Source organism: Mauremys mutica, chromosome 4 (assembly GCF_020497125.1).
Source record: "Mauremys mutica isolate MM-2020 ecotype Southern chromosome 4, ASM2049712v1, whole genome shotgun sequence".
NCBI classification, from domain to species: Eukaryota; Metazoa; Chordata; order Testudines; family Geoemydidae; genus Mauremys; species Mauremys mutica.
In genome coordinates this window covers 117,989,976-118,099,440 of record NC_059075.1, presented here as the reverse complement: position 1 = coordinate 118,099,440, position 109,465 = coordinate 117,989,976, and the positions used below count along the sequence as shown (strand labels likewise).

General features: G+C 49.4%; 2 protein-coding genes, 1 long non-coding RNA gene and 1 pseudogene across 3 annotated transcripts; 1 reads left to right on the top strand and 3 right to left on the bottom strand.

Moving 5' to 3' along the window:
- Positions 1–11,904: 11,904 nt before the first annotated feature.
- LOC123368740 lies at positions 11,905–17,166 on the bottom strand. Its single transcript, XR_006578875.1, has 3 exons — positions 17,032–17,166; positions 12,602–12,747; positions 11,905–12,359 (listed from the first exon to the last, which is right to left on the bottom strand). It is a non-coding gene; the product is annotated as an uncharacterized LOC123368740 (long non-coding RNA).
- A 10,118-nt stretch (positions 17,167–27,284) lies between these two features.
- On the top strand, positions 27,285–28,274 carry LOC123369027 (olfactory receptor-like protein COR4). The gene has a single exon (XM_045014399.1). The coding sequence runs from the start codon at positions 27,285–27,287 to the stop codon at positions 28,272–28,274; it is 990 nt and encodes a 329-aa protein (XP_044870334.1).
- A 9,408-nt stretch (positions 28,275–37,682) lies between these two features.
- Positions 37,683–72,570, bottom strand: LOC123368711 (annotated as a pseudogene).
- Positions 72,571–92,352: 19,782 nt separating this feature from the next.
- Positions 92,353–97,181, bottom strand: LOC123368727. Its single transcript, XM_045013785.1, has 7 exons — positions 97,013–97,181; positions 96,530–96,634; positions 96,045–96,180; positions 95,176–95,270; positions 94,540–94,692; positions 93,580–93,721; positions 92,353–92,640 (listed from the first exon to the last, which is right to left on the bottom strand). The coding sequence occupies exons 1-7, from the start codon at positions 97,037–97,039 to the stop codon at positions 92,426–92,428; spliced, it is 873 nt and encodes a 290-aa protein (XP_044869720.1). The 5' UTR covers positions 97,040–97,181; the 3' UTR covers positions 92,353–92,425.
- Between the last annotated feature and the right edge of the window lie 12,284 nt (positions 97,182–109,465).

Genomic DNA, 109,465 nt, shown 5'->3' with positions numbered 1-109,465 from the left:
GTGCTGCGGGAGGGGTGCCTAAAGTCCTTAAGGATCATAGAATCATAGAATCTCAGGGTTGGAAGGGACCTCAGGAGGTCATCTAGTCCAACCCCCTGCTCAAAGCAGGACCAAACCCAACTAAATCATCCCAGCCAGGGCTTTGTCAAGCCTGACCTTAAAAACCTCTAAGGAAGGAGATCTATTAGTTCAGAGCCGTGGGGATTAAATTAACCTGCTAGCTACTATGCTGAAGTCTGTTTGTGCAATGGGCTAAGATGGTCTAAAAACCTCAGGTCTGTTGGAGACTGTCCTTTTCAACAGAAACTTTCTTGGAAGGCAGCTGGACGGCAGACAGAGGTAGGGCTGGCTGGCTTACCTCTGAAACTATACATTGTATAATGCCACTCTTTGCCCAGGCTGTCTTAGGAAAATCATGGTGCCTATCTTCATTGCAGCGTGATCTGCTTAGCATGGACCCAGAACGTTAAGCTGCAGTTCACCACCAGGCCAAGGTAAAAACCATTTTAACTATAGTTGTGCTTAATACTGTTTTAAAAATCTTTAAGTATTGCACAGTTTGTATAGGGATTTGGTGGTAATAGTAACTAACATTTTTGCTTGTTCTTTAACCTGAAGGCCCAAACACACATGGGGGAACGGGACAAGCATGTGCCTGCAACACTTGATCCCTTAGTGAAAGGGAATTTTTTTGCAACTGACTTTTAAATGCATGGGGGGGTGGGAGTTATTGAAAAGTATATGGAGGCAAACTTGGTTTAGTGTGTTTCTAAAGCTGCTAATTTGTGTGTGAGAGGGGTCTGGGCAAGGCATAGGTGTAGGGTTTTAAAAGTACTTGGTTTGTTTCAAACCAACAAGGTTTTTTCCTGTGCAAAATGTGGTTTAAAATGGATTTTAAAAGCAGTTTGGTTTTTATTCTGCAAAATGAGATGTATTTTAAAAAAATGTTTTTGAGGTTTTTGTTGTTTGTTTGTTTGTTTGTTGTTTTTTGGTTTATATTTTAAGTGGTAGAAATAAACTCAAAACCGGTGTTTCTCGTACAGCCTGAACTGGATGATTTGTTTTAAAGCTGTGACTTTTTAAACAGAAAAACACCCTAATGAATATTTAGTTTTTAAGTTTACAAGACGGTTTCATGTGTTTTATAATAATGCTGTTTGCTCCACAGTACGGTGAAAACATGAGAGATCCTTAGAGCAGAGGGAAAACAAGCTCAGAAGAAAAGGGAACGAGACAGCTGAAAGGGAAAATTCACCAGCATCAGTGACTGATGGATGGAAGAAGCCCAGTAAATATATTTTGCTTATTGGTTGGGTTGTTCTGTGAGGTTTTGTATTTGAAGTGAATACATAGGTGTGGGTGAGAAAGATGGTAAAGTTCAGTTTTGTAAAATGGTTCCCCCCACCCCCCATAGGCATGGGCAACTTTTCTGACAACGCTTAGTCCGCGCTACAAGGACACCTCCTCCAGAACCGCCAAAGAACCAGGAATCTGCTTTGAGACTTTTAACAACGCAAAACAGCACAAGAGTGCAGATGAAGCATCCGGGCAGTCCAAACCTCATATCCGGCAAACCCAAGGGCAAAACAAGACTCTGGTAAACAACAACCACAACTCCAGTTCCTCAGCAGCCACTGCCACAGCAAACCCTGAGAAAACACCCACATTCACAAACCCGGAGCATGCGTTCGAGGGACTCTGAACATGCGCAGAACCACACACATTCACAAACCCGGAGCATGCGCTCGAGGGACTCTGAACGTGCGCAGAACCACACACATTCACAAACCCGGAGCATGCGCTCGAGGGACTCTGAACGTGCGCAGAACCACACACATTCACAAACCCGGAGCATGCACTCTAGGGGTTGTGAATAAAATACCAAGGACTGACAAACCATTCTTCCAAAACCATAAGCTCGTCACCGCTCCCCTATATTCTAGTATTTGGGAACAGTTTGATGGTTCATTCAGAAAACTGATGGACGCTGTGTCCCCAGAGGGCGGGGGGGCTAAAAAACGACATTCTAAGGAGAGTTGGGAAAAATCTGAAGCTTCGCTCAGAACACTGGTGACCTCTGTATCCTCAGAGGGCCTAACGACCGACCACAACTCACTTACTGGATGCTGAAACGAGTCTGTTCTTCAAAGAACCGACTGAGCCGAATACTAAAAGGCTAAACCTTACAGAGCCGAGCTTCAAAGGTGCCTAATGTACATGAAGCTGAGCGACGCGGAGAAAGTGAAAATCAGTCTGTTTCTACCAGAACAGGGACAGAATGTAACTGCAACCCCCCAGAAACACCAAAGAGCTCAGAGTCTGTTGCTCAGCAGGTGCTGGATAACGTGAAGAAGTGTTCTAAGAAAAATGCATTCGTACTGCTAAAGAAGCTGGGCCAGGCTACAAATCTCTCTTCATGGAACGATAAAGGGGCTTTTGTGTACAAAGGCTCTGTGGTTAATGGTTCTAACATGCTCGACTTAGTCCGGGCCGTGACCCAGACGCGCTCAGTTCCTAGCAGACATGGACCTTAAAGATGGGATGTGTTTATGAATGTCATGGCGGAACGGAACGTACCACCTTCCGTCATGGGCACTGCGGCCAGGAGAGCTCTATGGAATGTCTCACGACCTCGACCGTCACTTAATCCAGAGGTGAAAGTAAGCTGGTACGGGCCAGTACGGAGTACCAGCCAGAGCCAGTACGCCGTGCCGGACCGCACCGGCTTCCTCGGCGGGGATATAAAGGGCTCAGAGCTCTGGCAGCTGTAGGGAGTCCAGAGCCCTTGCGGCTCCAGCAGCTGGGTTGGGTCTGGGATTTAAAGGGCTCACAGCAGGGGGGAAAGAAACTTCCAGGACTTACCGGTACTGCCAGTATCCTGAGGGGGCGTGGCCTCTCAAGATTTAAAGATTCTGGGGCATCGGCTGTGGCTGGGAGCCCCAGGGTCTTTAAATTAACCCTGGGCTCAGGGGCAAATTAAAGGGCCCAGGGCTCAGGCCGCCGCGGAGCCCCGAGCCCTTTAGATTCCCCCCGCAGTTCCGGCAGCCGGATTCAGGTGTGGATTTAAAGGGCCCAGAGCTCCCACGGCTGCGGGGAGCACCGAGCCCTTTAAATCTGGCCCCAGCCTGGCTGACAGAGCTGTGGGGGAAAATTAAAGGGCTCTGGGCTCCCTGCAGCCGCCAAAGCTCTGAGCCGTTCAAATCCCTGCTCAGGAAGCCGGTGCGGTCCGGCACGGCATATTGGCTCTTCCTGGTACGCCGTACTGGTCCGTAATGGCTTATCTTCATCTCTGCTTCAGAGAACCCACGGCTGCGGGGAGCCCAGAGCCCTTTAATTATCCCCGGAACCCCAGCAGTCGGGCTGGGGCCAGGATTTAAAGGGCTCGGAGATCCCGCAGCTGCCAGAATCCCAGAGACCTTTAAATACCCCCTGCAGCTCTGGAAGCCAGGCTGGGGCTGCGAATTAAAGGGCTCAGAGCTCCCGTGGCTACAGGGAGCCCAGAGCCTTTTAAATTCCCCCGCAGCTCTGGCAGCCGGGTTCGGGTGTGAATTTAAAGGGCCCGGAGCTGCCACGGCTGCGGGGAGCCAGAGCATTGCCGCGCTGGGGCCGGGATTTGAAGGGCCCAGAGCTCCTGCTGCTGCAGGGAGCACCGAGCTTTTTAATTCCCAGCCCCAGACCGGCTGCCGGAGCTGCGGTGGGAGGGGAGGAGGGATTTAAAGGGCTCTGGGCTCCCCACAGCCGCCGGAGCTCTGAGCCTGTTAAATCCCCGCGGAGGAAGCCGGTGTGGTCCGGCTCAGTGTACTGGCTCTTGCCGCTACGCTGTACTGGCCCGTACTGGCTTACTTTCATCTCTGGCTCAGAACTCCTATGGCTGCGGGGAACACAGAGCCCTTTAAATTCCCACCGCAGCTCCAGGAGCTGGGCTGGGGCCGGGAATTAAAGGGCTCAGAGCTCCGGCAGTTTCTGGGAACCCAGAGCCCATTAAATCCCCCCTGCCCCCACAGCTCCAGCAGCTGGGCTGGGGCCGGGATTTAATGGGCTCAGTGCTCCCCGTGGCTGAATAGATCCCAGAGCCCTTTAATTCCCCTCCATGCAGCTCCAGCAGCTGGCTTGGGGCTGGGATTTAAAGGGCTCACAGCAGGGGGGAAAGTGACTTCCAGGACTTACCGGTACTGCTGGAATCCTGAGGGGGCGTGGCCTCAACCGGAAGAGATGGGGCCTCTCAAGATTTAAAGGTCCTGAGGCATCGGCTATGGCTGGGAGCCGCAGGGTCTTTAAATTAACCCTGGGCTCAGGGGCAAATTAAAGGGCCCAGGGCTCAGGCCGCCGCGGAGCCCCGAGCCCTTTAGATTCCCCCCGCAGCTCCGGCAGCCGGATTCGGGTGTGGATTTGAAGGGCCCGGAGCTCCCATGGCTGCGGGGAGCACCGAGCCCTTTAAATCTGGCCCCAGCCCGGCTGACAGAGCTGCGGGGGAAAATTAAAGGGCTCTGGGTTCCCTGCAGCCGCCAAAACTCTGAGACATTCAAATCCCTGCTCAGGAAGCCGGTGCGGTCCGGCACGGCATATTGGCTCTTCCTGGTACGCCGTACTGGACCGTAATGGCTTATTTTCATCTCTGCTTCAGAGATCCCACGGCTGCGGGGAGCCCAGAGCCCTTTAATTATCCCCGGAACCCCAGCAGTCGGGCTGGGGCCAGGATTTAAAGGGCTCGGAGATCCCACAGCTGCCAGAATCCCAGAGACCTTTAAATACCCCCCGCAGCTCCGGAAGCCAGGCTCGGGCTGCGAATTAAAGGGCTCAGAGCTCCCGTGGCTACAGGGAGCCCAGAGCCTTTTAAATTCCCCCGCAGCTCTGGCAGCCGGGTTCGGGTGTGAATTTAAAGGGCCCGGAGCTGCCACGGCTGCGGGGAGCCAGAGCATTGCCGCGCTGGGGCCGGGATTTGAAGGGCCCAGAGCTCCTGCTGCTGCAGGGAGCACCGAGCTTTTTAATTCCCAGCCCCAGACCGGCTGCCGGAGCTGCGGTGGGAGGGGAGGAGGGATTTAAAGGGCTCTGGGCTCCCCACAGCCGCCGGAGCTCTGAGCCTGTTAAATCCCCGCGGAGGAAGCCGGTGCGGTCCGGCTCAGTGTACTGGCTCTTGCCGCTACGCTGTACTGGCCCGTACCGGCTTACTTTCATCTCTGGCTCAGAACTCCTATGGCTGCGGGGAACACAGAGCCCTTTAAATTCCCACCGCAGCTCCAGGAGCTGGGCTGGGGCCGGGAATTAAAGGGCTCAGAGCTCCGGCAGTTTCTGGGAACCCAGAGCCCATTAAATCCCCCCTGCCCCCACAGGTCCAGCAGCTGGCTGGGGCCGGGATTTAATGGGCTCAGTGCTCCCCGTGGCTGAATAGATCCCAGAGCCCTTTAATTCCCCTCCATGCAGCTCCAGCAGCTGGCTTGGGGCTGGGATTTAAAGGGCTCACAGCAGGGGGGAAAGTGACTTCCAGGACTTACCGGTACTGCTGGAATCCTGAGGGGGCGTGGCCTCAACCGGAAGAGATGGGGCCTCTCAAGATTTAAAGGTCCTGAGGCATCGGCTATGGCTGGGAGCCGCAGGGTCTTTAAATTAACCCTGGGCTCAGGGGCAAATTAAAGGGCCCAGGGCTCAGGCCGCCGCGGAGCCCCGAGCCCTTTAGATTCCCCCCGCAGCTCCGGCAGCCGGATTCGGGTGTGGATTTGAAGGGCCCGGAGCTCCCATGGCTGCGGGGAGCACCGAGCCCTTTAAATCTGGCCCCAGCCCGGCTGACAGAGCTGCGGGGGAAAATTAAAGGGCTCTGGGTTCCCTGCAGCCGCCAAAACTCTGAGACATTCAAATCCCTGCTCAGGAAGCCGGTGCGGTACGGCACGGCATATTGGCTCTTCCTGGTACGCCGTACTGGACCGTAATGGCTTATTTTCATCTCTGCTTCAGAGATCCCACGGCTGCGGGGAGCCCAGAGCCCTTTAATTATCCCCGGAACCCCAGCAGTCGGGCTGGGGCCAGGATTTAAAGGGCTCGGAGATCCCACAGCTGCCAGAATCCCAGAGACCTTTAAATACCCCCCGCAGCTCTGGAAGCCAGGCTCGGGCTGCGAATTAAAGGGCTCAGAGCTCCCGTGGCTACAGGGAGCCCAGAGCCTTTTAAATTCCCCCGCAGCTCTGGCAGCCGGGTTCGGGTGTGAATTTAAAGGGCCCGGAGCTGCCACGGCTGCGGGGAGCCAGAGCATTGCCGCGCTGGGGCCGGGATTTGAAGGGCCCAGAGCTCCTGCTGCTGCAGGGAGCACCGAGCTTTTTAATTCCCAGCCCCAGACCGGCTGCCGGAGCTGCGGTGGGAGGGGAGGAGGGATTTAAAGGGCTCTGGGCTCCCCACAGCCGCCGGAGCTCTGAGCCTGTTAAATCCCCGCGGAGGAAGCCGGTGCGGTCCGGCTCAGTGTACTGGCTCTTGCCGCTACGCTGTACTGGCCCGTACCGGCTTACTTTCATCTCTGGCTCAGAACTCCTATGGCTGCGGGGAACACAGAGCCCTTTAAATTCCCACCGCAGCTCCAGGAGCTGGGCTGGGGCCGGGAATTAAAGGGCTCAGAGCTCCGGCAGTTTCTGGGAACCCAGAGCCCATTAAATCCCCCCTGCCCCCACAGGTCCAGCAGCTGGCTGGGGCCGGGATTTAATGGGCTCAGTGCTCCCCGTGGCTGAATAGATCCCAGAGCCCTTTAATTCCCCTCCATGCAGCTCCAGCAGCTGGCTTGGGGCTGGGATTTAAAGGGCTCACAGCAGGGGGGAAAGTGACTTCCAGGACTTACCGGTACTGCTGGAATCCTGAGGGGGCGTGGCCTCAACCGGAAGAGATGGGGCCTCTCAAGATTTAAAGGTCCTGAGGCATCGGCTATGGCTGGGAGCCGCAGGGTCTTTAAATTAACCCTGGGCTCAGGGGCAAATTAAAGGGCCCAGGGCTCAGGCCGCCGCGGAGCCCCGAGCCCTTTAGATTCCCCCCGCAGCTCCGGCAGCCGGATTCGGGTGTGGATTTGAAGGGCCCGGAGCTCCCATGGCTGCGGGGAGCACCGAGCCCTTTAAATCTGGCTCCAGCCCGGCTGACAGAGCTGCGGGGGAAAATTAAAGGGCTCTGGGTTCCCTGCAGCCGCCAAATCTCTGAGACATTCAAATCCCTGCTCAGGAAGCCGGTGCGGTCCGGCACGGCATATTGGCTCTTGCCGCTATGCTGTACTGGCCCGTACTGGCTTACTTTCATCTCTGGCTCAGAACTCCTACGGCTGCGGGGAGCCCAGAGCCCTTTAAATTCCCCCCGCAGCTCCAGGAGCTGGGCTGGGGCCGGGAATTAAAGGGCTCAGAGCTCCAGCGCTTTCTGGGAACCCAGAGCTCATTAAATCTCTCCCCGCCCCCACACAGTTCCAGCAGCTGGCTGGGGCCGGGATTTAATGGGCTCAGCGCTCCCCGTGGCTGCATAGATCCCAGAGCCCTTTCATTCCCCTCCACGCAGCTCCAGCACCCAGGCTGGGGCAGGGAATTAAAGGGCTGAGAGCTCTTCGCAGCGGCAGGAGCTCCGGGCCCTTTAAATCCTGGCTCCAGCCGGGGAAGGCTCAGGATCCCCACAGCCATGGGAGCTCCGCGACCTTTAAATCCACGCTCGAACCCAGCTGCCAGAGCTGCGGGGGGGATTTAAAGGCCCTGGGGCTCCCAGCCACAGCCGATGCTACAGGACCTTTCAATCTTGAGAGGCCCCGCCCCTTCCGGTTGAGGCCACGCCCCCTCAGTACTCCGGCAGTACCGGGAAGTCCTGGAAGTTACTTTCACCCTTGACTTAATCATTCCTTTACCTGTGTTCACCTTGTGCGCCGGTGACTCCCCCGAGCCGCAGTCGCATTCCACCTCGAAGGGGGTGAACAAAGAGAGGCCACCATGCTCATCGGGGTGTCTCACAAACAGTTGGGTTTTGGGTTCGGGTTCCGGCGTGTCCATCAACGGCTGGGCCGAAGGGCTCCCCTCGGTCGCTCCCTCCTCCTCCTCGGCACTGTCGCTGATGTAGCGCTTTCTCCTCGGATGGTCAAAGACCCTCGGGGCGAAGACAGAGTCCGAAGTTCTCACGGGGGTGGTGAAAGAGTCCAGGTTTTCTCTCCGCAGCCTTCCCACGAGTTCTAAACCATGTGTCCTTGGTGAGAGATGGCCTCGTCCGTCCAGCACTGGGACTTAGGAGGTGATGGTGCTGCACCCTGATTGGCAGAGGGCCCTGCGAGGAGTTCTTAGTGGGGTCAAACAGCCCACTCCCGGAGGGGTCACCCTGCCCCAGAACTCGCCCTGATTGGTCAGAATCCCCTCTTGGGGTGGTCCTGTCAGGACAAAACCGATCCTAATTGGTCGAGGGCAGTGAGAGGAGTTCTTAGAGGGGTCACAAGACACACGTCGGGATAGGTCACCCTCCCACCCCAGAGCTCGCCCTGATTGGTCAAATCTCCTCTTGGGGTGGTCCTTCCAGGAGGAAACCCATCCTGACTGGTAGAGGGTGGTGGGAGGAGTTCTTAGAGGGGTCACATGACACACCTGGCTTCCAGTCATGTGGCCGCCTTGACCACGAAGTAATACCCCCATGGGGCAGGACTTCCGGTGACAGGTGGGAGGGACTAAGGGGTCATGGGGCAGGGTTGGGGTTTGATTTACGGTGGGGCCTGTCTACTGCAGCCAGGTGTTGACTATGTGCAGGCCCATCCGGAGCCAGAGTCCATATCTGCGCCGGAGGTCGAAGCCGGGTGGTCGAAATTGCCGTTGTCGGGGAAGATCACGAGGAGGAGTAGGCAGGGCTGGAGCGGGTGGCTGGAGGGCCTGGAGCGAGGCTAGAGAAAGGCAAGGAGAATACTGAGCCGGGGTTCAGAACCCAAATCTGGAGCCAAGAAGGGTCACGTTAAAGTCATAGCCAGAGACCGGAGTCAAGAGTCCAGCCAGAGTCAACAGCGAGAAACCGGAGGGCAGGGCAGGGCAGGGCAGGGCAGGGGGTACATGCGGGAGGGAATGTGGATGACTTACTGGAGCCTGGAGACCCCTCATCGGGGGACTCCCTTCCTAGCAATAACAGAAGGACAGCGGGATGACAAAGATGTCTCTGAGCCTGGGCTCCAAGCCAAGGGGAGCTCCCATCCAGGTTGTGTGCCAGGACCCTGTCACCCTCCCTGTTCATTTCACACTCTCAGACCCCCTAGCCGGAGGGGAGAATAAAGGGGCAGAAGCGAAGGTGCCCCTGGGGGAAAGGCTCTAGGCCAGGACCCAGTCCACTTCCCAGATCTACACCCAGGATTGTGTGACCAGGCCCACAGCCCTTCCTCTGCATTTCAGTTCCCACCTGCCAGACGGGGAGGCTGCTCCCCTGCCCCAGGGTGTTTGGGGGGAGTTTCCTTCCTGGCTGGGAAGGGCTCAGATACCGGGTGGGTGGATTGGGCCCCGGCTGGGGGATGGTCGGATGGGCACAGGGTGTTACTAGTCCCCAACGCCCCAGTCCTCCTCCCTTTCCCCTGGGTCTCCCCTCACCTCCAAAGAGGGAGCCTCGAAACACAGGGCTCCCAGACCCCACGGAGGAGCTGCTGGACCCGCAGGAGAATACGGAGCTGGTGCTGTCACTGAACTCCTGCTCTGGGCTGGGAGGAGGCGCCACAAGTGCCAGGCTGGGGCTGGCGGGAGGCTTCTGAGGCGTGATGGGGGACGAATCCTCCTCCTCCTCCTCCTCCTCTTCTTCCTCCTCCTCCTCACCCCACCACACCTGGGCGCTGGGGGTGTCTGCACCAGGGAGGGAAGGAGAAAGTTTAATCCCTTCTGCTGCTGGGGGGATGCAGTGGACAGAGAAGGCTCCATGTTTCCCCTTTCTCTGTAAGGAGCTCCATGGCAGACAGGGCCCCCCCCTGCCCCTCCCAGAGACGCCCTCAGCCCCATCAGCCTCAGGGCCCCGTGGCAGTCAGCCCCCCCCCAACATGATCAGGGGAGGCCAGAGCTCCCCGACTCCACCCAGCATCCCCTGCCTTGGGGTGTGGCTGTGCTACCCCCACTGGTGTCAGTGGGGCTCATGTGGCTCAGTCCCGGTGCCTTGGCGAGCCCATGGGCACAGGGTGTTACTAGTCCCCCACCGCCCCAGTCCTCCTCCCTTTCTCATGGGTCTCCCCTCACCTCCAAAGAGGGAGCCTCGAAACACAGGGCTCCCAGACCCCACGGAGGAGCTGCTGGACCCGCAGGAGAATACGGAGCTGGTGCTGTCAGTGAACTCCTGCTCTGGCCTGGGAGGAGGCGCCACAAGTGCCAGGCTGGGGCTGGCGGGAGGCTTCTGAGGCGTGATGGGGGACGAATCCTCCTCCTCCTCCTCCTCCTCTTCTTCCTCCTCCTCCTCACCCCACCACACCTGGGCGCTGGGGGTGTCTGCACCAGGGAGGGAAGGAGAAAGTTTAATCCCTTCTGCTGCTGGGGGGATGCAGTGGACAGAGAAGGCTCCATGTTTCCCCTTTCTCTGTAAGGAGCCCCATGGCAGCCAGGGCCCCACCCTGCCCCTCCCAGAGACGCCCTCAGCCCCATCAGCCTCAGGGCCCCGTGGCAGTCAGCCCCCCGCAACATGATCAGGGGAGGCCAGAGCTCCCCGACTCCACCCAGCATCCCCTGCCTTGGGGTGTGGCTTTGCTACCCCCACTGGTGTCAGTGGGGCTCATGTGGCTCAGTCCCGGTGCCTTGGCGAGCCCATGGGCACAGGGTGTTACTAGTCCCCCACCACCCCAGTCTCCTCCCTTTCTCCTGGGTCTCCCCTCACCTCCAAAGAGGGAGCCTCGAAACACAGGGCTCCCAGACCCCATGGAGGAGCTGCTGGACCCGCAGGAGAATACGGAGCTGGTGCTGTCACTGAACTCCTGCTCTGGCCTGGGAGGAGGCGCCACAAGTGCCAGGCTGGGGCCGGCGGGAGGCTTCTGAGTCGCCAGGCTGGGGCCGGCGGGAGGCTTCTGAGTCGCCAGGCTGGGACCGGCGGGAGGCTTCTGAGTTGCCAGGCTGGGACCGGCGGGAGGCTTCTGAGTCGCCAGGCTGGGGCCGGCGGGAGGCTCCTCCGAGGCCAGGCTGGGACCGGCGGGAGGCTTCTGAGTCGCCAGGCTGGGGCTGGCGGGAGGCTTCTGAGTCGCCAGGCTGGGGCTGGCAGGAGGCTTCTGAGTCGCCAGGCTGGGGCTGGCGGGAGGCTTCTGAGTCGCCAGGCTGCGACTGGTGGGAGGCTTCTGAGTCGCCAGGCTGGGGCTGGCGGGAGGCTTCTGAGTCGCCAGGCTGGGGCCGGCGGGAGGCTTCTGAGTCGCCAAGGTGGGACCGGCGGGAGGCTTCTGAGTCTCCAGGCTGGGGCCGGCGGGAGGGTCCTCCGGGGCCAGGCTGGGGCCGGTGGGAGTTTCCTCCGGGGCCAGGCTGGGGCTGGCGGCAGGCTTCTGAGTCGCCAGGCTGGGGCCGGCGGGAGGCTTCTGAGTCGCCAGGCTGGGGCCGGCGGGAGGCTTCTGAGTCACCAGGCTGGGGCCGGTGGGAGGCTTCTGAGTCGCCAGGCTGGGGCCGGCGGGAGGCTTCTGAGTCACCAGGCTGGGGCTGGCGGGAGGCTTCTGAGTCGCCAGGCTGGGGCTGGCGGGAGGCTTCTGAGTCGCCAGGCTGGTGCTGGCGGGAGGCTTCTGAGTCGCCAGGCTGGGGCCCGCGGGAGGCTTCTGAGTCGCCAAGGTGGGACCGGCGGGAGGCTTCTGAGTCGCCAGGCTGGGGCCGGCGGGAGGCTCCTCCGGGGCCAGGCTGGGGCAGGCGGGAGTTTCCTCCGGGGCCAGGCTGGTGCTGTCGGGAGGCTTCTGAGTCGCCAGGCTGGGGCTGGCGGGAGGCTTCTGAGTCGCCAGGCTGGGGCCGGCGGGAGGCTTCTGAGTCGCCAGGCTGGGGCTGGCGGGAGTTTCCTCCGGGGCCAGGCTGGGGCCGGCGGGAGGCCCCTCAGCTGCCACGGTGGTTGGCGGCTCCTGCTGGGCCCTGGGGCGCAGCTCCTGGCTCCTTGGCTTCCTGCAGTGGAAGCCCCAGAGCTGCCGTCCCCGGCTCCTGCCCTCCCCTGGCTCTCTGCTCCACAGCTGAACCCGGGGCCACTTCCGTTTCGGCCCAGAAGGTGCCTCCGGGTCAGCTAGAGGAGCTGCTGTCTTCCGCCTCCTCCAGCATGCGAAGCAGCTCCTCCCTTTCCGCTGGCCACGAGCCTCTTCCCCGCCCGCGGGGACAGAGGGGCCGCTCTCCTCCTGGGCAGGCTGCCTGATCTTTGCTGCCGGCTCTGGAGCCCCGTGCCCGGCCTTCCTCCTCAGCATCCGCCTTATTCGCTCCATCCTGGAATGGAGTGGGGAGCAGCCATGAGTCTGGCTTCAAAGCAGCCTCTCATTAACGAGCCTGCCTGCTCCCCTGCCCACCTCCCCTCTGCTGAGGCAATTTTTCCTCCCGACACATCCCACCCCAAGGCACAGGAGCCCTCCACCTGGGGAACAAACCCTGACAAGGGACGGGCTGGGAGCCCCAGTGGTGGGATATTCCCACCACACAGGGGATGGCTCTGGAGAACTCCACTTACTTACTCTAGATCAGATGGAGCTGAATGACAGATGCTTGGGGTTGCTCCTCCCTTCACCCTCCTCGCTCTCCGCACCCAGGTGGCTGGAAATGGGTGCCACTCAATGCCCTGCCAGCAGGGCAAGGGGTAGACACCAGCGATCTAAACTGGCTGTGAAAACAATACAATGCCACTAGCGGAACGGTCCTGGGACACTCCATAGCTGTACCCGGGGCCACCTCCATTTGGGACCAGAAGGTGCCTCAGGGTCAGCTAGGGGAGCTGGGGGCTTCCTCCTCCTCCAGAAAGCCAGAGCTGGCAGTGCCAGCAGGACTTGATTCCCAGTCTCCCTGGCTCCGAGTGGGACCTGTTGTTCTGACTGACGGATTTGCTCCTTGTCCCCCATCCAAAGCCAATAACACACCTCTGGGTTGGCAGTCATGATTTAGACCTTCTCAGCACACTTCTGTCTCCCGCAGCCCTCAGCTGTTCCTTGGACTGAGGTGGCTTGGACGGTAACAGGAGTGGATATTGTTACTGGCTCACTGGGTGGTTCTAGCCAATGAGGGTCTCAGTCTAGCCTCAGAGGCCCACACCCCCAGACACTACAGGTCAGGGTGGACTGATTTAATTCCAAATGTTTTGTAGTTGTATTTTTGAGTTATTTTCCTAATGAGGGATTGATTCTCATGAAATTCTTAGTGGTGGCCGATGACAGAACACGGAGCAATGGTCTCAAGTTGCACTGTGGAAGGCTTAGCTTGGCTATTAGGAAACACTAGTTCACTAGGAGGGGGGTGAAGCCCTGGAATGGGTTCCCTAGGGAGGTGGTGGAATCTCCATCCTTACAAGTTTTTAAAGGTCAGCTTGACAAAGCCCTGGCTGGGATGATGAAGTTGGGGTTGGTCTTGCCTGCAGCAAGGGGTTGGACTAGATACCTCCTGAGTTCTGTTCCAACCCTAGTCTTCTATGAGGCTAGGAATTGGGATCCATTCAAACATGTTGACTTGCTGGTTTTGCAGGATACAGAAAAACAAAAAGGTTGACTGAACCATTTGTTTTCATTTCAAACAAACTGAGGTAAAGAAGTATCTCTAGTTTGTGCACTGAACTGATTGTTCCTGCTCATAACATCCTTCCAGATTTTAGAAGTAGTAGCTCACACCTCCTCCTCTCTAGCCTTTATTCATATATTACAAGAGGAAAAGAAGCCTTCATCCTTTTCGAACTCCCAATCAGTTTCTTACATTTGAATGAAGTAGCTGCATCAACTGGAATGAAGAAAATATTCTTTCTGCACCCGCAGAAGAGGCTAGTGCTGCCAAAATCTGGCTGAGTGTTTCAATAACTTCTGGACCCCCAGGTTCTTAGGCAATGACTTCCAACAGTTCAGTGCTTTGACTTCCTCTGACACTTGGCAGCAAACATGGACTTCTTCATATATGTAGTTATTTAAATTACTTTAATAGGCTGGAGCAACTAGAGGCCTTAACATCACTTGTCATCATTTCAAATTTTATACTGGATAAGTTTAAAAAAAAAAGCTTTTTCAATATAAATTTAAAAAACCCAGTTTGAATAAAAAAAATCTCAGGGCGGGGGGGGGGGGGGTTGTGAAAAAGCCACTGATTGGTCTTGCCCTTGATTTTAGAAGAACTACTTCATCTGAGAGAATCAGAAACTGCTTGTATTCTAGTCAAGGAGAGGAGGCAGCAAAATTCACCCTAGCAGTAATCTGTTGGGCCTTATTTGCTCAGTCTCAAACAAACAAGTGTGCAAAACTCTAGCTAGTCTCTTTTATGTAGGCCCAGCTAAGAGGTGGTGGGAGGGGCAGGAATGCTGTCTCCCTCCCGGATCCAGTAGCAATTGCACAGGATATTGCCACAAAACCTACATTTTACTGCCAAACTCTCTAAGCCAGTCCTCTCCTGCGCTTCCTGGTTTCTAAGTTTCAAATGCACAAAACCTTCCCCTTGACAGTCACTGCCCAGGTGGTGCAGCAGGCAGAGGAACCTGAGCAGTAACATTGTGACACCAGAGGTAACTCGGCCACCTGTCGCTCCCTGACTCCACTAACCCGGAGCATAAACCCGAAGCCTGAGCCCTGCCTTGGGCATCGCTCCCACGGAAACCTGCAGGTTCCTTTACTGACTTATGCAAATCACCTGTGGAGAGTTAGCACTGACTGGCTGAATTCACTCTCAAGTCACAATGCCCTTCAGCTTACAGCACGAATGGAAGGGGCACAGGGTGGAAATCAGGCTTTTCTGGTGGCCCGTTTTCCAACTGAGAAGAAGGGACAAGAGGGAAGGAGGAAGAGGGAAGCAAAATGGCCACATTCCAAACGCCCCCAGCGAGTCACAGGTTAATTCCAAGCCCAGAGGAAACCACTGTCGTCTGACTTTCTCTTTCACTTCGGCCATAGAATGTGCCTCAAAATAATTCCCATAGGAATTAGAGCAGGTTTTTAGTAAAACACCCAAGCTTGATTTTAAAAGAGGCCAGTTGTGGAAAATCCAGCACAACCCTCAGTGAATTGCTCCAAACTCTGAGGGTAAAAATGCTCCTCGCCTTCTTTCCAGTGTGTATTGGTCTAGCTTCAACTTCCAGCCATTGTCTGCTCATAACCTTTCTCTGGTAAAGCGAAGATGGAGGCTTGCTGCAGCAAGGCTCCAGGGCTCTGCGAGGTTCCCCTTGCCCTGTCCTGCCTGGCTGTTGGCAAGGGAGCTCTGTGAGGTCACAGACGTCTCACTCATAGAATCATAGACTATCAGGGTTGGAAGGGACCTCAGGAGGTATGTAGTCCAACCCCCTGCTCAAAGCAGGACCAATTCCCAACTAATTGTCTTTGCTCAATGGGCTGAGTTCCTGCCAAAAGCTTTTGTGAAGTCACTGCCACACCCACCTTTCCCTGGCAGGCCTGACCTCTGCCCCTGGTCAGCCCAGCTGGATGTTTGAGCTGCACCCCGGATCACCCCACTTGCTCATTATTGATTCTGGGGAGCAAGCAGGCTACCCAGTAAAACAGCGGAGTCTGTTCCGCACCCCACACTGAGTTTTTCATAGAGGCTGTGAAACAATTGTTGTGAAACAATTCAGTCTCCTAATGTGGCCTCTATTTCACGGGCTATGAAATTTCACACTCTTAGCACCCAATTAAGCCCAATTCCTTGTAATTCACTAAAAGGCACCTTCCCAACCAGTTATGATGGTAGGACACCAGGAAACAGAGACTCCACCTCTCCCCTGGGTAATTTCTTCCAGTGGCTAGTCTCCCTCACTGTCATCATTACATTGGAAATTGACAACCTCTGATAAGGGCCCAATTTATGACAATCTTTTAAATAATTTAAATAGAAGAGAAAAAATAACATTCAGTAGAACATGTTCACTGCCAAGCTTTTCAGCCAGTCGCACCACTGATGTGATAGCTAAGGCCCCGGAAGCAAAGCTAGCTGAAATACTAACCCAGCTTTGGGCAGCAGTAAAGGTGCAGAAAATATTGTCTTCCTTTCAGTTTATTCAAATCGTTCAGTTCAATCGACTAGTTTGTGGAAATTCAAGAAAGCCATTGGGAATTCACAAAACAGGCAAACTTGTTTTCCTCCCTCAATCTAGGGATAAAAACTAGGGCATAGATCTACTGGATCATCAATCTAGAAACATGTGGAGACAAGAATGTATCATTTCAGTTCACGAACCACACATCAAATTGCCTTTGTTTAAGAAATCTGTCAGTTTGAAATGCAAAACATTTTGATACAACTTCTTTCTTATGCTTCTCGTTCTAGCTCTGGCATGGCCTTGCTGTGTGACCAAAGAGAGGTCACTTCTTTTCTCTTTCCCTCGGTATCCTGGGGGATGGAGAAAGTTCTCTCAGCCCTAGCAGGGGAGAGATTGAGCAAGTCAGGCGCGTTAGGGCCCTCGTGCTCTAAAGGACAATGGGTGATTGTTGTGTGGGGCAAGAATCCTGACGGATTTGTTACTTGTCCCCCAACCAAAGCCAATAACACATCTCTGTATTTTCAGTCATGAGTTAGACCTTCTCAGCACCCCTCTGTCTCCCGCAGCCCTCAGCTGTTCCTTGGATTAGGGAGGCCTGGATGCTAAGAGAACTGGAATTATTTTACTGGCTTCCTGGGTGTTACTAGCCCATGAGGGTCTCAGTCTGGCCCCCGAGGCCCACACCCCTGACACTAAAGATCAGGATGGGTTGATTTCACTCAAAGTTTTTTGTATTTGCATTTTTGAATTATTTTCCTAATGAAAGATTGATTGTCATGAAATCTTAGAGCTGGCAGATGACAGAACAAGGAGCAATGCTCTCAAGTTGCAATGTGGAAGGCTTGGATATTAGCAAAACCTTTTTCCCTAGGAGGGTGGTGATGCCTTTGAATCTGCTAGGATAGAGTCCCCTATCTTGTATCTATATCTAGAGCCTATATTTTTTCTTACCTTCTACACAGATGACAATGTCTTTGAATCAAATCCACACAGATAAGACAAACGCACGAAGAGAATCTCCTCTACAGCAAGTGGCTCTTGGTCCTGAATGAGAGACCGCGAGCTGGAGGCTTGCTGCAGCAAGGCTACAGGGCTCTCCGAGGTTCCCCCTGCCCCGCATCCCTGTCCTGCCTGGCCGTTGGCAAGGGAGCTCTGTGAGGTCACAGACGCCTCATCATCTCTGCCCAATAGGCTGAGTTCCTGCCAAAGGCCTTTGTGAAGTCACTGCCACACCCACCTTTCCCTGGCAGGCCTGAGGTCTGCCCCTGGCCAGCCCAGCTGGGTGTTTGAGCTGCACCCCGGATCACCCCACTTGCTCATTACTGATTCTGGGGAGCAAGCAGGCCACCCAGTAAAACAGCAGAGTCTGTTCCGCACCCCACACTGAGCTTTTCATAGAAGTTGTGACACAATTCGATCTCCTAATCTAGCCTCTATTTCACAGGCTATGAAATTTCACACACTTTGCACCATATGAAGCCCAATTGCTTGTAAGTCACTAAAAGGCACCTTCCAGAATGACAGGCAGTTGTGACGTGAAGACACCATGAAACAGAGACTCCACCTCTCCCATGGGTAATTTGTTCCAGTGGCTAGTTTCCCTCACTGTCAAAAATGTGTGCCTACGTCTCATTTGAATTTCTCTGGCTTCAGCTGGCAACTGTTGGTTCATGTTGTCTTTGCTCAATGGGCTGAGTTCCTGCCAAAAGCTTTTGGGAAGCTTTTTTGGCTAGATTGAATTAGCCCTGCCCCATGAAATGCAGTCTTCCCGTCCTACTGGACCCCTCAGCCAGGAGAACCCAGTAGGGGCCTCCTAGCTGTTTGTCTGCCCGTCTGGGGACAGGACTTCCTCTCCGTGGGGATATCAGACGCACCTGCAGCGGCAATGCAGAAGTGAGTGCGCTGCATCAGCCCAGGATTGAGCTCAGGGCTTTGGCCTTGGCAGCTTCTGCTCCAGTCACGTCTCTGGGTGCCCGGACTCAGAGCTTCTGGCCCCCTGTGGCTGCAGCCAGTGCTGGGGCACCGGGCTCAGGACTTTCATGCCCCTCCCAACTCCTGCCGGCGCTCTGGGTGCCTGGGCTTGGGGCTTCTGCCTGGCATCTGCAGCGGGGGCTCTGGGCTTCCCTTGCAGTTCCTTCTGGGGCTCAGGGGTCCATTTCTCTGGATGCCCCGAAAATGGTAGGAGCCGAGGTGCTCCCAAGTAGTAGGTAGGAACTGAGATGCTGCCAACAGCAGGGACCCACCTGCACATCTGGGAACCTCCTCTAGCTTCAGAAAGGTTGCTGGCTGCTGCCCTTGGAGCCCAGCTCTGAAGGCAGCACACAAGTGAGGGTGACAATGCTGTGACCCCCCCACAACAACCTCTGAACTCCCCCATTCTCCCAGGTTGGTCGGGACCCCCATGGTTACAATACCAGGAAATGTCAGGTGGAAACATCTGAAATGGTGACGTCAGTCAATTTCAAGGCAAGAGGGTTTGTAAATTAGTCAAAGTGAGCCCTGAATTTGGTAGGGACGTGGCTATTATGGAGGCCCGAGCAGGTTTGCACTCCCAGTTCTCCTGAAAGGCTGTGGAGAATTCCTGCTGCCTGAGAAACTTCCCAGAACAAGCTACCAGGACTGGGGGGAAACGAAGGAAACCAACCAAAGCCTGAGCTAGGATGGAGAGCATTGATCCAAGCCGTGTTTGAACCCCTCCACCCCCACCTGCCTGCCCGCGGTGAAACGGACAGAGGGGCACTGATTTCTAGTTGTGAACTTGCTACAGACCGTGGGCTTCAGCACAAGCCGTACAGCCCATACTCTGAACTCTTGGATAAACAGCAAAGCTGGCTTTTCCGAAACCTTTCCCCCCAGTGCCCTGCATCCACTTGGGATTGTGCCCAGCAGAGGCTGGTGGAGGGGAGAGGAAGGTAGAGGAGGCCATACAAATGTTGTGGCGTCTGCACTACCCCACAGACACACACACACAGCAATCCAGGGCGTAATATCCAGGACAGTAAATTATTTGGCCATAACCTACAAAATCCTCAGTGTTGAAGGTCCAATTTCTCTAGAAAACAATGGGAGGGAGGGGTTAGAGAGTTGCAGTAACCACCTGGACTTCTGGTCTCTGGCCAGGCACATCCCCCTCTCCAGAGTTTTCACTGCTATCATCTCCAAACTGGCCCTCCTGATCTAATGTGAGGTCACATCCTGGCCTTTAGGGACATTGGCAGGATCTTCCCTGTTCCCAGCTGCAGCATCACCCTCGTTATCCTGCCTGATAAAGATCCCGCCAGGGCTCAGCTAAATGGCATGTGGCATGACAGGCTCTTTGCTGGGGGCCCTTGACAGCGCCCAGTCGAGATCTGAATCGGACGGGCACGTGCAGGTGCATTGCATGACTTTTTACTGGACTCCTGGACCCTCTCATGCCGCTGCTGCAAACGTTCTTTCTCGCTCAGTGCTGAGCAGCAGAATGCTCCTTGCCCTTTGGCTGTGCGACATCCAGATGTCTAGTCCTGCTGCTCTGAAAGAAACCATCTTCACAGCTCTAATCCTGGCAGATATTGATTAAAATCTTGCCATGCTCCTCTAAGTGTATTTGTGGGCTGGAAGGGACCTCAGAAGGTCATCTAGTCCAACCCCCTGCTCAAAGCAGGACCAGTCCCCAGACAGAATTTTACCCCAGGCCTTAGATAGCCTTGTCAAGGATTGAATTCACAACCCTGTGTTTAGCAGGCCAATGCTCAAACCACTGAGCTATTCCTCCTCGGACTGTTGAAGCTCCCGTCAGGCACAGGTTAATATACAGTGAACCATTGTGAACATAATCTTACTGATTTCAACAGGAATGCTGGTTATTGAACTTAATCAGAATTTATTCCTAGGTTGTGATTTTAATTGACTTCTTATTCATAGCATAGCTCCTGGTTTAATTATGAAAAAGTGATAGACAGGAAGACACTAGACAGATGGATGCTTTTCTATGGGGCCAGATAGACAGAGACACGGTTATGTCTGGGGTTAGATAGACAGAAACACGTCATTAGACACACACAGGAGAAAGGAAGGATGGTCCAGAGGTTATTGCACTTGCCTAAGACTTGAGGGGTCTGAGTTTAAATTCTGCCTCCACTGCAGAATTCCTTTGCGACCTTGAGCAAATCACTTAGGGGCAGATTTTTTAAGGGGATTTCAGTTCCTAATTCCCATTGAAATCAATGGGATTTATGTGGCTTAAATACCTTTAAAAACCTGGGTTTAGTATCCCTCTGCCTCTGTTTGCCACTTGTAATATGGAGGTAAGAGAAGGAGTGTTGTAAGCAAGAGACAAGAAGTGATTCTTCTGCCCTACTCCACACTGATTAGGCCTCAACTGGAGTATTGTGTCCAGTTCTGGGCACCACGTTTCAGGAAAGATGTGGACCAATTGCAGAGAGTCCAGATAAGAGCGACAAAAACATGAGTACCATGTCTCCGTGTGGCTCCCAGAGCAGCAGCATATCCCCTATCTGGCTTCTATGCATAGGGAAAGCCAGGAGGCTCCACACACTGCCCGTGCCCCAAGCACCGCCGCTGCTGCTCCCATTGGCTGGGAACTACAGCCAATGGGAGCTTCCAGGGCAGCGCCTGCAGACAGGGCAGTTTGCCCACCCCTGGGCTAAGGGCACACAGTGTCCGCAGTTACATGGCCCATGATGCTAACCCCCATCACTCCCTGGTTAAATCTTCAAACAAGCCCCTTCGTGCTTCCTCCCATTCTGCCCCCACACTCGGAGGAGCTCCCTGTAAACGTCAGCAAAACGACCTCCTCATCCCAGGGACTGTTTGACTCTTTAATTTTCCCTGTCCAGCAGGCTTGCATCGCCTTATATACTTGCTGCCGCAATGGACCAGTTCTGTGGGATGCTTTGCTGGGTGCAGGTTGTGATCCCACAGTGTTCATCTTAGGCAACTTTTGTGAGTCAGGCCTGGCCTGCTTGATAAGACCTGCCAGTGACTTTGCAGCACAGCCATGACCACTGTCTTTTCAGTTACGGTAACCTCTTCACACACCTCAAAGCTCTCGAGTGGGATATCCCTATGGCATTCAGGCCTCAGATCAGGAACAGGGGCTGTCTTACAATCCTCTGCACAGAATAGCATACTTGGGGAGAATGACTAGCACCCTGGCTGCCATGGCAACAGCTACCTTTGACAGCTGGTTGCCCCCTTGTTACCAGAACATCATCACCGAAAGGAAGTTTGTAATGAAACAGGGCCAGAGCTGGATAACCGGGACAGCCCCTGCTGTGCTCAGTGGGGTTTGTGCTGCGGTACGGCGCTGTGTTCCTTCGCAAAGGGCAGGTGTTTGCTACTGTCCTCAGTAAGGCCTAGGTGAAAACAAGATGCAAAATTCCAGCTCTTTTTCCTGGATAGTGTTTATCTGCTTCTTGCACATTCAGGGTTATAGCTGAGAACTTTCACCCTAAAGTTGCATAAAATGAGTTTTGTTTTAATACAGTTTAATTTCATGACTTTCAATACTCTGATCAGCACAGCATTGAGCGGTAAAAGTGGGATTTTCACAAAGATAACAATGGCAATAAAATATAGACTGAACCAACGCATGAGTAAGAGCCGCATTGTTTAAATAGCACATATATAAAATATTTTCTTTCTATTAAAAACTAAGGAAATTAACAAACAAAAACCCCTTTGTTTAATGTTACTTAAGTTTGCTTTCATCAATAAACTAAACCATAAAATAATTAGGAAATACAAAGTCAAGGTTTTTAAAAGGATTAAACATTTACAAAGTTAAGCATTCTCAGGTTAGCAAATGTCCAAATAAATGTTGCTCTGACATCATTAATTCAGACCTCTTGTGCATTTGTGTGATGATGCAGACTTTAATGACATGATCCCATATTATTATTTTTCCCACAGGACCCCTTCCTTATTCAGAACACAGGGTTTTCTTCTCTGGGGCTGTATATTGAAGGAGTCTGTTGTCTATAGGATCCCTGCCTCATTTATTGCAGAATTAATGTCGCATAGGAAATTCTCATTCTAGTATTTCCTAACTTGAGAGTGCTTCACTTTGCAGCCTTTTAGTCCTCTGTGCATTTCCTAATGTTTATAGCTTGCTTTACTGAGGACAACAGTCTTTATGACAAAGGGTTTGGTTATTTAATTTTTTTTGTGATGTCTCCATTATTTATCTGCTCAGTGTCAATAGTGTGCGCTTTACAAGACAGAAAAAGCAAGGACACTCCCTCATACAAAGCCCCTATGATCTAAGGAAGACTGACACATACAAAGAAAGCAGGAGATGTAAGAACTAGGACTTTCTTTCTTTCTTTTGAGGAATAGTCATTTATTTATTATGAATTATTATTATGATTAAAGAAAGGGTGGTGGATCGGGGAACTTGTGTGGTGAGGATGTTCTATGCAGAAGGAGCAATATGTAAACACACAAAGAATGGAATGGGAGAACGAAACACATGTGGCATTGGTGCTAGCTGTACTGGTAAAACAGAGAGGGAGGGAGGTGATGTTTAGAAAAGGACCAGATTTTTGATTATGGCCCTGTCCCTGTAAATAGCCCTGTCATGGGGTGGCTTGGCATTATGAGGACTGGAGGCCTGAGCTCAGCCAATCCTCGCGGCTAAGGAGGCCCACCTGAACAGGGATCAGCTGATTCGTGTACTGATCAGCAGGGTGCAGAAGAGGAAGTGGCTGAGAGAGTTGCAGGAAACTGCAGAGAAAGGAAGGAGCAGCAAGGACAGCTAGAGAGAGAGAGTTTGGCAATAACCTTGGAGGAAAGACCCAGAGAGCAGAGACTAAGGCCAGCAACAAAATTGCCTTATGCTGTTCTTCTCCTTTTGGTTTGTCTCTTGGAAAATAAATAAAACCCCGCTGGAAGAGTCAGCAAGACTGATCCGTTGTGAGTGCAGCTCTGGAGCCCGGAGGAGGGAGAGATGGATGGCAGGGTGCTGCAGGACCACTCAGACCACGAGGGGGTGCTTGGGAGGAGGTCCTGAGCAGGGGAGGAATGGGGTTTGGGAGGAGACAGCTCTACAACCAGGGCCAAACAGGAACCCTGAATGTGTGAACCCAACAGCTTTCCTGCTATTTCAAGTTCTAGGCTCCAACCTGGTCGGAAGGTGGCGGTTCAGAACCATCCCTAAATCACATTTAATTCAGCTGTGAAGTTTCACAGACACAAGGTCATGCTCTCAGAATTCAAATAAATTGGAAAACCAGCATCATACATTGCAAGTAGTACCCTGTTCCGGTAAACAGGATGGAACATGACAGGTACCATTGCTGGAGCGGATGCTGCATGCCAGGGACCAAGTCATGCTCTCCACCACACTATTACATCCCGTTGGGAACCAATGATGAGAATGATGTTAAATCTATTCAGGGTAACTACACCAGCCTAGTAGAACCACAAAATAGTGCAGTCCGGCCACACCCTGTCCTTCCCCTGGATTGCTCCAACATGCCTCCTATAGCAGGTGCTGGGTCGGGGAGGCAAGGGATGGGTTCTACATCAGCCACAGAGCCCATATCCCCCCAGTGGCAAAAACCTTTGGAAAACTTTTAAAGATAATGCATCTGCATGTGATTATCCCCTGTCCCCTAGAGAAATATGCTGTATTTTAACGAGTCTGCCTGTGCTTGTCTTGATGATCAGAGCTCAAAGGTGCTACAGGGATCCTCTCCCAAATGATGCTATGCCAAACATGAACACACTTCCATCCTAGACTTTGAAATCAAGAAAGACGACATCTCTCAGAAGGTAGGAGTGAACACTATTTCCACTACAATAGAACTGACCTCCTTTTGTTAGTTACATCAGGTAATAGCACTTTTCAGGTCATCTTGCCCAAGGCAGAAATTTGTAGAAGTCAACTTGTTGATTATTTGAATCTATAATGCAGCCATGTGGGAACCGAAAAGAGATTGTTCTGAATCTTTCACATGAATTGTCTCTAATAGTCCATACCTTTTGGTGTGGACCTCTTCCATGAGAAACTCAGCCCAAGCACAGCTACTGCCAAATGCAGCAGTCCACTAAATTGCAGCAGATATTTCACCTAAGAGGAAATCCTGGGCCATTGAAACTAATGGTAATTTTGCCATAGACTTCAATGGGGCCAAGATTAAATATGTGAGGATTGATGGTCGAGCATTCTCACAGAGGAGTCTTCTAAACCTGAAGGTCATTTCCCTGGGTACACACGTCCAAACTCTGAGTTTTCAAGGCACAGTGTAAGGCTCAGCTCTTTCTCTGAGTGCCATGTGGAGGTTTGGTTGTGTGGAGCGCGGCAGGTTGGAATGCATATTCATTAACACTTTGTAGAACATCACTCCTTTGCCGAGCAGAGATAATGTCTACAAAGGCTCAGTCCAATGAAAATAAATCATTTCTGTGAATTGGATGGGCTTTCATTGATATGGTCAGCTCAGATGCTCTACTGCGCATTATGTAGAATGTGTTTACATTTGTCTTTTCTCTGATATTTTAACTCCATCTTTCCTTGAATTATATAGAGGGGAATTCTACAGCCTCTTTTGAGAGCACTTTTCGCTTGCAGATAGATAGATAGATAGATAGATGAGAAGGGTTTGCAGGGATAGATAGATTTTTTTAGGATCTGAGATCTGTGAACAGGCAGGAGAGCTCTTTTAGCATTAAAAATGTGTTTATGGTCATCAATCCTGCACTTCCTTCAAAAGTGGGGGTAGGAAATAGCAGAAATTTGCTATACTGTAACTAGCTGAGCTCTGGTTCAGATTCTTTCTTTAGAAGGAATTTGGTCTGCAGAAGCATTTGGATTCACCGGTCTTTTTATGAAACACTGAATAAACACACAGAAATTGCCAGATTCGATCAGACCTGAGCTCCATCTAGTGTCTTGTCTCTCATAGTGGCTAGTAGCAGATGGTGCAAAAGAAGGTTTAATAACCTTCAATAGGCAGGTGTGGAATAATCAGCCCTTCCCCCATCTCACCCTGATTTCTAATAGTTAGAGATTTGTTGAAGTCCCTCCAGTTTCTTCTTAACAGCACTCCTAGGATCTACAGACATTTCCCAACTTCTCAGCTCATCCAGAAGAAGAGCTCAGACCACCAAGGTACTGAGCACGTTAGCCCCAATCCAAAGAAACATATAAGCACATGCTTAACTTTAAGCAACTTGAAGAATGTAAGCAGCCCCATTGAAATCAACATGCTTAAAATTCTGGGTGCTCCACTTCAGGAAAGATGGAGCTAGATTGGAGACAGCCCAGAGGAGAGCAATAAAAATGATGAAAGGTTTAGAAGTGCTGGGGGATGGACTAGATGACCTCTTCAGGTCCTACATTTCTATGATTCTATGAAAAGTTATGCACCTGCTTAAATGTTCTGCTGGACTGAGGGAAGAATGCTCAGCTCCACGCAGGATCAAGCCCTGAATGACCTATTGTTCTTTGCTTGCATGCGTTTGATGAAATAAGTCAAATCCTTCTTCCTTTCTATCTTCTGTAGAACTGCATGTTAAGCAAGCTGCCTTTGAAGTTGAATAATCATTTTATTTGTTTCAGATTAGCAGCTGTGTTAGTCTCTATCCGCAAAAAGAACAGGAGTACTAGTGGCATAAGGTTTTGTGGACTACAGCCCACTAATTTGTAATATTTGTCTGAATACCGACTGACTGACATGCTATTTGGCCAACACCAAAGAGTGGGTAAAGAAATAAATGACATGTGTGTGTACGTACGGCATGTGTATGAATATCTACACACACACACACACACACTCTTTTTCTTGATCTTTGGCCACAAAAAATCATACCGCACATAAATACCTGAGGATCAAGCCCTAAATGACCTATTTTTGTTTGCTTGGATGCATTTGATGAAAGAAGTCAGATCTTTCTTCCTTGGTACCTTGTGTAGAACTGCACATTAAGCAAGCTGCCTTTGAAGTTGCCTAATCATTTTATTCGTAATATTTGTCTGACTGCCGACTGACTCACATGCTAAGTGGCCAAAATCAAAGAGTGGGTAAAGAAATAAATGACACATCTCTGTATGTATGTCATCTGTATGAATATGTACACACAGACACACACACACATACATACTTTTTCTTGATCTTTGGCCACAAAAAACATACTACACATACATACCTCATGATCGCACTGGACGTTCACTACCTTTCATCTTGCCAGGGTGTTAGGAATGAGAACCAAGCCATCCCCATAATTTCACAAAGTGGAATGTGTGACATGAGCTAAGTACAATTAACAATTGTATGATTTGGCAATCGCTATTGTGACATGGGGTGAGGAAAGAGGTGCATTGAGGATATTGACATACGATGAAACAGGTTTATAGGCAGTTTCTTATCCCTATAAAGACAGGTTAAAAGATCAATCTATACATAGAATATTTTTTCTTATTATGAATATGTTTCTAAAAATATGTTCACTGTTGTTAATTTTCTCAGAAATATTCACCCCTGGCTACACGCTTTTAGTCTGATCATTAGACGTGTACGTGTGGTAATTTTTCAGCAGCCGAAGAACAAGAAGCTACAGGATTTAGTCAGCCTGGCTGCAGTGTCCAGAAGGGATCCACGGATTCTACTATTGTCTAAGGTACCAGTCCCACAAAATTGAATATATTCCTTAATGTTATTCATGCGAGGCATTCCACTGAGTCTGTGGGGCTACACTAATAAATGAAATTAAAATATCAGCAGAATCAGGGTCAAAATGTGTAAATCAGACTAACTGGCAGGGTAATGCACTTTCCTAGAGATAAAGGATTTTTTTCTCCCTTAGAAAAAGTGAAAGAGTTCTGGGTTTTCCCATCAGTTGTTCCAGGTTCCATTCAGGAGTGGCTCTAGGCATTCTGCCGCCCCAAGCACGGCAGGCAGGCTACCTTCGGTGGCTTGCCTGCGGAGGGTCCGCTGGTCCCGTGGCTTCAGCAGACATCCCGCAGGCAGCAGACCCTCCGCAGGCACTCCTGCGGGATGTCCACTGTGGCCCCCTGTGGCTTGCCGCCCCAAGCACGCGCTTGGCGTGTTGGGGCCTGGAGCCACCTCTGGTTCCATTCCACAACTCAAAGGGTCTTTACGCATATGACCACAGTTCTTTATATTAGCATACACCATTTGCATAAGAACTAAGGCCTTCCTTTATGGTTGTTCCCACAGCTAGCGTCCCAGGCTGAATGAATGGCTGGAGGAAATTGTACGGCAGTGACCGAGTTCATTCTCACAGATCGTCCGGAGCTGCAGGTCCCCCTCTTTGTGGTGTTCCTAGTGATCTATGTTATCACCCTGGTGTGGAATCTGGGGATGATGGTTTTAATCAGGATCGACCCCCGTCTTCACACCCCCATGTACTTCTTTCTCAAGAATTTGTCTCTCGTGGATGCCTGTTACTCCACAGTCATCACTCCCAAGATGCTGATGAGCTTCTTAGCAGAGAGGAAAGCTATTTCCTATACAGCGTGCATCATCCAATATTTTAGCTTCATATTGTTGGTCATCTCTGAGTGCCTTCTGCTGGCAGTAATGGCATATGACCGTTATGTAGCCATCTGTAACCCACTGCTGTATATGGTCATCATGTCGCCAAAGCACTGCCTGCAGCTAGTGGCTGGTTCATATCTATGGGCCTTCCTGAACTCCGTGATACACACGAGCGGTTTGTTAAGATTATCCTATTGTGACTCCAATATCCTGAATCATTTTTTCTGTGATATCAACCCACTTCTAAAGCTCTCCTCTTCTGGCACCTCTATCAATCAGCTGCTTATTTTCCTCTTTGGCAGTCTGATTGAGGTGATCAGCATTGTGACCATTCTCATCTCATACATCTTAATTATTGTGACTGTGCTGCGGATCCGCTCCACCGAGGGCAGGCGCAAAGCCTTCTACACCTGCACCTCCCACCTGACAGCCGTCTCCATGTTCCACGGGACAATTCTCTTCATGTATTTCCGACCCAGCACCAGCTACTCATTGGACACAGACAAAATGGCCTCCGTGTTCTACACTGTGGTGATCCCCATGCTGAACCCCCTCATCTACAGCTTGAGGAACAAGGATGTGAAGGATGCCCTGAGGAGAGCAATAGAGACAAAATTGAGGGCCCATTTTCCCCCAAAGGGTGTCAGAATAGGACAACCAAATCCTCCAATGGCTTCTCTGCACACATAGGACTTGTCTCCACTATGGGGTGGATCAATGCTGCGGTGATAAATCCACCGGGGGACAATTTAGCAGGTCTAGTGAAGACCCACTGGATCAACAGACTATCACTCTGGCATTGACTCCACCAGAACGAGATAAGTAAGGGGAGTCTACGGGAGAGTTTCTTCTGTCGACCCAGTGCAATGTGAACCCCGTGGTAAGTATATCAAAGCTATATCAACTTGAGTTATGCAACTAACGTAACTCAAACTGTGTAGCTTAGATCGACCTGTCCCCGTAGCGTAGACCTGCCCATTGGCTCTGATTCAGAAAGTCCTTAAGCACATGTTTAAGGATCTCTCCCTTTGACTTCAGTGGGGCTTAAGCACATGTTTAAAGTTAAACATGTATTTAAGTGCTGCTTTGAAGAGAGATGTGTTCCTGAATAGAGGCCTTATGTGCATAAAAAGGCCATGTCAGTTATTAAATGATGGCTTGCTCCCCTGTGCCTATAATAAAATACTTTAAAATTGTTTTGTTCAGTGTAAGATATTCAGTAATTCTAAACAATATTTAAATCAACCTCTTATAAAAGGGAAACGTTCACACTGCAACAATGGATTCATGAGCAATAACCAGGTCTGGTTTTAATGTCCAAAAACATTGACAGATATTTGTTCAATTAAATTTTGTGATTTTGCTTCAATCAGATCCACAGCCCAACTCATCTGTTTTTTGAGAGACATTTGTGTGTGTGATACTATATTCAAGTGTTTGTTGAAAGGGAGAATGTCATGAATGCTCAGTCAGATGTAATATTTCTTCAGTACTCACACCAAAAGTCCCCCACACAACTCTTTATGAGTTTAGGAGTCACACAATTAAAGAGCAGGTAGTTTAGGTGACCAAACATATACAGACACATTTTCAAAGATAGTCGTTGGTTGTGAATGCCACTGTTATTGGGATCTCAATGTAAAAGACCTTGGGCCTTATTTTCTCAAGTGCTGAGTACTTACAGCTCCCGTTGACTTCAGCTGGAGTGGTGGAGTTTCTGGAAATCAGGACCGAGGGGACTGAAATTGGACTCGCATAAACAGAGTCTACCAAAATCACTGGCCATTGCTGAATCTTTTGGGTATGGCAAATTACAACAGTGAATTTTCGAAGCACCAGTCACCTCACAGTACATCTACCATGCAATGTAAGCCCAGGGTTCGAACTCATGCTCAAGTTAATGCTTAGCCATTTACACAGGGGTGCATGAAACCATACCTGCCGGGATAATAAGAGTGAGCAGCATGGAAGAAGGAAATTTCATGGCATGAATTAAATCTGAATGACACCATTGGTCTTGAATGTAGGTAGTGAATTTCTTACAGGAAACCAGCCGCTGTGATGTCTGGGAAGAGTTGGGATGGAGCTTTAGATTTACACTCACTTTTTAACAGGGCTGAGATTTTCAAGGCTGTCTAGGAGATTTAGACATCCAAGTCTCCATAAAATTGACTGGAATTAGGCATCCAGCTCCCCATAGGGAGTTTCCAGATTCATGTACATTATCACAAATTTTCTCCAATGAAATATACCTGGTATGTGTTTGGGTTTGAGCTGGGTACTTTATAGTGTCTGCTCGTTGAGGGTAAGTTAGAAAGCATTCATACTTTTTAGATCCTTCCAGATTAGGGTGACCAGACAGTAAATGGGAAAAATCAGGACGGGGGTGGGGGGTAATAGGAGCCTATATAAGAAAAAGACCCAGAAATCGGGACTGTCCCTATAAAATCGGGACATCTGCTCACCCTATTTCAGATAATCCTTTTAGATGACCACAATGTCTGTTATGTCCCAGTCACTTGGTTACTGCTGCTTCATAACACATCCCCTGGCAGTGTTGCTAATCCGAAGCATTTGAAAACCATGAATCAGGCTTCCAAAAATCATGCAATTGGCTTAAAATCTTGAGATCGTTTAAAAAATAACACACCCAGCGTTTAGAGAGGGGGCAGGGAAGTGTAATTCTGTTTTGTGCATGATTTTTATAGTTCAGAATTTGGTTTCGTAAGAAGGCAAAACTATGGAACACCTCAAAAGTGAGGCTGTCTCCATTTGCTTCCTTCTTCTGGCTCCCCCTTCCCCATTTCATCAAACACAAACAGCATGTTCTCAATCCAAGGGCCTTTCCAGTCTATTAACACAGTGAGGCTCATCTGCTATTGCAATGTCATCTACCACCTCCGCCCTTCCAATGCTGCCCAGTGGTTACATTTTTCAAACAAACACGACCATGACTGCGGCTGCTGCAGTGCAAATAATTATTGTTATTTCCTCCTTATGGTTAGAGATCGGCCACACCAGAACCCGCTGGCTCCAAGTGTCCGTCCTCCCCCCTCCCCCACTCACACGCATACACAACACTGGGGAACGGTGAGCTCTTGAGGGCGGGAACTCTCTGTTACTATGTTTTTCCAGAGAACCTAGTACAGTGGGGCATTGACCTCTAATTGACAACACAACAGCAATAAATACAAATTTTACAACCCTGACTTATCTCTATAATTGGCTGGAACCAAAGCCCAGAATCTGAAAATCCTCAAAGGTTGAAGAAGTCGGATCTGAATCTGATTCCTGATCTGAAGTGTGTAACTCAGGTTCATCTCTATGTATAATACTGGAGTCTTACCTAATATCCATCTGGACCTTTCAGGGTCTTCCATGAACCATGTCCATTGCCACTGCAATTTATCCTGAGACAGAAGAATGAACAAACAAACAATGTCTGTCTTAAGTTGCAAAACTGTTGACTGCACTAACATCACATTTCCAAGTACATGGAGAAAATGGAAAGTTATGTCCAGGAATCAGAACCGAAGGAAAATAGCTATGCTACCTCCACTGAAAGAAAGAAGTATTGTATCACAGCTACTGGCGGAAGAGAGTGTCCAATCACTCCTTATCCCTAAGGGATCATGTTAGGGCACCAACAACCTTTATATATTAATTTCTGTGTCATTTAGAGATCATGTGCCTGAAGTCACACCTCCAATTGTAGTCTCAAGGCAGGCACAGAGGGGCTCATTACAATGCCTTTCTTGGTGCCCTAACATGCTTAGTAGATTTGGTTATTTGCCTTTGCTTAGTTTTATGGAAAGCTCTTGATGTTTTGCTGAGCAACAGGGAGAAGTCTCAAGAGCAGTGTCACTGAAAACAAATGGTTCAGTCTTTCCTTCCGTAGGGAGGACTCAGTGAATTTGGTGTCAAAGTTAGGCTTAAAAGAAATCCAGACATGTTTAACTATGGAAAAAGCACAGTTACAGCAAACAAACAACTTTAACTTTGTTCTGCGTAGATGCCAAGCAATCACCCTACCCTTACAATTAGTGCCTAATAATGCCTTACAATTTACCACCCCTGATTGGGTAAAACTGATTTTTCATACAGTTTTAAGGCCAGAAGAGGTCAATATGATCATCTAATCTGACCTCCTGCATAGCAAAACCTTGCCCAGTAATTTCTGTATCAAGCCCATAATTATTATTTTTTTTAGCTCTCACACATCTTTTAGCTAGATACCCAGTTGGAAAGACTTCTAGTGACAGACAATCCACCATTAGCAGGAGTGTTGGAAGCAAGACAGGCCAAGTAATTCTTCCACTCTACACAGCTGTAATAAGGCATCAACTGCAGTAGCGTGTCCAGTTCTGAGCACCACATTTCAGGAAACATGTGGACAAATTGGAGAGAGTCCTGAGAAGAGCAACAAAAATGATGAAAGGTCTAGAAAACATGACCTATGAGGGAAGATTGAAAGAATTGGGTTTGTTTAGTCTGGAAAAGGAAAGGCTGAGAGGGGACATAACGGTTTTCAAATACCTAAAAGGTTGTTACAAGGAGTAGGGAGAAAAATTATTCTCCTTAACTTCTGATGAAAGGACAAGAAGCAATGGGCTTAAATTGCAGCAAGGGAGGTTTAGGTTGGACATTAGGAAAAAATTCCTAATCATCAGGGTAGTAGGAACTGGAATAAATTGCCTAGGGAGGTTGTGGAATCTCCATAAGGGGAGACTTTTCAGAGTAGGTTAGACAAACTCCTGTCAGGGATGTTCTTGATGGTGCTTGGTCCTGCCATGAGTGCAGGGGCCTGTCCTTGATGACGTCTCGACGTCCCTTCCAGTCCTATGACTCTTTCATGGGTTGGGTGATGTTTTCTGTTAAGATGGCTGGTGCTGGTAGCTGGGTGTGGTCCTGTTTTTTGCCCCCTTCCTCGGCCTGCACAGTTCTCAGCTCTAGGAGACTGTTACCTCTGTAGGCCACGCAGCCGGCTCCCCAGCCTTTAGCATTGCTTTTCCCTGGCCCTGGGGCTGAGCTGTGTTGGGGGCAGGGGAGTGAGAGGAAAACTCCTCTGTGTTTGGGTGAGGGCGGAAAGGGGGTGGCAGCAGTAGGAGGCAGATGGGAGCAAATTGGGTGTCATGGGTCTGAAAGGCAGCGGGCCTAGGGGTTAGGCTGTGATTCCTCAGAACTTTTCAATCTCTCCATTCCTGAAGGGGGGAGCCCTATTGGGTCAGACATATAAAATCAAAGGATCCTAGAAGGAGCCTGGCATGTGGTTGAAACTTGCCCGTAGTTCAATGTTGTTAGTTTTACAGTAGTGACTGGACGTGCAAACTGAGACCAGAGCCCCAGGGTCCTTGATTTCAACGGGGCTTCTTACAGTCTAAAGCATGTTAAGCTTGTGCTTATGTTTCTTTGGATTGGGGCTAGCGTGCCCAGTATCTTCCTGGTCTGAGCTTTTGTTCTGGGTGAGTTGAGAAGTTGGGAAATGTCTGTAGATCCTAGGAAAGCTGTTAGAGCAGCACTGCAAAGAAACTGGAGGGATTTGACAGCTTTATATGGCATAGTGTATGGATCATGTGGATGCTTAAGGGATACTAAACATCGTGCTTCAGGGCTTAAACCAATCTCTAGTTATTACAGATCATGGCAGGATGTGGGGAAGGGCTGATTGTTCCACATCTGCCTGTTGAAGGTTATTACACCTTCTTTTGAAACCTCTGATACTAGCCAGTATCAGAGACAACATACTGCACTAGATGGAGCTCAGGCCTGATCCAATCTGGCAATTTCTATGTGTTTATTCAGTGTTTCATAAAAAGACTGGTGAATCCAAATGCTTCTGCAGATCAAATTCCTTCTAAAGAGAGAATCTGAACCAGTGGGTTCTGCCCCATTCCAAACTGAGTGACTGTAGGCACTTATCCGCCAGAGAGGGGGTGCTTGTGACAGGCGGGTTTCGAGGCCGTTACACTGAAAATTGAAATCGGAAGTCAGATTTGATTCAGGTCTCTCTTAAACAGCTATAAACAGATGCAAATCAAGAGGAACTACACTGAAATCCTCTGGCGTTCCAGCTGTGTAAACCAGCTCATAATAAATAATAATAATTAATAACCTCAACCACAACAATATACTCCACTGTACAGAGATTTCTCCATGGGGTACTCCTGGGGGAATTCTGCACCAAAACAATATTTTAAAATTCTGCATGTTTAATTTGTCAAACTAGCACTATATAATCACACTGGTTTCAATTATTTGGGTAATTTTTCAAAATACCTGCCAGCCACAGGGCCCCCCTGGCACAGACACCTGGACCCCTACTGTCCCCCCGAGCCCAGCTGCAGCCTTCCAAGCCCAGACACTCGCACTCCTCCCTTTCCAAAGCCCAGGGATCCAGAGGGAGAAACAACCCGACGCTGGGCCCTGTGCTTGTATGGCGTTTCCTGCATGTCACCTCCTCCTTTCAGGGTGTGCCGGGAACCCTTCATCTCCATCTCTCTATCCTGGCAGCATCTTCTATGGGCAAGCTGGGAGCTGGGCTCTTCTGGGTCCAGCGGCCCCTAGTGGCAGCCAGCAGCTCTGCATTACCAAATCTAGGGGAGGTGAAGGAAATTCTGCACAGAATATTAATGCGACGTGAATTGCGCATTGTGCAATGGTGCAGAATTCCCCCAGGACTAATGGGGAGAAGAAGTGAGAACAAATAATCATGTCACTTAATACACAGCAGGAAGATGCTCAGATATTATGGTGATGTAAGTCTAGATAGAATAGAATCAGAAATTGGAGCTTTATTTTGGACCTTCTTCCACCCAAATGTGGAAGATCCATTATCCCTGTGCAAGAAAACAGGAATAGAAATAGTGGGCATGAGTAAAAATCTCTTCTCGCACCCCCACTCCCAACAGAACAATATATCTGAGGGCAGTTATTCTGTACCCAAAATGGCTGTCTGCAACATGAGTCTTAGTTACTTAATTGTGCGATTCTCTCATCAAGAGATCTGAAAACTCCAGGGAATCTGTATTGGCTTTATAAACTAGCAATAAACACTTCAACTTAAAAATCCATCCTTTTACTAATGTAAACCCTTTGAAGCCTTTCGGTAAATGCCAGCTTTCATCAGCGGGTAGGGTTATATTTGAACCAAGCTGAGATAAATAATGGAGTAATCCACTTTATTTTCCTGAGATAGAAACATTTTCTTTTTAATGTAACCCTATTTTATCTTATTTGACTAACCAATAAAGTGAAATGTAGCTAGCAGGATGGAAAGCTAAAATAATAGGAAGCAAACAATGCAGAAATTATTCATGATGGACAAGATTCTGAGACAGTCTCTCTTGTTGGGAAGTAACTTAATCCTCAGATTGCACCATTCATATACATTGATGAGTCATGGAGCAGCATTAGAGCTGGTTAGAAATTTTAAATTATAATTAATTTAATTTTAATAATTAAATTTTAATTTTGTGGGAAACATCATGGAGGTTCCCCCCCAGGAACATCACAGTTTTCAGAAAAACAAAACAACAGCATCTCTCCTCTCTACGTAAATATTTTGGGTTTGGAAAAAATGTTATTAAAATCTGTAGGGTTTTAGTTCCAAATTTCACCACACACTGAAAATATCCCGCCCAAATATTTGAGGTTTGGTTTCCTTTGGTTTCCCCATGAAACATCAGAGGAAGTTGGACTCGACCTGGGTAGCAATATACCACATTCTGGTCCTAAACAAAGAAGGGGCTACATAGATGACAAACAGTTTTACCAGTGTTACACAAGAGTTAGGAAACAGCAAAGTTAAACGTACAGGTGAAATCTTAACTCTTTCCCCTTCTGCATATGCATTATTAGAGTTCAGGTAGTTTGAAGTCAATTGAAGTTTTGCCACTTGTCTTTAATAAGATCAGGATTTAGTGCAAAATATAGACATATATGCAACTGAGATGAAAATTATCGATATTTTTCTAACCAGTAAAGCAGAACTAAATGACAAACTAACTTTTCTGCAACACTGAAACAAATTTCCATGTGGCTCAAAGTGCAATGTATGTACTGGATAGCATGGAGGTAGTGCCACAGATAAGGCTGAGTTTGCTTCCACTTAAGCAGGGATTCACGGTGGTGTGCTGAGGTCACTGCCTTTCATGCTGACCATATTAATTCCTTGTTTCCTTGTACTCCCCTATTAATCTGTCTGTGTCCAGTTGTTGACTCTGGAGATATTTAAGCCACGTCCTCCTCGTATTTACAGCACTACACCCTAACTAAAGAATGAATTTTCTGAGAATTTGCTAGTGAATCTGTTAATTAATTTCTGAGTTCAAATTAATTTTAAAAATATGTCCTTTAAAAATTTAACAGTGTCAAACCATTTATTTCTCCCTAAATAACCCAACCCAGGTCCTCCCTATCTCAATGGAAATGACCAAAGAACTAAGTCTTGGGTGGATCTGGGACAGTGGGTAGTTTTTTTAAAGAACTTTTTAGGTCTTTTTCCCTGCTATTATACTGTACTGAAAATGTCCCCTTCAGAGCAAGATGTATTAACAAAACACTATTGATAGTGTCATAGTCTTTGAAACAATTCACATAGTAATTTATTTCTAAATCACTGTACCTGCAAGCTTGTTTTCGTTAGTACTCTGTCTAAAGGGTCACCACTTTTCCCAAGGGCAGGACATGCAGCCTCAGTTGCTCTGGGACTGGGTGGTGGAGCTCCAGCACCCCCTGTGCCCCCTTGTGAGCTCCTATAGCAACTCCACCTTAGTTCAGACTCCGTGGAGATTTTACCTTCCTACCGAGTGATGCAACCCAGGAAGTGTTTACAGTGACCCGGGGCAGCCTTTTCAAAGTGAGGTAGCATTTCATAGGCACCTGGAGTATTGCATGAGCAAGTCCTGAGGCTAGCAGAGGAAAACCAAGCTTAAGAGAAAGTCCAAGTGTAAAAATAGAATCAGGCAGGCCATCAAAGCATTTGAAGAGCAATTAGCAAAAAAGACACATAAACAGAAAGTTGTTTTTAAGTACCTCAGCAGCAGGAAGCCTGTTAAACAACCAGTGGGGCCACTGGACAATTGAGGTGCTAAAGGAGCACTCAAGGAAGATAAGGCCATTGGGAAGAATCTCAATGGATTTTTTTGCATCAGTCTTTACTGCAGGACCAGATGTTATTCAAGCACGAGTTCTGAAGGAACTCAAATATGAAATTTGCGCAACTACTAACTGTGGTATGTAACCTATCACCGAAATGAGCCTCTGTATCAGATGACTGCAGGAAAATTAATATAACCCTGATTTCAAAAAACGACATAGAGATGATCCTGGCAATTACAACAGTAAGCTTAATTTTATTACCAGGCAAATTGGTTGAAACTATAGTAAAGAACAGAATTATCAGATACACAGATGACCATGATTCAGATGTTGTGTGCAGCAAAAATTGCTTTCATCCGGCTGAACGATGACGGGAGGACATGGGATGGAGAACCGAGAAGATTCAATGGCAGCCTGGGTGTAGGTGAGGGGACGTGAGGAAGTAAAAATCAACAGGGAGGTCACAAACCTGGATGGTGGGGCAGGGTCAGGGACAGAGAGAGGAGCAGGAGGGGATCAAGGCAGCAGGAACTGACTTAAATGAATCTTATATTATTTTGTCTCCAGTTGGCTCAATGGGGTGGGAGGTGAATTCCCTCAGCTCTGTAAGTGCTTTGAGATCCTCAGCTAGACGGTGCTCTAGGAGGGCATGTCATTTGGCTTCAGGAATAGAGATTGTTCCTGTCCCTCCCACCACCTACCCTACAGAGCAGGGGAGAGGGATGAGAAGTGGATGCGGGGGTGACTGGACATGAGGAGAAATAGTTAACAGAGGGATCAGAGCTGTCCTGGTTTGCAAGTGGTGATTTTTATTCACTGCAAGGGTCCTCCTGGGTAGTGGCTCCTTATTGCTCTCAGATGTTGGGGGGTGGGGAGAAAGTGTCCCCAACTGAGGCATTAATAGGAGAGACTCAGATTTTAACCTCACCACGTACCTGCAGGAAGTTTATTGTACCCCAGCCACACCTCCTGCCAAGATCTTTACATAGAGGAAACTGGTCAATACTTACACTAGTCTCTGCAGTTTGCAATTTGGCGTTTCAGTCCTTCACACAGCAGCTGCACTCCCAGAGCTCCCAGTTGATTATCACTCAGGTCCAGATCTGTCAGCAACTGGTTGTTGCTGAGAGCGGAAGAGAGCTCCCCACAACAAGCAGCTGAGAGTTTACAAGCCTTCAATCTGAAAGAGAGAGATGCACAGATTAGAGAATGAGCATGTCTGTCCATCCAGTCCTCTCCTCTCAATTGAAATTCCAGCATGGAAAGCCAAGAAGCATTTACTATAGTCCCCATGACCCTTAATCTAAGGATTTGCAACATATCAATAAACAAATGCATAGAGACTGGTGTGAAAAATGAAGAATAAGGGAATTATATAGGAAGCCAGTTGTACATTAGAGTTTCTCTTTCTTATAGACTAAAAGTCTCAGTGCTTTAGAAAGAAATATCACCCAGATCAAGGAGACTATGACCAAAATAGACAAACTGAAGATATATTGTCCTTTTGTCTCAATCTAGCTGCATTTACACCAGGGGTTGAATTTTTAATTTATTTTTATTTTAATTGACTTTTCCACACCTATGAGCCTTGTAGCTATGTTGACCTAAATTTTAAGTGTAGATCAGGCCTTAAACATGATGGCTAGATACTGAGGGCTTGTCTATACAAGGACATTGACCAGAATAGCTCCCTGTGTGGACACTCTTCCAGAATCAGAATAACTTTTCCTTTAGAACAATTACTCTGCTTTGCCAGCTATTGGGATTCTCATCTGTTGCAAGCTGCAGAGTTGTCCATTAGCAGCCTGGGGATCTCAGAGCAGCTCTAGTTTACACTAGGGAACTATTCGAATACCTGGAGCAGCCCTGAATCTGGGAGGTGTAAAGGTGGTTTAAATCCACTTAGCTCCACTCTCTCTCTGGAATGTGAGATTGTTGCTGCGCCTCTTAGAAGCTCAGCAATGAATCTTAACCTTGGTGTTGGCAGAAGTGGGATTGTAAAAGAGAAGTTTACACTGGGGTCCTTCTATGGGCATCTGTTATGTCCATTAGCCTGTGTTCCACAAGTGTGCATTCAGCTAAGCTGAAGGTGAGGGTAGAGGGTGGCTGCATTTTCAGTGGGCTGGTGAATCCCAAAATGCGGCTGTGAAACCGTTCAAAACTTTTTCTCTGTGAGCTTGGAGGGGCCATGGGAAGTGCCTAGCTTCTATTTGCCACAACACACTGACGTGGGCTCTGGCAGTGCTAGGGCCGGCTGCCCCCAGGCTACTTCCAGACTCCCCCTTGGGTAGTACCTGGGTCAGGGTGGTGTACTCCGGGGGTCCAGCACCATGGGTTCCTCGGGGCAGAGGGTGAGCGACAGGCCCGGCCCCTCCTCCGGGTAGCGAGCGCAGGGCAAGTCAGGCCAGTCCTGGAGTGCACCTTGATCCGCGGGGTTTTCCCAGTCGTGGGCTAGGCTGGAGACGTCTGGCCTGCCCGGCGGTTGGCTCCCTAGTGAGCTCTGAGGGCCAGCCTTTATACTTCCAGGTCACCGCCTGACCCTCTGAGGGGAGGGTTCCGAGCTCCCTAGCTCCGCCCACTCCGATCTCCGGATGGGCTCGTCCCGCTCCAGGGTGGAGGGGAGCCACACCGCCTCACTACACAGCTATTTTTAGTCGTGTAGTATGAACCTGGATCAGTTGATCCAGGATCTGAGAATTCACTGCTGTGCGGTTTTTTTGCAATGTAGACACCCCCTTCATGTACCTGCAGGGAGCCACAGTCTTGCACCATCCTCACACTCCATGGAGTCTTTTACGGAAAAAAAAAGGTAAATACACACCTCAGTTTCTGCAGTTTGCAGTTCACATGCTTCAGTCCCTCACACAGCAGCTTCACTCCTAATTCTCCCAGGCTGTTTCCTGCCAGGTGCAACTCGACCAAGGTCTGTTTGGTACCAAGAATAGAGGAGAGATCCTCACAGCAAGCAGCTGTCAAACGGCAATCACAAAACCTGCAGGAGATAAGCAGAGAGGAAAATGAGAACTTCTGTCTGTCCAGTCCCGCCGTGGGTTTCTAGAAAGATTCTTTTATTTGGGAATGGGAGTGGGGAGGGAGAAATCACAGATCTGTAGTAATGGATGGTGGGGATCACATGGTTATGTGTGGATTTCAATCCACGTGCATCTGTAGCTCTCACTGATCCTGTATTCCCATATGAGTGTTTTCCATCTCTGAGCAGACACACTTGGGCATCTGCTAATAAGAAGTTTTGTGGATGGGAGGAGCCTTTTCTTCTTTCTTGCAGCATCTTCTCAATTGAGGACTCAGCAAATAAGCCACCATCTATGGAAGACTTAGTATTGAACATTCAGGATTCAGGGGTGGCTCCAATTTGCCACGTCTCAAGTCTCACCCCCCCACCCCCATCTCTCTCAACCATATATTAGAAAAGGCTGGAATTTCCCTAGAGAGCCCAGTCTCAAAGGGCACAAGAGAGAGAGGGAGGTCTCTCTTTGCCACATCCCTGAACAAGAACCTACCAGCCTTCTGCTGATAGCCTGGAGAATAGATAATGTTAGCAAGGGGGCTCTCTCTACCTCCGTGAGAAGAATGCTCCTGTGGACCTTAATATCTGCTTCTGGTGACACAGGCACTGGTGCATCTCAGAAGAGACAAGGATTCTATAATCTTCATAGACTCCTACTGGCTAGGCCACATGCAGCTGTCCAAAGCCAACTCCATTGGGCTGAATCTGGTCTTGGTTGCTAACACAGAACAAAGGCACCTTGCTACATCTCAGGAGCCCTCTTCCTGACAGCTTGGCTCCAGACAGGGCACAGGCCATATGCAGGAGCCTCATGTCTTCCTAGAATCATATCATAGAATATCAGGGTCGGAAGGACCTCAGGAGATCATCTAATCCAACCCCTGCTCAAAGCAGGACCAATCCCCAGACAGATTTTTACCCCAAATCCCTAAATGACCCTCTCAAGGACTGCTGGATTTAAGCAAGACAAAGTTCAAACCACTGAGCTATCCTTCCCCATCTACCAGTGGAAAGAGGTTCTGGCAGGGTGCAAGCAGGTCCACATGGTGCTCTCTATTATCTCCACAGAAAAGCAGTTTGACTGACTCCTTCATCCGAGTCTATCCTAGAGACTGATGCCACACAGAGGCATTTAGCAGCTATTCCAGCCTCTCAGGAAGTAGACAAAGTGTCCCGTCCCTGCAGCCCTTATTATCCGCTTCATATAGGGCTTGACACTTTTGAAATCCTGTGTCAGAGAGGGGTGCGTGCATGCGTGACTGTACAAAATTACAAAGCCCATTTTGTATTAGCTGTTGAACACATGTCTGAACTTGCCCAGGACAAACCCATTGAACAGCATTTCCTGAGCAGGAAAGGTGCTTGACAGGCAGTTGAAGGACTGTCAGTAAGAAGCCATCAGGACTATGCTCTGGAGTCATTGACTGTGATTATCTCAACTTTTGGCCCAATCCCTTGGAACAGAGGGGCCACAGGCAGGGCAAGCATGACTAGGAGAGAGTGCTGGGGCAACCCAGTGGGTCACATGGCAAGGGGACAGAGACCCCAGAGCTGCCCTGTGCAGGGGATGGGTATGACCATCATGACATGTAAGCAGGATGTACAGTAGCGAGAGAGGGCAAGAGGGACTCTGCCCAGCCTGAAACCCTGACATGCCTCAGACTCATGGGAAGGGCCAAACCAGACTCAGGGAGGCGGGATCTCAGGACTTCTGTTGTTTTTCAAAGATCTGTAACTCCTGAGTGCTTTGAAGACAAAGTCTCTGATTAATAAGCCCCTGTGCCAAGCCTGTGTTCCTTGCTTTCCTGCTACATTATCCCTGAAGGTGACAAGCTAGAAGCCCAGAGAGCCCACAACCAAGGTGGAGCGCTGGAGCAGGGTGAGAGTCTGACTGGAGGTGGGACTTGGGAGATCTCAGACACTGATTTCAGGGTCTAGGGCAATGGGAAGGCAGCGCCTCACATTCCAAGGAAGGACATCAGACAAGAGGGCTGAGGAATGACCCCAAAGATCCAGACCTGGAAACAGGAACTAGACCACACCCAGGCTCACCTGGCTTAGAAGCAGGTGTCACCCAGTGATTGGGTCTGTCAGAGTCTACCCTCACTTGAAACTGGGCGGTTTCAAAGTGAGGACCCGCATGTCTTCCCCCACCCCAAAATCCTAGGGTAGGTCTTCCCTTCGGCTGCCACCACCCGGTCAATTCCGTGGGCCGGGACACCCCTGTTTCCCCCCTTGGGAACACAGATCAATTCACAGAGGAGGAACCTTCCCCCTCCCCCCTGATTCAACTCCTTGAATCTCACACACACAGGGAAGCAGCCCACTTCCCCCTCCCCTTCCCCTGAATTTCCCCAAGGGAAGGAATTAACCAAGTCCAAAGAAAAGAAAAGAATTTATTAAGAGAACAAAAGAAAATACAGAATCTCTATGAATCCAAGCTGGGCACTCATAGGGTATAACCTTGCTAAGTTCTGGAGAGAATCCTCTCTCTTTCTCAGTACAACCAGTACAAGCAGAATTAAGAATAATCAATAACAAACACACAGAATTGCAAACATAGGATTATTAGATAAGGACACAAAGTATCTTTCTAATACTCACTATCTTGACTAGAAGAAATTAGTTCAGAAAGGTGGAACTTGTAGGGACTTGATTAACTCGTCTGGTCTCTTGAACTCCAAACGGCCAAAGACAAAGACCCCCCCCAAACAGAGGGAAAAGTTCCCTCCTAGGAGTTTCAAATTCTCTTCCCTGATTGGTCCTCAGGTCAGATGCCCACCAGGTACTATGCTTTAACCCTTTACTAACTATTCATGACACGCCCCCCAAATCGTCACAGTGGGATCCACTGGCGGCGATTTCCTCCTAGAACTGTAAAACAACCAGAGTAATAAAACACATGCACTATTACATCGACTACTAAGCATGAAAACATATTAAGAACAGTTTTTAGCCACTTGATTCTGGGAAACTTTCACGAGAGAGTGCATCAGCAACTTTGTTGGAAGCTCCTGAAATGTGTTGAATGTCAAAGTCAAAGTCTTGGAGAGCTAAGCTCCAGCGGAGAAGTTTCTTGTTGTTTCCCTTGTTGGTGTGAAGCCACTTTAGCGCAGCATGGTCAGTTTGTAGCTGGAACTGTCGGCCCCAAACGTATGGGCGTAGCTTTTCCAAGGCATACACAATGGCGTAACATTCTTTTTCACTGATGGACCAGTGGCTTTCCCTCTCAGACAGTTTCTTGCTGAGAAACACGACAGGATGGAAGTTGTGATCCGGTCCTTCCTGCATTAGTACCGCTCCTACCCCACATTCAGATGCATCGGTGGTAACTAGGAAGGGTTTGTCAAAGTCTGGGGCCCTTAATACAGGGTCCGACATGAGCATCGCCTTAAGCTGGGTAAAGGCTTTCTGACACTCATCAGTCCACTTAACTGCATTTGGCTGGGTTTTCCTGGTCAGATCAGTTAGTGGGGCAGCGATTTGGCTGTAGTGTGGTACAAATCGCCTGTAATATCCGGCCAAACCTAAGAAGGATTGGACCTGTTTCTTTGACCTTGGGACAGGCCACTGTTGGATAGCCTCCACCTTGGCCTGTAGGGGGTTGATGGTTCCTTGACCCACCTGGTGTCCTAGGTAAGTCACTCTGTTTTGGCCTATTTGACACTTTTTGGCCTTAACAGTTAGTCCTGCCTGCCTGATGCGCTCTAAAACCATTTTCAAATGTTCTAGGTGTTCGGGCCATGAATCAGAAAAAATGGCCACATCATCGAGGTATGCAACTGCACAGTCTTCCAATCCTGCTAGTAGACCATCCACCAGCCTTTGGAAGGTGGCAGGTGCATTCCGCAGTCCGAACGGAAGCACAGTAAACTCATACACCCCTGCATGGGTGATGAAGGCAGATTTTTCCCTGGCGGGTTCATCTAGTGGTACCTGCCAGTATCCCTTGGTTAAATCAATGGTAGAGATGAACTGGGCACGTCCCAACTTTTCCAATAGCTCATCAGTGCGTGGCATTGGATAGTTGTCTGGACGAGTTACAGCATTGAGCTTACGGTAGTCCACACAAAAGCGTATTTCCCCATCTGGTTTGGGAACCAGAACCACTGGAGATGCCCATGCACTGGTAGAAGGGCGGATGATACCCATCTCCAACATGTTGTCAATCTCCTGTTTAATAGCAACTTTGGCATGAGGTGACACCCGGTAGGGTGGTGTTCTAATCGGGTGAGCATTACCTGTGTCAATGGAGTGGTAGGTTTGCTCAGTCCGTCCTGGGATGGCTGAGAACAAGGGGTCGAAGTCAGTGCACAGTCCCTTGATCTGTTGCCGCTGTAGACGTTGTAGGGTTGTGGAGAGGGTCACCTCTTCCACACCACCATTTCTTTTACCTTCGTAGTAGACACCTTCAGGCCACTCGGTGTCATCTCCTTCCTGAACTGTAAAGTGACAGACCTGTAATTCTCTGGGATAAAAGGGCTTTAGAGAGTTAACATGAAACACTTTAGGCTTTAAAGAGGAATCAGGGAATGTTATGAGGTAGTTAACAGCTCCCAGGTGCTCCTGGACCATGTATGGTCCTTCCCAGGACGCCTCCATCTTATGGGCCTGTTGCGCCTTCAAGACCATGACCTGGTCTCCTACCTTGAAGGACCGCTCCTTGGCATGTCGATCATACCAGACCTTTTGCTCCGCTTGAGCATCTCTTAAGTTCTCTCGAGCAAGGGCCCAAGAGTCTCGGAGGGTGTTTTGAAGGTTGCTTACAAAGTCCAGAATGTTAGTCCCTGGAGGAGGTGTAAACCCCTCCCATTGCAGCTTTACCAGCTGTAATGGCCCCTTAACCTCATGGCCATACACCAGCTCGAATGGTGAGAATCCTAAACTCGGATGTGGAACAGCCCTGTAGGCAAACAGCAACTGTTGTAACACTAGATCCCAATTATTGGAGTGTTCATTGACGAATTTGCGGATCATGGCCCCCAAAGTTCCATTGAACCTTTCCACTAGGCCATTAGTTTGGTGATGGTACGGGGTGGCAACCAAGTGATGCACCCCATGAGTTTCCCACAGGTCTTTCATGGTCCCTGATAGGAAATTTGTTCCCGAATCTGTAAGAATTTCAGAGGGCCAACCCACCCTGGTAAAAATGTCAGTTAAGGCCTGGCACACAGTGTTAGCCCTGGTGTTGCCTAGAGCTACTGCTTCCGGCCATCTGGTAGCAAAGTCCACAAAAGTCAGTATGTACTGCTTTCCTCTGGGGGTCTTCTTTGGGAAAGGACCCATAATATCCACAGCTACTCGCTGAAATGGGACCTCCATTATGGGAAGTGGTTGGAGAGGGGCCTTGATCTGGTCTTGGGGTTTTCCTACCGTTTGGCATACCTTACAAGTCCGGACGTAAGTGGCTACCGCCTTGCCCATCCCCTCCCAGTCAAAGGACCTTCCCAACCTGTCTTTGCTTCGTTTCACCCCAGAATGGCCACTAGGGTGATCATGGGCTAAGCTTAAGAGCTTTTCCCGGTACTTGGTCGGAACGAGCAACCGTTTTTGAGGATGCCAGCCCTCCTGGTGTCCACCAGAAAGAAATTCCTTGTATAACAGTCCTTTCTCCACAACGAACCGGGATCGGGTAGTAGAGCTGAGAGGCGGTGGGTTGCTGCGTGCCGCCGCCCATGCTTTCTTGAGGCTGTCATCGGCTTCCTGCTCTGCTTGGAACTGTTCCCTTGAGGCGGGAGACACCAGTTCCTCTGGGAGCGATGTAGGTGATGAGGTTGTTTCCGTTGACTGTGAACCGCTCTCCGCTGGTGCACAAGGCGTCATTTCAGGCTCCGGCTGAGCCTCTTGGGTAGGGTTGTCTGCTGGTTTTTCCAGTTCAGGCCCGTTGTCGCCCTCTGGCGGTGGAGTTGTAATAGCTGGCGCCGGTGCTGGCGCTGGGTGTCCTTCCAGTTCCGGTTCTGGGACTGGATGAACTATGGCTGCTGTCGGTGTTGGCCTGGGATCCGGTTCCACCACCTCTGTCTGGGTCTCTGGTAACACAGACGGGGTCCCGGTGGATGGCTCAGGAACAGGGATGGGTCCGGCAGCTCGTCTGGCTTGGCTGCGTGTAACCACTCCCTCTGTTTTTTGCTGTTCAATGTGTCGGGCCAAGTCGTTCCCCAGTAGCATGGGAATCGGATGGTTGTCATAGACAGCAAAAGTCCACTTCCCTGACCAGCCCTTGTACTGGACAGGTAAACGCACTGTAGGTAATGTTACAGGTTTTGACATGAAGGGTCGAATTGTCACTTTGGTTTTCTGGTTGATGAATTTGAGGTCCACGAAGGTTCGGTGGATAGCTGACACATGTGCTGCAGTGTCTCTCCATGCGATGATCTCCTTTTCGTCCACTCGCAAAGTTTCCCTATGTTCTAAGGGTATTTGAGATACATCTATGTCCGGCTTTCCTTGGTGTGAAGGTGCAAGGAGTTGCACTCGGTTTAGGTTCTTTGGGCATTTGGCTTTGATATGCCCCAAATCATTGCATTGAAAACATCGCCCAGTTGATGGGTCACCGGTTTGTGTTGGTCTACTGGAGACTGGTGAGGTAGAAGAAGAGGTAGAGTGTGACTGTCCGTGGGTTGTAGGTGTGGGTTTGATTGGTCCGCGACGGTAGGGTTTAGTGTCGGTGTGTATCCTGTTGGATTCGCTCCCCTTGGCAGTAGCTGTCGTGTTGTCTACCGATGCCATCCATCTGGCTCCAATCTCTCCTGCCTCAGTGAGAGTTTTTGGTTTACCATCTTGGATGTAGCGTCTAATGTTCTCAGGAACACCATCCAAGAACTGCTCCATCATCATCAGGAGGGTTAGCTCGTCCATGGTTTGAACATTGGCTCCTGCTAACCACGAAGAAAAATGCTTTTCAATGTAGGAGGCGTGTTTTGGAAATGACTCCTCCGGTGTCCATTTCTGGTTTCTGAAACGCTGACGGGCGTGATCAGGGGTGATGCCCATTCTGAGTCTGGCCTTGGTTAGGAATAGTTGAAAGTCGTTCATTTGGCCCATAGGCATTTCAGCTGCCACCAGGGATAATTCTCCGCTGAGCTGTGACCTCAGCTCCAGCATGTATTGATCTTTAGGAAGATGGTATCCAATACAGGCCCTCTCAAAGTTTTCTAAAAAGGCCTCAACATCATCCCCTGCCCTGTAGGCGGGAAATTTTCTCCGAGAAGGTTGATCAGTAGGTTGAAAAGGGGTTGGATTGGTTGGCTCCTGCTGCTTAGTCTTTGCTAATTCCAGAGCCTGCTGGTGGGTCTCCCTCAGGATTTCCATTTGTCTCTTGTGCTCAGCCTCTTGTTTCTCCAGCTCCCTCTTGTGGTTAGCTTCTTCCCTGGCCCTTTCTGCAATAATTAGTTCCATCTGTCTTTGATGTTCTTTTTGTTTTTCTTCAGCCTGCAGCCTGGCCAGGTCAAGTTTGCTAATTGTTTCACCAGTACTCATGATTGTGTGCCTTCTGGTGCTGGCCACACCCCTATGCAGTCAGTGAACTGTCTGTGGTGTTTGACAGTCCCTAACCCTGGCTATGATAACTTGAGTAAAGAAAGAGAAATCAATCCTTTGTATAGCAAATTGTGGTTTGTGTAATGTTACTGGTTTGTACTGAGAAAGAGGGAAAGAGTAAAAAAAAATTCCTCTGTCTCCCTCTGCTCTGAGTTGCTGTACCCAGCAGCCCAGCTGAAAGGCTGCTGCTAACAATACCCCTGAGAAAAATCTGGTCTATTCCTCAGGGATTTGTGTTCTCCTGTCTTCTGATCCTTTCAAAAGACACAGGGAGAAAAAAAAAAAAAACCTGGCTGGAGGGTTTGTCTCTTCCCCCCCCAAACCTGTTTTTCCTGTTGGATGGGAATGTACTTTGGCGAGCACTTCCCCCCACCTCAGGAATCCTGAGTGGTACCTCGTATCACAATGGACGCAAGTACCGCTCCACAGGAGGGCTTTGTAACAGAAAGCCCTGCAAAAACTGAAAATACTTCTAACCCTGAAACTGCCTCAGAGTGCCTCTGGTAGAAAAGCCTTGCCTCTCTCTCTGGGTCCGAAACACCACTGCCACCATGTCAGAGTCTACCCTCACTTGAAACTGGGCGGTTTCAAAGTGAGGACCCGCATGTCTTCCCCCACCCCAAAATCCTAGGGTAGGTCTTCCCTTCGGCTGCCACCACCCGGTCAATTCCGTGGGCCGGGACACCCCTGTTTCCCCCCTTGGGAACACAGATCAATTCACAGAGGAGGAACCTTCCCCCTCCCCCCTGATTCAACTCCTTGAATCTCACACACACAGGGAAGCAGCCCACTTCCCCCTCCCCTTCCCCTGAATTTCCCCAAGGGAAGGAATTAACCAAGTCCAAAGAAAAGAAAAGAATTTATTAAGAGAACAAAAGAAAATACAGAATCTCTATGAATCCAAGCTGGGCACTCATAGGGTATAACCTTGCTAAGTTCTGGAGAGAATCCTCTCTCTTTCTCAGTACAACCAGTACAAGCAGAATTAAGAATAATCAATAACAAACACACAGAATTGCAAACATAGGATTATTAGATAAGGACACAAAGTATCTTTCTAATACTCACTATCTTGACTAGAAGAAATTAGTTCAGAAAGGTGGAACTTGTAGGGACTTGATTAACTCGTCTGGTCTCTTGAACTCCAAACGGCCAAAGACAAAGACCCCCCCAAACAGAGGGAAAAGTTCCCTCCTAGGAGTTTCAAATTCTCTTCCCTGATTGGTCCTCAGGTCAGATGCCCACCAGGTACTATGCTTTAACCCTTTACTAACTATTCATGACAGGGTCCCACTCACAACAGCCTGGCAATCCTACAGAGTGGTACTGGGCCAAGTTGTAACACCTCCATTCCCCGGTGTCATGGGATAAAGCCGATGAAACCTCCTTTCGAATCACTTGGTTAATGGAGCTTAATTTTTGTACCTGGAAAGTCATTTTCCTACCGACAGTGATTCTGGCTCAGAGCGAGTGAGCTTCAGGCTCACATGACTGGTCCACCGTATCACATTTTACAAAGCTAAGGTGATAGTATAGACTCCTCTGAGATTCCTCACCAGTGTGTTTTGAACTTACTAGTCTATCCATCCTGACAATTTTTTCCCTCATGCCTGTGTGCCCATCTGAGTGGGGCCCTTCCCCAGGGACTCAGTGTTCTATTTGGGACACATTAAACATTTGGAAATACCAACCAACTTTTTAGGGAAAAAAACTTTGATTCATTTGACACCAATTTGACACATTAGCTCTTCAAAAGGCCAGGAGGAAGTGGTCCCATTTTTACAGTTAGTTCTCATTAAAACAGTAGAACCTTGGAGTTATGAACACGTTGAGAATGGAAGTTGTTCATAATTCTGAAATGTTTGTGACTCTGATCAAAACGTTAAGGTTGTTCTTTCAAAAGTTTACCACTGAATACTGACTGAATACTTTACTATGAGTGAACAACTGACTCTGAAACTGTACTATGCAGAAGAAAAATGCTGCTTTTAACCATCTTAATTTAAATGAAAAAAGCACAGAAACTGTTTCCTTACTTTGTCATTTTTTTTAAACTTTCCCTTTATTTTTTTAGTAGATTATATTTAACAGTCACATAATGTATTTGCTGCTGCTTCTTTTTTCCCCCTCTGCTTCTGCCTGATAGCCTACTTCTGGTTTCAAATGAGTTGTGTGGTTGACAGGTCAGTTCATACCTCTGGTGTTTGTAACTCTGAGGTTCTATTACAGTTTATTTTTATACAGTTTTTCCATTCCCTTTACTTCGCAGTGAGAAATCAGTGCATATTCCATTGGTCACCCACAGTCTGCTGTGGAAAAGGGCAGTGCATTTGCCTAGCTTCACAGATCACATTGGGATTGGTGTCGGCAAGAATTTGCTCTGTGGATAAAGGTGGCTGTGATGTCTCGTACATATGCTGTTGTTGGCAAAGTTTGAGGTTTCAGTATTTGGGCTTCCATTGTGTAGCAAACTCTTCCTTCACAGCCAACATGTAAACAGTTCCCAGACAGAAGGCTTTGTCATACTGACATTGAAGTTACTGTGACCTGCCCCCAACCTTGTAGAAAGAGATTAAAAAATGCTGGACTGGATGCCTTTCTGGAAGATGCTTTAGTTAAAGACAAGTTACTGGGCTCAGTGCAGGGGTAACTGGGTGAAATTTAATGATCTTTGGTATACATGAGGTCAGACTAGATGATGTAATGATACCATCTGGCCTTACAATCTATGAGTCCATGAATTTCTGTAGTGGATTTATAACCTCCTCCCTTTTGGAGACCACCTTTCCCCCCGCCCCCAACATGGAATTACTTTAGGCCATCGGGGCCTGGAAACAGCAAAATGATGTTCCGTTTAATTCTTTTCCGCACTTCTATTCCCTAGCCCTTAGCCACTGTTGTCCATGGCTTTGTCACCGTTCTGTTGGACTGCCACAACTCACTCTCTCTCGGTGTGGTATAGGCATCCCATTCACCTGGCAGCAGATCGCTCCTTAAGCTACAAAGGCCAAAGTGAGCATATCACTTTGGTGCACTATGTCCACAAACAGCACACTCTGCAAGTGCTGCAGGCCTGTGGCTTGTTGCATCTGACCCACACTTCTTAATACAGCTCCCTGAACTAGGAGCATAATGTCCATGGCTTACAGTGTATGCTCTCTCTTAATATTTTTAGTTTGCTGCATTGCCTCCTTTAAATGGTTCTGTCCTGCCCTAAAATATGCACATAGGTTGTGAATGGTAACATCCTCTCACTTGCAGAAGATGTGATGGGGTCAGCAGCTCCCACTGCCCTCTGCCAAGCTGCTTGTGGGCCTGCCGGGCCAGGATGTATCATGAAGAGCACCAGCAGCTGTGGGTGTCTGTGCTTGTGAGGGGCTGGATTTTAGTCATTTGTTCAGTTGTTTTGTTATGTTTTCAGATCTCGTTTTGTGGTTTGTTTTGGCACTGAACGAGCCGTTCCTTTGCAGGTAGCTCTTTGGGAGCTTGAGATGACCGTGCTCTGGGCTCAGAGGGAGAATATCATTCAGGGCCCCTCCTCCATGCAGCCCAGAGACTTTGGAGTTCTCCCCCACCTCCTGTTGTGGAGTCCTTGGGGCATGTGCAGCTTGCCGGGGAGGATGGGAGCAATGAGAACCATGGGAAAGTAAATGGAGTTACTTGGAGGTGTGGGAGTGCAGAGGGTAGTGCTTGTCTGGTTGTTAATTCATTAGTTAATTATCCTGCTCTGTGTTCTTATTTGCAGATCTCAGCAGTATGGAAGTTGCTGTTGAGGCAGTGAACACTCCGTGCAATGTGTGCGAATGTACGTGCACACGCACCAGGACAATGTTCACAAGCTGTTGCTTTTCTGATTTTCAGAAGAATTCTCAAGGGGCCAAATAAAAACAAGATTTCTGTTTTCAAGTTGAAATTCAGATGTAGTCACCTGAGGGTTGGGTGTTTAGGGACAGACATGGGGCTGGCATGCAGAACAGGCTGGAAATTGGAAGCAATTTTCTGATAATTTTGTATCACCTTTGTTCATTTTTTCATCCAAATTATGAAATCTTCTGTCTAGCTTCAGTGAGTGGCTTATCACGACAGCACCAGTACACTGAGCTGTTATGGAAGGCTGGGCAGGGGCATTGTCGGATTGAATGGGAAGTATTTATTGCCCCACTGCAGCTGCTCTGCCAGTGTTTGTGCTGAATCAGTGCAGAGGGACATGGTAGGAGACAATATGTCATTGCATTTGATTAAAATCCAAAGGTGATATGGTGCCTTGTGCATTGCTGTAAGTATGTATGTGGCTGTGCAGTGATACAGGTATGTTGCTGTTGCTGCTGGTAAGCTCAAAGTTCTTTAGCACAGATGTCCTCTCAAACCACTCGATCCACCAGCACCCTGCAGAACAGCTGTACTCACAGGGACAATCCAGCTATAGGAGCCCAGGCTCAGACTCTTGGGCATTGGGGCAGAGAACTCTCAACAGCTAGAGCCCTGCTGTAGAACTCCTTGTCAGAGGGGATCAGACTGAGTCCTGGCCTAGCCATGGTCAAAGCAAAATGCAAGATCACCTCTTTGCTAAAGAGTTTCCCAGGAACAACTCCAGGATCACCACAGAATCCCGGAAGTGTGGGCTGGAGGTACCTCAATAAGTCATTTAGTCCAGTCCCCCACACTCAAAGCAGGACTAAGTAATAACTAGACCAGGGGTCAGCAACCTATAGCACACATGCCAAAGGTGGCATGCAAGTTGATTTTCAGTGGCACTTTGCTGCTGGTCTGGGGTTCCATCTGCCAGCCCGCTGCCTGCCTGGGGAAATTGGAAAACTCAGCAAGGAAAAGCAAGGGCAAGGATCACAACTAAACTGATAAGATCTACATTTTAATTTAATTTTAAATGACGCTTCTTAAACATTTTAAAAACCTTATTTACTTTACATATAACAGTAGTTTAGTTATATAATATAGAAAGAGACCTTCTAAAAACATTAACATGTGTTACTGGCACACGAAACCTTAAATTAGAGTAAATAAATGAGGGCTTGGCACACCACTTCCGAAAGATTGCCGACCCCTGAACTAGACCAACTTGCATGAGATGGAGCTGGTGTAGTAGGAAGAAAATAAAGAAGCCAGGAGAGAGTTGAGGGGTGGAGCAGAGAAAGAGAAAGAAATAAATCAATCCCCTCCCAAAAAACCACACCTGTGAGTCAGGGAGAAATGAAATCCAGTGAAGATACATAGATGTTAAATAAATAGATATGTTCAGGGCTTAGATACCCTGGTGACAGGTAGGGCTGGGTGAATAATTGGTTATTTGGTTCAGTGCCTGAACCCAATAATAAGAAAGTATTTTATTTGGGTTCACTTGAAACAGAAAAGACTATTTTTCCCAACAAAATGAAAAAAACTGTAAAACAAATGGTTTGGGATCAAATGAAATGTTTTGTGCTCCCCTAAACAAAATGCTTAGTTTTCAGGTTTTTTGTTTAACTCTATTTTTTTAATTAAATTGAGCTAAATTTTCCTAACAAAACATAATTTTGTCACAAACTTTGAAATTTTGTTTCAAAAATGTCAAAACTAAACATTTTTTGGAAACGTTCTCCCCATTTTTATTCAGTTTAAACTATTCATCAGATTTGACCTGAATTCATGAACAGTCAACTCTAAACTGCATTATTTGCCAAATCAGCTATTCACCAAGTAAATTTCACCGAGCTCTAGTGACAAGCACCTCAGAAATATCTAAGATTAAAATGCCTAAGTTTGTATCTTCCACTTCCTGAATCTTTCCTGATCTCAAAGAATTCCCCCTGACCTTCTGACCCCTGTCTCTCAGGCTCATCTGTGGGTAAGGTAATTGGGTTAACTGTCATTACAGCACTAGGCCGACTAAGCCAACCCCACATGTTTTAACTGAAAATTTAAACACAATCCTCAGAAGTTACACAATTCTATGTGGTCACTATACCAACCATGGTGAAGAGCTGCACTGCTGTAGAATTTCTGGGATAGCAGCAGTAATAAGGGGATTTTAAAAAGAAAGAATAGTTACTTACTCTAGTTTCTTTAATTTACAGTTTGGATCCTTCAGTGCTTGACAGAGCAGGTAAATAGGTGAATGCTTTGGCTTATCCTGACGGTTTTTCCTTAAAAAAAGGAGAAAATAGAAATTTTCTTTGTTGTTCTCTGAAGGCAGATTTTAATTCTATTTCCTGAACATTGAAATAGCCTCTTGGACAGTGTGATACAGTGCATATAGGTTATTCTGCAGGCAGTTAGTTGTTGTAAGTCCCCCAATTCAAAACTACATCTACTACTTTGATATGTGTTTTAAGTATACGGAGTCAAATAGAATACATGCGACTAAGTTTAATCCATTCATTTTATGAACTTGTGGTACTCTGATTCTCTGAATATTAAAACCAGTCCTAACTATTCACACAAATGGGAATGTCTCCAGAGGTTTTATGCTTGTGTGTCAGGCAGTAACTGCAGTATCATTTCTGGAGATACAGTAGAAATTATTGTGTTTTATTTAACTAGGAATGTTGTCTTTAATTTGCCCACAAAGCTAAAAACCAAATATAAGTATTTGCTTAAAATTGTAATTATGACAACTGTTACTCAATAGTGTATAATTGGGGTTACACTTAGTAAATTACATCCCTAGGAGGAACCAGAAATGGAGCTGATTGTTTCCTGACAGCAGAATGTGTAAAATGGTAAGTTAATTTTAAAGCAGCATCTGTATAAGAAATAGTGCTGGATGAATAATTAAACAACTAAAATTCAAGAATATTCTGATGAATTTTAAAGTGAATTTATTTCCACTGTGTTCACACATCTTTATTGTGCACTTTCCAAATATTCTAGCAAAGGGAATTTGCAGACAGGAATGTTGTTGAAGCAATGCGTTTAAATCACTATTACAGAATATTCCCGTGAAAGCAAAATTTGTATTTATAATCCTGAGCATTCATACTAGAAATCTGGTTCTCATATTTATGTTCATCGAATCACAGAACTGAAATATCTATGACCTGTGTGTCCAATCAAAATGAATAATTTAGAAAAATTAATATTTAAAACAATAAAATTGATTGGATAACTTGTGAAAAAGGCAACATTCATTGAATGAATTATTAATTATTATCTGCCCAGCTCTAATAATCAGGTCTTTCTTAAACAGCAGTTGTAGAGTACTCGGGGAGACAGGGTGATAGTTGGAGAGACAAGTGGGGGTCACGGGAAGGGTTTTTTATCATGGGGGCAGGGCCAGCTCCAGGCACCAGCTGAGCAAGCTCGTGCTTGGGGCGGCAGATTCTAGGGAGTGGCTTCTGCCCAATATTAGGGCGGCACGGCCACTTTTTTTTTTCCTGCTGCTCTGGCCGCCCTGTAAGGGGTGCAGGAGGGGAGCACCCTGCAGCAAACTTGGCAGGGCAGCCAGCGTCCTTCCCTCCCAGCCGACCGGAGCAGCACGGAGCCCTCCCGGCAGGCAGTGCGGCGGTTGGGGCCGTGGGAAGAGAGCCCCGCTGAAGCCCTAGCTGCCCCCCTTCTCTCTCTCCTCCCCCCACTAGACCAGGCGCGCACTCTCCAGCACAGGGAGTCCCCCTGCACACTGGCTCCGGCCGCCCTGTAGGGTTTTTTTGTTTTGTTTTTCCCCTGCTTTGCCAGCCGCGCCATTCCTGCCCCTCCCCCGCTTTGCCGCTCCGTGTTTTTGTTTTGTCCCCCCCACACTTTGCCGCGCCGTGTCCCCTCCCCCCGCTTTGCCGCTCCAGCCGCACCGCAGGGTTTTTTTTTTCCACCTGCTTTGCTGCTCCAGTCGTGCCTTTTTTTTTGTTTTTTTGTTCCCCCTGCCCCGCTTTACTGCTCCGGCTGTGCTGCAGGTTCCCCCCTCACCCCCCCACTTTGCCGTTCCAGCCGGGCCGTTTTTTTGTTCCCCCCACCCCACTTTGCCACTCTGGCTGCGCCATGTTTTTTGTTTTTTTCCCCCCCCTGCTTTGCCGCTCCGGCGGCCCCCCCACCCCCCCTTTTTTTTTTTGCTTGGGGCGGCAAAAAAGCCAGAGCCAGCCCTGCATGGGGGCAAATAAATCACACATATGTTGCCAAGGAAATGGCCCAGAGTTTGAGGGGGGGAAACATGAGGAATGGAAGGGTATTAGAGACAAGGTAGATCAGAAGATAGGATGGGATGGTCGATGGTGTCACTGAGGCAGATGGTGGGTAAAAGGAGAGCAGGCCAAATCCCTGTCTTTTGTCACCCTGTCCAGTCTGGCTTCCTCACCACTGAAGCTTCCATCTTAGTTTTTATTAACCGCAACCTAGCCAGAGTTCAGGTTCTGTACTCGGTCCTCCCCCTCCTCAACCTCTCCACTGCCTTTAACACCTTTGCCTACTCTCCTTCTCTTGAAACCTCTTCTTCCCTCAACTTTCAGGAGTCTGTTCTCTCCTGCTTCTCCTCCTACCTCTCTCGTCAGCATTTCATGTGCTGCATCCTCCCACCCCCCTTCATCTTTCACTGGCACCCCACAGGGCTCCTTCCTTGGCCCCTCCTTTTCTCCACCTACACCTTGACACTGGGCAATTTCATTCAAAATGTGGCTTTGACGGTCAAATTTATGCTGAAGACTCAGATTATTGTAAGGTCATCCAACACTATGGTGTCCCAGTGCCTTCCACAAGACATCTCCCCTCCATCAGGAAAGAGCGTGGGTATCACTGGGGTTATTTTTAAAGAACATGTGTAATGTGATGGTGCTGGTGAGAGCTGGTTCTTGTGGGAAAACTCAGTCAGAGATGTAGAGTTTGTATTTAGTTTTGAGGCAGTGTGGGTGGGTGGGTGCAGGGGGTTCATTCTTATTTCATTGAGCAGTGAGTTCCACCTTGTGACCCCACACCTGGGACAACTGAATCTCCTGCAGAGACGAGCCTTTCCTTCCTTGTCAACTGATTGGTTTTTCTTGTGGAACAAAGCCACCAGGCCAATTCGCTGTCTTGGAGGGACTGTAGCTTTCTCTCTCTATCTCAGATCTAGGGCCAGCACCATGCAGTGCTTTGAAAAGAGTCAGTACAACCTTATTTAACTTGACTCGGGCCATTAGGAAGCCAGGGCAGGCAGCACCGTTTTGCGGAGATGTGTTCCTGGTAACCTAGCCACCCCTCTCCACTGAATCGAACACAAGTTACCATTTAGCCCTTTATGGCTTAGCCTTGCCCTGTCTGTTACTGTAGCACATTATCAAGATGTCAACCTCCGCTTCTACTCTGCCGACCAAGCCAGCTTTCATTACTCATTAGTCCATAATATTTTCATGCTTTCTCCCTTGCCATCCCCTATGCCTGGGAGGAACACATCATAACTCCACTAAGGAGTAAGGAATGGTGTCCCTAGCCTCTGTTTGTCAGAGGGTGGAGATGGGTGGCAGGAGTGAGATCACTTGATCATTACCTGTTAGGTTCACTCCCTCTGGGGCACCTGGCATTGGCCACTGTCAGCAGACAGGATACTGAGCTGGATGGACCTTTGGTCTGACTCAGTATGGCCATTCTTATGTTCTTATTACTCCTTTGCAATAGCCTTTTTCAAATCCCTCCTTAAAACTTACCTCTGCTGTGAATCCTGCAAAAAGGGGCGGCTCCAGGCACCAGCACTCCAAGCACTTGCCTGGGGCGGCAAGCCACGGGGGGCACTCTGCCGGTCGCTGCGAGGGTGGCAGGCAGGCTGCCTTCGGTGGCTTGCCTGCGGAGGGTCCACCGAAGCCGCAGGTCCGGAGGGTCCGCCGAAGCTGCGGGACCAGCGGACCCTCCGTGCTTGGGGAGGCAAAATGTCTAGAGCCTCCCCTGCCTGCAAAACACTTGACAATGGCCGGGCAGCTGGTGCACATGACTCCTGCTTACTAACTTCTGCCCATTAGACTAAACGTGATCATTTACTAGTTAGTGTAACACATGGTGGTGACAGGTTTCAGAGTAGCAGCCGTGTTAGTCTGTATCCGCAAAAAAAAAAAAAAACAGGAGTACTTGTGGCACCTTAAAGACTAACAAATTTATTTTGGCATGAGCTTTCGTGAGCTTTGTTTGTGGTGAGTTTGTGAGGTGGGAGCTGGTACTGACCAATCTCAATTCATTCTGGGGCCACCAACATCCTATTAGCGGGGAATGGTGTTTAATTCCTAGCACTAGGCTGTTGGGTTTCAGGATTGTTAGGCTGGGTTCTCTTCCTTGCTCTGGGAGGAATCTAAGCTCTGCTGGTTAGAGACAGCAGAGCCATTGCAACAACCCTCCTGCTTGGGTTGTCTTCAGTTAGAAAATGTTCAACAAACATTCCTTAATACCTCTGGAGAGAGGAAGAGAGAGAGAGCTCTCATCTCAGAATAGCAAATAACCCTATGGTTAGTGTTTTTCTCTCTGTTGGAGCTATTCCACTTTGTGCAGATCCTTAAATATTAATTGGGCCAGAGAGAGCGAGACTGATTCTGTAACTGGGTAGTTAGGACACTGATCTGAAATGTGAGAGACCAGGGTCAGATCTGTTCCCTGCCTGATTTGGCCAGCCCTGATCTGCAGGGAGTGGTCCTGGGCTCTCAACCTCAAAAGAGGAGCATCTGTCACTTGATTTATAGGACCACTCCCATGAGTACAGCGGCTATTAGAGATCCATGAACCGCTTGCTGTACGATCTAGTCACTAGACAGGAATAAAGAGCCACTCTGTCTGAATGTGGATTACACAGAGATATTTTGGCTCTTTTCACCTTATAGGCAGGGTGGCAAAATGGATGAGGCTTAGATCCATGCTATTAGAGGCCTGGGTTCTATCCTCGGCTCTGTTGATGTGAACTTGCCAATCGCTCTGTTATCTCGGCTGTAAAATGGGTGGGTGATAGTTATACCTCCCCTAAGGCAGGGTTTTGAGGCCTATGTTAATAAGGGATGAAAAAAGCAGAGAAATATCAAGAGCAGTCAAGAAAACAACTGGGATTAGAACTCACAGCCCTTTAGCTGGTACTTCAATGCACCATCTGCTAAGCTACTGGGTAGAGTGACCAGATGTCTCCATTTTATTGAGACAGTCCTGATTTTTGGAGCTTTTTCTTACATAGGGAGCCAGGGCAGGCAGCACCTGCTGTCCCAATTTTTTACACTTGCTATCTGGTCACTCTACCACTGGGTATTGTGGCATCTTTGCTCACCCAGAAAAAACAAAAAAACTCCACACTCTCATTGCACTAGTTATGTGGAAACATGTGACAGTTTTGCAAGATGTGCAAGATGTGGTAGGTTGGGTTAGGATTGCTTTTGGAGACCTGCCAAGCAGTTATTAATACCGACAAGCCTGGGAGGTGGGAGAAATGAAGCGGTCATGGCATACTCAGGGAGGAGGCGGGGCAGGGGTAAGCTGGGGAAGGGAGTTCCCCCTGCGTGCTGCCCCCCCCTTACTTGCTGCAGGCAGCCCTCCCCGCACCCCCCTGCCCCAGCTCCCTCCGCCTAAATGCTGGCGGCAACCGGGGTGGCCAAAGATTCAGCTGCTGAGGTCGCTGCCGAAGAAATTGGCGCCCCCCAAATCCTAGCACCCTAGGCAACCGCCTAGGTCGCCTAAATGGTTGCACCGGCCCTGGATAACTGTATCATTAGCTTACAGTAACAGTAGAATTGTTCTCAGGTGGGTCATTCAGCCAATTAGTAGTTATCAAGACATAGGAAAAACAACATTTGATCTGTTAAAGAAACTACAGATTTTTCAGCTCAGATAATACTTACTGATGTAGCCACTTTTGTCGTCTTGGGAGTTCTTCCTCATGGTCTTCTAAGCTAAATGTACAGTCACACATACAAAGTGACTCCAGACTACGACAATGCTTTACACAGAATGAAAGAGCCCATTGATCCATCTGGGTAAATTTATTTTGATTTAATTTCAGTTCAGTGAAGTGATCCAGTGCATTAACTGCAAAATCTTCTTCATGCATCTCATACACACAGTGAAACAACTCAAGCTGATAACTTTGATAAATCCCCTCATGAACACAGGGCAAGGTTAAATCTGTTTGTTGGTTTGCTTGAACCCACTTCAGTAAATCTGCCTTAATTTTAGGTGAAAGTTTACACCCAAATTTTTCCTGCAGGTCCTTCATTCTTTCTTCATTTAAGAACCCAAACAGGAATCGCACTGTTAACATTAAATAATTTTTAGAGTTGCTATAGTTTTCTAACAACGTTTTCACATCTTTCTTGGGAATCCCTGAATCTGTTGTTGTTTCACCTTCCTCCAGGACATATAACAAAGCTGCAAAAAACTCTTGAAAACTTAAGTGAATGAAGCTGTAGAGACATTCACAGTCAGTTTCTTTTTGAAAAATATTCTCATTCAAAAAGAGGGGGAGAGAGTTCTCTTGATCTAAGCCAAACTTCTTGATTTCTTCTTCCTCAAACAGTATCTTTTGTTTCCAGACTCCATCAGCAGCCAAAGAGCAAAGTCCCTTCAGATTTCCATGTAAGTGTTGCTTTGTATTGTTGCTGAGAGGCTTGACTAAACAGGAAAGGTAGAGCATATACACTCCAGTGACTGTTTTTGAAGTTTGTGTGAGATTCTCACCTTTTTCAAGCTGTTGTTTCAGAACCGTGCAGATGATCGAACATACGAAGGGGACAAAGCACATGGTGAAAAGAATTTCATTTGCTTTCACAAATCATAAAGCTTGTCTTGCTTGGTTTTAATTTCCAAAGAACTTGTGGAAATATTCCTCCCTCTCAGCTTTGGAAAACCCCAGGATCTCTGCATAACGTGAACACTCCAAACATTGCCCAAGTTTCTCCAGAGCAGCTGGTCTTGTAGTGATCATCAGGTAGGACTCAGGAAGAACTGTTCTCCTAAATAAACTGCTCAGGAGGATTTCCATTGGCTTTTTCTCCCAGGGATTAGTGAACAGATTATCTTTAGGCTGATCAAAGGAAAATCTCAGTTCATCAAACCCATCTATTATGAACAGGAGTTTTTCTGGATTCACCAGAATGTGGTTAACTGGTGCATTTGTATTAAGCCAACTTTTAAAAATCATGTCAGCCACACTTCCCTGCTCATTAAGAAGGTTCATTTCCCTGCAGTTTATGTAGAAAACATAATCAAACTTTTTCTTATAGAGTTCCCCAGTTGCCCAATCGTACATGATCTTTCTTGCAGTCATTGTTTTCCCAATCCCAGCAGCTCCCAGCAGCACAACGACTTGTGGTGTTTGTCCATCTTTATCAGGTTTATAGAGAGTGGCCAGTGTAACTGCAGAACTAGCTCGTTCAGTCATGATTTCTGCATGTCTCCATCCCATGGCCATTATTTCATGTTCTCTCTCCTTTGCCTGACGAGGTCTGTCTACAATAGTGAGGTTTGTGTATCTTCTGTTTAGAATCATATTGTCACCAAAACGACTGTTCATGTCTTTTATTAGCTTGTATTTCTTTTTAATATCTTCTTTATACTTCTTATTGTAACCTGTATCAGCAACATGAAACATTAGAAATATTGAACTGAAAGTTCAGAAAACAGACAGACTAATCTCAGACTAATCTCTTAAAATAGTTCTACTGTAACAACAATAATGGTTCTTCACATTTATAATGAAACCTTCTTCAAAAAGGATCCTGAAATCATTTAAATATGGGTGAGATCCTGCAGCCCTTATTCAAACATGGTCGCCTCAATGAAATTATTCATTTAAGTAAAGATTGTAGGCATCACCTCATCCCCTGGTGAAACCTGGCTACTGTCTACACAACAAGGTAGATAACAAGTGGAGGAGAATATTATATGCAGTTGAAACAATACTGGGAATGTAGGTGGAAAGAATGTAACTTCATAAACTAGAATTTGTCAGGACACATGGGTTTACAAGAGAGAGCATAACGGGATCTTTAATTACCACAATTGAGTACTTCCAGTTACCTTCCTCACTTAAGAGATGGTGCCCCTACACAGGGGCGGCTCTTGACATTTTGCCGCCCCAAGCAGGGCGGCATGCCGCGGAAGGCGCTCTGCCGGTTGCTGGTCCCGCGGCTCTGGTGGACCTCCCGCAGGCATGCCTGTGGAAGGTGTGCTGGCCGCCGCGCGGGACCAGCGGACCCTCCACAGGCACGCCTGCGGGAGGTCCACCGGAACTGCCTGCCGCCTTCCTGGTGACCGGCAGAGCGCCCCCCGCAGCATGCCGCCCCAAGCATGCGCTTGGCGTGCTGGGGTCTGGAGCCACCCCTGCCCCTACAGCAGAGTGTCCTCCAGCATGAGGCTAGTACATTCACTCAGTACTGATCCAGAGGGACATTTTGCACACATCTGTATTGGAAGTTGCCCAAGGTAACAAAAGTCCCACTCAGCCCATTATAGAAAATTGTTTGTAAAACAACTGATACAAACTGGATCATTTACTCTAGAAAAGCAGTACTGAGGGGTCTGCAAGGCTCCTGGTAAAGTCATAGGTTGGCATGACAATGAGCCTAGAGATTCTAGAAATAGGAAAGATGTTTATAATTGAAATCACCAAGTATTTTGAATGGTTCATTGTAATAGCATGAGGCTGCCGCCCCATTTTGTACACAGTTTGTCTGTGGGTCGCTAAATGGAACAGAAGAACACATGAAATGGAAGGAGCGAACTTTCCATCATGGCTGGGATTCCCATCACCTCCTGGGATCCACCATGACACAAAGAGTGGAAAGACAGACAAATTGCTTAGGATGAGAACAAAAGCATTGCACAGAGATGTAGGGACAAAATCAGAAAGGCTAAGGGACAAAATGAGTTACACCTAGTGAAGGACATAGAAAACAATAAAAGGCTCTATAAATACAACAGGAGCAAGAGAAGGACAAAGAAAAGCACAGGTCCACTGCTTAGCGGGGAAGGAGATCTAATAATGGATGATACCTAGAAGGCTGAGGTGTTTAATGCCTATTTTGCTTCAGTGTTCACTAAATATGTTAATTGTGACCAGATGCTAAGACAATTCTTATTAATAACAAAAGGGAAAACCCAAAAGCCAGAATAGGGAGAGAGCAGGGTAAAGACTACTTAGATAAGTTAGATGCACTCATGTCAGCAGGGCCTAAAAACTCACCTTAGGATACTTAAGGAACTAGATGAAGCACTCTCTGAACCAATATCTCTGAAAACTCATAGAGGATGGATGAGGTCCCAGTGGGCTGGAGAAGGGCAAATATCTTTTTTATGATGGAACAAAGACAACCTAGGGAATTAAAGACCAAGCAGCCTAACTTCAATGGATGGAAAGATACTGGAACAAATTATTAAACACTCAATATGTCAGCACTTAGAGCATAATAGGGTAAAAAGTAATAGCCAATGTGGATTTTTCAAGAACAAATCATGCCAAACCAACCTAATTTCCTTCTTTGACAGTATTATTAGCCTACAGGATTGAAGGAGCCATAAATAACACTTGTCTTGATTTTAATAAGGCTTGAGACACAGTCCCACAAGACATTCTTATAAGCAAACTAGGGAAATGTGGTCAGTTGAATTACTATAAGGTGAGTGCACAGTAGATTGAAAAAAAAAGTATTCAAAGAGCAGTTATCAATAGATTGCTGTCAAAATGGCAGGGCATTCTAATGGAGTCTCAATGATGGATCTCGGTCTAGTACTATTCAGTATTTTCATTAATAACTTTGATGAGTGGAGAATACACTTTTACAATTTGTGGATGACACCAAGCTGGGAGGGGTTACAAGCACTTTGGAGGACAGGTTTAGAATTCAAAAGGACCTTTATAAATTGGAAAACTTGTAAGAAATCAACAACATGAACTTCAATAAAGAGAAGTGCAAAGTACTACACTTATGAAGGAAAAATCAAATGCACAAATACAAAATGCGGAATAACTGACTAGGCAGTCGTATTGCTGAAAAGATCTAGGGGTTATAGCGTACCACAAATTGAACATGAGTCAACCATGTAATGCTGTTGTGAAAAAGGCTAATATTCTGGGGTGTGTTAACAGGATTGTCATATGTAAGATGTTGTGTATTTGGTTGTCATGGTTTTTGCTGCTATGGCAACTGAGTTGGAGTATTATGGTCTGTAAATAAAATGGAGGTTTTGGTTAGCTGTCTGCTCTCTGGCCTCAAGTGATTGCTTCCTACTCCGGCTGCCCCAAGGATATAACACTGGCGACGAAGGTGGGATCCTGGTGCTGCTCCAGTAACAGAAGGAAGTAGAAGTCAAGGTAAAGACCAAACAAAGAAAAAAAGCTGCTTCTTTGCACTGACTGTGAAAGTGAAACTAAAAATCATGGCTACTCTGACCAGGCCCCTGGAGCCTTTTGATGAGAATACAGAGCAGTGGCATGTGTATACTGAGCGTTTTGAGCTTTTTTTTATTGCAAATGACATTACAGAAGCGAAGAAGGTGCCAATATTCTTAAGTGTTGTAGGGGCTAAAACCTACTCCCTGCTACACAGCTTACTACACCCTGTTAAGCCAGCAACTAAATCTTACAGTGACATTGTGGAAATCCTGGGGTCCCATTTTTCCCCAAAACCACTGGTAATTGCTGAAAGATATAGGTTCCACAAAAGAGACCAAAAGGAAGATGAAACAGTTGTACAATTTGTAGCCATTTTAAAAAAGCTAGCAGAACACTGTGAATTTAAAGAAATGTTACATGATGCCCTGCGTGACAGGTTAGTGTGTGGCCTGTACAGTGAAGCTATATGGAAGCGCCTACTGACAGAGGCTCAGCTTACCTTACAGAAGGCTGTTGATATTGCTGTCTCCATGGAACTGGCTACAAGGGAGGCACAATACATCGGTGCACCCCCTAGGGTGCAAAAAGTGTCACAAGAACCGACCCACAAAACGGTGCAGAGTCAAGAATGTTACCGCTGTGGTAAGCCAGGACACCAGGCATCAGAATGCTGGTGTAAGGACCTGGTGTGTCGACACTGTGGCAAAAAGGGACACATTGAGTGTGCCTGTAAACAAAAGAAAAAGAGGCCTGTGGTCTGGCCGACAAAAAGAGGAACCTTGCATACTCTAGAGCAGACCCAGGATGATCAAGGAGACACCTCATCACAAGAGGAAGTGCCACTGCATGTTTTGTCTTTGGCAGCGGGCTCACATGAATACTGGGTAACCCCCTTATTGGAGGGCAAACCTATACGCATGGAACTGGACACCGGTGCAGCTGTCTCGCTGGTCTCTGAGACTGTGTATAAAGAAAAGCTACAGCATCTTCCGCTTAAGGCAACAAAAACTGTTCTGAAGACATATACGGGAGAAGCTGTGCCCATGGTGGGCACTATTGATGTTAAGGTGGAGCTCAATGGACAGGCCACTAGATTGCCACTGTTTGTGGTGAGAGGTAACTACCCAGCCTTAATGGGTAGGTCTTGGCTTGGGAAGATTCAACTGAACTGGGCAGAAGTGCACCGGATGACTAAAGAAGAAACCAGTCTAACCCCTATACTAAGGAAACATGCTGCTGTTTTTGGAGATGATTTGGGAAGTATGAAGGGAATCACTGTGACATTGAACATTAAACCTGGCAGTCCACCAAAATATCTGAAAGCCCGAACTGTGCCATATGCCATCAGGCCAAAGGTTGAAGCAGACCTGGAGCGCCTGGTCACCAATGGAGTCCTAATACCAGTTACCCATAGCTCATGGGCCACTCCTATCGTTCCAATAGTGAAGAAAGATGGCTCTCTCCGGATTTGCGGGGATTTTAAAGTCACTGTCAACCCAGTGTTGTGTGCAGAGCAATACCCGCTTCCCCGCATCGATGACCTCTTCGCAGGCCTGGCTGGGGGACAAAAGTTCAGTAAGATTGATCTGAGTCAAGCATATTTACAGATGCACATCGATGAAAAGTCCCAAGAGCTGTTGACTATTGTGACTCATAAGGGGCTTTATCGATACTGTCGCCTACCCTTCGGAATAACTTCGGCTCCCGCCCTGTTCCAGAGGGCTATGGACCAGATCTTGTGTGGCTTGTCAGGAGTTCAGTGTTATCTGGATGACATCCTGGTCACTGGAAGAAATGAAGAGGATCACTTAAAGAATTTAGAGGCTACCCTACAAAGATTGGAAGAGTATGGCCTACGAGTTCGCAAAGACAAGTGTGAATTCTTCAAGCCCTCTGTTGAATATTTGGGACACATAATCGATTCTGCAGGTCTTCATAAGGCCCCTGCAAAAGTTAAAGCTATTGTGGAGGCTCCCCCACCACGAAATGTAAGCCAGCTACGCTCGTTTCTAGGACTACTGAACTATTATGGAAAGTTCATCTCACAGTTAGCCACACTGCTAAAACCACTTCACGAGCTCCTTGGGCAGAACAAGGCCTGGAAGTGGACTGAAGCCTGTGATGTTGCATTTAACAAAGCTAAGGATGCATTGTTAAATTCTGAAGTTCTAACGCACTTTGATCCATCCTTACCCCTGCAATTGGCCTGCGATGCCTCCCCTTATGGAGTGGGAGCAGTCGTGTCACACATTATGCCTTCGGGAGAAGAGAGACCTATTGCTTTTGCTTCACGCACTCTAAGCAAAGCAGAAACTAACTACGCCCAAATCGAACGTGAGGCCTTAGGAATTGTTTTTGGAATTCGGAAGTTTCATCAGTACCTCTTTGGGCGAAAGTTTACTCTTCTTACAGACCATCGACCTCTGACGTCAATTTTTGGACCCTACACTGGCATTCCCCCATTAGCTGCTAGTCGTATGCAACGTTGGGCATTGATACTTTCAGCACACACATATGAAATCAAATATCGGAAATCCACTCTGCACGGCAATGCAGATGGCCTCTCGAGGTTGCCTTTGCCGGTCAAACATCAAGATAGTGCCCAAAAGGAAATCTTTTACTTTGAACAGGTAGAGAATACACCCATCACTGCTACTCAGATAAAGAAGGCAACTCGCGTTGACCCAGTATTGTCCCAAGTTATGGACCTGGTGATGCATGGAAAAACTCGACAAACCTCTCCGGTCTCATCCGACCTTGTTCCCTACATGTCCAAACGGACGGAGTTATCGGTCCAATCTGGTTGTTTGTTGTGGGGGAGACGTGTCATTATTCCACCACCGCTGAGATCACAGATGTTAGAACAGCTACATTCCGGTCACTGTGGAATAGTGCGCATGAAGGAAATTGCACGAAGCTATTTTTGGTGGCCTGGATTGGACAGCGCTATTGAAGAGAAGGCAAAAGCTTGTATGTCATGTCAGGGTGTGAGGAATGCACCCCAGTGGGCACCCCTACACCCATGGGACTGGCCTGAAAACCCGTGGCAACGTATTCACGTTGACTTTGCTGGCCCCCTTGAAGGAAGCATGTTCTTGGTGGCAATAGATGCCCATTCTAAATGGCCAGAAGTCTCTATAATGCAGTCCACTTCTGCAGAGAGTACTATCCAAAAACTACGAGGACTCTTTAGTCGTTTTGGTCTGCCAGAACAACTTGTGAGCGACAACGGACTGCAGTTCGTTTCTCAGGAGTTTCAAAATTTTCAAATGGGATACACCACATCACGTCAGCACCATATCATCCGTCCACCAACGGATTAGCTGAAAGATTTGTGCAGACAATGAAAAACGCTTTGAAATCAGCAAGGGGATAACACTCCATTCAAAAGCGTCTGGATATCTTCTTACTTTCCTACAGAAACACCCCTCATGCTACGACCCAGGCATCCCCAGCCTTTCTAATGTTGGGACGACAGCTGCGCACTTGCTTTGATCTGCTGAAACCTTCTGAACCCCGACAAATTGTGCAACATCAGCAGCAATATCAAGTCATCAGACGGGCACCCAGAGCAAAAGACCGAACCTTTAGCCCGGGACAGCCAGTTTTGGCTCGGAATTATACTTCCAGAGCTAAATGGGTCCCGGCCACAGTCATCACTCAAACAGGACCTGTTTCCTACACAGTCCGGACTGCAGAGAATGTTACCTGGCGGCGACATGTAGATCAGCTGTTGCCAGGTCATGCCAGTCCTCAGGACCCATCTGCAGTTGAGGGGTCTGACTTCACCTCTTCTGGTGAGGCACCGAATCACGAGTCACCTGTTCCTGACTGTTCTCCTCCATTACTGCCGGTGGCTGAGATACCCCTTTGCCCAGCACGAGCTGATACCACCTCCTCACCCGTTCGTGCTGCGGACCCTGAGCCCCTAGTGCTTTCGGGTGCAATAACACCAGAAGTTCGCCGTAATCCACCTAGAGACAGAAGGCCTCCTCATCGGCTGGATCTCTAGCTAGGGCGAACCCACGGTTATGGGGCAAAATAATCCCCAGGGTTTAGCCGGGAATGGAGGCAGTCTACCCTCCTTCTCTAGTCTAGTGTGTGTTTTTTTTTATTTAGGGGCTGTTCTTATTAGGGGGGGAGGAATATGTTGTGTATTTGGTTGTCATGGTTTTTGCTGCTATGGCAACTGAGTTGGAGTATTATGGTCTGTTAATAAAATGGAGGTTTTGGTTAGCTGTCTGCTCTCTGGCCTCAAGTGATTGCTTCCTACTCCGGCTGCCCCAAGGATATAACATAAGACACAGGAGGCAACTGTCCTGCTCTACTCAGCACTGGTGAGGCCTCAGCAGGAGTCCTGTGTCCAATTCTGGGTGCCATGCTTTAAGACAGATGTGGAAACACTGGCGAGTGCCCAGAGGACCAACAAAAAGGATAAAAAGTTTAGAAAATCTGACCTATGAGGAAAGGTTAAAAAACCTGGATATGCTTAGTCCTGAGAAAAGATGATGAAGGGGGCCTGATAACAGTGTTAAAATATGTTAAGGACTGTTATAAAGAAGATGGTGATCAATTGTTCTCCATGTCCACTGAAGATAGGACAAGAAGTAATGGGCGTAATCTACAGCAAGGGAGATTTAGGTTAGATATTAGGGAAAACTTTCTAACTATTCTTATAGGTGAGATTATAGGAAGGTGGTGGAGTCTCTATCATTGGAGGGTTTTATGAAGACAAACACCGGTCAGGGACAGGGTAGGTTTACTTGGTCTTGGCTCAGTGCAGGGGAGTGGACAAGATAACCACTCAAGGTCCCTTCCAGTTCTACATTTCTGTTATTCTATGACAATGTTGGGCCTTCATCATCTTGATCCTGAAAGACTTTCTGACCAGCCTGAGGGAACCAAATGGCGAAATCCTGGACACTACCCAGGATGTGAGCCTGAGGCTTCTGATGTCACCCCGCATGCCCTCCCCCGACACACACCATGTCATTTGCCTTCCCCGCCATGTTTCTTTTTTCTTTTTTTATCTAAGGAAAGTCTGGCTCAGCTGGCCAAGATGACTCCATCTGTCCCAGCACTGCTGTTGGCCTGACCACAGAGTCAGATAAAAGTCACGCCTTAGTCTGACATTGGTAAAAGTTTGCTGGGTCTCAGGGTGGCTGATCAACACACCTGCTGCACCGGTAACTCAAGAGCAGGGAAGCTGCACGGGAACGTCAGCATCAGAGACCAGCAGCATTTTCTCTTTGCTATTCGTCTCTCCCCTTTGTGAAATGAAACAGGATTGGACCTCAGCGGCACCACCACCACAAAGGCATTTCCTGGGGATTGACGTTGGCTGCTGCACATTAAAACCTAGGGAATGATCCTCACCTGCAGGGCCATTGCCACAGTCACCATCAACATCTTTACAATGCTGCCTTTGGTAGTGTTACTGCAGTTTCACGGTGTTCCCTTTTCTGGAGAATTGCCAGGGAACCCTGTGCTAATGGTGTCACCTGGAAAGGCACTTCCTGGGTAGCCATCACATACCTTTTGCCGACAACTCTGATGGGTTTTGACTCTGGTGAAACTCTGAAAGGGAAATTACATTTAAATAACAGTGAAAGAATGTAGAGTGTAGTTCAATGCAAGTGCATTTCTGTTCTGTATGGAGGCAACAAGTGACTGATAATCCAATTGCATCCTCTGTTAATGAAGTAATCACCAAGGAGAGCACTGTTACCAGCCATCAGTGTATGAAGTTCAGTTTGGGGAATACTGTTTCTCGGACGTCCCCCTGCCTGATTCCACTGATGACTAAACTGCACTTTACATGATGAGCCGGCCACGTGGTCAGAGAAACACAGAACAACTGGCACTGGGACAAACAGTCAATTCAGGAGCGTTTGTGGGGAGAGGGAATCCCTCACAAACACTCATGTTCCAACACAGATTAGGTGAAACAACTAAAGGGTCCATGCAAAGGAGAATTCTGCCCTCGGTCAGGGATGGGCTAGGTGGCCCAGGAGAGCCTTTAAAATGTAGGGATCTAAAACAGACACTAAGGGCAGCCCGAGGGAATTTGTTCATTTGGGATAACTACCACTTGGGGCCTCCCCCCCAACACCCCCTAGCTTCTCACTAGATTCAGTTATTGATAGAATGTAGGATGCTGACTGGATTAAAAGCCACACAGGTAACCAGACTAGTTTGCTTAATATTGCCACTCCTTTTGCCAAGCATCTGTGACTAATTTAGGGTAACAAAGAACCCTTTCCCCACCCCTCAATAATTATTATTTTATTACTGAGTTTTGGTAGGATCTAGAGCCCCAATCGGGGGCCCATTGTACTAGGCCCTGTGCACACACATAACATGACTGTCCCAGCCTGACGGAGCTCAGTCTAAACCAAGTAACTGCCCCCTGCATTGTGCTCTGGAGGTTTCTAAACTCTCCCCCTGGGGGACTGTCCAGGGGAGTGAATTCCAAAGGCCTCTAGGGAGAGCCCCACTGCCAGCCCCAGAGCTTCCATCCCAGGGACCCCAGGCAGAACCAACCCAGCTGGGCTCCACTGGCACCGTAGGATGCAGGGAAGTGGAACAGGAATGACTGTAACAGGGTTGAGTTTAACTCCATGACTGAGCACATGGAATCTAACACTGCTCCACTACAGACTGGCTCCCCACTGGCACTGGCTCTTACACTCTTGTGGGACACTGCAAAGCAGCCTGGAGCCTCTGGAACTGCAGCTCTGCAGGTTTGCTGGCTCCTTGGCTGTTTATACTGCACTGAATTTGTTTCTTGCATTAAAAGATAGCCTTGGAGATAATAAAGATCCTGCCTGGAACCCCTGGAATGTCTCATGTTGTCAACCAGCTGTTTGGGGATAAAATACTCTGCTGTGACCAGTTACCAGTTACAGATCCTCAATTCTCTGTCCCAGCTCTGGCACAGGTTAGAGCAGCCTGGAGGCTGGTCTTACTTGCACTAGTTGCTAATGGTCACCAAGGAATGATCCTCCAGCTAGGGATGCATTCCAGCTACTCCTCGTCCCCACCTCTCCCTGTCCATGACACTCCCTCTGCACTGCTCTGTTGGCTCTACACCCACTGGGGACTCCCCAACACTGCGGATTTCCTCAGATGCAGAGTTACAGGCTGTCTCTGCTCCCTTTGTGCCAGCTGAGTGGTGAAAAGGGAGTGGAGTAGGTGAGAGAATCTGGGCCACTGTGGGCATCTCTGCTCTGAGTCCCCCTGGCTTCCTGCTTGGATTCAGAATTTGTCATTCCTGCTATCAGCCTGTTTCTCCTGTTCCTGCTGCTGCCGCCCTGGAGCAGATTCTTGGGGCAGACTCCCAGGTTTTACAGTAACTTTAGGTTTCTTACCTTTCTCTCTTTCCTCTCTGAGTTTTGCAGCTGAATCTTGGAGGTTGATCTGAGTGAAAACCTCTATGGTTACATCTACTGCAGCATCTCCACTATAGAATTCCATCAGGAGGTTCTTCGTATCTATCCTGTCGGCATTCTCCAGCCGACCTCGGGGGATGTTACCTTTCCCCTCAAAGTCAGAATGTGACAGTTTGTCTTTAAATCTTTTCAAATCTTCCTGAGAAAGGTTGTCGAGAGCTCGTAAGAGCAAGTCACTGATTCTGCTGCTTTGGTTTCCCATCACTGGGCATCAAGAGAGAAGCTAAAATGCAATGTAAAATCTTGGTGTTAATCATTAATTGGATCATTAATAACAACAATTATTCCCATGTTGAGGAAAGAAGTAAGCTAGTAGTGGGAGAAGGTCACTGGGATTCATAACTCCTCAGTGTTTCTCTCTCACAAATGATTCTTTGTGCTTGTAGCCACATCTGTAAAATGGAGATAATCCTACTGATCTAACGCACAGGGTGAGGTGCAGCTTAGCTAATGTTTGTAAAGCCAAGTGAGGTTTTAGGAAGATAGGGGCTATGGTAATAGTATTTATCAGCCAACTGGGTTTGAAAATAGAGGTGGGACACCCTAATTTAATTAACATTTCAAAAATATAAACCCAGAAAATACAGTCCTGGAATATCAGGCCCTGCATCCTGAGATCCAGCGTTAGCTTGTGAGAACCTCCTGGGTATTTTGAATATCAGAGCAAAGTGAGGTGGAGCAGTGGTAACTTCTGACATATGGTGTGTTCAGTGGTGAGCTGGAGCTGGTTCGCACAAACCGGTTGTTAAATTTAGAAGCTGGTTTAGAACCGGTTGTTAAAGGGGTGGGCAAACTCCGGGCCGTGGGCCACATCCAGCCCGTGGGACCAACCTGTCTGGCCCACCTGAGTTCCCAGCTGGGGAGGCTCCCCCAGCCCCTCCCCTACCTTCCCTGCTCTCGCAGAGCCCGGCGCCAGCACTCTAGACCGCTCCTGGGCAGTTCTGCAGCTCCTGCTGCTTTGAGCAGCATGGTAACGGGGTGGGGCTGTGAGCTCCAGCGGGCCACACGGCATCCATACACGCTGTCCTGAGCAGCATGGTAAGGGGGCCGGACCGGGGCTGGGAGGAGGGGTTTGATAAGGAACAAGAAGCGGTTGGAGGGGGTGGAGGTTCTGGGGGGGTGGTCAGGGGACGGGGAAGGGTTGGGTAGGCGTGGGCGTTCTGGGGGTCTGTCGGGGTGGTGGTGGATGGGGTCGGGCAGAGGTGAAAGTAAGCCGGTATGCCCCGGTACGGCGTAATGGCAAGAGCAGGTGCACCGTACCAGTACGGCCCAGCTTCCCCAAGCAGCAATTTAAAGGTCCTGGGGCTCCCAGCACCGGCTGGAGCCCCGGGCCCTTTAATTTGCTGCCAGAGCCCTTCTGCTGGAGCCCTGGGATAGTAGCAGTGGGGCTACGGGGGCTATTTAAAGGGACGGGGCTCCCGCTGCCTTTACTGCCCTGGACCCTTTAAATAGCCACCAGAGCCCCGCTGCCACTAACCCAATCTGACAGGTCTCTCCACCCACATGTACAAACTACAACTAGCTCAGATTAAAGTTAGCCTATCCCAAGAGAAAATGCAGAAAGTGATGGACTTACTGTTAGTCAGAACGCTCTCATCAACATCATCTGAAGGCCCTGGTTTGATGTGTTTCGCTCCGTCTTCTTTGTGTTCAAACACACATATATATATAAAAAAAACATAGGGAGAGGAACAGGAAACTGTTTGCTCAAAGTTTATTGTGCAATACAAAGAAACTAAAACATCTCCAGCTAAAACTGAACTTCAGCACTTTCTGAATTTCTCTAACAACCCTCATACCACAGCCAGTATGATTTAAAGCCTTCTTAGTCCATGTATGTATACTGTGTTGGTTTTTATTTCTTTTATTGACTTTAGGATTCACCTCTTTGGCTTCAGCAACTTGTTTCTCTGAATAGTGAGGTTATGAACTCCATAGACATGTTCACCACTTTTCCCTTCCCACACACTCCATGTTGGGAGAAAATATCGTAGCAGCTTTAACCAAGACAAGCCACGTATAATAGCGAGCAGCAGACAGAATGGGGACTGGACTTTGCATCATCTTGATACATAAATAGCAGTGATATCAGCAGGAGTTGAGGCTTACATCCTATTCGGGAGTGGGGGAAAGAATCCCTATCTTTAATATTTAAAAAATCATGAAAACAGAACTTTTGACAAAAACGAAGTAAGCAGAATTGGATCTTCATGGACCACAAATATCATAAGCGTCAAAAGTGAGCTTGGAAAGTTTTACCAGTCACTTATACAGTTACTCAGAAGGAAATTGCTGCTTGTTAAATGGAAGAAGGAGGACACGTTTCTGATACATCCAAGTGAAATTCTTAGTCTCTGTCGTCTTTCTGGGGCAATTTTCTTTGAGATCAAATAAGCAGCAACTCTGAGCTCCCATGCTGGCTCACACCCCACCACCTGCCACCATTTGGGGCTTTGTTGCCTCATTTTAAGAATTTCTTGTGTTTTTGTTTTCGTTTGCAGCTGCCAGAAGCCTTTGTCCCAGCGGAGAAGCGGAAACAAGAGGTTCGCTGTTCATTTCAGCAAAGAAGTAAGAAAAATGGGAACCAGAATCCATTGGTCCGACTCCTCTTAGGATGGAAGCAGAGAGAGGGGTGTCTGCCTGAGGGCAGATCTCAGCTGGTGTAAGTCAGCTTTAGTACTACTGCCAAGGGATGGCCCATATACGGGTCCCTAAATACATAGCTTTACAGAGGGCTGCATTTGCTTGTATCCGCCCTGCACATAGAGTGAACATGATAACCACTGCCCTAGAGACACTCACATGTTGAGGCTAGTGACTTAGGTGTTATGGTCACTCTCTCTGGTGGTTGGTCCCCTACTGCATCCATTAGTCTCTTCTCACAACTCCAGCCCACACAGACTCCCTCGGCCTCCCCCTCAGGAATGACACACACATATATTATATCAAATTAAATTAAAACAAATATTAAATCCCTGTTTTACAAGAACATAAGGTTACTGATTCAAGCACTTAAAAGATAGGAAATGCCAGAATTAAGGATGCCCATGGGACAGGAGTTCAGCCCCCTTGTGCATGTGCACCATGATATAGTCTTTGACGTCACTTGATCACATCCCATTTTTTCCCCATTTGCTGGCTGGACAGCTAGTCAGGATCCTTTTCATAGAATCATAGAATCTCAGGGTTGGAAGGGACCTCAGGAGGTCATCTAGTCCAACCCCCTGCTCAAAGCAGGACCAAACCCAACTAAATCATCCCAGCCAGGGCTTTGTCAAGCCTGACCTTAAAAACCTCTAAGGAAGGAGATTCCACTACCTCCCTAGGTAACCCATTCCAGTTCTTCACCACCCTACTAGTGAAAAAGTTTTTCCTAATATCCAGCCTAAACCTCCCCCTCTGCAACTTGAGACCATTACTCCTTGTTCTGTCATCTTCTACCACTGAGAACAGTCTAGATCCATCCTCTTTGGAACCCCCTTTCAGGTAGCTGAAAGCAGCTATCAAATCCCCCCTCATTCTTCTCTTCTGCAGACTAAACAATCCCAGTTCCCTCAGCCTCTCCCCATAAGTCATGTGCTCCAGCCCCCTAATCATTTTTGTTGCCCTCCGCTGGACTCTCTCCAATTTATCCACATCCTTCTTGTGGGGGGGGGCCAAAACTGTACACAGTACTCCAAATGAGGCCTCACCAGTGCTGAGTAGAGGGGAATGATCACATCCCTCGATCTGCTGGAAATGCCCCTACTTATACAACCCAAAATGCCATTAGCCTTCTTGGCAACAAGGGCACACTGTTGACTCATATTCAGCTTTTCGTCCACCGTAACCCCTAGGTCCTTTTCTGCAGAACTGCTGCCCAGCCATTCAGTCCCTAGTCTGTAGCAGTGCATGGGATTCTTCCGTCCTAAGTGCAGGACTCTGCACTTGTCCTTGTTGAACCTCATCATATTTCTTTTGGCCCAATCCTCTAATTTGTCTAGGTCCCTCTGTATCCTAGCCCTACCCTCCAGCGTATCAACCACTCCTCCCAGTTTAGTGTCATCTGCAAACTTGCTAAGGGTGCAGTCCACACCATCCTCCAGATCGTTAATGAAGATATTGAATAAAACCGGCCCCAGCACCGACCCTTGGGGCACTCCACTTGATACCGGCTGCCAACTAGACATGGAACCATTGATCACTACCCGTTGAGCCCGACCATCTAGCCAGTTTTCTATCCACCTTACCGTCCATTCATCCAGCTCATACTTCTTTAACTTGCTGGCAAGAATACTGTGGGAGACTGTATCAAAAGCTTTGCTAAAGTCCAGAAATAGTACATCCACTGCTTTCCCCTCATCCACAGAGCCGGTTATCTCGTCATAGAAGGCAATTAGGTTAGTCAGGCATGACTTGCCCTTGGTGAATCCATGCTGACTGTTCCTGATCACTTTCCCCTCCTTTAAGTGGTTAAGGATTGATTCCTTGAGGACCTGTTCCATGATTTTTCCAGGGACTGAGGTGAGACTGACTGGCCTGTAGTTCCCTGGATCTTCCTTCTTCCCTTTTTTAAAGATGGGCACTATATTAGCTTTTTTCCAGTCATCCGGGACCTCCCCCGATCGCCATGATTTTTCAAAGATAATGGCCAATGGCTCTGCAATCTTATTGGCCAACTCCTTTAGCACCCTCGGATGCAGCGCATCCGGCCCCATGGACGTTGCTCGTCCAGCTTTCCTAAATAGCCCCGAACTACTTCTTTCTCCACAGAGAGCTGGTCACCTCCTCCCCATACCGTGCAGCAGAGTGCAGCTGTCTGGGAGCTGACCTTGTCTGTGAAGACAGAGGCAAAAAAAGCATTGAGTACACTAGCTTTCTCCACATCCTCTGTCACTAGGTTCCCTCCCTCATTCAGCAAGGGGCCCACACTTTCCTTGACTTTCTTCCTGTTGCTAACATACCTAAAGAAACCCTTCTTGTTACTCCTAACATCTCCGGCTAGCTGCAACTCCAAGTGTGATTTGGCCTTCCTGATTTCACACCTGCATGCCTGAACAATACTTTTATACTCCTCCCTGGTTATTTGTCCAATCTTCCACTTCTTGTAAGCTGTTCTTTTGTGTTTTTGTCCTGCTGACTCAATGTGTGGCCCCAGGCCTCATTCAGCACAAACCACTGAATAGAAAATTATTCATTTTCCTCCTGGGTGTTCTGATGGGGTGTTGCAACCTAAGTTCCCTCTAAGGGTACGTCCATACTACCCGCCGGGTCGGCGGGTAGCAATCGACTTCTCGGAGTTTGATATATCGCGTCTCATCTAGACACGATATATCGAACACCGAACGCGCTCCCGTCGACTCCGGAACTCCACCACCGCAAACAGCGGTGGCGGAGTCGACGGGGGAGCCGCGGACTTCGATCCCGCGGCGTGAGGACAGGTAAGTACTTCGAACTAAGGTACTTCGAGTTCAGCTACACTATTCGCGTAGCTGAACTTGCATACCTTAGTTCGACCCCCCCCCCCCCAGTGTAGACCAGGCCTTAGATGCATGGCCATGCAGCTGCCTATTAAGCCCCAGGCAGGGGCTCAGGGCTGCAGCGGGGAGATGCCTCTCCCCCAGCATGGACCAGCTCCGGATTTGCCAAGGCCGGGGAAGAGGAGCCCCTCCCTTGGCCCGGCCCTTCTGGAGCTACCATGGTGGGGAAGAGGCACCTCTCCCCTGGCCCCGAGCTAGTGCAATGAGAGAGGGCTGGGGGAAGTCCTCTCTCCCCACTGCAGCCCTGAGGCAGCCTGCACCCCAAACCCCTCATCCCTGGCTCCACCCCCAAGCCTGCACCCCAACCTCTGCCCCAGCCTGGAGCCTCCTCCCGCACCCCAAGCCCCTCATTCCAAGCACACCCCAGAGCCTTCACCCCTAACCAGAGCCCTCACCCCCCGCACCCTGCCCCAGGCCTGAGCCTTCTCCCGTACCCCAAACTCCTCATCCCCAGCCCCACCACATGCATTTTATTATGTGCACCAATATGAAGGTGATGCTCCTCCTGCAAACCCAGAATTGCTCCCTGACCTCACCCTGGGGCAGTGCTGCTCCACACCTCCCCCAGCACGCAGCTGCAAAGACACGTGGCTGAAGGACAGAAGGGGAGGGGGCAGCAGAAGCACATGAGCTATAACAGGTAAATGGAGGGGGCTAGGCAGAGGTACCCATGGGGCAGCAGAGACACATGGGAGGACTGAGGGGTGAGAGGCAAACGGCGGAAGCTGCGGGTCGTGAGGCCCCTGACATATTTACGCACATATCTATAAATGGAAACTACTGGTTCTCTGCTTGCAAATGTTAGCAGGTCCACCTAGTATCTGAGCAACTCACAATATTTTTTATTGGTTTCTCATCCAACACCCCTGTGAGGTAGGGCAGTAGGATCCTCCTTTTACAAATGAGGAACTGAAGCACAGATGGACTAATGCCCAGATCCATTGATTACCATGGAAATTTGGATCCTGAATATCTTCATGGACCTCAGCCAAAGTGACTTGACCAAGGTCGCACTGGTAGAGGAAGGAACTGAACCCAATAGTCTCAACTCCCAGTCCAGCCCTTCATCATCAGACTTACCCATCATCCTGCATTCCAGCCTCTCTGAAATCTGGTTTAAATTAACCTTGTAGCATTCTCTCATGGAGCCAACCCCCTAAATTGTGCCATCCTGATTCTCCAGTGGGTTTCACACCAGAAATACATAAGTGCAGACAGAAGCCCCTTTGGGGATCAGAAAGAGCCAAAGATGTGGGCCCTGCAAACACCCCGCGCTCCCCTCTGTTCATTCGCTGCCTCGGGTGCAGTGGGAAGGGATGTTATAATCCCTGAACTGAGGGCCCTGTTACTGCTACATGGGGAACACGAGAGTAGACCAGGGGTGAGAGGGATCTGCTGGCTTCAAGCAAGAACCAGCCCAAGCAGCTCCTAAGGCAAATGCTGAAAAAGTAGGCAGGGGAAATGTCTCTCTCTGCAAAAGCTTTGACTGCCATGGGACATGCAGTGGAAAACCCCTACATCTGCACAGTGCAGTATTCACATTGTGCCCTGTGAAAACGTCACTCCCCTCCTGATAAATCCCAGCCAGTTCTCGAGGGGCCCCACTTCACCTGTTAATCCATTCAGCTGCTTTGGCCACTCTCTGCTCTCTCCACATCTCCTGTCTGCACCACTCAGTGATTGTCACATGCTGCCTGCAATGAAACAGGATCCTGGGGTGACCTGCCATATCACACAAAGGCAAAGATGTTCCCATTGCCGACCACATGCCAGGCAACAATCATTTACAAAAAAGGGCCATGGGGGTGGGGGAGCACAAAAAGGGACACAGATCACAGCAGGGTGCACGGGGAGAGGGGCAGCCATGGAACAGGGCACACTCTGTAACAGGGTTACCAGATGTCCCAATTTTATAGGGACAGTCCCAATTTTTGGGTCTTTTTCTTATATAGACTCCTATTACCTCCCACCCTCTGTCCTGATTTTTCACACTTGCTGTCTGGTCACCCTACTCTGTAACCATTACAAAATGCAGCTAGGATCTCCTATCTTCTGGTGTTGCCACATGCTCTGTTTGGAAGAGGAACCTGACTGCATAGAACATGGGACACTCTGGGGATGGGGATGTTCTCTCACAGCCCAAGATCGAGACCATCACACCCCGACTCACCCTGGCTTCTGCTTTAGAGTCAGAGGAATACACCATCTTCAAAGTAAGCGCCGAACCAGCCCAGTCACATCCTAAGAAGAGACTGATGCAGGTGTGACTTGAAGGTTACTCCTGAGGTACCTTTGTCACATATGACTGAATTCAACTCCCATTAACATCAATGGAAAGACTCAGTTCGACTTTGGTGGGCTTTGGTTCAGACCTACAAAGCTGGGGTGACCCGGTTACTCAAGTTGTTGCTACAGAGCACTGTTGGGTCCCTAGTCAGCTCTGTGTTTGGCTGTTACATGAGGAGGGGCACCTGCAGCCTGCTCAGCACCCACAGGCAAGTCACTGGTAACAATCGAACACTAGCCCCACAGGAGGCCTCCTTTCCCTCAGCGAGGCTCTGGCAGGCAGCTATCTCTAGTCAGGTCCTGGGCCCGGGCAGACTTCTCTCACTCTGGGAGCAAGGGGTTTAGGCTCCCTCTCAGCCAGCTCTTACCTTAGCTGGGCAATCCCCTTTTAACCCTTCCCTCCAAGCCTCACTCCTTCTGCAGGTGTAGCAAGGAAGGGCTAAATAAGACCACAACAGTTTGTTAAGCCAGTTTGAATTTTGCACACACACACACCTGTTACAGCCCATTCCTGCCCCTCGGCAGTCAATGAGATGTGCATTGACTCCAATGGCAGCAGTATTAGGCCTACAGAGTGAGTGAAATTCCCTAGTAAGGTTTAATAGGCTCGTCACACCAGCTTTGCTCAAACGCAGTTGTCTGAGGATGGGGCCGTGCAGGGGAGAATCACACAGAGTGTGTTAGGGTCAAATTCCACCTTGAGTTACCCCCTGTGCAGCCCCTTTGGCTTTTGCAGGAACAACCCTGCACTGGCAGGAAGATCATGGGTCTTGTCCAGGCATAACTTCTATGCATCAGAGGCATTACACAGATGTAACTGAGGGCAGAATTTGTACTTGCCTCGCAACAGAGGAATTACCATATAAACCAATCCAGGATTAGCAGGATAATCTACTGCATGGCCTGCTTCAATTGCTATGAATTCATACACTAAAAAAATCCAGTGTAGGCTCCTCAGAGTGAAGAAACATTTTTTAATCACAAGACAAACATACTTGGTAACCCCCAGAGGCCAAGAAGAGACAAGGAGCATAAGGAAACAGGTGGGTGACACCTTCTTGGCACTCTCATTGCTAGTTACTCTTCAGCTAAGCATTATCAGTCACCAAGCAACACCTGGAGGCAGACAGGGCCTATCGCATTCTGTCTCTGCATGCATAGAATGCTCAGATTTCATGGCCAATAACTTCTCCAATAGTTCTTGGACTATCCCTACAATTTCCTCACTCCCCAGGATTATTTTCAAGACTTTCCAAATTTCTGTTTACACAATCGTATGGTGTGGGAATTGCTGCACAAGTGCCCACTGGGCGTGTAATGGCTCTTCACCTATAGTCACCCTTTGTAACGTAGTTTAGGATTCTCCCAGAGGCCCCTTTTCAGTTATGGAGGGAAAAGAGCTGCCCCATAGCTAAGCCTGTGTTGCAGTTTACAGCTGATTTTTCCAAGCATTTTAAAATCCATGTGCAGTAGCAGATTGGCCTGAAAATTGCTAGGGTGGAGTTGTTGGTTGAAACTTGGACTCATTTAGTCAAGTGGCTCTTGGGCTACAGCCCCCTACTATCTCCAGCCCTCCCCTCTCCCACATGACCTGCTTTTAAAATGTATATTTTCTTCTAACTCTATTTTGCTCAGAGCCAGATAAAGCTCAGGTTCATCTTCTGCCCAGGCCAAGCACACCTCAGCTCTATGTGTTTCACTCAGACCCAAAGTGTGTGTTTGGGGGTATTTTAATCAATGCGTAATAGGGTCTGTGGCTCTGTTGTAGCTGTGAGAGCAAGTGAGTGGCTATGAAGTTGTCAAGGTTTCCTCCCCCACTCTGAACTTTAGCGTCCAAAAGGTGGGGACCTGCATGTACCCTTCTAAGCTTAATTCCTAGCTTAGATCTGATAGCGCTGCCACCAACCAAAAATATAGTGTTTTGGTACACTTTCCATTCCCCCCAAAACCTTCCCTGGGGAACACAGATCTAAATCCTTTAGATCTTAACACAAGGAGAAATTAACCATTCCCCCATCCTTTTCCCCCCAGACTTTCCCCTCCCTGGGTTGCCTTGAGAGGCTTCACACAGATCCAAACTCCTTGGATCTTAAAACAAAGAAAAATCAATCAGGTTCTTAAAAAGAAAGCTTTTAATTAAAGAAAAAGAAAAGGTAAAACTTATCTCTGTAAAATCAGGATGGGAAATGCTTACAGGGTATTTAAATGTATATAGCCAGAGAAATCCCCTCTAGCCTCAGGTTTAAAGTTACAGCAAACAGGTAAAAATCCTTCCAGCAAAAGAAACATTTACAGATTGAGAAAACAAACATAAGACTAACATGCCTTCCTGACTAGGTACTTACAAATGTGAAACATGAGACTGATTCAGAAAGATTTGGAGAGCCTGGATGGATGTCTGGTCCCTCTCATGTCCCGAGAGCGAACAACCCCTAAAACAAAGAACACAAACAAAAAAGACTTCCCTCCACCAAGATTTGAAAGTATCTTGTCCCCTTATTGGTCCTCTGGTCAGGTGTCAGCCAGGTTTACTGAGCTTCTTAACCCTTTACAGGTAAAAGAGACATTAACCCTTAACTATCTGTTTATGACAGAAGTAAATGTCTTCACTTGTGCCTGCTAAATTAATCGTGCACCAGGCATAATTAGAACAGCCAGCAGCATCTGTCCAGGCACATGCAACTGGGTGATTGGCCATTAATCATCTCCCTGTCCTGCTTCTTTATTTTCCACTCCCAAATGAATCTTCACAGTCCTTTGTGGCCACCTACAGCACATTTCTGATAAAGCCATGAGCACCCAGAGAAGGGTAAATGAACCCTCTTTTAGCTGCCCAAACTATCATTCTGCCTGCACAAGCTTTTTGACCATAATGAATAAGAAACTGGGACCCTGAGAAAGTGGGCTGGGAAGCATCCCTGAGGACTCCCCCAGCCTTGGACAATGGGAAAATTCTTGTGCACAAGAACAGAACAAACTTTGGCAAGAAATACAAACTCTGAAGTTACAGCATCAGTTCTTGATTCATGAGCTTGGTTGGACTCCAGCCAAACTGACACAGAAACGAACATCTGGCATAAATAAATGTTGGAGATGGACACAGAAAGCCGTCAATAGCTGTGGGATTGTGTAAAACTGGAAGGGTGGGAGGAAAAAACATACAACAAAGAGTGACTGAGCGATTGGGACAGAATCATAATTCCACATTGGATCCCAGGATGATGGAGTCTCGGAATGGTGGGATCCCTCTTAGGAGGGCCAGGTTCTCATCTGTTCCTGGCTGCTGACCCAGCTAGTGGCAGGGCAGCCAGGCCAGAGCCGTGTTGGTGCAGTGGCTCCCACTCGATACCTTGTCTATAATTCTATGTCCAGATTGGGTTTTATCTTTTTCACAGCATTCAGCTCTGCCCGCATTCCTGTAGTTAATGCAACATGGGTGAACCCATGGGGAAAATAAGGAGAGAAAAGGACATGCTAATTCTCTCTGCAGACATGATGCCTGAGCCCACAGTCCCTGTCACTGTGCTGCCTACCACTGGGGTCTTTCCCAGCTGCCTGCCAGAGCCCACAGGATCTGTGTCATTGTCACTGCCCTGCCAGAACTTACTGCCAGTGGGTGTGTTTCACTTGGGGGAGGGGAGGAGAAGCACTGGTGCAGTCTGTAGCCTAGACTGCTCCCCCCACACCCCAGTCACCCTGCGTGCGAGCTCTGGGCAGGGACAGCAATGTCCTTTCTGCACATAAAGGGCTGGATTGTGCAGACCTTGCTCAGGGTGGGGAGCGATGACTGACACGAACAGTTCTATTGATCGCTGTGGGGCTACTCAGCACTCACAGGTAGCAGGGGCCGCAAAATCCAGCTCACAGAATCTCTCCATGGAAGCAGCCTGATCTCAGCTCTCAGTTCTGCACAGGCTCCTCACACCCACTCCTCACAGGCCTAGGTTAGCCCAGATGCTGTGCTGGCCTAGGATAGGTGGCACACCATGCACTCTGCCCCAGACATAGATCTCCATGCTTCTCCACACCCCCTACATGGAGGCAGGAGGATAGTATGGAATTCGCTATACCTGCTTTCTACAACCCAAGGATTATTCTGTCAGGCAGCTAATGTAATGCAAATTTTTCAAAAAGGTCTCTAGAGGCAACCCCTGCAATTATAGGCCAATTTGGAAGGAACTATTGTAAAAAAACAGAATTATCAGACACATAAATAAACATGATTTGCTGGGAAAGAGTCAATGGCTTTTGTAAACAGAAGTCAGGCCTCACCAATGTATGAGAATTCTCTGAGGGAGTCAATAAGCCCATGAATAAAGCGGATCCAGTGGATACAATGTATTTGGATTTTCAGAAAGCCTTTGACAATGTCCCTCACCAAATGCTCTTAAGGAAACTAACTAGCCCTGAACTAAGAGGGAAGGTTCTTTCATAGATCAGTAACTGGTTGAAAGATGGGAAACAAGAGTAGGAATAAACAATCAGGTTTTTTTCACAAGGGAGACAGGTGAGCAGCAGGGTTCCTCAAGGATCTGTACAGAGATCTGTGCTGTTCAACATATTCATCAATAATCTGGAAAAGGGGATGAACAGTGAAGTGGCAAAATTTCCAGATGATACAAAATTATTCAAGATAGTTAAGTCCAAATTACACTGCCAGGAGTTACAGAGGGATCTCACAAAACTGAGTGACTGGGCAACAAAATGGCAGATGAAATTCAGCATTGACAAATGCAAAGCGATGCACGTTGGAAAAAAAAATCTCAACTATACAATCCCGCAGCCCCGCTCCCCCGGCAGAACCCAGGGACCCTGCCGTCCCACTCCCCGCGCTGGAGCGCAGCAAGTCCCACGGTCCCGCTCGCCGGCCGAGCGCGGAAGTCCTGTTGCCCCACTACTGCGGCCAGAGCACCGCAAACCCGCGGTCCCACTCTCCCGGCCGGAGCCCCGCAACTCCGCCGTTCCGCACCCCCAGCCGGAGCACCTCAACCCCGCAGTCCCGCTCTCCCTGCTGGAGCCCCTCAACCTCGCGGTCCCGCTCCCCCGGCCGAGCGCAGAAGTCCCGTGGCCAGGGCCGGCTCTAACATTTTTGCCATCCCAAGCGAAAACAAAGAGCGCCACCCCCGCCCTGAGCATCGCACCGCCCCGCCCCCCCGAGCGTCACACCGCCCAAGTCCCCCGCCCCCCCGAGCGTCGCATCGCACCACCCAAGTCCCCCGCACCCCCCAGCGCCGTGCCGCTGAAGCCTGCCCCAGCCGAGCACCACGCTGCCCAAGTCCCCCAGCATGGCACCACATCTCCCAAGCTCCGCCTCCCCCCAGTGCCGCCCGGCCAAACCAAAACAAAAACAACCCTCCCCCCCCTGAGTGCCGCCCGGTCCCAAGGTGCGCCCCAAGCACTTGCTTGGTAGGCTGGTGTCTGGAGCCGGCCCTGCCTGGCAGTAACCCCTCAGTCTCAGGGTCTCCCCTCCTTGGGGAACCTCCAACCCACTATCCCCACCTCGCATCAGTATACAGCTACTGCCAGTCATCGTCTAGCCCCCATGCCCTGGGGCAGGCTGCAGGATCAGCCACTCATCACCAGCAAGGAGGGTCTGGACCTGCTGCCTTGGCCTACCCCTGGGCTGCCCTCTGCAACCCCCAGGACCTCTTGGCCTTATGCTAGGCCACAGCCTGGGGCTTTCCAGGCAGGAGCTCCCCAGCCTTTCCCCAGCCCAGCTCCACTCAGGTACCCTGTCTCTAGCTCCCTGCACCCAGGCCCTTCTTCTTCTTCCTCTCACAGAGACAGAGAGAGAGAGAGAGAGATCCTTTCAGCTTCCCTGGCCTTCTTATAAGGCCCTGTCGCTCAGTTTGGGGCATGGCCCCAGCTGCAGCCACTTCCCCCAATCAGCCAGGGTTTTACCTTGCCCAGCCCTCTGCAGGGCTTTTCCAACCCCTTCCAGGCTGGAGTGGGGGTGGGGGTCATCCCGTTACACAGCACAGAGATGAAAGATTTTCTTTCTATTAAAAAAAAAAGGAAATTAACAAACAAAATCCTTCATTTAATGTTACTCACATTTGCTTTCATCAATAAAATCATTAGGAAATACAAAGTCAAGGCTTTTAAACAGGATGGAAAGGTTACAAAGTGAAGCATTCTCAGGTTAGCAAATGTCTAAAGAAGTGTTGCCCTGGCACCCTCAATTCAGTCCTCTTGTGCATTTGCAGGATGATGCAGGCTTTAATGACATGATCCCATAGTATTTTTTTCCCACGGGACCCCTTCCTTATTCAGTGCACAGGGGTTTATGCTCTGGGGCTGTGTATTGAAGGAGTCTTTGGCCTGTAGGATCCCTGCCTCATTTCTTGCAGAGTTAATGTTGCACAGGCAATGCTCATTCTGGTATTTCCTAACTTGAGAGTGCTTCACTTTGCAGCCTTTTAGTCCTCTGTGCATTTCCTAATGTTTATAGCTTGCTTTACTGAGGAGAACAGTCTCCATAACAAAGGGCTTGGTTATTTTTGTGTGCGTGTGATGTCTCCATTATTTATCTGGTCAGTGTCACTAGTGTGCGCTTTACGAGACAGGGAAAGTAAGGACACTCCCTGATACAAAGCCCCTATGATCTAAGGAAGACTGACACATACAAAGAAAGCAGGAGATGTAAGAACTAGAACGTTCTTTCTTCCTTCTGATGAATAGTCATTTATTTATTATGAATTATTATTATGATTAAAGAAAGGGTGGTGGGTTGGGGAACTTGTGTGGTGAGGAGGTTCTATGCAGAAGTTTCCATTGTTTGGCACACGCACCTGATCTGAAGTGCCGCGCAGTGCTAGGTTTTGGGTAGCAAGCCCCCTCACAATGGCAAAAAACCTTTTCAGAACTCTGATGCAATCTTCTCTTGATGCTCATCATCTCTGGTGGCCTTTAACCTTAGGCTCATCTCAAGCTCTTTCCACCTATGGAATGCTCTCTGCTGATTTGCTGCCTTCTCGTGGCATGCCACATTTCTAGCCAGATTTGTCCAGTCCTTTGTTCCTGTAGAACTCAGTGTGGCTGGAACATTAGACTAGAAGAGTTTGCAACAAAAACAGTATGCAGTATTCTGGGTTTTTGAGTTCATAAGCCATGGCCTCTCCACTTTGTCACCATTGGGGATTTCACACCAGGAATGTGTTGGATGGAAACTTCTATTTTCATTGTCTTTGGGGAATGTGAAGTTTTTCACTTGCTGTGGCCCAGGCAGTACAAGGAAGTCCCTCAGGCTACTGCTCAGGTGGGTCCACAGTCCTGGATCATCTAGATTTAAGGAACTGAACTCAGCAGCAGCTGTTTCTTGTGCCTCCACCACACTCTTCTCTGAGCTATACTTTTCTTCAGGAATGTGCATGGTTACATCCATCTGAGATGGAGATATGGATGCTGCAGTAGCTGCCAGGTCTCCTGCACTCTGACTACCTGGAAGATCAGGCATCTCCTCACCACTCACATCCTCACTGGGGCCAGAAGGCTCACCATGAACATTTTTGTCTATGTATCTCAGGAGAGCTCCTTCCTGCTTAGACAGAAAAGCTTCCTTTGCTTTCTTTCTTTTTCTGAATGCTGCCTCACAGGGGCGTTTTCTTCTTTCACTCATGACTGCTGTTCTGTGCCAGCTAGAGTGGCAGGGGACAAATAAGCAGGCTGGTAGCAGGGTCTGAATGAGGGAAGATATCAGCATCTTAAGGGCCTACTCGGCTCCTACTACTTCAGTTGACTGCCTGTTCTCCTCAAGCGGGTTCAGGGAAGCAGCAGGAAATAGGAAGCTCCCTGACAAGCTGGTGTTAGTCCAGACTCCTGGGGGTGCTCGAGAGGAACATTAGAGGCTCCTCCTCCTCTCTCTCCCTGCAGCTCCTGCTGCTTTCTGTTATTCCCTCTCCCCTTTTCTCCTGCCTGCCTGTTATGTCTCTTGTGCCCCCTTCCTCCAGCACAGCACTCCACCATCTCTGTGCATCTACAGCAGAGAGAAAACATATGCACCAGCACCAGACACAATTTTCTACGCTCTGGGTCCTAGTGGTGCCCTGCCACAGTTTGGCACCTGCGGCAGCCGCCTCAGTTCACCTCATGGTAAGGCCAGCCCTGTCCTGTGGGCACGGAGAACCTAACTCCCATTGAGGTCAGCTAGGGAGGCTGGATGTGCACATTGCAGGAAATAGACGGTCAGGGCAGCATAATCCACTGAAAAAAACGTGATTTGCTAATTGCAACCCAGGCTCTCCCTGTGTGGCTCTTCGTCCTGCCTCTGTTGGCTGGAGCATGAGCAGAGCTTTCTGAGACAGCTGCTGCGGCTGTGGCCAGCCAGTGAAGCGCGTTTCCCATCGTCTCTCTTCTGGCTGTGGATGTTTGACTGCAGCAGCTCCGCAGAGGTCCCGGCCTCACTCTCTAATGTCCATTCTCCCCTTGCTTTCATGGCGCTTCATGGACCATGGAGTAGCCTCAGAAAAACATCCCAGTTGTGGACACAGGCACCAGCACCAATTCCCCAAGCCAAAGTCCCCTTTGCAATCCAGGGAACCAGCCTGGGTTGTCTGGAGCGCAGGGTGTGGCCCACGGTGACTGCAGACACTGCCCCTGCTGCACAGTGACTTCTGGGACCCTCTAGCCCATCAGCACTCGGCTCTCCCGCATTCTGCTGAGCTGCTGAGATCTGTGGGAACAGAAACCCTTTGTAAGAGATGGAAAATCTCCTGCCAGGAACACTCTGTCAATGGCTGCCAGAGGCCGTCCCTGTGAAACCCCAAATGTGCAGCCCCTTGGATTCCCACAGGGGAGATCTCAGCTCATTCACTTGTCACCCATGGCCGCAGTCTCTGACAGAGGGAATGCAGAGGGTATTTTTTTGCCAATGGTCCCTTCTGCAACGCCCATAACGGGAGGAGGTTTGGCCTTGTGATGTGAGGCCTGGGTCTGAGAATCAGGGCTCCTGGGTTCTGGGGCTCTGGAATGGGGTGTGGTCTAGTGGGTGGAGCTGGATTTGTTGACAGTGAGTGAGAGGGGCTTGTGCTGAAGAACCCTGGGTCAATCCCCACCAATTCCTGTGATGTCTACATGTGGCCATGATTTTACTTACCTCTCAACGTAGGTTATTTAGCCCATTCCTGGACACACGTGTTACATCTGCTGCTGGCCACCCCTGAGATGTAGGTCCTGACATGGCACATCAAGGTCAATCCAGCAGCTCCCATCCGGTCTTCACCTCCGCAATGGACGGCGAGCTTTAACCTGACCAGAGAAAGACAGGGTGGTGTTCTTCAGGGGAATCTGCTGGTGCTCCTGCATCCCCTGCTCCACCTCACACCCCGACACGCTAAGGGTTTTCCTAAGATACCACTAATCTTGGATAAACAAAGCAGCTGAGATGAGGTCAGTGTGGGTGGATTTACTGAGCAGACTGGTTCTAATGAAAGAACAGATTTCTCCCCTGCTCTAGGGAGATTCCCATAGGAAAAGTCTCAGATGGTTGGGGTGGGGGCAATGCAAACCCTCAGCCCCTTGAATGGCAGGAAATCAGGACTCGGGGAGTTAAGGGGTGTCTCTGTCCTGCTGGAGGGAGCAGATCTGGAGAGCAGGAAGAGCACTAGCGGCATTGTAGGAAAGCCAGTGACTTCCACCTGTGAAGGTGGCTGAAGCTTCTTGCAGACACTAGAGTCCCGGATCCTTACACCTCCTTTGGGCATCCTTTCCCTAGGAATAAAATAAGGACACCACACAGAGAATGACATTGGAATTCCAGGTCTGGGATTCAGGTAAAAGGGATGATCTCAGCCAGGCTACGTACCAGGAACCTGATTTTTGCCCCAAGAGCCACAATTACCCAGATGAGGTTTTCTTCCCCATTTGCTTTCAGGTTATTTACTCACAGTATTCATTTGTCTGCTTTGCCGGGTCTCCATTCTCTGCAGCTGTTCATTGGTTTTAGTCACAGTCTTTCCGTTTTTGCTTCTGTTTCCTCTTCTTACAGTGTAGCATCTGCTTAGCACTTTAAAAAAAAACAATTCAAAACAAAATCCTGATCCTACATTGAAGAGAAAGGTTCCTGAGAATTTGGCTGCAGAACTTTAGTGTCTGCATATTTCAGTCCCTATTATTTATTCAGGTGCAGGTCTGATGCAATCTGCGCCCCCAAGAACGCCCATATGACGCATAGGGGGCCCTTAGAATACCTGTTAAAAGAGAAGAAGAGAGTAGATTAAAAGGTGGGGAAATCAAGCAATGCATCAGCACTTCTCTGCATCATTGAAGCACCAGAAATGGGTTCTTTCCCACTAGACAGATGTCCAGAAAGAAAAAGGCTTTCAGACAATTATTTCCTTACACTCTGAAGGGGTGAAATTCAGCCCTGTGCAGACAGCCAGGGCAAGGTCTGTGAATCACAGCGGGGGTAAGTGGCACTTCACTGCACAGGTGCTGGGAGACTTCGGTGGCACAGTTTTCCTCCTGCATTGGAACAGCCGGCTGGAATCCTGTGAGGTACAGAGCAGAGAGAGGTTAGGGCCACAACGTTCACCTCAGAGGCTGAGCTTCTACAGACTTTTGGGATGTTCCCATCTGAGGAGGAGGATTTTGGCCAGCCCCAGCTCAGAGCTTTCAGTCACTTCAACCAGTGATTCTCTGGCACAGTTGATCTAAAGCAGCTGAACTTTTCAGGCCTTGCCATCTCTGACCCCCTCCCACCTCGCATTGCCCTCTAACAGCCCTCTCCCTTCTCTCGATCCCTGCCAAGCCCAAATACAGAGCCTAGCCCATGATCCTCCTCTCTTAGACCCTCTCCTCACACGACCCTCCCCTACCTTTGAGAGGCTGATCCCGGTGCCCTTTACCCAGCTCCTGGAGAAATCGTGGCTCCTCAGGACAACCTGGTTCTTCCTGGTACGCCGTACTGGACCGTAATGGCTTATTTTCATCTCTGCTTCAGAGATCCCACGGCTGTGGGGAGCCCAGAGCCCTTTAATTTCCCCCCGCAGATCCGTCAGCCAGGCTGGGGCCAGGATTTAAAGCACCGAGCTTTTTAATTCCCAGCCCAATCCCAGCTGCCAGAGCTGCGGTGGGAGGGAAGGAAGGATTTAAAGGGCTTTGGGCTCCCCGCGCCACCGGAGCTCTAAGTCCTTTCAATCCCCGCTGAGGAAGCCGTCTGGCTCTTGCCGCTACTCTGTACTGGCCCGTACCGGCTTACTTTCATCTCTGGCTCAGAGCTCCTATGGCTGTGGGGAGCCCAAAGCCCTATAAATTCCCCCCGCAGCTCCAGAAACTGGGCTGGGGCCGGGAATTAAAGGGCTCACAGTAGGTGTGAAAGTAATTTCCAGGACTTACCAGTACTGCTGGAATCCTGAGGGGGCGTGGCCTCAACCGGAAGAGGCGGGGCCTCTCAATATTTAAAGGTCCTGGAGCATCGGCTGTGGCTGGGAGCCCCAGGGCCTTTAAATCAACCCTGGGCTCAGGGGCAAATTAAAGGGCTCAGGGCTCAGGCCACCGCAGAGCCCCGAGTCCTTTAGATTCCCCCCGCAGCTCCGGCAGCCGGATTCAGGTGTGGATTTGAAGGGCCCGGAGCTCCCACAGCTGCGGGGAGCACCAAGCCCTTTAAATCTGGCCCCAGCCCGGCTGCCAGAGCTGCGGGGGAAAATTAAAGGGCTCTGGGCTCCCTGCAGACGCCAGAGCTCTGAGCCATTCAAATCCCTGCTGAGGACGCCTGTGCGGTCCGGCACGGCATATTGGCTCTTCCTGGTACGCTGTACTGGACCGTAATGGCTTATTTTCATCTCTGCTTCAGAGATCCCACGGCTGCGGGGAGCTCAGAGACCTTTAAATACCCCCCGCAGCTCCGGAAGCCAGGCTGGGGCTGGGAATTAAAGGTCTCAGAGCTCCCGCGGCTACAAGGAGCCCAGAGCCCTTTAAATTCCCCCGCAGCTCTGGCAGCCGGGTTCGGGTGTGGATTTAAAGGGCCCGGAGCTGCCACGGCTGCGGGGAGCCAGAGCATTGCCGAGCTAGGGCCGGGATTTGAAGGGCCCAGAGCTCCTGTCGCTGCAGCGAACCCCGAGCTTTTTAATTCCCAGACCCAGCCCGTCTGCCGGAGCTGCAGTGGGAGGGGAGGAGGGATTTAAAGGGCTCTGGGATCCCCGCAGCCGCCGGAGCTCTGAGCCCTTTAAATCCCCGCTGAGGAAGCCGGTGCGGTCCGGCACAGCATACTGGCTCTTGCCGCTACGCTGTACTGGCCCGTACCAGCTTACTTTCATCTTTGGCTCAGAACTCCTATGGCTGCGGGGAGCCCAGAGCCCTTTAAATTCCTCCCCGCAGCTCCAGGAGCTGGGTTGGGGCCGGGAATTAAAGGGCTCAGAGCTCCGGCGGTTGCTGGGAACCCAGAGCCCATTAAATCTCCCCCCTCCTCCCCACACAGCTCCAGCAGCTGGGCTGGGGCCGTGATTTAATGGACTCAGCGCTCCCCGTGGCTGCATAGATCCCAGAGCCCTTTAATTCCCCTCCACGCAGCTCCAGTACCCAGGCTGGGGCAGGGAATTAAAGGGCTGAGAGCTCTTTGCAGCGGCAGGAGCTCCGGGCCCTTTAAATCCTGGCTCCAGCCGGGTAAGGCTCAGGCTCCCCACAGCCATGGGAGCCCCGGGCCCTTTAAATCTACGCTCGAACCCAGCTGCCAGAGCTGCGGGGGGGATTTAAAGGCCCTGGGGCTCCCAGCCACAGCCGATGCTCCAGGATCTTTAAATCTTGAGAGCCCCCGCCCCTTCCGGTTGAGGCCACGCCCCCTCAGGACTCCAGCAGTACCGGTAAGTCCTGGAAGTTACTTTCACCCCTGACTTAATCATTCCTTTACATGTGTTCACCTTGTGCGCCGGTGACTCCCCCGAGCCGCAGTCGCATTCCACCTCTAAGGGGGTGAACAAAGAGAGGCCACCATGCTCATCGGGGTGTCTCACAAGCAGTTGGGTTTTGGGTTCGGGTTCCGGTGTATCCATCAACGGCTGGGCCAAAGGGCTCCCCTCGGTCACGCCCTCCTCCTCCTCGGCACTGTCGCTGATGTAGCGCTTTCTCCGCGGATGGTCAAAGACCCTCGGGGCGAAGACAGAGTCCGAAGTTCTCACGGGGGTGGTGAAGGACTCCAGGTTTCCGCTCCGCAGCCTTCCCACAATTTCTAAACCATGGGTCCTTGGTGACAGATGGCCTCGTCCATCCAGGCTGGGATTTATGAGGTGATGGTGCTGCACTCTGATTGGCAGAGGGCCCTGGGAGGAGTTCTTAGTGGGGTCATACGGCCCACTCCTGGACGGGTCACCCTGCCCCAGAACTCGCCCTGATTGGTCAGGATCCCCTCTTGGGGTGGTCCTGTCAGGACAAAACCGATCCTAATTGGTTGAGGGCAGTGAGAGAAGTTCTTAGAGGGGTCACAAGACACACGTCGGGATGGGTCACCCTCCCACCCCAGAGCTTGCCCTGATTGGTCAAATCTCCTCTTGGGGTGGTCCTTCCGGGAGGAAACCCATCCTGATTGGTAGAGGGTGGTGGGAGGAGTTCTTAGAGGGGTCACATGACACACCTGGCTTCCAGTCATGTGGCCGCCTTGACCACGAAGTAATACCCCCATGGGGCAGGACTTCCGGTAACAGGTGGGAGGGACTAAGGGGTCATGGGGCGGGGTTAGGGTTTGATTAATGGTGGGGCCTGTCTACTGCTGCCAGGTGTTGAGTATGTGCAGGCAGAACCGGAGCCAGTGTCCATGTCCAGGCCGGAGGTCGAAGCCGGGTGGTCAGAAGTACGAGGCAAAGTACATATCCACGCAAAGGTCGAAATCGGAGGGCTTGGGGAAGATCAGGAGGAGGAGGAGGCAGGGCTGGAGCGGGTGGGTGGAGGGCCTGGAGCGAGGCTAGAGAAAGGCAAGGAGAATACTGAGCCGGGGTTCATAGCCCAAATCTGGAGCCAAGAAGGGTCACGCCAAAGTCATAGCCAGAGTCCGGAGTCAAGAGTCCAGCCAGAGTCAACAGCGAGAAACCGGAGGGCAGGGCAGGGCAGTGCAGGGGGTACATGCGGGCGGGAATGAGGATGACTTACTGGAGGCCTGGAGACCCCTCATCAGGGGACTCCTTTCCTAGCAATAACAGAAGGACAGCGGGATGACAAAGATGTCTCTGAGCCTGGGGTCCAAGCCAAGGGGAGCTCCCATCCAGGCTGTGTGCCAGGACCCCGTCACCCTCCCTGTTCATTTCACACTCACAGACCCCCTAGCCGGAGGGGAGAATAAAGGGCAGAAGCGAAGGTGCCCCTGGGGGAAAGGCTCTAGGCCGAGACCCAGTCCACTTCCCAGATCTACACCCAGGATTGTGTGACCAGGCCCACAGCCCTTCCTCTGCGTCTCAGTTCCCACCTGCCAGACGGGGAGGATCCTCCCTTGCCCCAGGGTGTTCGGGGGGAGTTTCCTTCCTGGCTGGGAAGGGTTCAGATACCAGGTGGGTGGATTGGGCCCCGGGTGGGGGATGGTCGGATATTCGCTGCATCAGGGGTGACAGGGGCCATGGGAAGGTCTGAGCAGTGACGACGGGGGAGGGGCTCCATGTCAGGCCACCCCTCCCAGACTGCAATGGCTATTGAGCATAACCCCTGGCTCTGCGGATGCTCTTACTTCTGGGCCAGCCCCACAGCCTGATTCTTCCCAACCAGTATCTGGCCTGGCCCCAGCCCCAGGAGTCGGGGTGGGGCAGGGTGTCCAGAGCGAGGTGCTCGGCCTTGGTTTCTCTCAGTGCTGCGGGGGGCTCTATGGCCGCTCCCCCCAGCCCTTCCCCCCAGGTACAGTGAGACAGAGCAGTACCTGCGGCAGGGGGTCTGAGCTGGTCATGCGACGGGGGGCCTTCAATGCTGCCCCACGGAGCACAGCCCCTGCAGGGCGTCGGGCACCTGCCCAAGACCTTGATATTAAATAGCTGGACCATTATGTAGGCTGTGATGTCCTCCTGTTGCAAGGGAACAAGGATCAATCAAAGACTCTGACACCCATGAGAACGAAGGGTATTAATGGCACCGGGAGCCAGCAACATTTCCTCCCCATGTCTGAAGGATGGATTCCCCCACCCAACCCCCGAGACGAAATCTTCTCTCTTCTCTAGTGACTTCCATCCCCTCTCCCACCATTGTGGAATGAACTCCTTCCCCCACTCCTCTCAGATTCCCCCCCGAGAGCTGTTCTACCTCCCAACCCAGCTGGGGATTCAGCTCCGCTCCCCAGAGTCCCCTCAGCCACCCTCACCCCCTCCAGCTGAGGGGCCTGGAGGCTTTGGGCAGTAGTGCCGGGGGGTGAGAGGAAGTGGACACCTTTCCCCAAGGGATCCCCATGTCCTTAACGTGATGCCATGGGCAGTGGCTCTGGTGAACGGGGCACTTATGCAGCCTCTGCTGACTGACTCCTCCAGTTCTCCCAGAGCAGGTGGGGGCTGGGATAACATGATACCAGAGCTCTAGGAACCGGCCTGAGGCCCGGAGGGGGATGAAAGGCTCACAGAGGTGGCTAGGGGAGTTGGCAGCCCCTAGCATGAGCAATGGCAGCGTGTCGTGCTGTGGGGACGCCTGTTAGGAAATAGCCTTGCTGGGGAGCTGGGTCTGCCCTGCTTTGAGCTGCTCAGGGGACAAGCTGGCACCGACCAATGGCACCTGCTTGGGGTCACCCTCTCCTTGCTCCCTGGTCAGTGCATGGGGATGGGATGGGAGTTATTTTCAATGGCCTGGAGGTGAAAGGCCCTGGGGGTCTCTCCCCAGGTGACCCCTCTTTGGTTACCTCATCCTCTAGCAGCTGGCCGGCTTCCCCCAAGATGGAATAGGTCAGCACCAGGCCAGCCTGGCTGACGCGGAGAAAGGGGTGGTGGATGGCCAGCAGGCCCACCTGGAGGAAACTGCTCTTCTGCTCTTCGCTGAATATTTCTCCAAAGACCTAAAACCAAAAGAACCAGAGCCCTTGCAATAGCCCAGAACCAGGCTCCAAATCCCTCGAGTGTCTCACAAGGTGGAGAAGAGTCCTGGGGCAGCCAACCTTTGGGGTCCCATGGACCAGGAACCCCCGTCAGTAGGAGGCTGCAGGCACTGAGGCCTCAAATAGCTCTTATGGAGCAGGATTCACCGCAGGTGCCATGAGATGCTGGGAATGTGTCTGCGCGCTCTGGAACCCAGCTCACACACACAGCCCAGGACCCCTGCTGCTCCCAGCAGCGATAGCTCCTGCAGCTCACCCACTAGAGGTTCGGGGTCTTTTAGATCTGGTTCATTCCCATGCCTCACCCCACGGACATTCCCAGGAGCCTCACATACTCTGTGGAAATAAGGAGCAGGCTCTTGCCCTGTGTCCATGACACACTCACTGCAGGGGGAGACAGCTCCACACCTGAGCTGCTGCAATGCACCGGCGGAGAGTCCTTACCTCTCCCACCCTGGTCAGGTTTCTATACCCCAGGCGCTCGGGGTCATGGAGCCCGTCCCGGCACCACAGGTCTGGGGCCTCTCTGGTGTTGAGCCCTGGGGGAGAAAGACACACCCATTGGGGAGGTTTGGCCTTCCGCTTTCAGTGCCTGTTTCCTTCTGGGTGCACACTGGCCAGGCTCCTCCTGGCATCCACGGCCCAATGGAATCGCAGGGTCCATGCCAGGCGGGTTAGTACCAGAAGGGGGATTTGTTTCAGCCATCACCGTAACCATGTGACCCTTATGGTCATTGTGCTCTGGGAGTGGGTGCCTGTTCATGGGGGTGTCTAATACTGAGAACCTCCCACACCCACTGAAGTCAGAATCTGGCCCTGGCTACCCGACTAGTGACACCCTACAAGCTTTGTGTCCGTTCCCTGTGGTGCCTGCTCCTGCCCCTGCCCTCAGGATGGGCTCTTTCCCTCCATGTGTCTCAACAGCTCCATTCCTGTCCGCTCACGAGCTGGCTGCCCCGTACGGGGGTGGGCTGATTTCCCTGGGCTGGGGGACAGAGCCGGGCTATGAGATAAAGCAGCCAATTTCCCTGGCACCTTCACACTCATCTCCCTAATTCAGAGACAGGGGCAGAGAAAGAGTCACCATCTAAGCTGGGTCGGTCTCAGAGGAGGGGGCTTCTTTCTGTAGGGTCCCACTGCCCAGCAGAGGGAGTCTCAAGGGAGGGGCCTTGTTTCTATTGGGGTTCCTCTTTCCCGCTACAGCGGGTCTAAGCAGAGAGGCCTTAGTTCTAGAGGCGTCCCAATGGCCAGCTGGAGCTAGTCTCCCAGAGGCTCGTTTCCTTGGGGTCCCATTGCCCAGCTGGGTTTCTTACCCCTCTTCTGGAGCAGGAGCTTGTGCAGCCAGTATATCCCACCCTTGGCATGCCGACTGATGTCACTGGCTGGGTGGGATATCCAGAGACCCAGCTGCAGCACGAATTCACCTGCCTTGGAGAAGGTGGAGGAGGTCTGGTGGAAGGAGGAGGAGAGGGGAATCCATCACCATTCTCCCTTCAGCTCCCCAGCGCCCCTGGACCTGAGCTCTGCTCCCTCCCCTCTGTAGGAGGCGCTGGGGGAGAGGAGCGACAGCCCTCTTCCTCTCTGCCCCCAAAGGAGCTCGGAGCAAAGGGAGCAGGGCAAGGGCCCTCGCTGAGCACTCGCTGACTCACGGCTCCAGAATAACAAGGGCCCTGAGGCCAGGCACGACCCTGCCACCGAGCGGCCTATGGAACGCAGTCCCTTACGGACCCGGGGGGACCAATTAGCCAGGGGATGAGGAACTTGACTCTGCAGGATGCTGGGGTCAGAGGTCACTTACGTCAAATCCAGGCAGGGAGGTGGCAAACTGGAGCAGGGCCGCGCTGGTCTGGACGCCCCTGGCTCTCTCCTGGGTGTTGTTTGAAAGGAGAGAGCGATGGATGTGCTGCGGGAGAAGGAGGCAGGGGAGGGTCATCGGGCAGGCGTACATCCTCTACAAACCAGCCTCTCCCCCTCCCCAAGGGGCTGAGACTTTGTGCTCAGGGTGGAGTAGCCAAGCCCTGGTCGCAGAGCTTGAAAAGGGGGTTCAATCTCTCAGGCCCCAGCCAGGCCTGGTGCTCACTGTTAGTGCTTAATGCAACCGTGCAGAGCTCTGGCTGACAGTCCCAGCTCCTTCCCCCTGCACTGGCAGCTCTGGGAACATGTGGCCGGCTGGGTCCAAGCTGGGAGGACACAATGGAAACGTGGCTCTTCTAGTCTCTCCTTTGCTGCCCTCCCACAGGGTTCAGGGGCAATTCCACCCCAGACCATCCATTCTACTCACCTCCAGGAGGTGCTGCAGCTTCTCCATGGTGGGGGTCTCTGTTAGGCGGCCCCTGAGGATGGTGTCCAGGCTCCGCGAATAGCGGTTGTGCAGAGCCTGCAAGAAGAGGGATCACCCGTCAGTCATGGGACATGGGGCTACACCAATCAGTGGACAATTAGGAGGATTCTCCAGGAGCCCTGGCAAGACTCAAAAGGCACATCCTGGCCTCTCCCATTCACATCACTCCAGGGACACTTAGCAAGAGTTCATGGCCGGATGCCTGCTGCCTCGTCAATCCAGCTGTGAAGTTTCACAGACACAAGGTCATGCTCTCAGAATTCAAATAAATTGGAAAACAGCAACATACATTACGTTCCGGTAAACAGGATGGAACATGACAGGTACCATTGCTGGAGCGGATGCTGCATGCCAGGGACCAAGTCATGCTCTCCACCGCACTATTACAGCCCGTTGGGAATCAATGATGAGAATGATGTTAAATCTACTCAGGGTAACTACACCAGCATAGTAGAACCACAAAATAGTGCAGTCTGGCCACACCCTGTCCTTCCCCTGGATTGCTCCAACATGCCTCCTATAGCAGGTGCTGGGTCGGGGAGGCAAGGGATGGGTTCTACAGCAGCCACAGAGCCCATATCCCCCCAGTGGCAAAAACCTTTGCAAAACTTTTAAAGATAATGCATCTGCATGTGATTATCCCCTGTCCCCTAGAGAAATATGCTGTGTTTTAATGAGTCTGCCTGTGCTTGTCTTGATGATCAGAGCTCAAAGGTGCTACAGGGATCCTCTCCCAAATGATGCTATGCCAAACATGAACACACTTCCATCCTAGACTTTGAAATCAAGAAAGACGACATCTCTCAGAAGGTAGGAGTGAACACTATTTCCACTACAATAGAACTGAAATCTCCTTTTGTTAGTTACATCAGGTAATAGCACTTTTCAGGTCATCTTGCCCAAGGCAGAAATTTGTAGAAGTCAACCTGTTGATTATTTGAATCTATAATGCAGCCATGTGGGAACCGAAAAGAGATTGTTCTGAATCTTTCACATGAATTGTCTCTAATAGTCCATACCTTTTGGAGTGGACCTCTACCATGAGAAACTCAGCCCAAGCACAGCTACTGCCAAATGCAGCAGTCCACTAAATTGCAGCAGATATTTCACCTAAGAGGAAATCCTGGGCCATTGAAACTAATGGTAATTTTGCCATAGACTTCAATGGGGCCAAGATTAAATATGTGAGGATTGATGGTCGAGCCTTCTCACAGAGGAGTCTTCTAAACCTGAAGGTCATTTCCCTGGGTACACATGTCCAAACTCTGAGTTTTCAAGGCACTTACACTTTGCAGAACATCACTCCTTTGCCGAGCAGAGATAATGTCTACAAAGGCTCAGTCCAATGAAAATAAATCATTTCTGTGAATCGGATGGGCTTTCATTGATATGGTCAGCTCAGATGCTCTACTGAGCATTATGTAGAATGTGTTTACATTAGTCTTTTCTCTGATGTTTTTAACTCCATCTTTCCTTGAATTATAGAGAGGGGAATTCTACAGCCTCTTTTGAGAGCACTTTTCGCTTGCAGATAGATAGATAGATAGATAGATAGATAGATAGATAGATAGATAGATAGATAGATAGATGAGAAGGGTGTGCAGGGATAGATAGATTTTTTTAGGATCTGAGATCTGTGAACAGGCAGGAGAGCTCTTTTAGCATTAAAAATGTGTTTATGGTCATCAATCCTGCACTTCCTTTAAAAGTGGGGGTAGGAAATAGCAGAAATTTGCTATAATGTAACTAGCTGAGCTCTGGTTCAGATTCTTTCTTTAGAAGGAATTTGGTCTGCAGAAGCATTTGGATTCACCGGTCTTTTTATGAAACACTGAATAAACACACAGAAATTGCCAGATTCGATCAGACCTGAGCTCCATCTAGTGTCTTGTCTCTCATAGTGGCTAATAGCAGATGGTGCAAAAGAAGGTTTAATAACCTTCAATAGGCAGGTGTGGAATAATCAGCCCTTCCCCCATCTCACCCTGATTTCTAATAGTTAGAGATTTGTTGAAGTCCCTCCAGTTTCTTCTTAACAGCACTCCTAGGATCTACAGACATTTCCCAACTTCTCAGCTCATCCAGAAGAAGAGCTCAGACCACCAAGGTACTGAGCACGTTAGCTCCAATCCAAAGAAACATATAAGCACATGCTTAACTTTAAGCAACTTGAAGAACGTAAGCAGCCCCATTGAAATCAACATGCTTAAAATTCAGGAAAGATGGAGCTAGATTGGAGACAGCCCAGAGGAGAGCAATAAAAATGATGAAAGGTTTAGAACCGCTGGGGGATGGACTAGATGACCTCTTCAGGTCCTACATTTCTATGATTCTATGAAAAGTTATGCACCTGCTTAAATGTTCTGCTGGACTGAGGGAAGAATGCTCAGCTCCACGCAGGATCAAGCCCTGAATGACCTATTGTTCTTTGCTTGGATGCATTTGATGAAATAAGTCAAGTCCTTCTTCCTTTCTATCTTCTGTAGAACTGCATGTTAAGCAAGCTGCCTTTGAAGTTGAATAATCATTTTGTTTCACAGTAGCAGCCGTGTTAATCTCTATCCGCAAAAAGAACAGGAGTACTAGTGGCATAAGGTTTTGTGGACTACAGCCCACTTATTTGTAATATTTGTCTGAATACCAACTGACTGACATGCTATTTGGCCAACACCAAAGAGTGGGTAAAGAAATAAATGACATGTGTGTGTACGTACGGCATGTGTATGAATATGTACACACACACACATACACACACACACACACTTTTTCTTGATCTTTGGCCACAAAAAAACATACCACACATAAATACCTGAGGATCAAGCCCTAAATGACCTATTTTTGTTTGCTTGGATGCATTTGATGAAAGAAGTCAGATCTTTCTTCCTTGGTACCTTGTGTAGAACTGCACATTAAGCAAGCTGCCTTTGAAGTTGCCTAATCATTTTATTTGTAATATTTGTCTGAATGCCGACTGACTGACATGCTAAGTGGCCAAAATCAAAGAGTGGATAAAGAAATAAATGACACATCTCTGTATGTATGTCATGTGTATGAATATGTACACACAGACACACACACACATACATACTTTTTCTTGATCTTTGGCCACAAAAAACATACTACACATACATACCTCATGATCGCACTGGACGTTCACTACCTTTCATCTTGCCAGGGTGTTAGGAATGAGAACCAAGCCACCCCCATAATTTCACAAACTGGAATGTGCGACATGAGCTAAGTACAATTAACAATTGTATGATTTGGCAATCGCTATTGTGACATGGGGTGAGAAAAGAGGTCCATTGAGGATATTGACATACGATGAAACAGGTTTACAGGCAGTTTCTTATCCCTATAAAGACAGGTTAAAAGATCAATCTATACATAGAATATTTTTTCTTATTATGAATATGTTTCTAAAAATATGTTCACTGTTGTTAATTTTCTCAGAAATATTCACCCCTGGCTACACGCTTTTAGTCTGATCATTAGACGTGTACGTGTGGTAATTTTTCAGCAGCCGAAGAACAAGAAGCTACAGGATTTAGTCAGCATGGCTGCAGTGTCCAGAAGGGATAAATTTGGAAGCTCCATTTTTGAAATATTTTCTCAATGAATGTATGTCAAACAATAACCAGAGAGTGCGATGCAAACTATGCGTTCCTCCTAACCATGTTATTGTTCCCAGGTGTAATGGAGATCCACGGATTCTACTATTGTCTAAGGTACCAGTCCCACAAAATTGAATATATTCCTTAATGTTATTCATGCGAGGCATTCCACTGAGTCTGTGGGGCTACACTAAAAAATGAAATTAAAATATCAGCAGAATCAGGGTCAAAATGTGTAAATCAGACTAAATGGCAGGGTAATGCACTTTCCTAGATATAAAGGATTTTTTTCTCCCTTAGAAGAAGTGAAAGAGTTCTGGGTTTTCCCATCAGTTGTTCCAGGTTCCATTCAGGAGCGGCTCTAGGCATTTTGCCACCCCAAGCACGGCAGGCAGGCTACCTTCGGCGGCTTGCCTGCGGAGGGTCCGCTGGTCCCGTGGCTTCAGCGGACCTCCCGCAGGCAGCGGACCCTCCGCAGGCACGCCTGTGGGAGGTCCACCGAAGCTGTGGGACCAGCGGACCCTCTGCGGCGGCCGGCAGAGCGCCCCCTGTGGCTTGCCGCCCCAAGCACGCGCTTGGCGTGTTGGGGCCTGGAGCCACCCCTGGTTCCATTCCACAACTCAAAGGGTCTTTACGCATATGACCACAGTTCTTTATATTAGCATACACCGTTTGCATAAGAACTAAGGCCTTCCTTTATGGTTGTTCCCGCAGCTAGCGCCCCAGGCTGAATGAATGGCTGGAGGAAATTGTACGGCAGTGACCGAGTTCATTCTCACAGGTGTGACAGATCTTCCAGAGCTGCAGGTCCCACTCTTTGTGGTGTTCCTAGTGATCTATGTTATCACCCTGGTGTGGAATCTGGGGATGATGGTTTTAATCAGGATCGACCCCCGTCTTCACACCCCCATGTACTTCTTTCTCAAGAATTTGTCTCTCGTGGATGCCTGTTACTCCACAGTCATCACTCCCAAGATGCTGATGAGCTTCTTAGCAGAGAGGAAAGCTATTTCCTATACAGCGTGCATCATCCAATATTTTAGCTTCATATTGTTTGCCATCTCTCAGTGCCTTCTGCTGGCAGTAATGGCATATGACCGTTATGTAGCCATCTGTAACCCACTGCTGTATATGGTCATCATGTCGCCAAAGCACTGCCTGCAGCTGGTGGCTGGTTCATATCTATGGGCCTTCCTGAACTCCGTGATACACACGAGCAGTTTGTTAAGATTATCCTATTGCCACTCCAATATCCTGAATCATTTTTTCTGTGATATCAACCCACTTCTAAAGCTCTCCTCTTCTGGCACCTCTATCAATCAGCTGCTTGTTTTCCTCTTTGGCAGTCTGATTGAGGTGGTGAGAACACCGAGGGAAAGTCTTTGATTAGCCATTGTATTTGCTGTTTCTGTTAGGGCCAGAATCATGGATTAAGGGCGCTTGTGGGCTGAGCTCAGGGTCCGGTGGAAAAGGAATTATAAGGAGGCTCTATTGGTCCTTCCAGCAGGTTCATGTGATATACCTGTGTCTCCTTTCTCTACCCTGGATGGCGGATTTCATAATCAACTGCCTCTGCCCTTTTTACCGCCTTGAATGGTCCTTGCCATCTGGCCAGCAGTTTTGACTCTGAGGTTGGCAGCAACAACAAACCCTGTCACTGGGTTTAAATTGTCACATCCTAGCCCATTTATTGTAGGCCCATCCCTGGCTCTCCTTAACCCCTTCCATGCTAGTTTCTCTGCTTCCCCACACTCCTCCTCCAGCTGGAGCAGGTTCTGCAGCTGCAGCGGGGCAGGATCACAGAGGCCCAGGACAGCTCTCTAACCCCTCCTGGCCCAGGTGTGGGATTTATACCCCCGCCCCTCTACAGGCAGCCTGTCAGGCACAGCCCCTGTAGAGCCTCAGGCACCCACGAAGGGATCGGATGGCCATGGAGCTGACACATCACCTTGGCTATGATGTCCTCCTGCTGAAAGAGAACAAGAACCTGTCACAGTCTTGCATGCCCCCAGGAATCAGGGGGGATTAATGGCAACTGGAACCAGCAGCATTTCCACCAAGCACCTGCCCAAGTCTTAGGGACAGATTTACCCTCCTGACCCCTGGGATGGACTCTTTTCTTCCTCTCTAGTGACCTTCGGTGCCAAACACCCCCCACCCCATTGTAGGGTGAGCTCCTGCCTCCATTCCCTCAGGCTCCCTCTGACAGCTGTTCCACCTCCAGAGCCATCTGGGGATGCAGAGATGGATGACATGTGACATGGACACTAGGCCACTGGGAACTGGGCTGAGACCGTGGGCAGAGGTCACAAGGGGACTCTTCTGCCCTTACCATGCGCAATGGCAGCTTCTCCTGGCGATATAACACAGGCCTGCACAACTCGTAAAGCAGCGAGGGCCACATTCCTCCAAAGAAAACAGCTGACGGCCAAAACCTCCCAGCCCGAGGAAACACCCCGCCCATATGGGAACCAATCCTGTCTGTGTTTTGTGCACATCCAAAATTCCAGCTGAATGACCCGCCCTGGGAGCGAGTTAACAGTGACCCAGGGCTGGGGCGGCAGGAGGTGGGGGGGAGCCCAGGGCTGCGGCAGCAGCAGGATGGAGGGAGGGCACTGGTGGGGAGGAAAGGGGGAAGCCCAGCGCTGGGATGGCAGGGGGTGCCTCCGGCGCCACTCACCTTTCCTCCCTGGGCCCTGGGGCAGCGCACAGCTGAGCTCCCGGCGTGGCAGCGCCACCCAGGGGCGGCTCCAGGCCCCAGCACGCCAAGGTGTGGGTGGGGGGAGAGCCCAGGACTGGGGCAGCAGGAGGGTACCGGGCAAGCCCAGGGCTGGGAAGGGGGACAGCCAAATTTTTTTTTGCTTGGGGCAGCAAAAAAACCTAGAGCCGGCCCTGCTGGGTTCCCCCAGCCGCCGGAGCCCTGGGCCCTTTAATTTGACCCTGAGGGCTCCCAGCCACCTCTTTAGCTGGGAGCCCCTGGTTGATTTAAAATAAAGTATCACCTCCCCACCCCCAACCTTCCTTTTTGGCCCACAGCTGTTTTGGTGGGGTGGCGCTGGGGAAGGAGGGTTTGTTTCCGCAGGGCTGGGCGGCCCTGGGGCGGGGTGTTTCCTCGGGCTGGGAGGTTTCGGCCCTCAGCTGTTTTCTTTGGAGGAATGTGTCCCTCGCCGCTTTACAAGTTGTGCAGGACCTGCTGTAATGTTTTACAATATATAGCAGCGCAATGCTGATTCCATTGATATTGTTGAGCAATTCATGCTGATTTTATTTCAGCCCACATCTTAATAGTTTTGAATACTGTAGATCACAATTTTCAGCTCAGTTGGTCTGAACATGCAGAGCTTTAAAATTACTATGCTCTAAACTGTATATTAACTACAATTTTATAAACCTGCATGTCAGAGAACTGTGTGCCACTACTACTAGACAAGCAGCAAAGAATCCTGTGGCACCTTATAGACTAACAGACGTTTTGCAGCATGAGCTTTCGTGGGTGAATACCCACTTCTTCGGATGCAAGCAGTGGAAATTTCCAGGGGCAGGTGTGTATATATAAGCAAGCAAGAAGCAAGCTAGAGATAACGAGGTTAGATCAATCAGGGAGGATGAGGCCCTGTTCCAGCAGCTGAGGTGTGAAAACCAAGGGAGGAGAAACTGGTTCTGTAATTGGCAAGCCATTCACAGTCTTTGTTTAGTCCTAAGCTGATGGTGTTAAATTTGCAGATGAACTGGAGCTCAGCAGTTTCTCTTTGAAGTCTGGTCCTAAAGTTTTTTTGCTGTAGGATGGCCACCTTAAAATCTGCTATTTTAATCTGCTATAACATCAAAAAAGAGCTCTCCAACCTAGAGACTCTCATCAATAACCAAACTTCCATACAAACGGACTTCACTAAAATAAGACAGGAGATCTACATTACCCACTTCACCTCTCTAAAAAGGAAAAAGGACTGTAAGCTGTCTAAACTCCTACCTGCCACATGGGGCCACAACCGTGATACCCCTAACCCACCCAGCAATATCGTCAATCTATCCAGCCACACACTCAGCCCAGAAGAACAGTCTGTCCTATCTCGGGGACTCTCTTTCTGCCCTGCCACCCCCACCAACATGATACAGTTCTGCGGTGATCTGGAAGCCTACTTTCGCCGTCTCCGACTCAAAGAATACTTCCAGGACAACACTGAACAGCGCACTGATACACAGTTACCCTCCCACCAACAGCACAAGAAGAAGAACTCCACATGGACTCCTCCTGAGGGTCGAAATGACAGTCTGGACCTATACATTGAATGCTTCCGCCGACGTGCACAGGCAGAAATTGTGGAAAAACAACATTGCTTGCCTCACAACCTAAGTCGTGCAGAACGCAATGCCATCCACAGCCTCAGAAACCATCCTGACATTATAATCAAAGAGGCTGATAAAGGAGGTGCTGTTGTCATCATGAACAGGTCTGACTACCAAAAGGAGGCCGCCAGACAACTCTCCAATACCAAATTTTACAGGGTACTTCCCTCAGATCCCACTGAGGAATACACTAAGAAACTGCACCATCTACTCAGGACACTCCCTACACTAACACCGGAACAAATCAACATACCCTTAGAACCCCGACCAGGGTTATTCTATCTACTACCCAAGATCCACAAACCCGGAAATCCTGGACGCCCCATCATCTCTGGCATTGGAACTCTCACTGAAGGACTGTCTGGATATGTGGACTCTCTACTCAGACCCTATGTTACCAGCACTCCCAGCTATCTCCATGACACCACTGATTTCCTGAGGAAACTACAATGCATTGGTGACCTTCCAGAAAACACCATCCTAGCCACCATGGATGTAGAGGCTCTCTACACAAACATCCCACACACTGATAGAATACAAACTGTCAGGAACAGTATCCCTGATGATGCCACAGCACAACTGGTTGCTGAGCTCTGTGCCTTTATCCTCACACACAAACTATTTCAAATTTAATGACAATATATATCTCCAGATCAGTGGCACCGCTATGGGCACCCGCATGGCCCCACAATATGCCAATATTTTTATGGCCAACCTGGAACAACGCTTCCTCAGCTCCCGTCCACTCACGCCCCTTCTCTACCTACGCTACATTGATGACATCTTCATCATCTGGACTCATGGGAAGGAGACTCTGGAAAAATTCCACCATGATTTCAACAGCTTCCACCCCTCCATCAACCTCAGCCTGGACCTATCTACACAGGAGGTCCACTTCCTAGACACCACGGTGCAAATAAGTGGTGGTCACATTAACACCACCCTATACCGAAAACCTACCGACCGCTATGCCTACCTTCATGCCTCCAGCTTCCATCCCGGGCACACCACAAGATCCATTGTCTACAGCCAAGCACTGAGGTACAACCGTATCTGCTCTAACCCCGCAGACAGAGACCAACACCTAGAAAATCTCCACCAAGCATTCTCAAGACTACAGTACCCAGATGAGGAAATAAGGAAACAGATCAACAGAGCCAGATGTGTACCCAGAAGCCTCCTACTGCAAGACAAACCCAAGAAAGAAACCAACAGGACTCCACTGGCCATCACATACAGTCCCCAGCTCAAACCCCTCCAACGCATCATCAGGGATCTACAACCCATCCTGGACAATGATCCCACACTTTCACAGGCCTTGGGTGGCAGGCCAGTCCTCGCCCACAGACAACCTGCCAACCTGAAGCATATTCTCACCAGCAACTGCACACTGCACCATAGTAACTCTAGCTCAGGAACCAACCCATGCAACAAACCTCGATGCCAACTCTGCCCACATATCTACACCAGCAACACCATCACAGGACCTAACCAGATCAGCCACACCATCACCGGTTCATTCACCTGCACGTCCACCAATGTAATATATGCCATCATATGCCAGCAATGCCCCTCTGCTATGTACATCGGCCAAACTGGACAGTCTCTAAGGAAAAGGATAAATGGACACAAATCAGACATTAGGAATGGCAATATACAAAAACCTGTAGGAGAACACTTCAACCTCCCTGGCCACACAATAGCAGATTTTAAGGTGGCCATCCTGCAGCAAAAAAACTTTAGGACCAGACTTCAAAGAGAAACTGCTGAGCTACAGTTCATCTGCAAATTTAACACCATCAGCTTAGGACTAAACAAAGACTGTGAATGGCTTGCCAATTACAGAACCAGTTTCTCCTCCCTTGGTTTTCACACCTCAGCTGCTGGAACAGGGCCTCATCCTCCCTGATTGATCTAACCTCGTTATCTCTAGCTTGCTTCTTGCTTGCTTATATATACACACCTGCCCTGGAAATTTCCACTGCTTGCATCCGAAGAAGTGGGTATTCACCCACGAAAGCTCATGCTGCAAAACGTCTGTTAGTCTATAAGGTGCCACAGGATTCTTTGCTGCTTCTACAGAACCAAACTAACACGGCTACCCCTCTGATACTTACTACTAGACAGTGGCACAAGGCAATTCAGTGCGAATCACAGAACTGGGGGGGGGCTGAGGGGGATGGGACAGGACTGGGACGGGGGAGTAGGATAGGGGCTGAGGGGAGCATGAATGGGACAGGGTAGAGAGAGCTGTGTAGAGTGGGGCGGGGCGGGGGGGGGGGGCGAGGGACAGGGTGTGGAGGGGATGAGACAGAAGGGAGAAGGACTGGAATGGGGAAAGCTGAGGGGGTGGGACAGCAGGGGGAGCGATGGGGGAGGGATGACGGGGGAGGCTGAAGAGATTTGGGGTAGGGCAAGGCTGAGGGCAGTGGGTTGGGGGGAGCAGGGGGACTGTGGGGGAGGCTGTTGGAACAGGGGCAGGGACTGAGGGCAGTGGGTTCGGGGTGGGAGGTACAGGGGGGACTGCGGGGGAGGCTGAGGGAACAGGGTCAGGGTGGGGGCTGAGGGCAGTGGGTCTAAGGGGAGCCCCCCCAGAGGGACCTCCCAGGAGGCCAGGTGAGCCAGCAGTGCTTACTTGGAGCGGCTCCCAGGAAGCATCCAGCAGGCAGGTCCCTCCCAGTCCCTCTGGCTCCCTTCTAGGGCCGGGTTGGGTCGAGGGGTGCTCTGCCCGGCGCCCGCTGCCCGCGTCTACAAGCCCTGCCCCGCTGCAGCACACAGCAGAGCAAGACCTCCTTACTGCCTCTGCGTGCCCGGGGCAGAGGCAGAGGCAGGGGCAGGGCTGTGCTCTGCAGGCTCCTGCCGGCTGGGAGGCAGGCCCTGTGGGGTGGCGCCAGGGGCGGCTCTAGGGATTTTGCCGCCCCAAGCACGGCAGGCAGGCTGCCTCCGGCCTGCCTGCCACCCTTGCGGCACCGGCAGAGCGCCCCCCACGGCTTGCCGCAGTCCCCCTCATATATGGTGACCAGACGTCCCGACCAATGTAAGTTCGGGACGCAGGACAAGTCCCCTAAAATCGGGACTGTCCCGATAATATCGGGACGTCTGGTCACCCTAAGTGTGGTCAAGAAGCCCCCTTGTCCCATTCCAGGCCATGCTCCCGCCCAGGTGAGAGAAGGAACAGAACCCAGGAGTCCAGACTTCTCCTGGGAAACCATTCCCCACGTCAAATTCACAACCTCCCTAATCATATGAAGTTCACAGCCCCTGTTTCCCGTTGATTTCCACAGCAGCTCACAGGGCCTGGCCCAGCTTAGAGACTCTCAGCCTGGGGAACAGTCTCCTACAAGGGAAGGGCTGGGAGTCCATTGCTGGGACATTTGCAAAGAAACTGTAGATGGATCTGGTAGTTGTGCATTTGACTTTTCCTTCCTAAATTAAAGTACTTTGCACTTGTCTTTACTGAATTCCATTTTGTTGATTTCAACCCAAGTCTCCAATTGCTGTGTCATCTGCAACTTTTAGAAGCGTATTCTCCACTCCATTCTCCAAATCATTAGTGAAATATTTGAATAGTACCAGACCCAGGATTAACCTGTGCGGAACCCCACTAGATACACTCTGGCAGCAAAACATTGATCATATAGTTGCTTTTCCACCAGTTGTGTACCCACATTATACTGATTGCGTCTAGGCCACATTTCCCTAGTTTGCTAATGAGAATGTCATGTGGGACTGTGTCAAAAGCCTTATTAACACCAAGATATAGGACATCTACTTCTCCCGCCCACCACCCCAATCCACTAGGCCAGTAATCCTGTCCAGAGAAGGAAATAGGATTGGTTTGGAATGATCTGTTCTTGACAAATCCACGCTTACTCTTCCTTATAACCCTACAATCCTGCAGGTGTTTACAAACTGATTGTTTAATAATTTGTTCCAGTATCTTTCCAGGTGTAACTTTAGCGCCCTCGTGGCCAAGATGGAGTCTGCTCTGCAGGCAGCTCTGGCCAAGAGACAGCGCGCGCAGGAATGCAGCAGGAGAAATCCTTTCCACCCCAGGGACACCTGTTCCAAACCCCCCAGAGTGAACACACACACCCACAGGAAAAGTACAACGGAGATAACAAAGGGAGATATTTATTTACAGAGGGCTGGGAGGAGAAAAACAACAAGGGGAAATATAGGGGGAAGCAGTAAAACAGGGCTGCAGTCAAACCAAGGCCCCACGGACCCAGTGGTAGCACAGTCTTGACAGGCAGACAAACAGAGCAACGTGTCCTGCATACAGAGTTTTCAGGAGGCCTAAGCAAAGTCTCCAGTCCCGTGTTGTGAGTCTTGGGTGCTCCTGGTCGTCTTTCGCCGCCAGTAGAACGTCGTCCCCAGCAAACCCCCTCCGTTGCCACTCTTCTGCCTCTCGTACTGCAAAGCCACACAG

What these genes read in the sequence shown, in the direction of transcription:
- LOC123369027 (XM_045014399.1), top strand. Translation starts at nt 27,285, where the DNA reads ATGGCTGGAGGAAATTGTACGGCAGTGACCGAGTTCATTCTCACAGAT.
- LOC123368727 (XM_045013785.1), bottom strand. Translation starts at nt 97,039, where the DNA reads ATGGAGAAGCTGCAGCACCTCCTGGAG. An exon ending in ACCTGACCAGGGTGGGAGAG is followed by an intron (nt 94,693 to 95,175) that starts GTAAGGACTCTC and finishes TTTTGGTTTTAG; the next exon opens with GTCTTTGGAGAAATATTCAG. An exon ending in GCCAGCTGCTAGAGGATGAG is followed by an intron (nt 93,722 to 94,539) that starts GTAACCAAAGAG and finishes CCCTTGCAACAG; the next exon opens with GAGGACATCACAGCCTACAT.